At 44.3% G+C, this 105,555-nt stretch overlaps 3 protein-coding genes and 1 pseudogene across 3 annotated transcripts; 1 reads left to right on the forward strand and 3 right to left on the reverse strand.

Annotated features, from left to right (window-relative positions):
* The first annotated feature begins 773 nt into the window (after window positions 1-773).
* On the forward strand, window positions 774-61,597 carry FAM184B (family with sequence similarity 184 member B). The gene is made up of 17 exons (XM_066632928.1): window positions 774-932; window positions 17,281-18,048; window positions 21,134-21,269; window positions 22,483-22,613; window positions 24,559-24,765; window positions 31,201-31,311; window positions 33,959-34,060; window positions 43,274-43,377; window positions 44,241-44,370; window positions 46,920-47,132; window positions 48,847-49,000; window positions 51,864-51,976; window positions 52,908-53,086; window positions 54,061-54,163; window positions 55,605-55,712; window positions 56,267-56,472; window positions 61,507-61,597. Exons 1-17 carry the CDS (start codon window positions 774-776, stop codon window positions 61,595-61,597), a joined length of 3,015 nt encoding a protein of 1,004 aa, XP_066489025.1.
* A 3,811-nt stretch (window positions 61,598-65,408) lies between these two features.
* Window positions 65,409-74,222, reverse strand: MED28 (mediator complex subunit 28). Its single transcript, XM_066632111.1, has 4 exons — window positions 73,876-74,222; window positions 70,748-70,814; window positions 69,872-69,984; window positions 65,409-68,043 (listed from the first exon to the last, which is right to left on the reverse strand). The coding sequence occupies exons 1-4, from the start codon at window positions 74,053-74,055 to the stop codon at window positions 67,846-67,848; spliced, it is 558 nt and encodes a 185-aa protein (XP_066488208.1). The 5' UTR covers window positions 74,056-74,222; the 3' UTR covers window positions 65,409-67,845.
* Window positions 74,223-77,350: 3,128 nt separating this feature from the next.
* Window positions 77,351-103,795, reverse strand: LAP3 (leucine aminopeptidase 3). The gene is made up of 14 exons (XM_066632929.1): window positions 103,489-103,795; window positions 102,113-102,243; window positions 99,623-99,738; window positions 97,059-97,113; window positions 92,721-92,826; window positions 90,185-90,344; window positions 89,109-89,297; window positions 87,768-87,926; window positions 83,635-83,759; window positions 82,112-82,200; window positions 81,279-81,381; window positions 80,185-80,264; window positions 79,228-79,337; window positions 77,351-77,926 (listed from the first exon to the last, which is right to left on the reverse strand). Exons 1-14 carry the CDS (start codon window positions 103,793-103,795, stop codon window positions 77,731-77,733), a joined length of 1,926 nt encoding a protein of 641 aa, XP_066489026.1. The 3' UTR covers window positions 77,351-77,730.
* On the reverse strand, window positions 83,440-83,558 carry LOC136656164 (5S ribosomal RNA; annotated as a pseudogene).
* Window positions 103,796-105,555: the final 1,760 nt, after the last annotated feature.

Below are 105,555 nucleotides of genomic sequence, written 5' to 3' on the forward strand. Positions count from 1 at the left end.
AATTTCTAATTCATAAAAATGCATACATAACTTCTTTCAGCTCATTTTTGTCTACAAACAATATAAATAAAATAAAACTTAAAAAGCACACCTCTAGCAATTGGTCATCAAAATAGCCAAGTACAGTCATTTTCAATGTGTCGTGAGTGGGCCTTAGGTGTGCCCAGGAATTTGGGGGAAGGTAATTTATTCAAAGGGCTATTGGGGAGTTTGACAGCATGGTGTGCCTTGTCAATGGTCAAAAAAACAGGGTGTGCCTTGACCACTTTAGTGCCTTGTCAGTGTACCATGAGATGGAAAAGGTTGAAAATGCAACATGGGCAGCTGGCCAAGTAGAACCTCCAGCATTAGGGGCAGTGTACCACTGAACCAGGAGTGCAGACTGGCAGTAGCCTGCAGGCTCCTTGGGAGCGTCTGGCTGGCAGCTGGAATGCTGGAGTCGCCTCCAGCAGGGATTTTTTATCTCCATCAAACATGTCATCAGCAACCTGAGCCGGGGAGGCTGTCTCAGCATCCCCCACCCCAGGGAACGCGCAGCATCCTCCAGCCAGAGGCATCTCCCCTTGGCGGAAGCAGGGAGGAGGCGGGGAAGGGAGGGAGTGGGTTGGGATCCAAGTCGGAGGGGGGCGTGCCAGTGTGGGGCTTGGGGGATCGGGCACAGGAGGAGGAGGAGAGGAAGGCAGCAGCTAGCTGAAGGGTGTGCGTGCGTGTCAGTGAGTGGGAGTGTGTGCAGTAGACTGACCCACACACACAGCGATCATCCAGACTGCCCGATGGCTTCTGGCATCCACAAGCTCCATCATCAGCAACCCGGGGCTGGTTGCAATGGGTCCTCTTCCACAGCTCATCATCATCATCAGTGCAGCTCCCCAGAGGAAGGCGAGCAGGAATTGCAGCTGAAGATGTGCAAGAAGATTGCGCAGCTCACCAAGGTAAAAAGCCTTTCTTGTGTGCGTGTGTGTGTTGCTCTGGCTGCCTGCTTGGAAACTTCCTTCAGTGCAGGTAGAAGTTGGGACCTGCTGCCGCCCATCTCCCCTTTTGCCAGCTGTCTGGGAAACATATATGTGCCCAGCTGCCTGCAAGCAACTTTGGGCTAGCAAGGTTTCCTTTTAGCATCAGATCAGCCTCTCTAAAGCATATATATTGCTTAGGTTTGTTTGTGCCGGGCGATCAAGATGACCCTCCATGCTCTGATTAATGAAGACAAGAAAGAAAGAAAGCGATCCTTGCAGGTTGCCTAAGAGCAGGGTGACCAGACACCCTCTTTTCCAGGACATGTCCTGTTTTTTAGCCTCATGCCCTGGAAAAGAACTTAAGTGCCCTCCTTTTGCCTGTGAGCAGGCCCCTGCAGGCAGCGCATAGCCTTCTTGTAATTAATAAATGATATGTAACCTAGTTTTAAGTTTAATCATAAGTAATATAGTGTTTAAATTAACCACATGAAATCAATATACGAGAGTTTTTAGCTTTTATTTTGTTGTGTCCTACATTTTGGGGAAATGTCCTACATTTTCGGGGGGGGTTTCCTTGGCCTCTTTTGTGGTTATGACATCTGGTCACCCTGTTTGAGAGACACAGGCGAGGCTTTAAAAAAGCAAATTGAGTGGGACGATGAGAGGTGATCTCCAGTGGTCAACTTGGGAAGGTGGGTCTTTCTGCAGTTCTCATTGAAATGGTATATGGTGTTTTTCTGCAGACCCCCTTCCCCACTATGGTGGGGCTAGAGGGAGGAGCACCTACCCTTTAGCAGCCTGGGTAAGGGTACCAAAGGGCAGGTTGGATTGGATAGTGACAGTTTATGAAATAATGTTGAATTGTGCAATGTGTTCTCTTTGTGGTGGAATCAAAGTGTGTTTTTCATTGGGTCTGCACATGCTGGAAATGGAGCCCAGGGGTTCAAGAAGTTGGTACTCTTTTGGGGGGAGGGGGTATCGTTCTTATCATTCGGCTTTTGCATGGCCACTCTGTGTTCCGTGTTTTGGGGATCCAGTGTAAAATTGATGGACCACGTGGAGATTTTTAAAAATTATTTTTTGACTACGCTCTTCCTTTAAGGAGCTCATAGTGGCCGGTGTCCTTTTTCTTTTCTTCCCCTTCCATTTATCCTCACAACAACCTTCTGAGGTAGGTTGGGCTTGACTTTCCCAAGGTCACCTAATGAGCATCATGAATGAGTGGTTATTTGAACCTCGGTCTTCCTGGTCTAATTCTCTAACCACTACACCCACTGGCTAGCAAAATATATGTGCCCAGGGGGTCCATCATTCAGTGGCTTATGATCAGTTTGAGATGGGATACAAAAGGAACTTTTTCCCCAGCACCCATTTCGTAGAATTAATTGATGGTCCATTAGATAGTATGTGACCTGTAATGTCCTGGGCTGCACTCCAGAAGGTTTATATGTGTACACATGACCACTGCATTCAAGTGCATGTATGTGTGTGTGTGTGTGTTTCCAGTTTCCACTAATTTCTTCCAACATAAACCACTCCCCTGTTTAAATAAATTTGGCATGAATGTGCAGAAGCAGAGCATGATTTAGATATTTAATTTTCAGAGATGTGGCTGTTGCAGACTTTCCGTGACCTCCTCCTTGCGATCTTCACTCATCCCTAAATAATGATGAACCATGTCTTTTGTGCATGGACAGTGCACGGTGTATGGCTGTGTAGACTCCCCTACAGGTTTTTTTTGTGCTTCTACAAATGGGTATATTTGCGTTCGTAATAGTTCCATCTGTATGCCTGGATGCACATCTTCACACATGAACAACCCTTGGTTCTACGGGAGCCTTAAACTAAATAGTCAAATGCACAGATAGATCAGAAGTCCTTCTGTTTGCAAACCTTCTGTTTGCACATCACTATTTCTTCAATGCCTCCAAGAGGCTCTGTTTTGTACCAAACCTCATGTTCACAGTCACATCTCCAAGCTGTTGTAACCTTGTGGCCTTTGCAACTGTTTTTGTTTGCTTCATTCCTTTCGCTTGCATAATTTATTTTAAAACTCATCTCTTAATGACTGCATTTACATTTCTGTTTCTAAATTAACCATGGCAGTTTGCCTTATTGCCCTGAGTCCCAAACCATACATCTTTTTCAGTACACCTTATTTCCAAAGTTAGAGTTCTCTTGCAGAACATCACGGTTCAATTCCCATAATTTTATTCTTCTTATATTACTGCTACTACTACTATGTCCTTTTTCTAAACCTCTCTATCTGTTGATGACTTCTTTCCATGCCATAGGACCAGAGTATTTTAAATCTATGCATGTTCTGCCAGGGATTTAACACCAAAGCCATTTATTCTCATGCTCACTATGCAAATTTTGTCCCTTCTGTATCTATCATATATATGCCATAATGAGCTGAATACAAGTTTGATAAGAGCCCAGGAGTGGCAAACCATCACAGGCAGGGCTGTCTGTAAATCAGCTGGACCAATTGCTCCCAGTTTGGCCCTGTGCCTAAGGGGACTCCATGCTAGGGTAATCTACTCTAGTCTTGCATGCAGTTTTATGTTAAAAAGTGCTTAGATACATTTGGTGCAGTAACTCACATACTTTTTTTTAGAAGCTAGGTGGCCCTGATAATCATTTTAAAAAGTGGGTCCCAGTACAGCACAGTTTGGCAACCACTGATCTACATGGTACTGTATGGCAGTGGTTCCCAGACTGTGAGCTGTGGCTCCCTGGGAAGCTGAGGAAACCACCAGGAACCAGTCAGGGGAGCTGTGGAATCCTCATGAAAAACCCACTGCCCTATACACTGTATAGATTGTAGCCCTAATGGGGAGCTGCAGCCCATGGCCCAGCAGATCAAGAGTGCCACCAGTCTAAAAAGTTTGGGAACCACTGCTGTACGGGTAACAAACAAAAGACACTTCGTTTGCCATGTGACTATTACCCTTAGGGCGCAATCCCAAAGAACGTCTCAAAAGTGCCATCAGGCACTTCTGCAATGACTCAGGAGGAGAGAAACCAGCGCACAGACATGCGCCGACCTCCGCAGGCCGCCCTGGGCCCTGCAGAGCCGGCGGAGGGGTAGGTTTGCGCCAGCCAGTGGCGTCATTAGGGTTTGTGTCACCCGGTGTGGGATGCCAGCGCATCACCCCCCCCATGCAGTGGGCGGGGCAACACCCCAGGTGGTAGGCGTGGTGATGTACCATTGCTCCGCCCCCACTGGTTTTTTGGCTGTACCTTTTGATAGAACAAAGATAGAACACATTCTGCATGAAATTACGCATTGATGGATATATAACATGATGGTATTATTCTTCCAAACTGTGATTTTAGTGATTTTGATCACTAGTGGTGTCACTTCCCCTCCCCGGCAGGGTGTCAATTTACTAACACCTTGTTGCATCAGTTCCCATACTTTTAGCACTGGGACCCACTTTTTAGAATGACAATCTGTCCAAGACCCACCAGAAGTGACATCATCAGGCAAATTAAAATAAATGTATAAATAATTAAAGTGAAACAAATACTGTAATTAAATAAGCAGAAGCCAGCCCTGTTCCACCAAGTGAATTTCCTCTGTAGCCTGCCTGCACTATCACCCCCCCTCCAAAACCAGTAAGGTTTTCAGCCCTACGCAGTGCCCAGTTCAATTTAAGAACTTCTGTTCAAACCAGATCACTCTCAGGTTCCACCTCAAAAATGTTCTCCTTATCAGCTGAAGCCTCTTTTGATCCTTTTTAGTGAAGGGGGGGCTGCATTCTGGAGCACTTGTTTAGCTCCAGGTGCATAGGATCAGGACCATTCTGGTAGCCTTGCACTCTCCTTCACCTGATCTTCCACAGCAGCCAAGGCACGTTTGCTTACTCACAAGTAAACATGACCGTGAGACTTAGTGTTGCTTTCCATAGGGCTCAATACATTCATCTGCATGGAGGGAGGGACATCCTTCTCAGGTGTTTTTGGGGGCTGCATTCATTGGATCAAGACCATTCTGGTGTCTTTGGATTCCTCTCAGCCTGCCCTTTCCGAAGGACTAAGGCAAGTTTGCCTACTCGCTAGTAAACGCGCGATACGACTCACTTTCACTTTACATAGAGATCCATGCATTTTTTGTTCTCCAGTCTTTTGGCCTTAACTTCTGATACAAAGGAGATATTTCATTCTGGTTTTTTGCATTGCCTTCCACTCGAAATTCCGCATCCAACAGTATATAATATGATGGGGTTACGCCTAACCACTGCGATTTTAGTGCATCACCCCCCAGTGCACGTCACCCCCCTGTGTGCGTCACCCTGTGCGGACCACACCTGCCTAGTGACGCCACTGGTGCCAGCCTTACCCAGCTGGCGTGGGGGTCTGGGGAAGGCAGAGAGGGCGGAACGAAGGTGTTCCAGGGCAGGGGGAGGGGGACAGCAGAGGGGCTCATGGGTGGGCCGCAGTTGAGCAGCGGGGTGGGGCCAGAATCCAGCACTCAGGATCTTAACCCTAGTCCCGGTCAGCCCAGGGCAGCTCTTGGCTGCTTGGATCTGTGTTACCTCTTCAGGTGGTGCAGATCTGAGTAGCCCCATTAGGAGTGCTGTGGCGTTACCCAGGGTGAGGGTAATTTTCCCTTGCCCCAACTGAGCTGCAGTCAGCCCCAGCCCCACACTGGATATGGGGCAGGCTAGTCAGCCATTCCAGTGTGGGTTAGGATTGGGCTACCCATATAGTTTCAGATTTTTTTTCTTCTTTCAGCAGCATTGTCCTCCCCAAATTTGCTTTGTTGGAGCCTTGGAAATCAGCTTCATTTTGGGTAAGAAAAAATGAATAGCGTACATCAAACTAGCAGCTTATTCCATTTCGTGACAAAAGGGGAAGGATGAGAATGATTGAAATACTGTTGATTGATTGATATTGTGTACGTGTCTTTTTCTTCTTCTTTAGTAAAATCTATGCATTGGGCTGGTTACCCCACCCCAGCGATTTTCAACCAGTGTGCCACATGGCACATTGGGGTGCCTCAAAAAGGCCTCAGGTTTGCCATGGGAGTTTGGAGCACAGCAGTGGAAAATAGCTGAAAAACTCTTCTGGAGTTCTGCAGCTCTTTCTGGGGCAACTGTTTGTAGTAGTGAATTATCTGTCCCTTTTCCTCCACCAGCAGAGGAAGAAGGGCAGACGATTTGTCACTGCAGACAGTTGCCCTAGAAAAAGAGCCACAGAGCCCGGAAGAGTCTCCCAGAAGCTGGAAGTGACATCACAAGAGGAGAAGACCATAACAGAGATTGAAAAGCAAACCAGGATTGAACACTGCCATAGCCCCTTTGCTGCTGCTAAGTGTGCTCCTTTACTTCTTTCCATGGTTGACTTTCCATGAGACACAGCTAAATGTTGCACTTAGCGACACTGTTGCGAAGGAGACTGTTGTGGGCTGGGGGTCATCAACAGGCATCTTTTGAGGAACAGTTGACATTTACTTTGATAGGGGAAAGTGCTACCGTTGAAGACACTGTCATTGTAAAGAGAAGAATCTGGGTCTGTCATGATAACGGATGGGGTATGTGCAGCAGGATGACATCTGCACAGTGACATGCCACAGGAGAGGACAGTGTGGCTCTTTGTGCAGAATGCTCAGCATGGTAGTATAGTTCTCAGTATGTGGGCCCTCCAGCTGTGCAGACTCCACCTGTTAAAATGATGGGTCTTTTGCTAGCAAGTATATAAAAGCCTCTGAGAGTCCTCAGGATGAAAGCTGCAATATAAAATGTCACACAGGATCAGTGACAGCTATTAATAACCACCTATGGGGTGTATTAAAGAATGTCAGACTGGCTGTGTGAAAATGACTAATTTTCATATAAGCCCTGCATAATGGAGTCTGATTCACCGGAATCTAAACTGAGTTTGAAAGCAAGTAATCTACGCAAATGATGCCATCAAGATAGATAGGTACGTGCCTACATTACTGTTTTAGTAAGGATATTTATAAACCACTTTTCAAGAAAAAGAAGTTCACAAAGTGGTGCGCACAGCAAAATAAATTGGGAGATGGTTATCTGTCCCAAAAGGGCTCAGAGTCTTTAAAAAAAACAAGATGTAGTAGAGCCACCACCAACAGACACTGTAAAAGACATCATGCTGGGGTGGAGAGGATCATCCGCTGTGCTCCTGCTAATTATAAGAGGATACTTCTTTAAAGAGTGCCTCTTTGCCTGGTTCGCAGGGGTATCTTTCTCCAAATGACCTTTTTTGCAGGATATTTTATTAAATGAACTTATTTCCAGACTGCCCACAATCATTCAATGGTTCTAACGGAACGAAGTAAACAAAGCTCTAGAGCCAGGAGTTATATATTTTTGCTCCTTAGAATCCTATAGGGGTGTGTGTGTGACTCAGTCAGGAAGTTCTCTGTTATTAGTCAAGGACCTTGGATGGCATCTACCTTTGTTTTCCAAGCCAGTTGAGGGTACAGTAAATAGGCTGTTGGGTCATTTCCTACATTGGAGTGCAATCATGGAGTTGGTGAAGCTCATTGGAGGCAGGAAGCACTTCCTTTGTTTTACAAAAGTTTGTGCTTGCAGACTGAGGGGTCCAGGGAAGTGGCTGGGGTCACAAAACACCCAACATGCTGTTGCAGTGGGATTTGGAGCTGGAGAACTTCTTCTGAACTTTGGAGGTGGGAAAACTCAATTTATATTTTAAGCAAAAAAGGGTCTCCATTCTAATTTGGAACCTAATGCTCCAAATTTGAAGTAAAGGGGGAGGGAGGAGAAATGTGGCATTCCTGGCATAAGGATCTGTGTCTTTTTGCCATCAGACCTTGTAAAACAGTCATGTCACTGGTCTGGCCTTTTAACTCTCCAGGCAAGCACCTAGCACCAAGGTAGCGTAGCGACCTTTCAGTCAACGGTGAACCACGTATATGACAGTGGTCCCATAATGGAGCTGCAGTTCCCAAACTGTGGGTGAAAGAAACAGTTGGACCAACAGAACAGGTCAGAGGAATTGGGAGAGCTCAGGGAGTGTCTGCCAAACTCACTGGGCTAGCTTCCTCTTCTTCTTCCTTGCCAGCTCAACCGGCTAACCTGCGCTTCACTTAGAATGGCAACCAGGTAGGTCCCAACATGCCACAAGGCAATTTGGGGTGTGACCGTGCTGCTGCAAGGCATTCTGGGGCACTACCTAGCTGCTAGTCTGCATTTGAATAATGAAGAATTTGTCTAACAACAGTTTGCAGAACTTTATTATGCTACGCGTATTTAAATATGTGTCTCCTGCTTGTCTTGAATTAAACAGAAATAAAATATTGACCACGTAACAGCCCCAGGAAACAGTGGCAAGATGAAAGAAAGCCAATTAGACAGTGGTCTGAAAAACTGAGGAAATATTAGATAAAAGTGGTGAAAGGCTGAGAGTGTGTAGTAGGCACAGATCTGAAAGAAATAGCTGCCACTGCGGGGTAGGGGAAATCTTGCATTGAGCCTAGGGACAGAAGAGAGTGAGTGTGCAGTTGAAAGGAAGGGAGCAGAAATATAACATAGGAGAGTTAACAGGGCATAGGCCTGCAGGCTGTAGGTTTCCCAGATGGAATAAAGATCAAAAGCAAATGTGTTATCTTTTCTGTTGTCCTAAATTCTGAATTTCCTTTATTTGCAGAAATGAAGTAATTTATAGATGTATTCAAGACCTTAATATGGGGAATTTAGGATTAACAGGTCATATTGTGTTAGAGAAAGTTGTGTGTCAAACGTCATGTCCTTTATCAAATTCACCAAAATGTGACATCCCACTTTTGCAAAGCATAGCGAGGTCTGCACTGTCAATCTCTTTTTGAGCAGTGTTTGGTGGCATTAGATTTAAAAAAGAAAACACTGAAAAGCAGTCAGAGCGGAATTTACATTTTGAACTTCCCTTTGCCTTTAGTACTTTTTGAAAACACCAGGCTTTTCACACTATTGTGCAAGTGCACCTTTAAATTAGGTACTTTGATCCTGAAGACTCTCATTTAGCAGCACATCTTATTTCAATGGTTGTGTTATTTCCAAGTAAGTGTCTACAGGATTCCACCTTAGGCTAGAATCCTGTGCTCACTTAACTTGCACACAAATGCACATTCAGCTCAGAGCACACCATTTTAAATATACCACATGCATAAGTCCAGTGTGAGTTGGCCCAAACCAGCTGACCATCTCCCCAATTTTGAGACATATTAATGAGTATATAGTTAAGAGCCTACAGATGTTGGAATTTTTTTTTCACATGAGCTCTATGCAAATGTTATGTACAAAATGTGGACATAACATCTGTTATCATAACATAACAGCTGGGCCCAGATGTTAGATAGGCATATCCAGCGAGCAGGCAGGCAGAGTTCCACCTGAGTAAGCAATGCACAATTTAGATAAGACTCAGTATTGGGAAAGTGTACATATGTCACATTAGCTGTGTGCAAATACATACGTTTCACAGAGGAAAACAGGAACATTCCTATGTACTTATTCTCCTTCCCTGTTATTTTCACAACCAAAACAACACTCCCACCCCACTCCCATTTTATCCACATCATAATTTGGTGAGGTTGGTTAAACTGAGCAAGTATGACTGGCCCAACAAGAACACCCAGTCAGTTTCATGGCAGAGGTGGAGATTTGAACCACTTCTTGTCCAGTATTCTAACCATGCGCCATAGTGGCTCTGTTTTATTGCACAATAGAGCTGGTTGTATGCATTATAGAATAGTTGCAACTCGGATACATTAAGTAACGTTAGCTGTTTGAATGGGTAGGGAATGGGTGGGAAACTGAGCACTGGCATTTGGTATCTGTGTATATAGGTATTCATCTCTAGAGTCAAGATGTATGCATCCCCCTTTAGTTGTTTACCATCTAGAACAGGGGTGTCAAACTCGTTTCATACAGAGGGCCAAAGTTAGGATTCATGGTGCTTGCTGAGGGCTGGAAGTGACATCATTAAGAAGAAAGTGATGTCATTAAGCAGATGATGGCCAGAAATAAGCACTTTGTTCTCACATAGAAACTGGTTAACTGCAAATGACAGAAGAGAAAATGTGCAAATCTTGTTCAAGATGTGAGAGAGCCCAGTTATCAAGCTAGGAAAACCTAGTTATAATGGGGACCAATCAAATGGCTTTGGGGAGCTGCATTTGGCCAGTGGCCATTATGTTTGACACCCCTAAGGAGAAGGTGCTAAAACCAGAACTGTACTGTGCCTGCACAGTTACAAAATGTTTTAAAAGTGCCTCTCAAATCTATTTGAAACCCCCTTCCCCCAAAAAAGGGAAAAAAAGGATGAATTTTAGAAAATTTTGGTTGCCCATATAAATAGGACTGGTAGAAGCAAATGCAAGTTGGATTGCTATCCTATACATACATGTGGAATTATGTTTCGATGATAAACAGGTTGTGACACCCATTTCTATATGGTGAGAGAAATTCCAGACAGGTTGAAAACTCCAGTTTCTAGATCTCAAAGGAGATAATTTTTTTTCCTTTTTCCTATCAGGTTCCCTCGCTTCTGATAGAGGACTTGGGGCCCGATCCTATCCAATTTTCCAGTGCCGGTGCAGCAATGCCAATGGGGCATGCACTGCATCCTGTGGTGGGGAAGCAGTCACAGAGGCCCCCTCATGATATGGGAACACTTGTTACCTTACCTCGGGGCTGCGTTGTGGTTGCACCAATGCTGGAAAGTTGGATAGGACTGGACCCTTGTACATCCTAACTGCCGCCACTTAAAGACACGCAGCTTGGTCTCTTAGCCCCAATGCTACACCACCTCTTGAGACTGATTTGAGCTAGCTTCTGAGCATAAACAGAACGCCAAACTGAAATTGTCAGCCAGAAAAAATTAAGAATGTGTTCCCAGACTATCTTGGCGGGTGAAATACATTTAATTAATCCTAAGCATGCTAAAAGGCATACTGCCAGGATGCACAAGAAAGGAGCACTCCTTTGGTCCATAATAAGTGTTTGATCTTGCCTTTCGGCGATACCAATTTGCTATTCATTTTCTTAGTCATGGTGGTTCTAGTTTATTATCTGACCTGATTTCTTGAAGCAGTCTTACACACTCTTTGGGATAACTAACCAAGAATGTTTCTGTTGTCTGGAGGGGATATCATAAGCCCTTCCCTCTCATGATTGAAATTCCAAAGGAATTAATTTACCATCTCCCAACCCTGAAATGTCTACTTGTGTCTTTTGCTGAGGCTGAAGAAACAAGGACTATTGATACACATGTAGCCCATGGTATTGAAAGGGTAAGAACTGAGCATTTTTTTCTGTCTCTCGAAATGAAGTAGTCAAATACCGATACCGAGGTTGCAATCCTGTACACACCTACCTGGGAGTAAGCTCTGTTGAACTCAGTGGGACTGGCTTCTGATTATATATGTATAGGATTGTGCTGTAAATTGTCTAATAGGATGCTCATAATCCTGGAGCCATTTAAAAGTGCTTTCAGACCATTTTTTATGAAGTAATGTATTGATGTTTGAGGAGTTCCTGCAAAGGTACGAGTATAGTCTCTAGTTATCTCTGATAAATCCAATCATTATGGTTCCTGGTATGCTTTGTTCTGTTTCCCAGGCAGTTGCATAGCTAATGATTATGTAGCTGAGCTCGAAATGATGCCCCGGAAGTGATGTCAAGCCAAGGCTTTTAAAAAAAACATGAAATTGGGGGAAAACCAACTTCTTCCCCCCAGCAGCTCTCCACCTACTTGCCTACCACCTTCCCCCAGGCTCCCCCTATATTAACGCCTTATTGGTTCCCTGCTGTATAATAATACCTAATTGACTTTTGGAACAATCAGTCACATTGGTCAGTTTTGAATTAAGCAAATTCAGTTTTTGTTACATAATGCAATTGTGTTTTTATTTTCTGGTTATTTGGCTATAACTTTTGATAGAATAGAGATAGTGTAACGCAGTTTGTTTCACTGCATTCTACATTAAATTCCATATTGAATGGTATATAATGTGATGGTATTATTTGAAAATACCAAGATTTTCACAATTTTGGCCACTAGTGTCAAGCTCAGGTGCAACTCACACAATGAACTCTACTAGACAATGTGGCTAAAAGATTATTTGCTTGCTTGCTGTGATGACTTAGAGATGGAAGAGGCCTAAATTCTGCCTCTTTGAAAGGAAAAGGAAGGATGAGAGGGTTGTAGGGTTGCACCGTACAAAGGTGCAAACCAGCCCGAACTGCTCCAGGCTGTAGCAACTTGATCTGCAGAAATCAGTAAGGGAAACTTTTCACAGCATCGAGATTGTCATCTGCTAGTGCCTGCAGATCAAGTGGCTGTTAGAGACATAGGAACAGGGGCTGGGGAAAAAGTTGACAACCCTTGGAAATAGCAGGTAGAACTGCCACTTGAAATACAGTTGAGGTTTTCTCTTTCTTTTTTTTATACAACTAGGTAAAAATTATATAAATCGGCCTAAGTGAAATTCCTTGTTGATGATCACCCTTTTAATTTGTTTCCACTTCCATATGCTTTTATTTCATTCCTCCTTCAAATTGTCAACCCAGGCTTCTGATTTCATCCACTGAGTCTTAGTGCATGTATATATTTCACAAGAGAGATGTCTTGCTGCCCTACTTTTTATTCTGCATGTGATTAGTCCCTTGTGTGATTAGCAGAATGATATAGTAAACAACCTGAGCTTTGTGTGGCTCAGGAATGCCAGACCATGTAATCCTAGAAAAGCGCAGCGGAAGAGGCAGAAAGAGCAGGAAATCTGTGGAAAGAGGGCAGCAGGAAAAAGGTGAAACTATATTTTTGTTTGGTTAAATAAGATAATGTCACTTTTGTAAGAGGCTGCAAAGACTGAAACTGACAACTATGTCAGTCCCTCTAGCTATCATTTGGGAACAGTTCAAGCACTGGGCAACTGGCAGCTGAAGAGAACATGAATCTTTAGGAAACTAACCCAAGTCGACAATCTGTTAATGCATCTCTTCTTTGTACTATATGTGTTTATATTAGTACACCATATTAGGTACTGACAGTGAAAATTTAGGGGGCGCGCAGAATTTTCAAAAAGGCAATTCGATTCTAGAATTTGTATTGGATTATTTATACATCTTTAGTATGAGACTGTTTAGTACGAGGCAGCAAAACTGGGAAGTTTATTGGGCTCCTGATGGGCTACATCAGCGATTTTCAACCTTGTTCATCACATGACACACTGAGAAGGCACTAAAATTGTCAGGACACATAATCAGTTTGGGAACAATTGACAAGGCACACCGCACTGCCAGCCGGGGGCTCACATTCCTCGATGGCCCTACTAAAGAATGATCCCCCTCCAAACTTCCGTGGCACACCTGTGAACCATGCTTGGCACACCAGTATGCCACGGCATACTGCTTGAAAATTGCTAGTCTACATAACATAGCCAGTGGTCTATGTTTGGTTTGGCATGTGGGTGCAATCCTAACTTGTGCTGGAGCAAGCAAGCCAATAGGCCTGCACTGTGTCCAGCGCGAGATAGGTGCAGGCTGGGGTGCAACTTGGAGTAAGGGAATTTTATTCCCCTTATCCTGAGAAATGCCCCAGGCAGCCCTATGGGGCTACTAAGATCCGTGCCCGCCATTTTGTGGGTGCAAATCTGAATGGTCCATGTAATGCTGGTCGGGATGGGATTAGGATCCGGCTATCACTGCTGTAGCTTGTTTCACTCTCCTCCCAAGCCCAATCCACCCCAGCTCCAAAACACCCTCTCCCTGCCTCCATTCCTCCCTCCTGCTGTCATCTCCCACCCTCTGTGTAGGCCTGCCCAGGCCGGCTCAAACTCACCCTGTCCCAGCATGGTTCCAGTACAGCAATTACTCTCCAGCTTATTACTCTCCTCCTGAGTAGCTGCAAATGTACTTTACCCCACGTTTGCAACACTCAGGAGCCCGCACAACTTGAATGGGCTAGGGTGTAGGGGTGGGGTTGGATTACACTGCCCATGGGTCAGGCCTAAATGGATCCAGTTTGGTTGCAGGTGTTGATCAAGTGCTACTTGATGTATCGGTCATTGTTGCCTATGGTCCCTGCAAAAGTAGGGCAGTTTTCCATTTCTTCTTGGTTTTGTTCCTTTTTCTACCTTTCCCCGCAGCTTCTAATAACACTTTTACCCAATTAATGAGCTAGACTGCTCGAACAGCTCTCTTAGTGCTGACAGGCAGAATCTTGCCTCGCTAAGGTGACAGGTACAGCAAGCGTAAATCAAGACATTTCCCTGGGAATCACATAACACACGTCCCCATCAACTCCGTGTTTTATGTTGCTGCTAAAACAGGACCAAAACAGAACTCTTCCTGGAACAAACAAGAGCTTAACAAACAACAGGCCTCACTGCAGAGTTTGCAGTCGTATGCATTGGAGTGTGAGAATTCATTAAATACAGAACTCTAAAGCTATGAGTCAGGAGCAGCTTGGAAGGGGGTCACAAAGCTCTGAAGAACCGGGTTCAATCCCTAGTTCAACAGATCTCTCAGTGTTAAGATCAGTGTCAATGGATCATTCACTGTCAGAAGGGGTGGCATGTTTTTCCATCCACGGCAGCATTGAACACGTGTCATCCACACATTGCTTTCTATAGGAGTGAGTGGCAACTATTCACTTATACAGGGGGGCCACTGTATCTGTGGATCCCATATTTGTGGTTTCAGTTATCTGTGGATCGAGTCCATTCCCCTCGCCTTTGGAAGGTCCTCTAAGCACAGCAGAGGCTGTGGACACTCAGAGGCGGCAGTGGCTCAAGGAAGGAGGAGAAAGGAGCAGCAGGCCACTTCCTTCATTCTCTTTCCTTGCCTCCTCCTTTCTCGCTCTGCCACCACCTCTTAGTGTTTCTAAGTGATCCCTGATTGGAACTGAAATCCTAAGAAGCAGTGGCAGTGATGTGATCTGCCCTTTGCCCCCTTCCTCCTCCTTTGGAGGCACTTGTTGAGCCTCCAAAGAGGGAGGCAGCCAGATCATGAAGCCGCCACATCTTCCTTTTCCAGGAGAAACCAGAAACAATGTCGTGGTGTCACAGCTATGCCACTGATTATGCATCTGGGGCAGAAAATGTTTGAATCACTGAAACTGACTAGAACTTCTACAAGGGCACATGTTGAATACAAAGGAGGATGATCATTGCGCAGCTGAGTAGAAGAGAAAATTTTGGCAACTGTTATTTCTAAAATCATTTATTGATTGCTTTTGCTGTGTAAACTGCTTTGTGAACTATTTTTTTTTAAAGCAGGATATAAGTACAGGTGTGCACCACTTAACAACGGGGATATGTTCTCCTATTCCTGTTGTTATGCAATTAGGTCATTAAGTGAACATTCAGTCCAATCTATTGCCTTTGTTGTGTAAACAGACATTCCCTGCTAGACACAGGCTAATGGAGATAGATTGCCTCTTCTTTGCATTAAGAGCCTCTCTGATGTGTAAACAGACACTCTGCTGCAGGCTAAGGGAGATGCGATTGCCTCATTAAGAGCATCTTAATTGTGCTTTGACCACAGTCATATATGCGGTCCGTCATTAAGCAAACGGTTGTTAAGCGGTGCACGCCTGTATTATTAATAATAACACTTATCATGGAAGGGTTTTAAAAATAAAGCTGTATTTGCTGAATTTCCCTTCTGCACTTAGTCAAGGTATGGAAGCTCAATCCTCTTTTTGCACCTGGCCACCTTCAGCAGAGGACCCTTGGCCCAGAATCCAGCAACCTCACATCCCAGTAATCATTTTAAATTGCTGTGGTATCCAGAGCCAGCAATTAAGGGATATATTACCTGCACAATTATGGATAGTTAGTGAAGCATGGAATTATTTAATCCAATTTCCTGCCATGTCACTGCAGTTGTTGAATAATTAAGCAATATTCACAGATCCAGGTTTGGTTATTGCTCCTTTAGAAGGAAGGGTTCAGGCTGTCATTTTTCTTTGGCTGAAAAAAAAAGTGTTTATGACACAGGAGAACTCACAAGTAGTAATATGAAACTGACTCTTACAAATGTCTAATTGTAGGTAACAACCCAAATGACTTTGAGATATTTGTTTGCTCACTTCCCGGAATATATTGCTGTATCCTATTTGCTGCATCTTTTTCTGGAATGTTCCCAGACACAGCAGAAGCTCTCATGTTATTTTTAATAAGGCTACTGTCTTTAAATATCACCAGGGAGCTCACATATGCATAGCTTTTATTTTCGTGTCTGTTCCTTCTGCCTAATGGGATGACTGGCATGTGAAATCTAACAGTAACAGTACGTTGAGCACAGTCTGGGAAGTGTTTGCAGTGCACCTCTACAACCTCAGAGGGTAGAGACCTGGTTCAGCAGCTGCAACCTGGGCATCTGTATCTAGTAGCATAGCTAGAGGGGGCGGAACGGTAAGTATTGCAGGCACCGCAACACGCCATGTAAGCAGCCCTTCCCATTCACTGTCAGAGCCATTCCAGGCAGCAACAGCAATGTGCAAGAGATGCCATTTGGTTCTGCAAGTACCTGGGTGCTGTCATTGCTGCCCGACAGATAGTGGGAGGGGCACCTGCAGTACATATCATTTCCCCCCCTCTAGTTACACTACTTTCATCCATTCCCTTTGCATAGCAAAGCAGGTCACACAGGCAGGTTCAGGGGTAAGTGGCAGCCCATGTTGACACCATGGTTGCCACCTTTACTGTGCTGCTCTAGAAAAGAAAAGGCTTCTTACCATGCTTCTTGCACAGTTTCATGTCAAACCCAGAATAGCGACACTTCCGTTTAATTTAAGGGACAGCATGAAAAAGGAGGCCTCTGGTGGCCACTGTGGAAAACAGGCTGCTAGGCTAGATGGGGCTTCTTGTGTTCCCCGTGGTGCGAATAGCTTGGGGTGGGGGAGCTTAAATTGAGGGAAATCACACTGGGGAAAGGTTTGAATAACCCACTCCCTAGTACCATTGGTAAAACTAAAATAGAAGGTCTGAGGCAGCTTTGAAAAAGAGTCAGAGAAGACCTGGATGTTATTTGTTTTGGCCATAACTAGAGTAAGCTTAAGGTTACAATGAATTCTCAGAATCCGTGGGGGATCCTTTCCAGAACACCCCCATGGAACCCCATTTCTGAGGATAATTTCATCCGTGGAAGGGCCTCACATGACCTCCTAGATGTGACTGAAAGGCACTTGAGGCCCTCCAGACGCTGGTTCGGCACCCACATTGAGTCAAATCCACGGGTGCCAAACCCGCAGATTAGGAGGGCCAACTGTAGGAATCTATAGGATCTTTACTAATATATAGTAACAGTTTTTTTTCCCCTATCCTATTGACTCTTTCCCTGTGGTACAGGTAATATATGCTCTGAACACAAAGAATGATGAACATGAGGCCAGCATTCAAGCTCTTGAGGAAGCCCACCAAGAAGAGATTCAGCACATCCTTGCCGAGACAAAGGAAGCTGCCCTCCGATATAAGAACAAAGTGGAGGAGGAACAGGCGCTCCGAAAGCATATTCAGACCCTTGAAGAAACTTTGGAAAAATACAGGAGATTGAAAGAAGAGGCGCCACCCGAATTTGCAGCCTGCAAGAAGCAAGTAGAAGCGAGGGAACTGGGCTCGGAAACACAGCAGGCAGATGAGAGAATCGAATTCCCCAAGGAGATGCTTCGTGTGAAACCAGACTTTGAAAACAGAGTTCAAACTTCAAACCAGGAGGTGGATGGCCTTGTAAATGAACGTTGGGCATTTGAAGGAGAGGAGCTGGATCACAAGGGAAAGTTAGGTGACCCATACAGCACAGAAATGCAGGATACACTATGTGAGACCGCGAACCTGCAGCGAGAGAACCAGAAACTGGCCAAATATGCTGAGCAAGCCAGCCAACTCCAGGCCTTTCACGAGAGAGAAAAAGAAACCTGGAAGAAGGTCATGCAGCAAGCAGTGGCCGAAGCGTGCCGCGAATGGCAGCAACGGGAGGCGGAGCAAAGGAGGAGCCAAGAGGCCCATGAAGCAGCTTCGCGGCAGCAGATGAAGAAGCTGGAGGCGGACCTGGAGGTGAAAGGCCAACGGATCGGCGAACTCAGGAAGCATTCCCAGAAGCTGAAGGAGAAGATGCAGGTAGAAAGTGAGGCTCTGCTATGCCCTTCGCCCATAAAGTTAGCAAGCGATTAAGAGCTTACTTGCTCCGCATCTTGAGTCATCAAGTTATTAGCAAGCATATAAATCTGAAAGAGCTATTTCCCGACATTGTGTCCCCGACTCTCCCCGCTTTCCAGTATGCTCTGACATGGCCAAGAAATAGAATTGGCTGTGCAAACAGGGCAGCCACGGTTCTCAGTGACAGGGCTCACCAGAGGCACGAATGGGGAGCTATCATACCTAATAGCTGTTTGTAGACCAATTCTCCATAAATTTACTGAATCATTTTTTTAATGCCATTGCTGCATCCATGTAAGAATATGCAACTGGCCTTTGGTATCCATAAGGGATCTGTTCCAGGACCCCCTACGGATTCCAAATTCCGTGAATATGAAATCCGCACATTGCCTCCCTATGCCTTGGAAGACCTCCTGGATGTCCTAGACGTGAAGTCCTCTGAGACCCTCTAGCCACAGGCTCAGCATCCACGGATATTCAGATTCTCAGATACTAAGCCCACTGTATTCATCCCTTTATGTTCTGTCTTGCATTGTGCACACAGCCCAGCTGCCATAATGAATGGACATTTTGCTAATTTACTAATGGTATACAGTTTGTGCTTCCAAACACACTAATTATGCAGACATGAGGGTTTTTTTTTTTCCTCAATCTGTCCATCATTTTGTTAAAAATTGGCTGGCTGATGGGCATGTCACATGCACTGCCTCCTGTGTTTGTTACCGATTCCCGTATTTGCTGGGAAAAATGTAACATAGAACTGATTATGATAGGAAGATTATGGTGTTGCAGCAGCCAGGGTTCCGATAGAGGAAATTGACTTGACATGTCTGAAATAATTAGAAGCTTATCATTTTGTTTGAATTTGGGGGGATGCAGATTGTCAAAAGAAAGCAGTCATTCTCCGGCATGCATTACACATTTCTCATGGAAGTGTCTTTGGCTTAGGGCAGGTTTGCTCAGTTGGCAGAAGTTTCCTTCAGTACTGTGAGATTTTATTCCCCAGAAGTAAAGAAGCATAAAAGCATAAAAGAGAGTAAAAAAGATCAGATCACTCTGATCATTAATTAATTCTTACAGCCAAGTTATAAAATATATATTAAACCCAGGAGATTAAGAGGACTAATGTTTCATCTGTGATTTCCCCCATCCCATATCTCCCATGCATGGATATGGGATGGTCTGAGCAACTTGACCGAAAAAACAGCTTATTGGTGTAAATTATTAATTATTATGAATAGCTAAGTATGAAATGGTGAAGTGTCAGCTCGGAAATCCCTAATTCAAATCTCTCTTCAGCTATGAACATGCAAGTTAGCCAAGTCATTAATTTCTCAACCCCCTGCCCACCCCACAATATGTTGCAATGCTTCCTAAGATAATGCCTGCAAAGCTCTCTGAGCACTCTAAAGCAGGGATTTTTAACCAGGGAGAACCATTGCCTTGGGGGTAAGGGAACAAAATGATGGGGGTATGGGACTCAATCTCTGAACAATTAACAGTCTAAAATCTAACAATTTTTTTTTTTTAACTATCAGCAGTATCAATATGAATTGAGGTGTTCTATTTCTAGCTATCCATATGTAAAGTAGAAGCAAACTGTGGACCTCTTTTTAAGTCATATTGGTACCTAGTAGGACTTAGTGATGATGATGATTTCAACAGTCTGGCCAAGAGGTATGCTGACATATTGGGTAATCCGTGGGGGAGTGTCTGTAATTGTAAAAAGGTTAATAAACCAGTTATATGCCTTTTGTATACTTTTGTGCCGAGCTGCTATTAGTGCTTGAAAAGGACAGTCATGATTGCACAAATGAATATGAATCTATGTATGTATCTATAACCCCTATACAAAGAACTGTTCAAGCAATTGGCATCTTCTAGCAATTGCTGCTAGGCCATGAGTTTCTAATGGTCTGAGCCTTTGACTAAGGCAGTTGCACAAACACAAAGCAACATCCTTGGTCAGCTGCCAGAATGCAGTGTAATTGGTTAGCAGGATCTGTAATTGAGATTGAGTTGAAGGCATTGCATGGATTCACAAGGATAGAAATTGCAAGACCTTAGGTACAATAACTCAGGAAGTCCTCCTGTACAAGCTTTGCTGAAATTTGAACCCTTACACAAGTCTTCATTTCAAAAGACAAGAAATGTCTTGAAAGATTGTATCCTCTGTTTTCGAACTCCAATGGGCCCTCCATATCTGTGGATTTGGAATCCATGTATTTAATAATTCGCAGGTTCCGAACCCATGGCCGAACCCCGCTGAAGACATCTGGGAGGCTTTCTGAGACCCTCATGTCGCCGCACCAGGCATCTGCGGGCCTCAGAAGGACTCCAGACGTGACTGGAACCTCGTTCTGGTCTCATTTGGAAGGTCCAGGTGGCCCAAATTCGTGAATTCACACAGCTTTCAGTACCTGCGGGGATTCTGAGAATGGAGCCACCCTGCTGTCATTGACAACATTCTCTCATGAGTTGCCTCTCTGCATCTTCCTTTCCATGGAATCGACGATGCTCGAGATAATGTAGAGGCATGGTAACAAGACCCAATTCCTGCACGAATTACTCAGGTAAAGCAAGTAGCCACCAGGTAAATCTACCATTAATGTTGACGGGAAACTTCACATGGTTAAGAATTATAGGTTCAGAATTTAGGGTAGAAACTTGGGGCTGGAACCAACACCATCCCATGAAAATGTCATCAAGTTTGCAGGTTGTTGGGTATCCACTGAAGGCCATGACAGGTGCCTTTTAAAAAATAATGTATCAAAATGATTGAAAATCACTGTGGCACAGATGTTGTTAGTTTTGGGCACATAGTTATTACCTACTGATCTACAACCACTTCCTACAAAGTACACTGTAAGTACGTGACTGAGTTGTACATACTACAGCAAACAAGCATTGAGCCTGCTTAGCTTGGCTTTTAAAGAGGTTCACCATCATCATTATGATTTGCTTAGTTAGAGCATTATACATACTGTCAAACAAATAAAGCTAAGACAAATAAGACAACAATCTAAGACATAAAATATGATTGCAGGACCTGGAAATACAGCTCAAGGAGGCCCAACAAGTGAATACGGCATGTAAAAATTTGGTGAAAACACTGGAGGAGGAGTTGGTGATAGCCAAAGAGAGACTCTTGTTGCAAGAAAATGAAATATTGCATAAAACAGGTAATATGTTAATTAGTGCAATTCTCAGGGGTTGGCGTAGCATAGCAACTGGGAATTCTCCAGTTCAAGCCTCACTTTAGCTGAGAACTCAGTAGTGTTGTTGTAGGCAAATCACTTTTACCTTCTGTCCCCATCTGCAACAGAAGTATTGTTGTCTCCTTACCAAACCAGGCTGTTGTAATGATACTGTGATAATGTTTGCAAAGTGCTTCGGACTCCTGAAAATGTAAAACACTTATTAGGGCCATAGTGTACGTGACAGTAAATCTTTAGATGACTAGCTTAATGTGGAAGTGGACTAGAAGCAATCCTTATCTAGAAGCAATTCTCTGTATCTGTGGGGGTTAGGTTCCTGGAAAACCCAGCAGATACCAAATTCTCAGATATGGAATCATTGATCCTTTGGGATCAATAGGGTTTGGGGAAATCAAGTTGGCATAAATGCCTTCAGAATGATCCAGATAACTTCAGAATGGCAGCAAATGGTTTCAGAATGGCCTGGGTAGCTTTCATTGGCTCCCGCAAGATTCAAAATGGCCACCACAGGCGCTGGGATAGCTTTGGAATGGCCCATATAGCGTTGGAATGGCTACAGATAGCTGCAAGAACAGATTGTTCACCAAATGCCTGGTGCAGGAAGTCACAACAGGATGCAGTTTTCTTATGTGCTCACCGAGGCATGTGGTGGGCCGTTGTGAGATACAGGAAGCTGGACTAGATGGGCCCTTGGTTTGGTCCAGCAGAGCTCTTCTGATGTTATTAATGTGAATGGCAAAAGGTAAGTTGCACACTTTATTCCTGTGGATAAGTTAATCCGCAGGAACAGAGGGTGTGGGTACCAAAAATTGACTGTATCTCTAAAAATTAGCCACAAGGCGGAATGGCGTGTGGCATGGAGCAAGGGGTGGTGTTAATACTTTTCTGACTACTTTGTGGAGCAAATTACCAGTTCAAGGGCAATTTTGACAATGAAGACAGCACAGGGGAAGTATCTTCGCCATATGCCACATTCTACAGCCAGATTGAAGGCCATGTATTTCTAATTTTTAGAAATAAAATGACTGCTTCTGGTCTCCTTCATTAAGCCCACTTCTATAGCCCACTTTTTATTTAAAAAAAAAAAGTGTAGTTTGACCCTTCAGATGACCATTTGTCATCTTAATTACACATGTGAGCATGTCAAAGCATAATGTATATTATGTGGAATTCACAGAAGCAATGGAAATGGCATTGGATTCCAAAACCAAAGCAGGAAATGAAGTGGATGAAATGAAGAATCAAATTCTCCAGCAGGCATTTTCCACCAAGCAGAGCCAAGGAGACCAAAATGGTGGAGACTCACAGGTACGTAAATGTCATTTTTCTCTGCTTTGTGCAGATGAAGTTCTGCATGATGTTGGTGATATAGCAAAACAACTCTAAGGCAGCAGTCCTGTTCACGCTTTCCTGGGTGTAAGCCCCATTGACTATAAAGGAACTTACTTCTGAGTAGACATGCATAGGATTGGACTGTAAAGCATTTAAGGGTGCAATCCTAACCACTTGTGTCAGTGCTTTTCAGCACTGACATAAGGGCAATGCAGTTCTGAGGTAAAGGAATAAACATTCCCTTACTTTGAGGAGGCCTCTGTGAATGACATCCAACTGCAGGATAAAGCACACGTCCCACTGGCACCACTATGCCAGTGCTGGAAAGCACTGACATAAGGGGTTAGGATTGTGCCCTAAGTCATTCTTTCTGTTTCCATTTCATTCACTGATGGTATCCCTTCCTATATACTTCCTACTTATGCAGGCATAGTCCAAGCAGCAGATTCCCCAGGAGAGGATCTAGGTTAACCACCATGAAGAAGACATTGTCCTATCAGACCAGATTCATTTGTTGTTGTCAGGGGCGTGCTTGCTCCATGCCATTCCATTCAACATAAGCAACTTCCATTGCATGGCTAGGCTGGATCTCATGGCCATGTACTACTCTGTTGGTGGCCATCCTGTAGGGAGTGTGTCACTAGCAAAGTACATAACTGAAATCTGTCCTACACACATGGGTGGAACTTGCATATGTTAACAGGATGGCATGATAACAATCATAGGAGAGTGGCAACTATACATATGTTTGCTGGAAGTGGGCTTTACTGCGCTCATCTGGGGTGTTTTGATACCCCAGAGCTCCAGAAGCAGTATATTTCTGCTCTTAATCCAGAGCCAATTCAGATCTGGGGAGGGGGACAGGCAGGGAGAACCACATTGCACAGTTCTAATAAAATGTAGATGGGAATTGCATTATTTGAATTCTCCATGTTAAAAAAATTCCAGGTTATGAAACCTGGTGGTCTAGAGGCACAGCTATGTGCAGTGAGCAGATGTATTGGGAAGATAAATGAGCAGGCAGATTAAAAGGACAGTTGCATTCGAATGATGCCAGTAGCCCGAGAGTAGCTTGGTTGTTACTCAAATTACATATTTCTCAAAATTTTGAACCTTTGTAGCCTGGGTGAAACTCCTGTTGGTTCCATCTTTGTGACAAGTGCTGAGTAAGCTGTGATACCTCCTCTTCATAGTTGCATTGGTGGTGCTGAATGCAGCAGATAATGGACTCCTTTGTTTCCCTCTTCTGGCTAGCTGCCATGGTGGGATAATGAGTAAGGTTCTCTGGCTGCCAAAATTCTCACTTTGAGACCCATGGAGCTTTAGCACACCACGGAGAAGCTTGAGGCAGTCCAACATGCTGCTGACATTCACATCAGCAATGTGTACTGTTGTTTTAATGGTTGCTCTAGCTGTAGGGTCATCTCTGGATACATCTCTGTTTTGTTTGGACATTTAACCCAGGCAGTGATGATCAACTTACACCTTAACATTTGTAGACATGTATTGTTTTAGTACAGTACTTGAGTTAACTCAAGGTCATTTCAAGGTCACAGTGCCCCGCAGCCTCTTCTTCCCGGCTGGACACTGCCATCTTGGACCTTGCAAAAACCTAATTGAGATCCAAGATGGTGGCGCCAAAATCTCTCAAGATTTGATGGTGCCACTCAGAGCTTGCAAAATTTCATGAGATCCAAAATGGTGTGCAAGATCCAAAATGGCAACAAGATTTCATGAGATCCAAGATGGTGGCACCCAGGGGAACAGGTAGGAGGGGCCACCAGGGACATCCCTCAGCTCCCCTGTGAGTTTGCCATGACACCCTAAGCCTAGGCATCACGGCATGTACTTTGGGAACCCCAAGTTCTGTTTGACTTTTTCATTGGTTTGTGACCGTCACTGATGTGACTATATCTTGTAGCCCCAGGAAACTGCAGGTTCGGAAAAAGACACTGTCCAGCAGCAGCACCAAGAAGAGCTTCGCAAACTCAAACACGAATCGGAAGAGGAGAAAATGCGTTTAAAAGAGCAGCTGGTGAAAGGGCTGGAAGACCTTGTGAAGAAGCACAGTCTTGAAATCAAATCAGTCCAGGCCTCCATGGATGTTGAGAGGCAAAAACTGCAGAAGGTGGGATTGTTCTATTTATAGGCACTGTGATTCATCTATTCCTCTAAATCTCTTTGGTCATGGTGACGACATTTAAATTATTCTCACTAGCCTAGGAGCTTTAAATCACAACAAGAATTTTATTGCCTTTTTTTCTTAACCAAAAAGCAAACTGAGCTGATGTCTTCCTATTAAATAAAAGCTTTGGAGGGAAAGGAAGGTTAGTTTACCCTTGATGGGATTTCTGTATTCGTGGCGTTGCCATTGCCTGCCTGCCCGGCGCATGACACCACTGTGATTAATGTAACTATTTGTCCCAAAGACTAACGTGGACGGTAGATGTGTTTTCCAATTGCTGATTTTCATTACGTAGTTGGATATTCTGCTTTTCAAAGCTTGAGCTGGATTGATCTAATCCTCTGCTTGACAGCTCATTCTTAACAGGGCCCCTATTTTGAACTGACAGCAATGTTGACTTACAGCTGAATGGGACAAAGGACTCTAATGTCTTCCTTCCCTGTGTGACCATCAAAGAGGCTTTGACAAAAATCTGCCTTTATGTAACACCGCCCCCCCGCCTCCCATTTGCCTGTGCCTTGCATCATGTGAAGGGTTAAAACCTAGGAGTCAAAATATTGGGACCAATGCTTCCTCAACTTCCTTCTCCTCATTGACAGCAGGGATAAAGAGCCTGTTGCTCTTTCTGGACTGGCATCTGGGCTTGCATGAAAGTAAATGGCCGACATGCATAGAAAATGCTACACTTGCAACCTGGTTGAACTGGTCTCACCTTGGGCACTGAGTTGCCTCTCTTTAACCTAATAGAGGTGTTTGCTTCCAGTTAGTAAGATAGGATTACCTCCTCAGCCTCACTGAACCCAGTGGGCCGAGTAAAATCAATACAGTTGGATCTTGGTATTGGCCCTTCTACCCTTCCCCTGAACCTGATCCAGATTAGACCCTCCTCCCTCCCCACACGCACTTGCTCTTTAAGAAATAAAATAACCCTGGCATGCTTGAAATGACTGCCATTATTAATAATGACTGTTTGTGCTGCCCTGTTACCCTACTGTAAGGCAAGAAGTGGACTTCCTGAGACAACAAGTGCACATGCTTCAAGTGCAACAGAATGAGAGAGAGATGGATTTTGCATGAAGAACGCTTTACACCAGGAAGGAAAGAGAGAGTTGGATTTTGCACAAAAAAACACTTTACACCAGGAAGGAGAGTCCCTTTTAGGGGGGGGAAACTGATAGAACAGCCTCATGGACCTCAGTTAATACCTTCACAAAGCAGTACAGAACAGCCTAAATGGGGGGGGGGGCTTATTTGAACCCTTTGCCAATCTGGCTAATAATTAATGAAATAATAATAATAATAATAATATGTATTGAGGTTCTGCAAAGTTACTTCTTTCCTCCTACCATTTAGCGCCTACTTATACTGCAGTTTGGTTTGGGGTTTTGTTTTGTTTTGTTTTTTAAGCTGGATCACGCTGGGTATATTTTTATTTGCTTTTATTTTACATTAGAATGGAAGCTGATTTTTTTGTCGGTCACTTTGATAGCTTTTGGTTTGAAAAGAGGTTTAATAAATGTATAATGAACACCTCAATAATGACAGGGGAATGGGAAGTTATAGCAGAGCCCTGTAACTGCACGATTGCCGCCCAAACACCTAGAAATCAGTGACCAACCAATTGCTCACTGTGAACCAAATTAGCTGATGGCTCTATCCATACTTAATTCCACCCCCCCCCCCCAAAAAGCAGGATCAATTTGTTTCCATCTTTTCCAAACAGGTTACCCTGGTAACGCCACCCATCATACGGAAATGTTGTAGTAGCTTGCATTGCGCTCTAATTGAAGCCATTGGCTTGTTCTGGCACCCAGCAGTTAGAGAAATTAATCAGAGAGAGAGGGAGGGATGTTAGTTTGGGTCAGCTTTCATGTGTTTTGGAACAGGACCCTATCATCACTGAATCGAATGTTTTCACTACTGCAAATCCACTTAGTGATTTTGCGCAATGGTCTGCAACTGGTTTCTGCGCTCCAGTGGCTTAGCGAAGGCATCTGACACCCAGGGGGACAACAAATTTTAACACCCCCCCCATACCACAAACAGCAACCCTCTCCAAAAATTTTTAACACCCCGCACCCATACAACGTCTTAGAAGTCTCAGAAAGTTCCTTCCAATTTTCAAAAAAACAAGTGCCTTTCAGAGGCCTCCAGGAGGCCTTCTGAGTCCCAGGGGCACTGGGTGCCTTCTGGGTACCACGTCTTGAGGTGGTACCTTAGAGGCCACCCAAAGGCACTTCTGGTTTTTGCCAAAACCCTGAAGTGCTTTTTGGAGGCCTCCGTGACATCCCCTCTAGGCACGGTACAAGGGGCAATGTGCCCCTCCACCCCTCTTAGCTACGCCACTGCTGTGCAGCCTGGCACTGTTCAGTTTTATTGTCTGTACTACTGTACAGCTTGTCCGGGCTGGATTTTTCTAAGTGTGTTTTATTGCCTGCTGTTTGCTGACCCGCTGCAGCTCGGCCAAGACTATTTGGCAAGTCTCCTAGGATATCAACCAGTCCAAGCCTTTCAGGTGAGGATGTGAATGGCTTGGGTCTGTAGGCTATTTTTGGTTTTGCCATTGATTCCAAGTGATGCAGCTACTGTACTCTAAGAAATAAACCTTTGAAGACTCCTGTGATTCCAGAGTACACGTGCACAGAGAAGGCTGCCCTGAGAGTGGGCATAATTTATTGCTCTGATCTTGCCCCCTCCAATTGTAGAGATACACCCAGCAAAGTGACTTATGCGGAAAGAGGGAGTGAGCTTCACCATGGGGCACGTAGTTAAACACATAGGTTGCCACCTTATGGACCACTGATCTATTTAGCTGCAATGCATTTGTTTTGTCATTGAGCTACAACCCCATTCCTTACTCTGACAGGTTAGAGTTGTTTAGACACCTTTTCAGATGTAGGAGTGAAGTTGCCTCCAGTTTTAATTTACCAAAAGGGTGACTATGAGAAGCGTGTGATTTTTTAAATCACAATTGCACTGCTTTCTTGTTTTCAGACCTTTTACAGTCAAGGTCGGTTAATTTGTGCTTGAAGTTTTTATTCATATTGCAAGTGGCTTTGATAATATTTTACATGGGAACGTGACTACTTATTTAAAGGCCACAGGATCAACCCATCCTGTTGATCCGCTGCAGCGTCACAAACAGTTTGCTATTGTGTCCCATCCTGGGCAGTCATTGTAAAAACCCAAAGAAGTTGACCTCTTTCATACATTATCTCTAATTTGACATTTTATATGGAAATTGTGAATGGAAAATGGCTATGGCAAATCTATGGGCAATAAAAGCATAGAGCAGCGTTTCTCAAACTGTGGGTCAAATCCCACTAGGAGGGTCACAAGCAGTTTTCAGATGGGGCAAGCAACACCTGCCATTGAAAATACAGAGCTGAATACAGGGTACAGAGCTGCTGGGCAGGGCAGGCTTCCAGTGGGAAAGACACGTGGCACGGAATAAGTGGGAAGATGGGATGCTGGAAAGGAGAGAAGGCTGGGTGGTTGGAGAAGGATCCAATTCTACATTCTGCCTTGTCTTCCAAACTGGAACATTTGAATTCAATAACAGCACGTGGACCATGTAATGGGACCTTTGGCTGATCACGGCTTAGGTTTGAAGCCTAAAGTGATGGTGTCATTTCCAGCCATGACATCACTTCCAGGATAATGACATCATTTCTGGTGGCTTCCAACAGATTGTCATTCTAAAAAGTGAGTCCTGCTGCTAAAAAGTTTGAGGACCACTGGTATAGAGGCATTGCTTATCAGCATCCTGATAAAAGTGGAGGCACAGCAACACTTGGACAGAAAGGTTTATGAAGGCCTAGTTTCTCAACTGTTTTAGCCATTTCTTCTTTTGTCCAGAAATACTGAAAGATAATTTTGCATTTTTCAGTTCCCTGGGACAGTGTCGCCTTTTGGGCTTTGTGTTTTTTTTGAAACATTTCACACTTTGAAATGTCAGCTTTGCAGCAGCTTTCCTTAGTCAGGCTGAATCTAAATTGTTCTACTGTCAGTTATTCCCTTTGAGGATGCTATTTCCCCACCCCACCCCACCCCCCCACACACACACACTCAATACTGAGAACCTTGCTTGTCAATTCTGAATTATCTTAAGATATTCTGCTGTAAAATTTATAGGCTGCCCCTTAGGGGTGAAGCCTTGTAATTTGCACCTTCCCTCCCCCGTTTGTAGTCTTTCATGATGAGACTGACTTGCCTTGAGTCCGTAAGTCCAAATAGGAAGAGTAAGCAAACTAGTGAGCTCTGAATGCAGATATCCCAGGGCAATTTGTACAAGATGAAGAATCAGCTCTGTTCATGTGAAATGAACACACAACTTTTGCAGATTCCCACTGGATTCTGCATTCAGCTCAGGGCTCAGAAGTTTATATATGTGACACAGCTTTACTGTGTCCTCCAACTTTACTCATTACCCACATATTGGTAGCATGTCCTGCAAACTGGACTGGCAGGAGAGATACCAAGCATTTTCTGTGTCCCATATCTGGGATGCTTTTGCATAGCTCCTGTTCACTTCAGTGTGGCTTACACAGAAGAACTTGCTGCTGGGTTGTGTAGTCAGACCTGTCCCTTTTGCTACAATACTGTCCAAGTGGCGCTCAGAATCCTAAGATTTGTCTTAAGAAATCTTAAGAACCCTAAAATGTCTCAAATAACCATCAAACCTTTTCTGATGGTTGGAGGTGGGAGAAAACAGTAATGATGAAATAAAAACACATAACTGCTTTCTGCACTTTTCATTTTAAAATAAACCAAATCTGCAAAAAAAAAAAAAATTATTTTTTTATTTATTATTTAATGGAGATGCATGGGTAATGACTGTGGCTGCATCTGCTGACACTATACCATCAATATCACCTACCTAGTACATTTTTAAAACAATTATGATTTATAATTACAATTTATTAAAATGCATCCTTGGAATAAAAACATTTTCACGGAAATCTGTGAAAAAAATAAAACCATTTTCTCCCACTTCTACTGGTGGTAAGATTCCTTCTGATTAAAACATGTAAGGGTCAAACTACAAGTTATGAGAAGCACATGATTCACATTTCCATCCTTGTTTTCTTTTAGATTGGGACTGGCGGGTGGGGGGAGGGTAGGTGAAGGGTTTTTAACCCTTTCCCCTTCCCATGGTCCCAGTATGGATTCTTTTGCCTCCAGCTGCTATTTCTCTTGGGGGGGGGGAAGGCTCTCACTGGCTCTTGTACAGGAATTGTAGGCTCCTGTAGTTGTTGTCCCAGAAGAAATAGCAGCCGCAGGGTGCCTGGATTGAGATTATGGCACAGCAGCTGGTATAAACTCTGTCCCTCCATGCCACAGTCTCAGCCTAGATTGCAAACCTCTTGTAATGTCTGGTTTAACGGTAATTCTTCTGCCTATTGGCATTTGGCAATGTGGGAGGTGCAGAGCAATACCAGGGCTTATCTTGTGCTAAAATGTAGCCCTGACACCTGTTTTGAATTACTAACCCGATCCTGGAATGTATGTAAAAGATGAAAGTGACCCGGAGCAGCTGCAGAGTGCCTTCTCCCCTCACTACTAAGCTACTGCAAAAAGCCCTCAGATTAGGGGAAAAAGCTTCCAGATCAGAGGGGAGATGTTTTCCTGTCAGGTTTGAGCCCCAGCAACTCTTTTTTAAAGAAAGTAAACACAGCAAAACATGTGCTTTCATGCAGCTGTAGGCGTGGCTATTTAAAAGTTCAGACTCTTCCAAGTTGCAGGCTGGCAACTGTAATTTTACTGTTTCTGCCTAAATGATTTTGGATGTGTTTGTTGTGTTCACCATCATAAAAGTGAAAGCACATTGGCTAGCCGCGTTCTATCCCGTGCCAGTGCTATCCCATTTTTCCCATCATATGTTGATGTCTGCAACAAACCATCTCTTTAGGTCTAGCGACTTTCTAGAGAGAAGTGTTGCTAGTGTGAGTTTGTCACTTTCAGGGCTTTGAATGACTCACCCGGATAAATCCCTCTACCTACGTAGCCTGCATAAAAATACAACAGCAAAAAAGAGGGTGCTTATTTTTATTAGCAAGAGATGTTCAGACCCTTCCAGCTGAGTAACTCATTCATGAGGGCACAGCGATTCCTAAAATGTGTCCGACCTAGCCTCCCGCCACTGCCCAAGGTCATGGGATGAACAGTTTTATTTTCTGCTGGTGGAAAAGTAACTTCCTCCCACATTGTCAGAAATGAGGGGCCAGTTTTTATTGATTCCTTGCAGTTCACTGTGTGTATGTTTTGTTTGTGTCTTGTTTTACACTCTAGAGAAAAAGAAATTATCCTAATGTTTCTGGGGCATAATCATGTTACATAACGTTCCCAGGTGACAACAGCTTAATTTTGCAATTGCAGGAGGTTCAGACCCAGTTGGAGGAATTAAAAAAGAAATATGAGAACGAGATCATACAGCTGCAGAAGCAGAATGAAGCTGTAAATGGGAAGCTCCAAGATTGTTCTCTGGAGGTAAGTGGAGCATAAATATGTCCTTGATAATAAAAGGGATTTTAAGTTTTCTCTCCACTTGAAAGATTCTTGATGAGCTTCATAAACTTCAGCTACCATTTGATTTAAAGCATTTGGATTCCACCCTTCAGCCAACAAGTCTCCCAGAATGGCTTATCTAAAATCAAACAATGGGAAATTATTACAAGAGGGGGGTGGGCAGAAAACTTGCCCTGCAGTGTAAACCACCTTGAGTCTGAGAGAGAGAAATTATTTAGTGTAATAAATAAAAATCTTGCCTTGGCGGTGAATCCTTGGTAGCTGAAGGATCCTGTTTTCTGCACACTTAGACTGTAATCCTGTGTGCATTTGTTAGGAAATAAACCCAACTGAATACAGTAGAATGTACAGTCGTGCCTCAGTATCGACAGGATTCTGTTCTCGGAACCCGTGCAGATAATCAAATCCGTGGTTGACCCAACCTGTACCCTCCTAACAGAATTGGAGCTGTGCTCCAGTCACATCAAGTCGATGTTCTGAGGCATAGGGAGGTTGCATGTGGCCTCCCTGCATCTCAGAATGCCTGTGAGAAGCATCTAAGATACACTTCCAATTTTTCAACACAAAAACAACCAGAAGTGCATCATAAAGGCTTCGGGCCGGCTCTCAGGGACACAAGGAGGGTACGGGTCAGAACATGGGGAGACCTGGGGTCCCGTGTTGAGTCAAAACCATGGATGAAAAGTCAATGAATGACAAGGTCCAGGTTGTATGTCAAAGTAAATATGTACGGATTGCCCTAAACTCAAGAATGTCCTGCTGAAACCAATAGACCTACTTCAGTATAGCCATGCACAGAATCGGGTTGTTTAGCAAGCAAGCATCTGTTGGCCTTATTTCTCCATCCCCCCCCCCATCTGTATCATAGGGAATAAGAATGCTGCCCTGTATTTCAGGATGGTTGTTAGAATACGAAGATAGTGTCTATAAAATGCTCCGTAACATTCTGAAGTGCTATCCCCTTGCAAAATATTGCCCTCCTCATCATCGGTATAAATTAGACTACTAAAATGTGCCATTTATATGACCCAGAAACAAAGAGGTTTGCTTTCTCCAAGGTGTTTGTCTCTCCATTATATCTTCACACTTTACGGATAGAAGGTTTTATTTCTTGCTGTTTAAAATGACGAGAGCACCGAAAAATAGTTAGAATTTATTTCCCATGAAGGTGGGGAACAAACCTTTAAAATGAACTGAGTTTCCTGGAATTCTTATCCTCTCAAAAGCAAATTCAGTACAAAAGTGTAAATCTGCTGTTGTTTTGTGCTTGTGGTGGTTAAGCCTTGTCCCAAATGGTAAATGCATCTAAGGACAACTTTTCCTAACCTGGGGGTCATGACCCATCCAGGGCAGTGGGCAATAATATTTTCCCCCTTAAGAGGAGTGATGAGTTGGTGGTGACAGCAGGATGGAGGCGATGACATTTCTGGATTTGCACCACCCCTGCTGCTAAATAAGAAAAGGGGTTTTTGGACGTTTCCGTCTGCAGTGGTGGCTGGAGACATGGGGGGGTTCTCACTGCCGCTAGTCAAGGGTAAGTAAAAAAAAACAACACTTTTTAAATTTAGTCATCAGTGAGGTTCACCACTGAGTCACCACAGTCACCACCAAGTTGCCACACCCATTGGCATGTGCCGCCATCACTTACAGGTTCCTTTACCTTTAGGTGAAGGCTAGGAATCACTAATCCAGGAGGAAAAGACAGATTTGAGTGAGTTTAGGGCTGGCCTGTCCACAAGGCCAGTTTTAAGTGGTAGCCTCAGGCAACAGATTGGTGGGGGGGCATCTCTGTCAGCCTACTTGCCTCTACTGCCCCTTCTTCTGCTTCTACTCCCTGGATTGGAAAAGGAAGAGGGAGATGAAGAGGAAATGTGCAAGCAAGGAGAGTGCTAAGCTAATAGTACTGGAGAGTGGGAGGAGCAGAGGCTGGTACATCATTGGGTAAGGGGGCAGTATTTGGCATGCTGCCTCAGGAATTAGAAGGTCGGGCTGGCCCTGAGTGTGATAGAGGTGGTGGGAGGGAGCCAGAGACTGGGGAAAAGGTGATGTGTGCTAGGAAAAGACAGGTGAATGCAGGAGATACTACCATGCTTTGTTAATGCCACATAGTTAACCATTTCAGCCCAGCCCACAGGTGTACACATTTGATCCCTGTTGCACATATGCAACATTGGGCAGAAATGGCTTAAGCAAAGAGCAACAGGTCAGTGAAAGAGCATATGCTTTGCATATAGAAGGTCCGGGGTTCAATTCCCTGCATCCCCAGGTAGAACTATAATAATAATAATAATAATACAGGTATTTATATACCGCCTTTCTAGGTCCTCAGATTTCTCCTCAGACTTTATTCAATGGGAATACCCTTTCCTGAAACCTGGGAGCTCTGCTGACAGTCAGTATAAATAGTACAGAGCTGGATGGATCAGTGTTTAGCCATAGTAGATGGTAGTTTCATATATACAGGAGAAGTATGGTGTGCATTGGGGGTTTACCAATCAATTAACCATTTTGTTACAAACAAGATGGCTGGATAAATATGAATGAATGGATATTTCCCATGAACTACAGAGGTGTTTTTATAAATTTTCTTTTTCTCTTACTAATGTAGATATTAAGGCTGGAGAATTTCATCAGACAAAACCGGGACATCCCCAAATTTGCAGAATTTCTTAAATCTCACACAAGAAAAACTCATGGGAGGCAACAGGAGGTAAGGCGTGTGCTAAAGACAGCATTAAATATATTTATTAATTTCAGGTAGTTAAATCCCATTTTAACATAAGCTATCAAAAGTAGCATATATATATATATATATATATATATATATATATAGAGAGAGAGAGAGAGAGAGAGAGAGAGAGAGAGAGAGAGAGAGAGAGTTCTATATTAACACTGAAATAAAACATAACACATCAGAAGTGTAGCAGCAAAGACCACCATAAAACAAATTAATAGCAGAACAAATCAAATGCTAAGCATCTGACCGCTAGATTAAATAGTTTGATTCTCAAATACTGGTGCATGTTATTGTACACCAAGATGGGCTTAGGGGTGCCTTAAAAAAATTAAGCTGCAATGTTAACTAGCTGCACTGCTCTGTATCTATCAGATGTGAGGGGCCCTGTGTGTTGATTTCCCATTCTCCATCCCTACCTTCAGTTTTTACCTGCCAGTCCTAGCTGTTCCATAAATTTGAAACACTCAGATCTGCTTTACATCTTACTCTCAATCATCTTTTGGTTATTTCAGTAGTCTTGAAACCCCTGGTGGGATCATATTTCTCCAGAGTCAAGGACGTGTAAATTTCCAAGTGGAATGTTATGGTGAAGCCTTGTCAGTATCTGCCTAGCTTACTCTTACTCCTGATCTCTCTAGTAAGTGTGAACAGATGGGTAAGGCAGCATCCGGTGTTACCCGGCAGAGCCACTATAATGAAAGCGTTGTCTCTGAAGAAGCACAGTTTGCATTCTTCATGTCAGTTTCTGTGGGTGACCAGAATTCCTTGGCACCGTTGCCCAAGGACAAGGCACCTGTCAAGTTATGAATGGGAATGGCCCAAGCCATAAGGAGTCTCCGTTCTATTGAATGCCTTTGAACATACACAGCTAAGAGGCCATCATCACTCATAGAGGAAAAGAGGCATTTTGCAGACAGCAGGCTCCCCAGCTGAGGCCGCTGAAATGGAGCAGGCTTCAATTTCTGCACTGGAGACGAGGCAACGTGCTGTCACTAATGCAGGGCTAACTTGGGCACAGTTTTTAGCTAAAAATAACTTCCTTGGCCACCAAAGCACATGCTGACCTGATGCCAAGAGTGGCCTGCATGGGGTGGACAGAAATGTTATAACCGGAGCTTTATTATTAAGGCCATATTTTGTTTCCATGGCCATCCTTGTCTTGCTGGTGTTTTGCCAAATTCCTGATTCCTTAAAAAAAACAAAACCAAAAACAAACACCCTTTTCCAAAGATAACCATTTTCAGCAATGAGTTCCTTCCTGTGGAGTAGCAGCCATCTCTTTGCCTCTCTTTCCTTTTATGTTTGATAGGCCTAGGTAGGGGTTCCCAATATTCTCAGCACCACAACCCACCCTATTCTCCATGGTGAGTCCCGACATGGGAATGACATACTGGGAAGGTGGGGAGACTAGGTCCCACCGGGCCAGCAACCCACTCCGCTGGCCTCTGCCAGTCTCAGAATGGTCCGTGGAAGCCTTGAAAAGCCACTTCTGGTTGTCGGAAGCAAACTGGGAATGTCGTTCTGAAAACTGGAGTCTTTTCCAAGGCTTCAGTGGGCCATTCTGAGACCTGCAGAGGCCAGTAGAGTGGATCGGTGACCCCACATGACCCAGAAGAGGCCCAACCTCTTGGTGAGTAATTCGGCTTCTGGAGTGGCTCCAATTTGGAGCCAAACTGGAGCAAGGACAGGTGGAAGGGCCCAGGTTGCAACACACCGCATGTGAGCTCACGACCCGCTGGGAAACCCTGGGCTAAGTTTTGTGTGCTCAGGCCTCAGTGCTTTCTTAACAAGTAGAAGGGTTGTGCAATCAACCTCCTACAGTTGGCAAGCAGCACGCAGCCCCTGGATTGACTAGGCAATGCATAACTACTAGGAGTCTAGCCTTTGCCTGGTCAAAGGAGCAGAACCTGCCTACCCCTCAGCCTCCAATTTGCAGCACAGGTAGGGGTAGGATATCAATGAGGCTAGGTGATGCAGGCTGCAGCCACAGTAGATTGCGGGGGGGGGGGCTGAGAGGGCGAGTGATTCAGGGTGCCCACTCCAAGTCTGCTGCTGCCACCACTTACTCCCTGCAGTCTGCTGTAGATGTGATCCTCATTGATTTGCTTTCTACCCACTAAAAAAAAGGAGGAAGTGAATCATCTGCCTTCTTACCTTGCTCCTGGTGCGGTTTCTTCAAACATGGAAGTGCAGGACTTGCAGTCTGATTTACGAAGGCCAGGGCCTTGGGGGGGGAGGTAATGGGGGTAATTTGTACCCGGGCCTAGGGTCAAAAGGGGGGCCCAGGAGCCAAAGGAGGGGCCCAGAAATTTCCTAGGATCTGACATTTTCCAATCTACTCAGACTTGTTGCCCGTACGGCATGCAGGGGACACTACCATGACTGGGGGTGCTGGGGACACTACTGATGTCACATGGGTGGGTAGACCTGGGCTCCAAAGACTTTTCCAGCTGTCTCTACCCTCCCCTCACCCTGCTTCATCCCTCCTTGCTCCTATTCTGCTTGCCCGTCACCACCCTCCCCCGCTGTTTCACCCCCCCTTTGCAAAAGGGCCCAAAAGAAACTTTGTACCCCCTGATAAAATTCCTCTCGGAGGCCCTGATGGAGACCCCACAAACAAAGGGGATTTTTGATTGCTTGTTTTGTTTGAGCAAAGGTGGTATCAGCTGGCATTCTGGATAGCACCATCCCTAAGCACAAGCCACTGAGTCTCAATTTGGGCATGGCTGCCTCTGGTCTTATTTTAGCCCTGGGGAAAAATTCCTTCCCATTTGGAGGGGAGAACACAATCCTTGTTTTTGCAGGGGAGATCTGTTATATGTAAGCAGAACTATCAGTTAAGTTTTGCTGTGCAATCTGAAATAAAACTGTGGTGAAGCTGTATTTTATAAGTTACATATTGATGTTATGTGATGGCTTATTATCTACTCCTCAAAGAGAGATTTGTGGCTAAAAACACTTTGGTTAGTTGATTTTTCATTCTTCCGTAACCTGCCCTTCTTGCTGGAGCTTTCTGTTGGATTCAGGGATGAATCTGTACAGGGGTAGTTGCAGTGAGAGAAAGAGTGCTCAGAGAGAAAGAGTGCACATTAACATTTGAAATAAAGGGGTATATTATTGTGGCTATAAGGATGCTGCAAGTTACAGTGGGTGCCCTTCAGGGAGAAAGGCGGAATATAAATCAAATAAATGAATAACTGAATATGAAAAGAGCACTTGAAAATTATTTTGCTGAAATTCCTCCTTAAAGGCACATGAACCTGGACGTTGGCATCTGGCCCCCAGTTTGTAGCCCTCCAAAGCCTGGTCACTTTGTAGCCCACCAGGCTTGAGGCAGCCCTGCAGACATATACAGTGGGTCCTCTGTATCAGCTGATTTGGAATCTGTGGATTTGACCCATTGCAGGCTCTGAACCCATGGCTGGGGGACCCATGGATGACCTCCCAGATACAACCAGAACCTCATTCTGGTCATGTCTGGGAGGCTTTCTGAGGCACCCAGAAGTGTCAATAGTGCACTTGTAGTTTTCACAAAAACTGGGAGCACCCTACAACGCTTCCTGGGGCCTTTGTGAGGTCCATAGAAGATGTGCAGGGCATCTATGGGCCTTAGAACAACTCCAGACATGGTTGGAACTACGTTCCAGTGGCCCTATTGGACCACAACCCATGGATTTAATTACACAGGCCTACAAAATTGAGGGTCAGAAAAGTTTTTCCCAAACTTTATGGAGGTTTGATATGAACTTAGGGTGCTGATTCCAAAAATGGCATCCATTTTGCCCTATCACATCTAGTTTTGGAGATATAGTATAGCCTCATTAGTGAATGGTTCGAACAGCTTCCTCATGAGGAAGCCATGGGGTAGGCTTCCTCGTGAGGAAGCTGCTTGAGCCATTCACTAAAGAGGCTATGCCGTGTCTCCAAAACTAGACATGATAGAGAAAAACGGATGCCATTTTTTGAATCAGCACCCCAAATATACCCAGGAATTGGTGTAACGTTTAATGAAGCAAAATGTGTGTTGGCCTGTGTTATCTGCAGGTTTCAGTGTTTTCAGGGGTCTGGGAAGTGAACCCCCAAGGCTACTGAGGCACAGCCTGTATGGCAATCCTCCTTGCTTCTACTGGTCTAGGATTGCACGATTGCCTTGTCAAGTGACTGGAAAGGGCTCTGTGTTCAGCGTGGTGGGTTGCAAGTTGTACAGGTCTGTGCCATCCCATCCCTGAGAGCTTATTATTTTTTTAAGGTGATTGGTTTGAGGAAATGGAGAAACTCTCCCCTGCCCTCGTATCTGTCCGCTGTTGCCTAAACAATTTCTTCAAAGCATTTTTAATGCACTCAAGCCTGTTGTATGGAGGAAATTTTAATCTCCAGAGAGAGCATAAGAGAGAACAGAGATCAACCATATCTAATAAGAGAACCGAATTTTGCCCTGAGGAGCTAGCTCTTACACTTCTGCCTGTACGTGAATACTCCTTATTGAGCTGCCTCCTGCTGTTTTCAGCAATGAATGGTCTGGTATGTTGTTAGAAAGAGAAGCTTTTAAGAATTTGTGAGTGAAAAAACGTGCCTTTTGCTTTCGACTAGGAAAATACAATACGTTCATTCCTAGATTTTAAGTTATTCTTTGCTGCTTCTGCTTATTTTATTATCAGAGCTTAGAAGCCGCAGTAGCAGCACCCAGGAGGTATATTAACATTAATGTGTTCCACAGCTACACGCAGAGAGGAGATTAAAAGCCGTTACCACCACCCCTTTAGGTGAATTTTTAAAAAAATGGAAACATACAAATGCATTTGTGCAGGTGTGTTTCTGTTGTGTTGAACTGTGATTGAGGCAACTGTTGGATGGAGTAGGTAGATCATACTTCCCATCTTGGCAGCTATATTATATATGGTTAAGATGAGGAGTGGAGCTTGATCATGCACACATTCAGGGAGCCTAGTCAGAACACACCCAAGTATCCTTGGATGTTACCTTAAGTAACCGAGGTGCAGTAAGGTCTTTGCCCTGCCTGCCTGGATGTTTTATGTCTCACCCCACCCTTCAGCCTGGTCACTTGGGCTGGCTAAAAGCTACTCTTCTTGCTGAACTCAGATGATGGACAAGCAATCTGCAGAATGACCTGTCTGTCTGACCACATGGTCTTTCTGATTTCAAAAGGTCTCAGTGAAACAGATTGGTGACAAAAAAGACTGTGATCTTTTTTGTGAAGCATCACAACTCATGTTTAGGTTTCTGCTGTTTTTCACTCCAGTAGCAATGTAGAATTGCTACATTGCAGTGGCGTAGCTAGAAGAGGTGCAGGGGTAGCAATTGCACCAGGCTGCAGGCAGCAGCAGTCAGGCAGCCCACCCGTGCAATTGCTCGCCCCCTGCAATCACTGCTCCCGCCTCTTAAGAAAACTGCCCAGAAAGACAGCACTCTTTGCCAAAGGGGCATCAAGGATCACAGTCTCTGGCTGCTTGCTCCCCTTGCTTTGAGAGCTTGGGGGGCAAGCAGGGGGCTTAGGGAGCAAGCAGAAGGAGATGAGGGTAGGGGGAGGCAACGGAACAAGCGACCAGAGACACCAGTCACCGCTCGGGGGGGTGAGCATGTAGGGAGCTGGGGTGGGCGGAGGTGGCTGAGTTTTTATTTTTCAATTTAAAGAAAACCTGTGGCTGTGACATCACACCTAGAAGTGATATCACTTCTGGGTGTTGTGGGGGGAAGAACATAAGAACATAAGAACAGCCCCACTGGATCAGGCCATAGGCCCATCTAGTCCAGCTTCCTGTATCTCACAGCGGCCCACCAAATGCCCCAGGGAGCACACCAGATAACAAGAGACCTCATCCTGGTGCCCTCCCCTGTATCTGGCATTCTGACTTAACCCATTCCTAAAATCAGGAGGTTGCGCATACACATCATGGCTTGTACCCCATAATGGATTTTTCCTCCAGAAACTCGTCCAATCCCCTTTTAAAGGCGTCTAGGCTAGACGCCAGCACCACATCCTGTGGCAAGGAGTTCCGCAGACCGACCACACGCTGAGTAAAGAAATATTTTCTTTTGTCTGTCCTAACCCGCCCAACACTCAATTTTAGTGGATGTCCCCTGGTTCTGGTATTATGTGAGAGTGTAAAGAGCATCTCCCTATCCACTCTGTCCATCCCCTGCATAATTTTGTATGTCTCAATCATGTCCCCCCTCAAGCGTCTCTTTTCTAGGCTGAAGAGGCCCAAACGCCGTAGCCTTTCCTCATAAGGAAGGTGCCCCAGCCCCATAATCATCTTAGTCGCTCTCTTTTGCACCTTTTCCATTTCCACTATGTCTTTTTTGAGATGCGGCGACCAGAACTGGACACAATACTCCAGGTGTGGCCATACCATCGATTTGTACAACGGCATTATAATACTAGCCGTTTTGTTCTCAATACCCTTCCTAATGATCCCAAGCATAGAATTGGCCTTCTTCACTGCCGCCGCACATTGGGTCGACACTTTCATCGACCTGTCCACCACCACCCCAAGATCTCTCTCCTGATCTGTCACAGACAGCTCAGAACCCATCAGCCTATATCTAAAGTTTTGATTTTTTGCCCCAATGTGCATGACTTTACACTTACTGACATTGAAGCGCATCTGCCATTTTGCTGCCCATTCTGCCAGTCTGGAGAGATCCTTCTGGAGCTCCTCACAATCACTTCTGGTCTTTACCACTCGGAAAAGTTTGGTGTCGTCTGCAAACTTAGCCACTTCACTGCTCAACCCTGTCTCCAGGTCATTTATGAAGAGGTTGAAAAGCACCGGTCCCAGGACAGATCCTTGGGGCACACCGCTTTTCACCTCTCTCCATTGTGAAAATTGCCCATTGACACCCACTCTCTGCTTCCTGGCCTCCAACCAGTTCTCAATCCACGAGAGGACCTGTCCTCTAATTCCCTGACTGTGGAGTTTTTTCAGTAGCCTTTGGTGAGGGACCGTGTCAAACGCCTTCTGAAAGTCCAGATATATAATGTCCACGGGTTCTCCCGCATCCACATGCCTGTTGACCTTTTCAAAGAATTCTATAAGGTTCGTGAGGCAAGACTTACCCTTACAGAAGCCATGCTGACTCTCCCTCAGCAAGGCCTGTTCGTCTATGTGTTTTGTGATCCTATCTTTGATGAGGCATTCCACCATCTTACCCGGTATGGATGTTAGGCTGACCGGCCTATAGTTTCCCGGGTTCCCCCTCTTTCCCTTTTTAAAAATAGGCGTGACATTTGCTATCCTCCAATCTTCTGGCACCGTGGCCGTTTTGAGGGACAAGTTGCATACCTTAGTCAAGAGATCTGCAACTTCATTCTTCAATTCCTTAATAACCCTTGGGTGGATGCCATCAGGGCCCGGTGACTTATTGATCTTTAATTTATCAATGAGGTCTGAAACATCTTCTCTTTTAACCTCTATCTGACTTAACTCCTCGGTCAGGAGGGGCCGTTCGGGCAGTGGTATCTGCCCGAGGTCTTCTGCCGTGAAGACAGATGCAAAGAACTCATTTAATTTCTCTGCCATCTCTAAGTCTCCTTTTATCTCCCCTTTCCCTCCCTCACCATCCAGAGGGCCAACCGCTTCTCTGGCGGGTTTCCTGCTTCTAACATATTTGAAGAAGCTTTTATTATTCCCCTTAATGTTGCTGGCCATGCGTTCCTCATAGTCTCGCTTGGCCTCCCATATCACCTTACATTTCTTTTGCCACAGTTTATGTTCCTTTTTATTCTCCTCATTAGGGCAAGACTTCCATTTACGGAAGGAAGCTTCCTTGCCCTTCACAGCCTCTCTAACTTGGCTGGTTAGCCATGCGGGCACCCTCCTGGATTTAGTGGAACCCTTCTTTCTTTGCGGTATACACCTCTGCTGGGCCTCTATTACTGTTGTTTTAAGCAGCCTCCATGCACTCTGGAGAGATTGGACTCTTTTTACCCTCCCTTTCAACCTCCTTCTAACCAGCCTCCTCATTTGAGGGAAGTCCGCCCATCGGAAGTCAAGGGTTTTTGTTAGAAATTTGCCTGGTATTCTTCCCCCAACGTGCACGTCAAAACGGATCGCAGCATGATCACTGTTCCCCAATGGCTCAGTAACGTTTACATTACTTTGCAATGTAAGCATCATCTTTAACTTTGCCCCAGGCTCCAGGGTGGCTAGCTACGCCGCTGCTGTATTGTGAGCCTGTCTAGATCAAGTGAGCAATAGTTAAGCATCTTCCCCATTAGTGCCAACCTGAGTCAGGCAGCAGCAGTCGTCCTTATCCTGGTTCTGAGAGTCAAACAGAGAAAAGAGAGAGAAAACAACCATGGAGGTCCACAGGGAAGAATCCAAAAGAAGCAGAGCTTGTGATCTAGTTAAGGGCTTCAGCATGCCCCTGCCCTGATCGCAGGTAATCCAAGAGGGATATGCAAAAGCTAATGCTGACAAAGAGAAATGGGTGAAAAAGAACTTTTTTCCCTGGGCTAATCAAGACGCACTCATTGGAAGGACCTGACGTCTCCTTTTGTTTCTTGGATGGTGGGTCTGTTGGGAGCCCAATTTAGTACTTTTGAGAATCATTTTCAGAAATAAAATGGTAATGCAGTACCTAAGGCAGAGTGCGGGGGGGGGGGGAGAGTGAAGGAAGATGAACATTATTCTGCTTCAGAGTAACTTACAACCCAGTCCTAACAAACACTGCTGCAGCAGGGCTGGGTGGTTTACGCTGTATCCAGTGCAGGGAAGAAGCAGCCTAGAGGTCTAAAGACCCAGCTTTAAAGCCCCTGTGTAAAGCCTTAACTTGCTCAGTGGGGCTATTCAGCTCGGTGCCTGCCAAATGGCTGGTGCAGGTCCAAGAAGTTCCATGTCTGACTTTCAAGCCCAGGTGGGGGAATTGAATTCTGCATGGTCCAGCACTGCCGATCCCACCCCCTTCTGCAGCTGATCTGCCCCTCCCCACCACCCTTCCCCAGCCCCTGCACTGCCCAACAGGTGCTTACCTGCTCCATTGGACATGCAGACTGGATCCAGCGCCAGGGCGTTGCAAAATGCTTTACGGCACGTTTGCGATACCCTAGGCCAGCCTAGCAGTCTTTGCCCCTGAGTAACGTCAGGCTAGGCTTGTGCCATCAGACTTAGTATTGAATCGTAATTGTGTCTTAACTGATGCTTTATCCTTGTGTTTATCTCTTAGTCTCAGAATGTGTTTGTGCAACAGAAAGACATTGCCAAACAGCCTGAAGAGAGAGCAAAGTGCAGAGAGCAGCCATTGGGTACCAGAAATGAAGAGAAATCCAGGTATATGGGGAGATGAACAGGGCTACAGTCTAATCTGCCTCCAAGAACTGGGGCCTTTGTAGGACCAGTGACATAGCTAGAGGGGGTGAACATAAGAACAGCCCCGCTGGATCAGGCCATAGGCCCATCTAGTCCAGCTTCCTGTATCTCACAGCGGCCCACCAAATGCCCCAGGGAGCACACCAGATAGCAAGAGACCTGCAAGGCTTCCTGGGAATTGTAGTTAAGAACATAAGAACAGCCCCACTGTATCAGGCCATAGGCCCACCTAGTCCAGCTTCCTGTATCTCACAGCGGCCCACCAAATGCCCCAGGGAGCACACCAGATAACAAGAGACCTGCAAGGCCTCCTGGGAATTGTAGTTTAAGAACATAAGAACAGCCCCGCTGGATCAGGCCATAGGCCCATCTAGTCCAGCTTCCTGTATCTCACAGCAGCCCACCAAATGCCCCAGGGAGCACACCAGATAACAAGAGACCTGCAAGGCCTCCTGGGAATTGTAGTTTAAGAACATAAGAACAGCCCCGCTGGATCAGGCCATAGGCCCATCTAGTCCAGCTTCCTGTATCTCACAGCGGCTCACCAAATGCCCCAGGGTGCAAGGCAATAAGTTTTGCAGAGCTTCACCGTGGTGTACAAGTGGCCCCTCCCCCTCCCCTTTGGAGCCATTCCTCCAAACACCTCCATTTTGCACCCGTTGCCCAGAATGGCTCCAAAGGTGACGGGGGGGCACTTGCACACTGCGTGAGGTTCCCTGCAAAACGTCCCCCTCTCTAGCTATGGCATCAGGCAGGACATAATCCTTCTGCTGATTTCTACTGAAATATTTTTTTCTTAACAAGATGAATGCTTTTTCTTCAAGGCTGGCCTCTGGAGGTGCCCCCAAAAGAGAAGACAGGCAGACACTTGCAAGTTTCCAGAAGGAGAAAGGCAAAGAAATCCAAGCTTTGCAAGAGGAATGGTACTACCAAAAGACAGAATTGCAAGCTCAAGTACAGTGGCAAATTCTGTATTGATATACCATGACAAATGCATTCTTTTGAACAGAAAAGCCATTCGGCATTGCCAGAAAAGCCAGTCAACAGTATACAGCAGCAACGGCTAATTTCTTCAGCCATGGCAATCAGACTGCCTTTATCATTCACAAACCCACAACCAGAAGCTTGGCCAGGGAGAATCTGGCTTCACAAACTGAAGAATCCCAGAGAGACCTGAATTCAAATCCAACCAAAGCCCTAAAGCTCAGTGACCTTGAACCACTCATAAGTGTTCACAGTGTTTTTGTGAGGACAAAATAGAATAAGCCCACACACATGGTCCTGACCTCATTAGCAGGATACAGCGATAAAGAAGAATGAGGCAGGCGCACTTCCTCTTGGGATATGAGAGAGTGCCCCAGAAAGAGGTCTCTAGAGTGATCTCATTTGCTGACACGCATAGCTCAGCTTCTTGGCTCAGGAGGGATTTGGACACAGGTCTTACCAGAAAAATCCTATTCTCATATAGTCGAGGGCCCCAAATTCTTTGCACAGTACTGTTCTCTCATTATATGGGAGATCAAAAACCCAAATACACATAAAGACAAAGGCTTTCAGTGTTATCAACGCAGCTTGGTTAGCTTTATTCAGATGACCTCATTAGGAGACAGAAATGTAGCCCAGGTCAGCCATTTCTTACTACTTCAACCAGTGCGAATATCCGCCACGGAGGAAGGAAAGTCTGGGCTGGGTTAATATTAGGGGCAGAGAGTTAAACCTCCCTTCCCCCACATCAAGGTCCTGATCCATGGGGGAGGAATCCAGTTGCTATTTACTGAATTTTTAAAAGCACATTCGGGAGTGCAGCCAGTGAAGTGACTCGCATTCTGCTGCTTGGAAACCCCAAGGCATTATGGGTTGTGCCATGGCCAATGAAGTGGGCACAGTGTTAAAAAGACTGAGAAGCACTGAAGGACGGGATTGGAATAGACACCCTATGAGCAGAGGTGTTTGAAAACAGTGTTATTTACTTTACTCAGAAGTAAGCCCATTGTGGTCATTAAGACTTAGGCCTATCTTACTAACTGGAAACAGTTAGTAACTAAGGGTGCAATCCTAACGAACTTTCCAGCACTGACCTAAGGGCAATGCAGCTTTGAGGTAAGACAACAAGCATTCCCTTACTTTGAGGAGGTCTCCGTGACTGTCCCCCAACTGCAGGATGCAGCACATGATCCACTGGCACAGCTATGCCAATGCTGGAAAGTTTATTAGGATTTGGGACTAACTTACTTATAGTTAGTAAGTTAACTAAGGAAGGAAACAACTAAGTAAGGAAACAAACGCCTCTACCTCTAAAGCCTCCTCTTAAGTTTATGATTCTAAATTTTTCAGTTCTGACTCCATAGATTCCTATGACCCTAAATTCAGGATTCATAGATACCTCTCAAGCAACTGTTTTGTCACCAAACCTGAATGACTGCAGGCTGTATCAAATTTCAAGTCATTTCCGTATTGGGTCAATGTTATGTTGTAAATGATGACCTGATGTTAGCACAGGCTTTTTTAGGCTTTTTCAGCCAGCGGGGTCAAGCTCTTCTGGGCAAGCTTCTTGGATAGGGACGCCATGTCTGGGGGAAGGGTTTCTGGCTCCGCTGGCTTGAATTGACCGCCACTGTTGTTGTGAAGTTCAAATTTCTTTGGATACGGGCAGTGTCACTCGACAAGCTGAGTTGCTCAAAAAATGGCACAAGCTGGGCCAAAAGGTAGCATAGGAAGTATACTTCTTACATGGTAGTTGCCCTTGCCACCCGAAAATTAGAAGTCTTCTGGAAGCCTCTGCAATCGAGGCTCCCCTGGCATGAGTGCCACCCATTGTAGCACTTACCTGAAAAGGTCAGCATTCGGGAATTTTGGGGGCAACGTAATGATGTAATCATGTCACCTCCGACCGTCCATGCTATCACATTGCTTTAAACAAGAAAGTCTGCTTCCATTTGGCAATCTTCAGCCTGCTGTGAGCCAGGTTGTTTTGTGTTCTTGCCAGCGAGAGGTCAAAACGTGATCATTGGTAAGAGTGCGAGGCGACTGGGACCAGAACAGGCCAAAGATCACCAAAAAGAGGCTCAGGTGGTGTAGTGTCACCCCTCCTGGGGGTAACACACAGTGTGGCCTGCACCCCCCTGCACACCTGTTGTGATGCTATCTCCCACAGGATTTGTTGAACACATTAAGCACAATCCTGAGAAAGTGAAGTGTACTTCATTCCCATTAACGCATTTGGGACTGAAAAGCATAGCTAATCGTTTGAATCCTATTGCTTTTGGTGGTTTCAAGCATTCTGAACTTCCCCATCTACTGATTTTAGTATGTGTGATCCACTGGTGTAATATTTGGTAAAAACAAATGACTTATTGAAGCTAATGACGAATGAATTTTCCAAGGTCATAACAATAAAATGTAGCATATTTAGAATAAGTGATGATAAAGGGTCTCATGATGATGCCAAGTATGCCAATGCAAGAGTTAATGACCGTGTTCTGTTGAACTCCTGATGTCTGAAGGTCACGCAGCTGAAGGAAACTTTAGAACAGCAAGCAAATGCATTCAGAGAAGCCCTCCAACAACAGAGCCTCGAGTCTGGCAAAGAGAAAGAAAAGCTTTTGCAAGAACTTCAGGACACAATCAAGGAAAGCCAAGATATGAAAGCACAGCTAGAGGCATCTCACCAGAGAACCATAAATCTCCTGGAGAAAAGCAAAAATCAAGAGCTCAAGGTTAGATTTGTACTGATAGCACTGCATTATTTTTTTTGAATCTGGACTTAACCATTAGGGCTTCCAAGCCATGCTCAAAAGCTCAGAAGCTGGGAGGCAATGGGACTGTTTAAAGATAAAGAATTATGATCTGAAAGAGAGAGAGAGAGAGAGAGAGAGAGAGAGACATAAAAGATGTAATGTCTGCAGAACAATCTGGAAAGCAGAGATTTTGATTCATGGAATCATGAATCATGGAATCATTCATGGAATCATTCATGGATTCATGGAATCAAATCTTACTGGTTTGATCCTTCCAGATCAATTTCCTCAAACTAACCAGTGCAAGAAAAGACCAATGTACACACAGTGGCTGCATTCAGATACTATGCTGCAGTTTGGGAAAACCATTATATTAAACAGTGGTTGGATAGTGGTTTGCCAACCAGATTTTGTGCTGTGATTTGCCATCCAAATTTACAAACAAGAGGCAAACTGTAAATAGGGCCAAGAGGCTAGCGCACCATGGAGATGGGAGTGAACTTACAAGATGGAGTGCAGAACAGATGGAAAACGAAAGCAAACAAGCTGGTTTCCCTGTTGTACATTTGAAAGCACAAATGTACATTTGTTGTACATTTGGAAGCACAAACCATGGTATAGATTTTTAACTATGGTTCTAACAAACCATAGTTTGGCATGATGTTTGACTTGAGCCATTAGATCCAAATTCTTAACTATCTGAGAATGTCAGGTGCAAAGGAATGGCAACATGATGCAAGTATATTTGTCTTGTGTGCTCCCTGAGCATCTAGTGGGCCACTGAGATACAGGAAGCTGGATGATATGGGCCTTTTTGGCCTGATCCAGTGGGACTCTTTTTATGTTCTTATTATTTATGTTACTGGGAATAGGCTGCCCAGTTGTGTCTTTCCAAGAACAAATTCCAAGCAGAGCAACTCAGTGGCTTCAGTTGGTGACATCACACAGAATCCAGTTGACTCACTGTGAATGAAGGAACACAGTGCCATTCATTAGTAGGCAGACATCTACAACTGGTACAATAAAACATCAGTTTGGGCATGATCAAGAAGTGAGGGTAACTCAGGTAAATCTTAGAACTGGAAGAGTTAGCTCCATTGCTAAAAATCCATACACAGTCAAGGCTTCAGCTGAAAACAGGGGTCTGGGCCAAATATAAACAAAGATAAGAAGGTTTCTAATCAGGTTCCTTTATTAAAGGATCATGAAACATTTGCTCACTTTTATTACTGTTTAGAGTTTTATTTTATGATTTTTATTTCGGTTTTCTCCCTCTTGTAAATCTGCTGCATTTAAAATAATAACAATAGCAGTATGTACATTGTAATCCAGAGGAAGAAAAGGCCAGAGGGAGATACATCTGATGGTGTTGACCCACAGCCAGTCCCTAAGGTGGCTGAGCCGGACACCACCTCTGACTTAACTCTTCCCTTTCTCTATGGGAGATGAACTGCAAAGCTTTGCCCAGAGGCTCACAGGAACCTGGTACCAGCACTGGCTGAAGTTCACATATTTATTTGAAATATTCAGTCACATCTTTGGCTGCAGGCTTTTATGGTGCAATAAATTGTGAAGGCTTACATTGAACTATCACTTTTAGTGAAGAAGGATATTCAGCTCCTGGGGGTTTGATTTATCCTCCCATTAAAACCTGTGATAAAGAACTGAATTCCCCCCCCCCCCCGGTTTGCAGGAGACAGAAGAGCACTGGAAGAAGGAATATAATGACAGATTCAAGGAGCAACAACAATCACATAGTCTGGAAATGCAAACCTTGGAAGAGAAGGCAAGAGAAGAGCTGCAAAGCAAACTTGAAAGGATGCAGAAGCAACAGGCATTACTGATCGGTATGCTAAGCCATGCCATGGAGATGTTTGAGTGCTTGGCGACGATTAGGGATTTTAAGAACTATGCACCACTTGCTCCATTGCTTGGGAATCCAGATGATTTTCAGCCAATGCAAAAGCAATACAAACCGTTGTACAGGTGTGCCTTGGTATCCATGGGGGATCCATTCCTGGACCACCACAGGTACCAAAAAAACTGCAGATAAAAATCCACAGTTTGATACCCTTTAAGGCTTAAGTTGCTGTGCTCCGGTCATCTCTGGAGCTGAGGCCCATGGTGGCTGCATGTGGCCTCCACGAACCTCAGTACACCTTGTAAGGCCTCTGAGAGGCCTTAGAAGGTCACTTCTGGTTTTGCATGAAAACTGGAGGTGATGTTTAAAGGCCTTATAAGGCCTTTGGAGGGTTGGGGAAGCCTTCCAAAGACCTTATGAGGTCTTAAAACGTTACATCTGGTTTTTGCGCACAGCTTCCACAGACCTCAGTAGATGCTCCGTAGGGCTTCAGGTTTGGCCTAATCTGGCTCAGCGCAGGTCCGGGAGATCTGCGTTGAGCCAGATCCTTGGTTAACTAATCCATGGATATGGAGGCACCACTTGTATTGCTAAGTCATAGGAATTCTGAAACAAGACTAGCTTAGTTGCTGGTGAATCCATACAGTGGTCTATTTCAGAAGATTCTATGCAATTAATGTACGATGTGTTAGATCAGGAGTGTTAAACTTGTTTCATACAGTGGGCCAAATTGTATTCATGGCATCTGCTGAGAGCTGGAAGTGACATCATTAAGCAGATGATGGCCAGAAACAAGCACTTCGTTCTCATATAGAAACTCATTAGCTGCAAATGACAGAAAAGAAAATGTGCAGATCTTGTTCATGTTTCCAAGATATAAGAGAACCCAATTATTAAGCTGGGAGAGCCCAATTATAATGGGGCTGGATAAACTGCTTCAGTCTGCGGGCCTTAAGTTGGACACCTCTGCCTTAGCAACTAATGTTCCTCCCCCCTCAACCTCTTCTGAGGAGTCTCGACACTAAAAGAGAAGGAAGAAAAGCATGGTTAGTGGAGAGTAAAAGAACTGCTGGCTCCATGAGATCATTATTTATATTTATCCCTAGCTCTGTCTCTGTACATGATGCTTTACACAGAATGTGTACTGGGACGTATTCTTGCCCCTAAGGGGTTCACAGTATAAAAAGACATACAAGGGAGACAAGAGGGAGTGCAGGGAGTGCTTTCCTTATGAGGAAAGGCTACGACGTTTGGGCCTCTTCAGTCTAGAAAAGAGACGCCTGAGGGGGGACATGACTGAGACATACAAAATTATGCAGGGGATGGACAGAGCAGATAGGGAGATGCTCTTTACACTCTCACATAACACCAGAACCAGGAGACATCCACTAAAATTGAGTGTTGGGAGAGTTAGGACAGACAAAAGAAAATATTTCTTTATTCAGTGTGTGGTTGGTCTGTGGAACTCCTTGCCACAGGATGTGGTGACGGCATCTGACTTGGATGCCTTTAAAGGATTGGACAAGTTTCTGGAGGAAAAATCCATTACGGGTTACAAGCCATGATGTGTATGTGCAACCTCCTGATTTTAAAAATGGGTTATGTCAGAATGCCAGATACAAGGGAGGGCACCAGGATGCAGGTCTCTTGTTATCCGGTGTGCTCCCTGGGGCATTTGGTGGGGCCGCTGTGAGATACAGGAAGCTGGACTAGGTGGGCCTATGGCGTGATCCAGTGGGGCTGTTCTTATGTTCAGGGGGGAAGCTGATTCTTGGAGGGGAGAAGCCAAATGTCACTGATCTTTGCCAGACTAATGGGGGTGGCTTGAAATGGTGTTTCTTGATAACACAGCCATGTGGAAATGAATGCCAGAAAACACCGTTCATGGATGGAAAGTAGCTTTGACCTGTTTTTTTTTATCTCCTTCAGCTTTCTCTACCTGTCTCTGGGGAAGCCTTAATTCATGAGTTTGAAAGGAACCACATTCCAGAGAATCTGCAATTGCTTCAGTCTATGACACCCCTGGGAAAAGCCTGCCCACGTTACTTTCAAGCAAACCTCAGCATCTTTGCACTCATCACACTGCACAGAACTGGCTCTGAGCATGTAGTGGGAAAGCATGGGAAAATGACCCTTCTTCCCAGTCTGTGCTGAACACCTACGGTGATGGCTGCAGGTGGTGTGACAAACCAAGGGCCGGGAGCCAAAGCGGGCAGGCTTTTCAAGGGGCCATAATGTGTTCAAGTAATTTTGTCCCTGGGCCTCCCACTATGATTCCTTGAGAACATTCTGTTATGTAAAAAAGAAAAAAAAATTGTCCTGTATGAATACTAATTACCATTAAAAGGAGAGTAGTATTATGGGGAATTATACAGGTGGGGCCTTTATATCTGTGCGTTCAGAACCAGTGGATTTGACTTACTGCGGGTTCTGAACCATGGTGGAGGACCCCACCTGACCTCTTGGTTGCGACTGGAAGCACCTTCAGGCTGCATCTGGGAGGCTTTCTGGGCAGAGCCTTAATATAGTTTTCCTGATTTAGCAAGGTAGCCTGGCAGCCAGTGTCAATGCATAAATGCATCCAGACGCACAGGCTCCATCGCAACTGCCTGGATGCATCTTTGTCATGCCAATAGTGATGTGCTTGTGCTTGTTAGTTGTTGCACAGTCAGATCTGGATCTAGGTCAAGGTGTGGTGTGTACAATACACTCATTTGTGCCACAGTGTTTTCTGCTCCTTCAGAATCTATTTAAGAACCAACTCTAATAAATGTAATTGTTTCACTTCTCTCATTCAGAAGAACTTGCCCACATTTCTCTGCAGCCTAAGGATTTGTCATTCTTTCTAGAATCTCTGAGAATGGAGCTGTCCGAGCAACGAGTGTCTTGCGTAACTCATAAAAAAGAAAAGGAAGAACTCCAGGTGGAATTGAAGAACATGATGGCCACAGAGAGGCAACAGGCAAGCTTCTGACCCCTTACTTCACCAAAAAACATTAGTGTTATCCAGATAGCACAAATTCTGCTTCAAATGTTTAGACGGCATAGTGGCCAATCCTAACCAACTTTCTAGCACCAAGGTAAGGGAAGTGCAGCTCCAAGGTAAGAGAACAAAAATTTCCTTACCTTGAGTATGCCTCCATGCCACCCAACTGCAGGATGCAGCACATGCCCCATTGGTACAGCTATGTCAGTGCTGAAAAGTTGGTTAGGCTTGAACAAAAGAACACCATTGGTGTATTTTTTCATAATTTAGTATGTGATCATAAACCTATCACTATTAATATTCCAGGCTGCATGTACCATGCACATGAAAGAAAAAAAACTGCATGAAGGTTATTGAAATTCTGCAACAAAACAGAATTCTGCAGCTTGCATAAATTATGCAAAGAAAGTAATTTTTCATGATCATTCATTTGACAATTCATTTTGCTTTTTCTAGGAATGGGACTAGGGACTAGGCACTTTTTCTAGTGCCATATGGAGCACTAAAGATCTGCTTTCTAATCTCTAGAAATTTTATTCAACTACTCTGACTTCTGGGTTTTCCCCAAACATAAGGACTAGAAACATGATTTGTTCAATTAACGATGAGATGCTTGGAAAGCTGGACGCTGTGTTCATTGCTCTATTATTTTCTGCAGTACCATGGCATGTACTCAGCCCTGATCAGACTTGATAATGTAAATACACAAATCTCTTCAAAGAGAGCATGTGATCTAACTGCATGTGTTTCTGAAAAGACAGAACATCTCTATGAATCTGTAATTCAGAAAATCCCAAAATTAGACCTTTTTTTGGTGTCAGTATTTGGTGAATATTAACATCCCAGTACATAATGTGCAGGCACCACTTTCAAACACATACATTTGTGTGTTTTTTTTCTTTCTTAGGAAGGCAGTTACCAGAATCAGATAAAATCTCTTAAAGATGAGCTGGAGAAATACAAGAATGAAATTCTGGGTCTCAAGAAGGAGAATTCCCTCCTGAAGGACACAATGGATCTGTTAAGTGTAGATGTGGAGCTACAGAAACAAACATCTGCACAGCTTCAAGACAAGCAACACAGAAGGTAAAACCACTGTGGTCCCCTTTTAGTGTATTAGGAAACACCAACTGGCTATCCCAGGACCAAATCCAGCTCCCATAGCCTACTATTTTCTCTTTCCCTCATTTCCTCCAGTTGGTGTCCTAGAGATAAAACAGTAAGGATTGAGGAACATGTGGGATTGGGTCTGGCTAACAGTTGAACTTCATCAAAATCGCCCTCTAGTGAAACAAATTTCTGAACAGAGTAATATAAAAATTTTGAAAAAATTGTACACCGAGAGAAGAGAGTGCATGAGCTCAAGACTGTGCCTGCTTATTCTTATAACATTATATCATTAAGAACTTGCCTGCCTTTTCCCCATAACTCAAGCATTGCCTTGAGTGCAAGATTCTAGACCAGTGTTTCCAAACTGTGGGTCAGGAGCCACCAGTGGTTCACGAGCCAATTTTTGATGGGTCGTGAAGAGTTTTTGAAATATTTTTTTAAAAATCTTTTCAAGCAACCTTGCCCAGTTTACAGAAGAAAATCATTAGCTGGAAACCTAACCTGTGGTAATCTTCATACACTCATATTAAAATGTCACATTTTACCATTTTCTCCAGTAATCGGTGAGCCGTAGATCACATGTGAACTCAGTTTCAGCCTTTTGTCTGGCCTGGAAGTCCCTAACTTCCCATCTTGCTCTCCAGGTCAACCTTCTAGGTACCCTGGAATGGCTGTAAAAGTTTCAGGAAACCATCCTTGAAGTCCATTTTTAGGAGAGTCTCGCAAATGTCTATACACACATTCTGTATGTATCTGTCTGCCTCAGGAACACAGTACTGATGGTGTGCCCTGAAAATTTTAGCACCTTGTGCCAGTGTACCATGAGATGAAAAAGACTGAAAAATCACTGAGCTAGATGGATCAGAAATCTGAAGCTGCTTCCTATGCTTCTTAGACGAAAAAAGGATGCTTTGAAACTTTAAACAAGTGTTTTTCATTCTTTGACACAGACTTAAAGAATTAGATGAGAAACCACGAAAGAGGGAAGAAGACTATCTTATAGGTTGCCTCCAGGATAAATTGAATGAAAAAGAACTAATCAAGGAATTAATGGTAAGATTTTCTCCAGTAAATGTTAGTAGCATTGGCTACTTTGCAGCTTTTAAAGAGTTTGAAGGAGAGACAATATTTTGGATAATTGCTTCCTTTTTTTTTTTTTTGTACAACTTCTCAAAAAATAGGGGAAACCATCCTACTTTGAATGCCAACCCTTATTGCGCAACAATGCACAATAAATGATTTTAAATGATTTGGGGTGCAAGCCTACGCATGTCTACTCAGAAGTATGTCCCACAATAATCAATAGGGCTTGCTCCTTGTGTAAGTGTGGATAGGACTGCAGCCTAGGAGATGAAAAACAAATCAATTTTCCTGAATGTATCTGCAATCTCACAATAAGTCAGCTGCTTGCGTAATCCTGACTTTTTTTTTTTAAGACTTATGTTTGGAGGCTGACACTTTGATGAAAATATTAGGTGCAGTGAAGTCAAAGTTGGATACTTTTTGTTCTCTTGACTTCACCTGAAGAATTAAGTATTTGCTTAAATCTTTCACATTGAAAATCAAGGGGAATTTTTTCTCTTTGGCTGTCTTAGGTTGCAATTGATTCCAAAATTCAATTCAGTGATCAAAGGATTTTGAAAAGACTGCCAATATAAATCTGTGGGTTTTTCACATATTAATTTTAGGCATGATTCCTGCAAAGAGTGGCATTTTTCCCCCTCCTCAGCACCATGCTGCAAGAAAATAGTGCAGTGGTTCCCAAATGGCATGCTTTGGAATGTTCCTGGAAGCCTCTTCTTCCAAGCTGTCCTGGGCATGATTATCTGGTGTGCTCCCTGGGGCACTTGGTGGGCCGCTGTGAGATACAGGAAGCTGGACTAGATGGACCTATGGCCTGATCCAGTGGGGCTGTTCTTATGTTCTCATGGCATCACCATCTTGGATCGTGCACCATCTTGCATGATTATTGCAAGATCTCACATAATCCAGATGGTGGCACCCCTCTTCCCAGCTCTCCCAGACACTGCCATCCTGGATCATGCAATTTTTACGTGATCCCAGAATGCCGTTGCCCAGGGAAGCCAGGAAGAGGCCTCCATGAAAGGGTGCCATGGCCATGGTAAGTTTGGGAACCACTGGACTAGTTCATACTTCCTAGATCCTTGCAGCCATCTGCTGCCTCTGTAGGGGCCTGGCCCACAATGTCTTCCTGACCAAAGCAACCAGATAGATCATGAAAAGGCTGCATTTAGCCCTTTGCCAGTGGGATTTCATGGGCACCCAAAGAGGAGAGGTTCTGTCCTACATTTTTGATCAACCATTCCACCTCAGCTTGTGTTTCATTTGCAATTTACCTCATTCAGGATGAATAATTTCAGACTGCATTCACTTTTCAGTTCTCAAATTTCTTTAGGGCTTTGTTTTTAACAGCAATAAAATAAAACTTCAAACAGTGAAATGTAGGCAGTGCGCATTTTTTTTTCCTGGACAGGATGGTAGAAAACTTCAGCATTCATTGATGTCCAGTTCAGAGCCTCGTCGCAACCGATCCTTCTCTTTTAATACAAATCCTTCTACGTGTTTGACTCCTATCGCAAAGGTAATACAAACAGCAAAATAAGGCCTGTTGCATTGCTACTTCCCAAGTACACAGTCACTGATATTAAGACAATATTACAGCGAACCTGCAATTTATCAGACTAATGGGGGAAGAGGCATTTGTTAATGCTGAAAGTCCATTAAATCCAAATACAGTCCGTTAAACCCCAAACTTGCAATGCTCCATCCACATTGTTCTGCTCCCTACCAGGCTGCTCTAGAGATACCTTGGTGGAGAGGGGAGCAGCAGCACTGATGGAGCCCTCTGAGGTAGGTAATGGTTGAGAGGGGCAGGGGGGGACGCTTACCTACCTTCCAGGGCTGTTACTTGAGCTGACACTCTCTGTTTTACACTGGACCAGGGCACTCTAAGAATGGAAACGTTTCCATTCCTGAGACCACTCTAGGAGGATCTCCTGGAACTCACCTCCTGAGGAACTATCCATTATTCCTGGATAGATGATTGCATTATGAGCACTGAAATCAGATTTTGAGACAGAGCAGAGTTCAATGACATCTAACCTCATGACGCTGATTTCTGTTCTTGTTATGAAGCAGAAAAAGAAAATGGATGAAGCTCCCAGCCGCATTGTCAGTGTTCCAAATTTAGCCTCTTACGCGAGAAGCTTTCTGAGTGGTGACTTGAGGCCTAAGAGAAATCCACCTCAGATTACAAAGTCTACAAGTTTAGATCAGAATCCTGGCTGTGTTCGAGTGTGCTATCCATCAGTGCAAGCCGTGGAGAGCAAGCCTGTCCCAAGGTAAGAGGTCAATCTGCACTGACTGGGAGAAAATAGACCTAGTTCATCATTACTGTTCAATAAACTGACATAACCTGAGAGTCCTCCAGATACAAGGGCATCATTCTTAACTCTGAAGTGAAAGTCAAGAAGGCAAGATCAAAAATATTACTCCCCTGGAAAGGAGTTCAGCAATGCCTAGAATCTGTTACTCTGAGCCATGTTGACCTTCAGAGCTTTTGGGTAGGTTGAAAAATAAGTAGAAACAGACAGCAGAGGAACAAGGAAAACCTAAGATGATGTAAAATATTCCTGGCTATTGAGAGATTTTGCATGGTGCAATGGCTTCTTTAAAGACAGAGAATCAAACCTATTGAAAATGTGGGTTTCATTCTGGTTCATCAGTACAGCGTGCGCTCAGTATCCACAGGGGATCAGTTCCAGGATACCAAATTCCATGGATAATTAGATCTGTGGCTGGAGGGCTTCTGGTCATATCCAGGAGGTGTTTGGGGCCCTCAAGCCCATGGATAAGGAGGGCCCACTATACTTTTTTAATCCTCTGGTTCAGTTCCAGCTCATTCACTAACATTTAAATTAGTTCAGATACTCAAAACTGATTTAACTACATTTCTTGCAGAGTAATATCAAACTCTCCTGTCTGCAATAACTAATTGCAGTGCAACTCATTAAAATATAGTGATAAAATATTTATCTTTTGAACTGCTTGTTTTTGAACGTTAAAATTTTTTTACACACAAAAGGTGTACAATACTATTAAGAAGATTAAAATATTAATCATGCACCTGATCGGAATGCCGAATTACACAGGGCAACACACATTTTGCTTCCTTCAATATTACACCAATTCCTGGGTATATTTGGGGTGCTGATTCCAAAAATGGCAACCATTTTGCCCTATCACATCTAGTTTTGGAGACATGGCATAGCCTCTTTAGTGAATGGTTCAAGCAGCTTCCTCATGAGGAAGCCTACACCAGGGCTCCCTCATGAGGAAGCTGCTTGAACCATTTACTAATGAGGCTATATCTCCAAAACTAGACATGATAGAGCAAAACAAATGCCATTTTTGGAATCAGCACCCCAAATTCATATCAAACCACCATAAAGTTTGGGAAAAACTTTTCTGACCCTCACTTTTGTAGGCCTTGTTATCAAATCACTTATTTTGAACGTATTACTACATTTTATGTTTGGACATCAGTTCATGTTCACAGCAACCAAGAGATTTTAGGCAGTGGTGTCGCTAGGATTCGCATAGGTGCGGGAGACCTGCGTGTCACCCCATGCAGTGGGTGGGGCAACACCCCAGGTGGGCATGGTGATGTATCATCGCCCTGCCCCCACCAGTTTTTGGGCTGTACCTTTTGTTAGAACACAGATATTTCAATGCGGATTGTTCCATTGCATTCTGCATGAAATTACGCATTGATTGATATATAACATGATGGTATTATTCCTCCAAATTCTGATTTTAGTGATTTTGAAAACTTGTAGAGTCACACACACACACACACACACACACACACACACCCCATGTCAACTTACTAACAACTTATTGCAGCAATTCTCAAACTTTTAGCACTGGGGCCCACTTTTTAGACTGACAATCTGTCCAGGACCCATTGGAAGTGATGTCATAGCCAGAAGTGACATCATCAAGCAATTAAAATAAATAATTATAAATAATTAAATCAAAATAAAATTTTGATTTAAAATTAAATTTTATTTAATTAAATTAATTAAAATTTTATTTTAAATAAAATAATTAAATAAGGGGGAGCCAGTCCTGTTCCACCAAGTGAATCTACTCTGAAGTAAGTCCTATTGTGGTCAATGGGGCTTACTCTCAGGAAAGTTTGGGTAGGATTGCAGCCTGTGAGCCAAGCCTGTGAGCCCCAAGGATCTGTCCTAGGACCCGTGCTTTTCAACCTCTTCATAAATGACCTGGAGACAGGATTGAGCAGTGAGGTTGCAAAGTTTGCAGACGACACCAAACTTTTCCGAGTGGTGAAGACCAGAAGCGATTGTGAGGAGCTCCAGAAGGATCTCTCCAGACTGGCAGAATGGGCAGCAAAATGGCAGATGCGCTTCAATGTCAGTAAGTGTAAAGTCATGCACATTGGGGCAAAAAATCAAAACTTTAGATATAGGCTGATGGGTTCTGAGCTGTCTGTGACAGATCAGGAGAGAGATCTTGGGGTGGTGGTGGACAGGTCGATGAAAGTGTCGACCCAATGTGCGGCGGCAGTGAAGAAGGCCAATTCTATGCTTGGGATCATTAGGAAGGGTATTGAGAACAAAACGGCTAGTATTATAATGCCGTTGTACAAATCTATGGTAAGGCCACACCTGGAGTATTGTGTCCAGTTCTGGTCGCCGCATCTCAAAAAAGACATAGTGGAAATGGAAAAGGTGCAAAAGAGAGCGACTAAGATGATTACGGGGCTGGGGCACCTTCCTTATGAGGAAAGGCTATGGCGTTTGGGCCTCTTCAGCCTAGAAAAGAGACCCCTGAGGGGGGACATGATTGAGACATACAAAATTATGCAGGGGATGGACAGAGTGGATAGGGAGATGCTCTTTACACTCTCACATAACACCAGAACCAGGGGACATCCCCTAAAATTGAGTGTTGGGCGGGTTAGGACAGACAAAAGGAAATATTTCTTTACTCAGCGTGTGGTTGGTCTGCGGAACTCTTTGCCACAGGATGTGGTGATGGCGGCTAGCCTGGACGCCTTTAAAAGGGGATTTGACAAGTTTCTGGAGGAAAAATCCATTACGGGGTACAAGCCATGATGTGTATGTGCAACCTCCTGATTTTAGAAAAGGGTTATGTCAGAATGCCAGTTGCAAGGAAGGGCACCAGGATGAGGTCTCTTGTTATCTGGTGTGCTCCCTGGGGCATTTGGTGGGCTGCTGTGAGATACAGGAAGCTGGACTAGATGGCCCTATGGCCTGATCCAGTGGGGCTGTTCTTATGTTCTTATGTAAGCCTATGCATGTCTACTCTGAAGTCCCATAGTGGTCAATATGGCTTACTCTCAGAAAAGTTTGGGTAGGTTTGCAGCCTGTGAGCCCAATCCTATGCATGTCTACTCTGAAGGAAGTCCCATAGTGGTCAATGGGGCTTACTCTGTAGTCTGCCTGCAATAACCCCCCCCCCCCCCCAAAAAAAAAAAAAGAATCAGTGAGATTTCCAGCCTGCCCAGTTTAAAGTGCTTCTATTTCAGGTATATCAAGATAAAGACCCACCTGGCTTTGCAAGTGCAAAATAGAAAACTTTCCCCTTACCATTCAAGCCTCTTTTTTGTTCTTTTTAGGGGGGGGGAGGCTGCCTTCTGTTGCACTCCAGCTCCATCGGATCAGGACCCTTTTGGTGTCCTCACATTCCCCTTTGCCTGGCCTGACCACCAGCCAAGGCATGTCTGCCTACTTGCGAGTAAACACGACTGTGAGGCTGCTTTGCTTTCCATAGGACTCCATAGACTGGGAGGGAGGCAGCTGGGAGGGAGGAACCTCCTTCTCCAGCATTTCTGTGGGCTGCACTCATTGGATGAGGACCATTCTAACGTCCTTGGAGCCTCTCAGTCTGTCTTGACTAAGGCAAGTCCGCCTACTCACGAGTAAATGCGACCATGTGGCTTCATTTTGGGCTCAGACTCACAGCTGGGAGGGGGGAGCTTCTTGGGTTTTTGGGGGGGCTACATTCATTGGATTGGGACCATTCTGGTGTAGTTGGATTCCTATCAGCCTGCCCTTTCCAACGGACTATGGCAAGTACAACTACTTGCGAGTAAACACGCGATATGGCTCACTTTCACTTTCCATAGGGCACCATGCATTTTTCCTTCTGGTTTTTTGGCCATAACTTTTGAACGAAAGGAACGATTTCAATTCTGTTTTTTGCAATGCACTCCGCTTGCCATTCTGTATCCAACAGTGTATGGCTTGATGCAGTAGCTCCTAACCCCAAGACGTTATCGTGTCCTCCCCCTGGCACGTCACCCCCCGGCGCGTCACCTGGTGCAGCCCGCACCCCCCTAGCGACGCCAGTGATTTTAGATTAGGTTAAATCATTTCACTGAAATAAGTGCTTGCACAAGCAATATTCTGGAGGGAAAAACACTGATATTTTTCTATACTGTGGTATATTACATGCATTAATTGCGAAGAATAAGCACAAGTCCTCAATGCTTATATGTATGCAGCAGCATCTTTACAATTTAAGATATCACACCAAACCATAACTAAGCTTCTTTAACCATGGTTTCATGGGTTATTTAAACCAAACCTTTGTATGTTAAAAATGTTCCAAAAAGCAAATCCCTGTACTCTAAGAAGGAACATATGAATATTAAGTCCTTTTCAAAAGTGACATAAGAAATGTTGAAATGAGTTTTTTTTTAGTAAACCCAAGTTTACTATAATCTGATTTGTCAGTAATGTGTCTCTTGAATTTGAGGCACTGAATTTTTTTCTATTCTGTTTCAGTGTTCTCAGAACAAACACTCTTTTGCTACTTGGTAGTGGTAAAAGGTGACTGTGTTTTTTTGTTGCGGTTGGCTTGGCCTCATTCAAGGCCCACTTTTCTGATACACTATTAATGCTTCTGTGCCTTGCAAAATCTCAGCTGTCCTTGGGAAAGTTAGTTTGATCAAGGTCCCCCAGCCCATGGTTAGAAAAGGGAAGGGTGGGGATAGTTTGACAAGAGGTCTGAATTGAAGCTGACCATACGCAACATCTAAAATGCTGCACTGTGGGAGATATATAAAATGTCCACTTATTACTTATGGTTCTCTTATTCCCCATTTTAAGCCCGAATTAGTCTTGCCAGTTCTTCAGTTGACTGATTCAGCTAATGAGGATATTTACTGTACACATTTTCCAGGACTTTCATTTAAACTTCTCCTGCACAAGCAGTTTCCAGATCATGTGCAACACCACTCTTTTCTAATACTTAGCATACTTTCCAAGTGCCCATGATTGCTACTACAGACTATTTTTTATCTTCATTTATTATTTTTCTAGGCTGCAAAGTAATGAAACCTCAGCCCCGAAGGATGCTCAGAAACAAGATCCTCGACATCAGGAGTGGTTCACCAAATATTTCTCATTCTGAGAGAAACAATTTCTGCAATATCTGTCATTGACATTTATTTATTTACTTATTTATATAGTGCCCTTTTGATGGTGCTTTCTCAGCAAAGCGTACACAAAAGAAATAACAGGCCTCTGCCCCAACAAGCTTCCAATCGGATTTGATAGTAGGAGAGAACTGATATACCATTGTAACTGTGGGAAATGAACAAATGGTTGGTACCAAAGCAACAAACATTCTTGGTATTCTGCAAGTAAATGGCATTCAAAGACTTATCAGTATTCCACCAGTGCAAGCCTATGCATGTTTACATAGATCTTACTATGGGGCTTACTTCTTGGTAAGCATGTTGTAACTTTAATGCGATCACAGGCATGTTGACTTAGAAGACCATTATAGATAAGTGGGTGCAGGATTGCAGCCTGTTTCCTAAGAGGTTTTGATAAATAGGCTGTACTGAAAAATAGGATTCTGCTAACAGACACCTGGACGGGAGGATTTTTCCTTTCTTGGTTTTTTTCTTCCATTTGGGTCCCTTTTTAAGTACTTATTCTGTAGTGTTTTCAGCACAGCTTCACCTTGCTGTATGTAAATGATTGCTTTTCAGAAATTTATATTGCATAGTACCTGAAAGAACGTTTGCAGGTTGGTTCAGAAATTGGTTGCTATAAAAAGTATACTCTTTTACTCTATTTCAAATCAATTGTATTTATACTGAAAGCATAAGGAGTATTTATAGTCATTACACACACCAGTCATTTTTTAAGCTGCATATTCACTACATCCTTATGTAGCAAGGATTTCCCCCTTTAAAGTGTTTTTGTCCCTTTTAAGAAATGAGGACAAGCAGATCCACAATATTGTACTAATGGATCACTATTCCACTTCTTACCTCTTAGGAATGAAAGCCCTTGGCCGCTTTGGAGAATGGTAGCTTTAATACAGAAGTAAATTTGTTTGAACCACAACTAATCTTTTGTGGTATCCCTAATCCTCTCGTTGGACAAAAGCCCTAAAATCAATGTTTAAGTGTAATAACTATCTTACCATAACAAATGCTTATGTTTTGGCCTAGGTTTGAGCTCACAATTGGCCAGTTCAACCATAGACTGAAAACTCCTAACATTACAGCCCAATTTTCATTTAGATTGGGGAACATAAGAACATAAGAACATAAGAACAGCCCCACTGGATCAGGCCATAGGCCCATCTAGTCCAGCTTCCTGTATCTCACAGCGGCCCACCAAATGCCCCAGGGAGCACACCAGAAAACAAGAGACCTCATCCTGGTGCTCTCCCCTACATCTGGCATTCTGACTTAACCCATTCCTAAAATCAGGAGGTTGCGCATACACATCATGGCTTGTACCCCATAATGGATTTTTCCTCCAGAAACTCATCCAATCCCCTTTTAAAGGCGTCTAGGCTAGACGCCAGCACCACATCCTGTGGCAAGGAATTCCACAGACCGACCACACGCTGAGTAAAGAAATATTTTCTTTTGTCTGTCCTAACCCGCCCAACACTCAATTTTAGTGGATGTCCCCTGGTTCTGGTATTATGTGAGAGTGTAAAGAGCATCTCCCTATCCACTCTGTCCATCCCCTGCATAATTTTGTATGTCTCAATCATGTCCCCCCTCAGGCGTCTCTTTTCTAGGCTGAAGAGGCCCAAACGCCGTAGCCTTTCCTCATAAGGAAGGTGCCCCAGCCCCGTAATCATCTTAGTCGCTCTCTTTTGCACCTTTTCCATTTCCACTATGTCTTTTTTGAGATGCGGCGACCAGAACTGGACACAATACTCCAGGTGTGGCCTTACCATCGATTTGTACAACGGCATTATAATACTAACCGTTTTGTTCTCAATACCCTTCCTAATGATCCCAAGCATAGAATTGGCCTTCTTCACTGCCACCGCACATTGGGTCGACACTTTCATCGACCTGTCCACCACCACCCCAAGATCTCTCTCCTGATCTGTCACAGACAGTTCAGAACCCATCAGCCTATATCTAAAGTTTTGATTTTTTGCCCCAATGTGCATGACTTTACACTTACTGACATTGAAGCGCATCTGCCATTTTGCTGCCCATTCTGCCAGTCTGGAGAGATCCTTCTGGAGCTCCTCACAATCACTTCTGGTCTTTACCACTCGGAAAAGTTTGGTGTCGTCTGCAAACTTAGCCACTTCACTGCTCAACCCTGTCTCCAGGTCATTTATGAAGAGGTTGAAAAGCACCGGTCCCAGGACAGATCCTTGGGGCACACCGCTTTTCACCTCTCTCCATTGTGAAAATTGCCCATTGACACCCACTCTCTGCTTCCTGGCCTCCAACCAGTTCTCAATCCACGAGAGGACCTGTCCTCTAATTCCCTGACTGTGGAGTTTTTTCAGTAGCCTTTGGTGAGGGACCGTGTCAAACGCCTTCTGAAAGTCCAGATATATAATGTCCACGGGTTCTCCCGCATCCACATGCCTGTTGACCTTTTCAAAGAATTCTATAAGGTTGGTGAGGCAAGACTTACCCTTACAGAAGCCATGCTGACTCTCCCTCAGCAAGGCCTGTTCATCTATGTGTTTTGAGATCCTATCTTTGATGAGGCATTCCACCATCTTACCCGGTATAGATGTTAGGCTGACCGGCCTATAGTTTCCCGGGTCCCCCCTCTTTCCCTTTTTAAAAATAGGCGTGACATTTGCTATCCTCCAATCTTCTGGCACCGTGGCCGTTTTGAGGGACAAGTTGCATACCTTAGTCAAGAGATCTGCAACTTCATTCTTCAATTCCTTAATAACCCTTGGGTGGATGCCATCAGGGCCCGGTGACTTATTAATCTTTAATTTATCAATGAGGTCTGAAACATCTTCTCTTTTAACCTCTATCTGACTTAACTCCTCGGTCAGGAGGGGCCGTTCGGGCAGCGGTATCTGCCCGAGGTCTTCTGCCGTGAAGACAGATGCAAAGAACTCATTTAATTTCTCTGCCATCTCTAAGTCTCCTTTTATCTCCCCTTTCCCTCCCTCACCATCCAGAGGGCCAACCGCTTCTCTGGCGGGTTTCCTGCTTCTAACATATTTGAAGAAGCTTTTATTATTCCCCTTAATGTTGCTGGCCATGCGTTCCTCATAGTCTCGCTTGGCCTCCCCTATCACCTTCTTACATTTCTTTTGCCACAGTTTATGTTCCTTTTTATTCTCTTCATTAGGGCAAGACTTCCATTTACGGAAGGAAGCTTCCTTGCCCTTCACAGCCTCTCTAACTTGGCTGGTTAGCCATGCGGGCACTCTCCTGGATTTAGTGGAACCCTTCTTTCTTTGCGGTATACACCTCTGCTGGGCCTCTATTACTGTTGTTTTAAGCAGCCTCCATGCACTCTGGAGAGACTGGACTCTTTTTACCCTCTCTTTCAACCTCCTTCTAACCAGCCTCCTCATTTGAGGGAAGTCCGCCCGTCGGAAGTCAAGGGTTTTTGTTAGAGATTTGCCTGGTATTCTTCCCCCAACGTGCACATCAAAACGGATCGCAGCATGATCACTGTTCCCCAATGGCTCAGTAACATTTACATCTCTAACCAGGTCCTGCGTACCGCACAAAATTAAATCCAGAGTCACCTGTCCTCTAGTGGGCTCCGTGACTAGCTGATCTAAGCCACAGTCATTTAGCACGTCAAGAAATCCGGTTTCCTTATCGTGACCAGAACACAAATTGACCCAGTCAATATGAGGATAATTGAAGTCCCCCATGATTACAACCCTGTCCTTCCTTGTCACCTCCCTGATCTGTTTCCTCATTTCAAGGTCCCCAAAAGAACAATAACTTTTGAAGCACACCTTTTGTTTCAAAACACTAAAGTTAACAATACTATGGCACATGGGTATGAGGTGACACATGCACCCACGGGGATTAATAGCTCTCATTTCCATGGTTCTTTGGAAGCCAATATCCCATAGTGCAGCTGTACTATACTGAAAGAGTTGGATATTTATTTTTGAGGCTGCAGAAGTAAATGGTGTTTTAATACAGGCTAGCCCCCCATCCACAAATCCAGGGGGGATCCTATCCACAAATCTAGGGGGGAACCCCCCACACCAATTACAGTACCCTTTATTTCCATAGTAGCACATGTGTTTCTTGCTTAAGCATTCTTGCTGAACTGAAGAACCGAATATGCAGGCAACCAGCCTGCACACTAGATGGTGACTAACAGGAAGTGGGGCAGTTCCTGCTTCCTGTTAGTCTCTCTGTAGTTGCACACTCGTGCTGCAAGCACTATTACAGAAATAAAAAGGCACCACAATGGGTGCACGGGGGTCGCTATTTATATAGGGTTCCCATGTATCCGTGGAGGAGGGGGCCAAACTCCCACAGATAGAGAGCCTGCCTGTTTTTAATAGCAACAAATTTAATATACATCACTGTAGAACAGAGTCTCTCAAAGTGTACTCCTAGAAGCTCTGAGACTCCCTTAGATCTCTTCAGGGGCTCCACAAGCACACAGTGACTGCCATCTACTCACTGCTGTGCCACTCAGCAGCTCACCAAGACTCTTGTTTAGGATTGAAAAAGGCTCCTGAGAAGAAAACATTTAGGAATCACTGCTGTAGAACATCTGCATTTTTAGCACAGAATGATGTTGTCAGAAACACATTATGGCCACAGTGAAACACATACTGCTTAACTGGCTTGGATCCTAAGTTATTTGTGTGCTAATGGGAAGATACTGTTGTTGATGCAATGGGATAGTCTTCACAAATTTCCCCTTCCCTCTGCTGTATCCTTCACATCTTCTCCCCAATCCTGATACGTGGGGGACATTTCATGGCATTCAAGACTACAAAACGAATTCACCAAGAATTCCCTCTTGCAGAAATGTTGGTCCCTTCTGTTCATGCAAAAGCAGCTCAAGATACAAGTATCTCTGTTGGGCTTTAACCCTCCCGTACATAAAGCATAAAAACTAAGCATTAAATGGAGCAACTTCAAGAATAAATCTCTATGAACACTGTCACTAAGCTATGCAACATTAGCAGTTCTTTTAGAACCAGAATCCTTGGGAAGTGTCTGTGACAGACATTTGAAAGACACTTGAAAGCAAGCCAAAGAGTTTTATAAATAAAATAATCCAAGAGCACTCTACATCTAAAGCCCACTTACAGCCAAGTGATCAAAATAAAAACAGGTTTCATCAAAAGCTCACTTGGTGATGCTATTAAAATAAAGCTAGAAGACAAGTTTTATTTCTGCTTGTTCATGTACAATTTCATTTTCCACTACATTGATTCAAAGTATTGAGAGTAGTTTGTTCTTTGTAGATAGTTCTACAAATTGAAGCAAGGTTGGCTACCTATTTCTCATGGGTATTTTTGTTCTTCCATTGTGTAACAAGAACTCTGAACAGCAAGGCTAAAGCTATTCTGAAGAGGTAATTAAGAGCACCATGCTTCTAGGGACAAAAGAAAAAAATGTGACTTCAGTCACAAAAGAGATGTCAGGCATTAAGATCCTGAAAGGAAGATTGAGACTGGAAAAAGAATACTCTGATCTCCCCCCTTAGGCAGAAGGAAAATAAACAAAAGAGTGTTCCAAGGAGCTTTTTGTTGAATGTTTTACCTTCTGAAGAAGCAACAATGGGGGGGGGGGTCCTAGAACCTGTCTGGGAAACAAATTTCAAGGAGCTACTTCAGGCTAGCCCAAGAGCATACTGATGTCTTTGTTGCACAGCAAATCCCTGCATGTGTTTGTCATGGAGGGGGTGGATGGGAGGGACTACATGTCAAAATCATCTACTAGAAAGGGCAAGAATCCAACAGAATATGCAAGCATTTGTACAGCCCTTTGGATCTCAGCTAAATTGATGACCCTCTTATATTCACAATCAGATACATGGACCAGTCTGAGAGATTCTTTGGGTTTGGTCTGTTCCATATGAGACCAGGGATCCACGCGCCTCAAAGTAACCTCTTAGAAATACAGATCATTGTTGCTCCTTCAGACTTCTGTTCAGCAGAAGGCATTTTAAAAACCCCTATAAAAATTGTTTAGTCTACTCTTAGTAGTTTTTTGGAAAAGATGACCGATTAAAAAATACAACCGCAATTCCACCCTCATCCTTTTAGGGAAGAACTGCAAGTTCCTTTATAAAAAATGTATATTAGTAACAAAAAAAATCTTCCATATAAAGCTGCACAATACAAAGTTCCACAATGTTTGGTCTAAGAAAATCTACTAAAACAGCATTTTGTTTTAGTATTAAAATGATGCTCCTGATTCACGTTTGTTTGAGAGGTGCAGGGATATTAGCTGAAGCTTGCTCTAAATATGCTAAAGGTCCTTGTGGCATTTCAGCAGGTTTTTTGTGCTGCACATTGATGTCTTCTAGAATCTGATGCCAGTTTCTCAGTTTACCCAGGTGCTTTTGGATTAGTGCTTCTTTCCTTTGTAATTCACCTCTCAGCTCTGAAACATCCTACAAGGAGAGACAGGCACATGGGAATTAATAGTCAACTCAGAATTTTCCCTGTAAGTTTTTTGCTTATACAACTAAGGGCACAATCCTAACCCCTAACCCCCCGTTCCAACACTGACATAAGGGCAATGCAGCTCTGAGGTAAGGGAACAAACATTCCCTTACTTTGAGGAGGCCCCTGTGAGCGACATCCAACTGCAGGATGCGGCACACGTCTCATTGGCACCACTATGCCAGTGCTGGAAAGCACTGACATAAGGGGTTAAGACTGCACCCTAAATGCTACAAACTTCCAAGAATTAAAAAATGTCCATAGTAAAATATCTATTTCAAGGCTGCTTTGCTGTTTAATATGGAATTTATTATTTTTACATTTTTTTAAATGTATTAAACACCTATTCCGTGTAACAGTTAAGAGCTAAAGCAGAGTTTAGCTCAGAAGTCCTTGGTTCATATATTGCCTCAGTCACATACTCATACTGACCTACCCTACATGGTTGTTGTTAAAAGATAACCTAGGGAATTCATGTGAAGTGCCTGAAAGCTCAGGATATGCTATTTAAATATTTGTTAAGATATTCTCCATTTCCAGGAAATAGTTGGTGGATTTATTGCACCCCTGTGACCTTCACAACAATATGTTCTCAGTTCTGTGCATTTTCAGGTTAATACCTATCCCTGTGTTCTTTAACCTGTGGGTTGGGACCCCAATGGGGTTGTGATGCCTCATGGGGGAGGGGGGAAGGTGTCACAGCAACCTTTCAAAGCCTGTGCAAGAGAAGGTTTGAATCCAATCCAATCATGGTACTGCCTTGTTAATTCTAAGTTCTTGTTAATTCTGCATGGCTCTTCTTGCTGACTTGTCCCACAGCTTCTAAGGCTGGCTCTGCTCAGGCTGCTACCTCACAGGGTGGTTGTGAAGATAGAAGAGGTAGAAGAAAATAGGGCTTGCGGGGCAAGGGAGTGAGCAGATTGGGTTGGGGAGGCAGGATTGCCAATGAATCCCAGTCTCAAACTTTATGTATTTATTAGACTTGTGGCATGAAAATGGTTGAAGACCACTGCCCTAGCCCATGTGACATGTTGCCTCCTTGTGTCCAGCCTTCTGTTTCTGTAGGAGATTGAAACTGCGGTAAACAGACATTGGAAGGTAACTGGAAACTGAAAATAAATTTGTTTTCCACCTGCCTATTACACACACTTATACTACTCTTTCTTCATCCTTCTCTGTGAATTGTCTACGTTTGAACCACTGGGCAAGACGTATAAAGATTAACTGAAAATGTGCTCATGTTTGAGCTAATTTGGGGAAGAAGCAAGTTTCAGTTTACCAGTGCTCATTAGCAATGTATTATCTAAAGAAGAGAGCAGATACCACTTGGGAGATTTTTTTTTTTCAAACATGCAAGAAAATAGATGTTCATAGGAGCATAGCCTAACTTTAAAGGCTATGTATATAACCGACACAAAGGGCAAAGGGCAATTACATTTTTTTGTTTTTCATTAGAGAGATAAGATGAATTAAATCTATATTGTACAGAAAGATAGTAGCTCTTACCAATTAATAGTGGACTAAAGCTTTAGGCAAGAAAATTAACTGATCACTCCCTGACCAAGTATGCTTTGATATACGTGGAATCGCCCCAATGACTTTGACTAGGGCCACAATCCTAAGTATACATATGCAAGTTTCGCTGATACACGGAATAAGATGCATTTAAAGCTGAGGAACCAATCAGCATAAATCCAGTTACTTTGTTGTTAACTATGCACTAGGTATTTTAAGAAAAAATAGTATCGGAATAGTAAATTAAAAATCACTTTTTACCTCTTTAATTACTTGCTCTGGTTTCTGAACAGAAAGCTGTAGCCTTTTTTGTAGGAAAAAGCATTCAGTTTGTCGTGCAACATCCAAAAATTTCTGGATACATTGGTCAACACCTGTTATACAGAAAGAAGAGAAAGATTCTAAAGCTGTTTCAAAGAAAAATTAGGACAAAATGAGGTGACCTTACAAAGCCAACCCAGTTAAAGTACAACTTGGAATATGGTGTGTGAAATATTTGGCTACGTTGATTGCATTAAAAAAAAAATCATGCAAAAATGAGATTCCAGTTCTAATTTCAAAAATGCAATTTAAAAGATCTGATGACCTAAAGTCAGAAAACAGACTGTTAAGCATACCTACAGATCTTGTATGCTAAAATAATGTTAACAGAAGAATATAAATAAAACAAAAGTTTTTATTTCTAGCTTTATTTAAAATCTATTAAAAGTAAAACTGTCTGATAAAGTCAAGAAAAAAGTTAGTGTTAGTGTCCCAAAATACTTTTTAAAAAATTATAGTAGCAATTGCATTACACATCTAGAGAAGATATATGCATGTATAAGAATGTTCTAATGGAGATTAAACTATGCCTGAACTGTTAGATGTTAACTCAGTGTGTTGAATACATTCACTATTACATGCTCCTCAAAATGGCAAGCTTTGCACTGCATTCATCAGTGTCTCTCAGCCCAAAAAGCTGTGTAGCAATATCGTCCCAAAGAGGAGAGTAAAGATGAACCAGGATTCCCTGAAACCACAGTGGAATCTCAGAAGCATCCCCACTGCCTAGAAAGCACAGTCCCATCCTTCACTTGACTTGGAGAGAGTGGTTTGCCATCAGGCAGTACTAAGTGAGCTATACCACACATATCTTACCAGTTCTAATTTCTTCCTGGTCTGTACCATTCACATAATCTTGACTCACAAGGGAAGCAAAGCAAGCCTAGACAATTGGAGAAATGTACACTTTAATTAATGCAGCCAAAAGGATATTCAAGTTTTATGCCTTTATGCAGCTTTTCCTTGGTTTCCACAAACATACAGCAATAAAGAACAGTCAAATGCATTTTTGCTTTCTGTGCAAATATTTCTGTGGCGTTTTAGTCATAACCAAGAAATGATACAAACAGATACCTTTGCCGAAATGTAGAGCTTAGGAAATTTCAAAATATTCAAATTAAACTACAAGAGCAAGCCAACTGTACATAGCAATACATAGTCCCAGAGAAACATGTGCACATTCCAAACAGACACAAAGCTTACATACAAGCAAGTGCACAGATTCTCCTTTTTAGATTAACTAGAGAGCACAACTAGAGAATGTGCTAGTTTCCTGTTAGCGTACAACTCTTTAAATCACTAACAGCACAATCCTACACACATGTACTAAGAAGTAAGCCACACTGAGTTCAATGGAACTTGCTCACTGGTGTGTACAGAATTACAGCCTTAAAAGCTCCATAATACATAAACACAGGGACAGAGAAAGCAAACATTGTGAACAGTGGGGGCAAAAGGTGCCCAGAAACACTAGACATACAATAGATCTTTGATAACAATGGACAAGCTAAATCATCATAGTCGCTATATAATGTAAGCACAGAGAGATTTCCAATGCCCTATTGAGCATATGGAGAACCAATGCAAAGAAATAAAGCATCAAGATCTGGTGGGCTAGAGCAGTGGTTCCCAAACCCTTTAGAACAGTACTGACCAAACTCGGCACTGCAGCGCAACAGAAAAGTGGTCACCATTCAGAACACAACTTTCCATTCTGCCCAAGGTGCCACACGAACTCCTCGAATAGGGGTCAGGAATTGTCTGGGCTGCCCCGCATCCCAGAAGGGCCCCCCCGACTCTGGGCATGACTACCCAGAGTCCTTTAAAAAGACATGAGTACCCAGAGTGTCCCTCGATTGGGGGAGACTTTGCATGGCACCCAGGCAGAATGGAAAGGTTCACTTAATGGGCAGATGGATCTGTCTGAACCCTGGATTTGGCCCCGGGGCTGAGGTTCAAGCAGCCCTGCTTTAGAGCAGTGTTTCTCAATGTCTGTCCACTTCATATGGTCTACCTATTTCAAGTAGCAGTGGGAGTAACTGGCAATTACATCACTGCCAGATACTTCTGGGTTAGGAGGCCAGATGTGATGTGACAAACACCAGGAAGAGGTTCAGAGTGGACTGGAGGGTTTTCTCAAGTGCAAAAAAGGATGCTTGGAGCTTCCTACTGCTGTTTGTTGCGTTGCGTTCCTGGTCTTGCTGCCAGGTGGCAGGGTCCTGAGAGTACCACTTGACACCACCTTGTTGTAAGCATTTACTGTAAGTTGTTGTGTTAAGTTTACTGTAAGTTTAACATCACTATAACAATATGGGGTCTCTCTCCCTGTGGCAGTGACCTGTCAATCACCATGACAGTTGAAGGAGGGCAGTTGAGGAGAACAGCGGAGGAGGGAGCTGTGGAGAAAAGAGCAGTGGAGGGAACAGTTTAAAAGAGAGGCTGAGGAGAGTTAAGGTGAGTTGATAGAAAGGATGATTACTCACCTCAGGAAGAGATTTTAGGAAGATTTAGAGAAGGCGGAAGACTGTTGGAACTGGTCGTTCTTTTTAATTTGATAAAATAAGTTATATTACATAAGAACCTAAGACAAGCCCTGCTGGATCAGACCAAAGACCCATCTAGTTCAGCTTTGTGTTTCTCACAGTGCCCCACCAAATGCTTCAAGACAAGACAGCAAGACCCACCCTGCGTCCTGGTGCCCACCCCTGCATCTGACATTCCGAGGTAGTTCACTTCTGTTGCCGCTTCCATGGTCTCTGGTGTCTGTCCAGTCCCCTTGTCCTTCAGCATCCTTCAGTCTCGGAAGACTATGGTATTGCGCTCTGAATGGTGGCTCTGGAACAGAGTGTCCTCTCCAGTGCGCGAAGCCTGGGTAAAGTAGGTATGGAGGATAGGCTGTTACCCATGCAGCAGATCCCCCCTCTCCACGTTGCTGAAATGGTCCAACGGAAAGGCAGAGGCCAATACGGTTGGTTCCAGCGGCGTCGCAGGAGTTGCCAGAACGTGACTGTGTTCAGCCATGAACTGCCTCAGGGACTCCAGCTCCGGATTCTGCCTCGAGGTTGACTCCTGAAGCCTTTTCCATAACTGGATGTAGCCACAAGGCAGTGGAGGTTTGGGATCAGAGTTTTCCTTCTCTCAGATGAGCTGCCTTCCCAGGCTGACGAGTCCCATCTACCCGGTGGCTGTTAGTTGCCTCTTACAACAAGTACAGCCAAACTGAGGGCCTATTCTTATCCCCAGCCCCCAGGGTTACCCCTTGTCCAGGCCCCACATTACAACCCCAAGTGCCACTGGCTGTTTGAGAAACACTGCTTTAGAGACTCCAGGTCCTCATCTTGGTCCAGGCTCCCTGCCTCACCTGCCTGTGGAGCAGGGACGTGCAGTGGGTGGGTGGGGGCTCCCCACAGGAGTCCTTTGAAAAGCACCACTGTGATGTGAGGTGTGCAAGCACTCAGGGACATGTGGGGGGGGGGTTTGTGCATGGGTTGAGTGTGCTTGAGTGCCTCCCGCGGCAACAGCATTTTCAAAGGACCCCAGTGGGGAGGCTCTGCCTCCCCTGCCCCCCCCACGTCCCTGAGTGCTTGAGGACCTGGTCTTGGTCCCAGCCTGCCTCCCTGCTAGTCCTTGCCTACTTTGGCCCTTACCTGTCTATGGGGTCCCACAGAGGGGACAGGTACTGAACCTATGGGCATCCCTAACGACCCCCTCTCCTTCACACCACGACGCACCCAGAGAGAGGAGACACCCCTCCCCCACCCCTGACGTCTCCCCTCCTCCACTCTTTTCCTCGTCACCCTTGCTCCCCTCGGTCCCCCCAGTGGAACGAGCCCCCTCCCCCGACGTCCCCCCTCCCCCAGCCCTGAGGTCTGCTCCTCCCCCACGTCACCCTCGCTCTCCCCGGCCCGTCCAGCGGAACGAGTCCCCGCCCCACCGCAACCCACCTCGAAGGAGGCCTCCAGCTCGTCCACCAGGGTGCTGTTGGGGTTCCTGGGCCCGGCGGGGTTCTGCGGGAGAAGCCCCGCAGGGCCCGGGCCCCCTGGGGCCACGGGCGGAGGCGGTGGGGGCGGCGGAGGAGGGACCGGGCCCTGGTTTCCAAACATCCCGCTCAAGCCGGACGCCATAGCAACGGAGCGGGGACGACTGCGCAGGTGCACTGGAGCTGAGGCGGCTGGGGGGAGGGCGAAGATGAGGACTGCGCAGGCGCGCTGGAGAGGAGACGGGAACGACTGGGCAGGCGAGGATGCTCTCCTCTTTGGAGCGGAGACGGATGAGTGGAGGGCCGAGGTAGGGATTGCGCAGGCGTACTGGAGCGGAGGTGGCTGAAAGTCAGTACTGCGCAGGCGCACTGCAGGGGCAGTTGAGTGGAAGCCCCGACGCACTGGTTAGGAAGTGGCTGAGTGGAGAACGAAGGTAAGGTTTGCGCAGGCGCACTGGGAAGGAGGTGGCTGAGTGGAGAACGAAGCTAATGTTTACGCAGGCGCACTGAAGAGGCGGGTGAGAAAATGCCGAAGGGGATGACTGCGCAGGCGCACTAGAGGAGGCGGTTGAAGCCGAAGGGGCTGACTGCGCAGGCGCGCTGGGGCGGAGGTGGCTAAGTGGTGGCTGAGGGAATGACTGCGCAGGCGCAATGGAGAGGAGGCGGTTGACCCCCTCGTAGCCGTTAGAGGCGGCTGGGGCCGGATCGAGAGGGGGCGAAGGAGTGGATGGTGCAGCTGCGGGCAGTGGTCACCGAACTCTCCAGCCCTGGCGCCCGATTGTGGTTCCCTAGCTTACCCAGTCAGAGTAGATTAGATAGAAATGGTGTTCCTGAGCATGTGCAGAGTACAGTCCCTCATAAGCACTGGATGCCCGTGTGGCTTCAGGGGAGGGGGGCTCTCCCTCCAGGGCCTGCTCCTCCCAATCCTTTTTCTACTACTGGGAGTGATAATATTTAGATCAGCATTTCTCAAAGTGTGGGTCAGGACCCACCAGGTGGGTCGCGAGCCAATTCCAGGTGGGTCCCCATTTATTTCAATATTTTTAATCTACACAGTGGTTCTCAAACTTTTAGCTCTGGGACCCACTTTTTAGAATGCGAATCTGTCAGGGCCTACTGGAAGTGACATCAAGCAGGAAAATTAACAATCCTAGGCTGCAACCCCAGCCACACTTACTCAGGAGTAAGCCCCATTGAGTATCATTGTTCAAAGCATATACACAGTACCCTATTCTAAGTACAGTTCTGTCACATTTCCCCAAATGCAGTCACATAACATGGTAGCATCAAGTCTTAACTATTAAAAATACAATATTTAAATGAATGGGGACCCACCTGAAATTGACTCATGATCCACCTAGTGGGTCCCGACCCATGGCTTGAGAAACACTGATCTATTAGACTTGATACTACCCTGACAGCATTGGGGGAAATGTGACAGGTTTGTACTTTGAACAGGCTACTATGTCTGTACTTTTAACAATGAGAGTCAATGGGGCTTACTCCCAAGTTAATGTGAACAGGATTGCAGCCTATGATTGTAAAAAAAATAATAAAAACAAAAATGTTTATCACTTGCAGTCATGACATCACTTCCACGTTAATGACATCATTTCCGGGGGATCCTGAGCAGATCATCATTCTAAAAAGTTTGAGAACCAGTGATTTAGAATAAATATTAAATAAAATAAATATTAAAATAAAATATTACCCCTTCCCAAATGCTTAAAAGAGTGGTGGCATTTTTTAAAAAGATGACAGTACAAGCCTATATGTGTCTGCTCAGAAGTAAGTCCCACTGTGTCCAATGAGGCTTACTCTCATGAAAGTGTGCATAGGATTGCAGCCTCAGAGCCCAATCCTATCCAATTTTCCAGGGCCAGTGCAGCTGCACCAATTGGGCGTGAGCTGCATCCTGTGGGTGGGGAGGCAGTCACAGAGGCCTCCTCAAGGTATGGGAACATCTGTTCCCTTACCTCAGGGCTGCATTGCAGCTAGATGCTAGAAAGATCTAGATCTTTCGCTAGATCTGCATTGATGCTAGAAAGTTGGATAGCATTGGGCCCTCAGTTAGCCAGTTAATGATGAAGCAACTGTTTCCTTAATTGGTTGCATTTAAATAAACGCAGCGTCAAATTGAACTGTAGTGTATGTTATAAGGGCATCCTAATTACAAAAAATACACATAAATATTAAAACAGGAATTGTTTACATACACAGTAAACTTATTCAATTTTTTTCATTTGCTTCTTGCAGCCTTCCCACAGGCGTCTCAAACACTTCCACTATCATAACGTGCTTTCCAGCACATTTGCAACAGCCTGTGAAGGACTCCACCTGGAATGAAGAAGTACTTGGAAGACAGAACTTGTAATTGTAAAAATCCCTATGGGAATTTAGTAAAGCCTGCCTATGTAAACCACCTTGAATAAAGTTGGAGGAGTAAGCCAATGACAAGAAAGATGATATATAAATACTGATATTATTAATAATATTATGTACCATATAGCTCCCCTGACATGTAACTAACAGGGTCACCAGATCATGAGATGTCAATTTCCCCAGACACAACTTACAAGCATTTTGTGTGGGGCCGTTGAAACTGTGGGGCCCCCAGCATATGCTGCTTTTGCTACCAGGTAAATCCAGCCCTGAATAAATGTGCAGCTAACCAAAGACTCAGTGTAGGCACTTTTTGAAACGAATTTGCATGTCATCCTTGCTCTGCAGCCATGCTAATCTCTGGTATTGTTCCAATTTTAGTACATGTGCTGCTGGAGACATTGCTCCAGTAAATTTAAAGGGTGCCACTCTTTGTGTGAGCTTTTAAGGATAGAGGCTGGGTACATTGATTTAATATGACGAGAGGCTGCTAACCCAGCTGTACATAGTCAGATGACATCTGAAATTTAACAGCTGCATCATCCCTTCAATGCTCCTGAGAATGAAGGCTGCTAGGCAGATTTCATATAACATCAAAGAGAGTATTCGTGGATTTAGTTATCAAATCACTGATCTCAGCAAGCAACCCCCCCCCCCCCAGCCTTCTCGAGCTTCAAGGCTGTTACAGCAGGGCCAGTTGCCAACGTCCAGTCAAGAGCACAATCCTCCATGCAGTCTGAAGGTAGCCTGAGTCAGCTTGCATTTAGCAACTTGGGCGAGCTGCAGCCCAGCTTGAAGACTAGTTTGCTGGGTGCTCAGTAGGATAGTTTGCAAGGAGCTAGGGGACAAAACTTGATCTCTTCAGGAAATATTACAAGTATTTGTATTTCTTCCCAAGGATTTCCCCTGATTGGAAAAGGCCTTACAAAATCAATTGAGCTTTAAGAGAAATGCTGACATAGTTTGCATCTACCTTTCAATATTCCACCAGAACGTCTCTGTAAAACGAACCTTTTCCAAGTTGCAGTTATAAAAACAAATCCTAAGGAATCAACACCTTGAAGTTTTCAAAGTTATATTTATTGTTTGTGATAAGGTTGCATCTTCCATTAAATGTGAATTACAAAGCCTGATTGTTTGAAGTGATCGACCCTTCCGTATTAAATGTATAAAAACAATGGATGTCTTAAGTCAATTATGAATGTCCGTCGGAATAGAAAGGGAAGAATAAGATGCTTTTACAAAATGGATCTGTAGTCCATCATAGCATTATTTTTAAATATGGCGACAATTCTATGTTGTTGATTTTTTTCTTTTCCTGTTTATTAGCACACTCAAAAGGAGATTTGCTCATTACTATGGCAATCTAAAAATTATGGACAGTTTGAAACAAACTGATTAAGGCTAGAGGTCACCAAACTGCAGAATGAGCCATGTTCTAGATGCTTTTCTTGTCCTGGCTCAGTCGAGTAGCAAACTCCACTAGAGTTCGTGTGGGCCGTCCAGCCATCCCTTTACGAAGGTATGGAACCTCATCGATATTGTCCATCACACCAGCAATATCCAAGTGAGCCCAATTAGAAATGGTCACAAATTCTTTCAAGAATGCAGCAGCAGTACAGGCACCACCCGATCTGATGAAAAAACAAAGTGAAGTGTCATTAGTGAATCGTCATTACAGTTTTGAAGCACTTCCTTAAGAGAATGAAACAGTGGGCCCTCCTTATTTGCTGATTCAAGAATCCACGGATGGCAAGCACATGCCTCAGGGGGCTTCCTGGGCGCAAAGAGAAGCCACTTCCACTTTGCATCAGTGACTTCCAGTCTTGTCTGGGAGATGGTCGTGTGAGACCTCCTGGACGGGAGGTGGTTGCAAGAACACCTCTCAGACACAACTGGATGTTGCAGACATGAACTAGAAGTGGCCTCTGATCATGTTCGGGAGGCCTTCAGAGGAGGCTGAGAGGCCAGCATGACCGCTGGAGGGCCCAGCATAGCCTCCAGGTAAGTTACTGGACCACCGTGACCCTGCTCCCCATGGGTTTCAGCATCCGCAGGTTTCAGTATCCAAGGGACATCATAGAACCGATTCCCTGCAGATACTGAGGGCCCACTGTACAGGTCATTCCCAACATACAGACACCATACTGGTGCTTTCATACAGGCACAGTCTGACTAGTCTTGTGTTTTTGCACAAGTGCAATAGCACTGTTCATTGGCTCCCACTTCCAGACAAACCTCCAGAATGGAAGCAGGACTACCTCTACCAAAACGGACAGCACTAAGAAGCCTTAATTCAGCCATCACACCAAGCCTTGGTTTCCAGTAACCATTCTTTAGGACCCAAACCATGGTTTGTATTTCCAAATGTATTAACTGGTTCTCTGTTCTACTTTCCTTTCACCATTGTATAAATCCACTCTAATCTTTATGGTACAGCAATCTCTAGAAGCAGAGTGATGGCTGTAACTTTGGTTTATCAATTCAGACATCACATATGTTTGCATAGTTAGCGCAAACCACCATTTGCAAACCTGCCTCAAGCCATGGATTCCAATTACGCCTTGCTGATGGAGGATAAATTATGACTGGTCAGTGCAAAAGTCTTATCAAGCAATAGTTCAATTCTCTTAACTGAGGTTTGGTATGTTTTCTGAATAGAACCAGAGTTACTTCTCTCCTGATAGGTAGGTATATTTTTTTTTAAGTTGAGCAAGATCAACTTGTTGCTTCTGCCCACTGCTGTATGAACCAAGGTTCAGCCAAAGGGCTCCTTAAACTACCCTCCTACCACAATCTGAATAAGAATTAACACCATGTCAGAGTTCTTCCCCTTGCACGTGTCACCTTCTTATGCTTGTTTGCTTGCATTTGCTATACAAACTGGGAGGTTTAAGGTAGAAGCAGTTTGCTGTATTTCAAATGAATACCATACTTGTATTTCCCAACGTTGTTGACATCTGCAAGCTGACAGTCTGTGACCTGCTTCGTGTAATGTTCGAAGAGAGGCATCCTCCAAACACGGTCCCCCGTCACAATACTAGCCTATAAATTTATATATACATTGGTAAGTAAAAGAAGTATGCAGCAAAAATATCTTCACGGACCTCTATACACAGCACCCCTCTTATACCAGAAGCTGAGGTTAATCTTTTGGTTTAATTAAAAAGAGACAAATCTCCCTGTCCATCCACTACAGTTCTGTGCCTCTTATTTCCTATGCCAGCCCTGCTACTCCCTTCAACTTAGAATGTATTTATCACATTTTTACCACCCTTCCTTCCTCCAAGGAGCTCAAAGTGGTGTATGCAGTTCACATGTGACACTAAATTTTTCTTATTTTTCATTTTTTTGCACATCAGTAAGACCTATATTGACTGGACAGTTTGGCTCTCTTCCACTTACTCTCTGGCAAACAGTGTGTGAAGCAGGATCAAAGGGCCTTCTGGCATCTAGCCTCAACATGCCCTTTGAATTTCAATATACCACCAGTGGAGACACACCTGTACTATAATTTATTACAACAATACATCATACATACCAGCAATAATACCATTATATTTCATTCATTCATTAGCATTGAAAAGGTTCTAAAATTTTAAAGCTAGGAATATATGTACAGTATTGCTTTGTTGAATCAGACCAAAAGTCCATCTAGTCCAGCCCTTTGTCTCCTGAGAGTGATAAGCTGAACAGGGGTTGCCATCTGTCCCTGCCATCTTGGTACACACATTTGCCCCTGAGAAACATGAGATTCCATGTTTAGTTTTGGGAGCAGCTGACCATTCTCAACAAAATTGTCCATTGTCTCATCTTTCCTGGAAGCCCTCGAAGCTAGTAGTGAGCTTTACATCTTGTGGGCCATGCAGCCATTACCTGCTCTGCAACTTACCTCATACAGCTGATTCCACAACTGGCACGAATTGGTAAAAACCCCAGTAGCTGCAGATCCAAGTGCTGTAACCATGGCACCTATAGAACATTGTACAGCTCCGGTTATTAACATGTCTTTCCAGAGGGTCTCTGTGTTCTCTGTTTCTAAATGGCACATTGATGAAGTCCACTCAAAGATACCACCTTACATACATCTTTGCTCCAATTCTGCTTCATTTATGTGTCTATAGCGCAGTGCAACCCCTTCTGCACTCTATGGCGTGGGGAGTTAAAGAAACGGCAGGGGAGATGTGAGGGACAGAGCAGAGATGAAAGGGTCCAGTGCATTCCTTCCTTCCCCTTCTTTGCACACATCTTGGCACAGACCAAAAGAGGTGAGGGAGGGAGATGCTGTTGAGACACTGGGAGAGCCCAACTATCACATGGGCCACCCTTTCAGCAGCTTCAGTTCTGCCAAGGCATCAATTTACAGATCGCCTCTCAACTGTGAAGTGAAGCAGCACTCCTTAAAGGGCGGCCCGCATGGTAATTGGTCTCTCTCACATCTTGAAAATATGACCAATATTTACATTTTTTCTCTTCAGTCATTTGCAGCTAATGAGCTCCTACATGAGAACACAGTGCGCATTTCTGGCCATCATCTGCTTAATGATGTCACTTTTGGCCCTCAGCAGGCACCATCAATGCTATTCGGCCCACTGGATGAAATGAGTTTGACACCTCTGTCTTAGAAGATGGGGGGGGGGCAGCTCCACTTCTGGTCATTAATGATAAAAATGAGGACATTATGGGAAAAGCTGATTTTTAAACCCCTTGAACCCTGTTGCTTGAGAATCTGCTCCCCACACCTCTAACTCACTTCCTCTACCACCTGTTTCAAGTCCAGCATGTTTCCACCCAGCCCATTTTGAAGAAGAATCTGCAGGAAGTGGTGGTCCCAGTGCAATCCTATCACTCTCCTGAAAGGATCACAATGGCCATGTCACCTCCACACCAGCACGTGGAAGAGGAGGACCACTGCTACCCCAATCCCACAGCTAATATGCTGGAAATGCAAAGGTTAGAAATTGCAACAAAGTAGATGTGAGTTACCTGTTAACGTTGCCGCATCTACAATGGCCCTCGGTTTAAAACTGTGTGCATAGAAAAGAGCATCTGCTAAAACCAACCTCCCCTCTGCATCCGTGTTGTCAACCTTTCATGATGAGAGGGTGAGAGAGAGAAAGACACACACAGAAATAGAAAAGAGTTAAGAACCATTTTTTTACTTGATTGCCATAAGCATCTTGTTAATGAAAGAAAATATTCGCATCTGTATCGCACTTGAGCATCCAAAGCACTTCTCTTAATCTTACAGCAGCCTTGCCAGGTAGGCTAGGACTATGCCCATTTTTCAGGTGGTCAGAATGGGGAACCAGACTTGCCTAGTGAAGCCTTGTCTATCTTGCAGCAGAATGGAGTTGTAGTAAGAGCGACTGTGCCATTTTAGACCACATGTGAGAGAAGACAATTTTTAAAAATGTTCCTTTGCAAAAAGAAAAAAAAAACTTCCCTGCAAGTAGAAAATTAGTACCTAAGGAAGAAAATTTGTCTATCCCAAATTGCTTCTTGTTGAGCTATTTTTACTTGCATGGAGTTTTTGTTTTATACACAAGCAACCAACCAAACACCCAATTCCACCACCCAGTCTGCATGGGAATAGTCCATTCTACCACCTCATTTCACTGCACCTATAGATTAGGTCTGAAATCAAGACTCAAAGGGAAGTGAAGCTGAGGACTTCTTGACTCAGCTGTTACATTATTGTCAAAACCATTGGATTGCACTGCATGTCATTTAATAACCTGAGATTTTCCCTTGCCTCAATTAAGCATCATGTAGCTTTATTCAAACAGCTCTGAATTAAGTAATCCTCTGAAACATACCTGTATTGTTTTTCCATTCATGGCCGTCACAACATCACCAGGTTTATTTGCCCTCCCACTGGGCATGTTTTCACAAAGGGGTGTCAAACCTGAGATTGAGAGATGGCAGCTATTATTGCAACTGGCCATCACAATCAACATTATCTGACCTTCTTTTAAAAACAAACCACTACTAAAAATTGTTTAAAGCTTGTTTGCACTTCATGATTTACGTTTATGTCCGATGAAAACTTCTGCACTATTGACATTTAAATAGAAAGCTGTTTAGTGTTCAATTAATGGAAACTATGACCTGACATCCATCTGTGTCTTATCAAAGTAACATGTGAAAATAGTCGTGCAAGCATGAAGGTCAAGGTTCAATCTTGGACATTTCCAGCCCATGGCACTTTCAGCTATCTCAGCATATGTGGGAAAGACGTCTTTGCCCAACATCTCAAACCAGTGATCTGAGTCAGCATAAAACAACTTCATATCTCAGCAAACTATATGTACAGCAAACTATTTTTATTGGCAACCTTCAGTCTCGAAAGACTATGGTATCGCGCTCTGAAAGGTGGTTCTGGCACAGCGTCTAGTGTGGCTGAAAAGGCCAATCCGAGAGTGACAATCCCTTCCACACCGGGAGCAAGTGCAGTCTGTCCCTGGTCTGTCTCCCTGGCTATGGGCCTTCCTTCTTTGCCTCTTTGCCTCAGACTGTTGGTCAAGTGTCTCTTCAAACTGGGAAAGGCCATGCTGCACAGCCTGCCTCCAAGCAGGCCGCTCAGAGGCCAGGGTTTCCCACTTGTTGAGGTCCATTCCTAAGGTCTTCAGATCCCTCTTGCAGATGTCCTTGTATCGCAGCTGTGGTCTACCTGTAGGGCGCTTTCCTTGCACGAGTTCTCCATAGAGGAGATCCTTTGGGATCCGCCCATCATCCATTCTCACGACATGACCAAACAAACGCAAGCGTCTCTGTTTCAGCCATGCATACATGCTAGGGATTCCAGCACGTTCCAGGACTGTGTTGTTAGGAACTTTGTCCTGCCAGGTGATCCCGAGAATACAGCAAACTATATGTACAAACTATATGTACTGAGTCAGCATAAAACAACTTCATATCTCAGCAAACTATATGTACAGTGGGTCCTTCTTATTCGTAGGCTTGGCATCCATGGATTTCAGTATTCGTGAATATCTAGCCTATGGCTGGAGGGCCTCAGAACTGCTGGATGCGAGCAGAAGACATTTTTAGTTGCACTTAGGAGGTTCTCTAAGGCTCTGCTGCAGATTTAATTATTCATGGAAATCAGTATCTGTGGGGAGAGCAGTCCTGGAAAGGTATAATAAGCCTACAGCACCCGGTATTCCCAGGCGGTCTCCCATCGAAGTACTAACCAGGCCTGACCCGGCTTAGCTTCCGAGATCAGACGAGATCGGGCATGTGCAGGGAGGGCCTAGTGTATTATTAAAATATCCCGGTTGCTCTTTCCATAGGCAATGTCTCCAATGCATTTTTCACCATTCCTCTCTTGTTCACTTACCAATCATGTTGAGGGGTAGCTTTAGTTTTACTGCTGTCACAATGGCTGAACTGATGGTGGCTGCTCCTCCCATATCAGCCCTCATGGCATCCATGTTGGCAGAAGGCTTAATGGAAATGCCACCACTGGGAAGAAGCAACTAGATATTAATGTAAAACTCCGATTCCAAAACATGATTTGTTCAACACTTAACCCTGTCACCTCACCCCCGTATCACTCAAATACACTTTTGGTGGATATTAGATCTTCCTCTCCAGAAAACAGCATTCAGATGGAAAACATGACATTATTTTAAAGGCTGCACAAATTTGGCAGAAAAGAACACTGAATTCTTCCAAGTATGCAGAGAATTCTGGCATCATTGTAAGTAAACATACAATTTTTTCATGTTTTAATAACAAATTAGGATAGCACAGTAATTCCCAAATTATGTACCACAAGAAAAAAAGGTCTGCCACATCTCTGCTTTGCACATGAACAAATCATCCAGTTACTTCCACAGCCCAGTTTCTATGTATCTGTATGAACCATTAATTTGGGTAGGCCCAGTGGCATAGCTAGAGGGGGTGTAAAGCACTAAGGCATCAATCCTACCCACACTTTCCTAAGAGTAAGCTCCACTGAACAAAACAGGACCTACTTCTGTGTAGACCTGGTTAGGATTGTGCCCTAAGTTTTACAGGGAACTTCACAGCAGTGTGCAAGCAGCCCCTCCCCTTTGGAGCACCCACTTCCATTTTGTTCCCACCACCCAGAATGGCTCTGAAGGGGAAGGGCTGTCTCACGCTGTAGTGAGGCTCCCTGCAAAACTTAGTGCTTTGCACCCCATCTAGCTATGCCTCTACCCAAATTAATGGTTCATGTAGATATATAGAAACTTGGTTCTTCTGCAGGTGGATCATGCTTGCATTTCAACATACTGAAAGCAAATCTATTCAGGTAGGAGGAATTTGGAACAGAAAAAATGATCAACAGGGATCAAATTAAGTACCCCTTCTCCTCCACTCAAAACCATCCCATCCTGAACATGTTTTCCATTTAACAAAATGAAAGGTCAGTAGAGCTTTGTTGTGCATTTGCAGGTAATTTGCCTTTTGGCCCTCAAGAGGAGAAGTTTAACTCCATGAAAGGTAGCAGCCTTTGAACTATGCCCACTGGGACCTGTTTCAGACACTATCAAATCCTCCCAGTAAATGTGACTACTCTCTTGCAACCAGGATATTGAGCCTAATGCAAACATACTGGTAGGTGCTACAACCCAGTAGCAATTTAAAGTCGACTAAGGACAATGCTTTTCAGATGCTGCTTTTAGCTGGACATGACCTCAGATGATATGAAAATTAGGCAATATGAACGTTGCCTAATATGAACGTTAGCTGGACATGACCTCAGATGATATGAAAATTAGGCAATATGAACGTTCTTCATGAGAGGTTAGCTTGAAATGAGGAAACAGATCAGGGAGGTGACAAGGAGGGACAGGGTTGTAATCATGGGGGACTTCAATTATCCTCATATTGACTGGGTCAATTTGTGCTCTGGTCACGATAAGGAAACCGGATTTCTTGATGTGCTAAATGACTGTGGCTTAGATCAGCTAGTCACGGAGCCCACCAGAGGACAGGTGACTCTGGATTTAATATTGTGCGGTATGCAGGACCTGGTTAAAGATGTAAATGTTACTGAGCCATTGGGGAACAGTGATCATGCTGCGATCCGTTTTGACGTGCACGTTGGGGGAAGAATACCAGGCAAATCTCTAACAAAAACCCTTGACTTCCAACGGGCGGACTTCCCTCAAATGAGGAGGCTGGTTAGAAGGAGGTTGAAAGGGAGGGTAAAAAGAGTCCAGAGTGCATGGAGGCTGCTTAAAACAACAGTAATAGAGGCCCAGCAGAGGTGTATACCGCAAAGAAAGAAGGGTTCCACTAAATCCAGGAGGGTGCCCGCATGGCTAACCAGCCAAGTTAGAGAGGCTGTGAAGGACAAGGAAGCTTCCTTCCGTAAATGGAAGTCTTGCCCTAATGAGGAGAATAAAAAGGAACATAAACTGTGGCAAAAGAAATGTAAGAAGGTGATATGGGAGGCCAAGCGAGACTATGAGGAACGCATGGCCGGCAACATTAAGGGGAATAATAAAAGCTTCTTCAAATATGTTAGAAGCAGGAAACCCGCCAGAGAAGCGGTTGGCCCTCTGGATGGTGAGGGAGGGAAAGGGGAGATAAAAGGAGACTTAGAGATGGCAGAGAAATTAAATGAGTTCTTTGCATCTGTCTTCACGGCAGAAGACCTCGGGCAGATACCGCTGCCCGAACGGCCCCTCCTGACAGAGGAGTTAAGTCAGATAGAGGTTAAAAGAGAAGATGTTTCAGACCTCATTGATAAATTAAAGATCAATAAGTCACCGGGCCCTGATGGCATACACCCAAGGGTTATTAAGGAATTGAAGAATGAAGTTGCAGATCTCTTGACTAAGGTATGCAACTTGTCCCTCAAAACGGCCACGGTGCCAGAAGATTGGAGGATAGCAAATGTCACGCCTATTTTTAAAAAGGGAAAGAGGGGGGACCCGGGAAACTATAGGCCGGTCAGCCTAACATCCATACCGGGTAAGATGGTGGAATGCCTCATCAAAGATAGGATCTCAAAACACATAGACGAACAGGCCTTGCTGAGGGAGAGTCAGCATGGCTTCTGTAAGGGTACGTCTTGCCTCACAAACCTTATAGAATTCTTTGAAAAGGTCAACAGGCATGTGGATGCGGGAGAACCCGTGGACATTATATATCTGGACTTTCAGAAGGCGTTTGACACGGTCCCTCACCAAAGGCTACTGAAAAAACTCCACAGTCAGGGAATTAGAGGACAGGTCCTCTCGTGGATTGAGAACTGGTTGGAGGCCAGGAGGCAGAGAGTGGGTGTCAATGGGCAATTTTCACAATGGAGAGAGGTGAAAAGCGGTGTGCCCCAAGGATCTGTCCTGGGACCGGTGCTTTTCAACCTCTTCATAAATGACCTGGAGACAGGGTTGAGCAGTGAAGTGGCTAAGTTTGCAGATGACACCAAACTTTTCTGAGTGGTAAAGACCAGAAGTGATTGTGAGGAGCTCCAGAAGGATCTCACCAAACTGGCAGAATGGACAGCAAAATGGCAGATGCGCTTCAATGTCAGTAAGTGTAAAGTCATGCACATTGGGGCAAAAAATCAAAACTTCCCATATAGGCTGATGGGTTCTGAGCTGTCTGTGACAGATCAGGAGAGAGATCTTGGGGTGGTGGTGGACAGGTCGATGAAAGTGTCGACCCAATGTGCGGCGGCAGTGAAGAAGGCCAATTCTATGCTCGGGATCATTAGGAAGGGTATTGAGAACAAAACGGCTAATATTATAATGCCGTTGTACAAATCTATGGTAAGGCCACACCTGGAGTATTGTGTCCAGTTCTGGTCGCCGCATCTTAAAAAAGACATAGTGGAAATGGAAAAGGTGCAAAAGAGAGCGACTAAGATGATTATGGGGCTGGGGCACCTTCCTTATGAGGAAAGGCTACAGCGTTTGGGCCTCTTCAGCCTAGAAAAGAGACGCCTGAGGGGGGACATGATTGAGACACACAAAATTATGCAGGGAATGGACAGAGTGGATAGGGAGATTCTCTTTACACTCTCACATAATACCAGAACCAGGGGACATCCACTAAAATTGAGTGTTGGGCGGGTTAGGACAGACAAAAGAAAATATTTCTTTACTCAGCGTGTGGTCGGTCTGTGGAACTCCTTGCCACAGGATGTGGTGATGGCGTCTAGCCTAGACGCCTTTAAAAGGGGATTGGACAAGTTTCTGGAGGAAAAATCCATTATGGGGTACAAGCCATGATGTGTATGCGCAACCTCCTGATTTTAGAAATGGGTTATGTCAGAATGCCAGATGCAGGGGAGGGCACCAGGATGAGGTCTCTTGTTATCTGGTGTGCTCCCTGGGGCATTTGGTGGGCCGCTGTGAGATACAGGAAGCTGGACTAGATGGGCCTATGGCCTGATCCAGTGGGGCTGTTCTTATGTTCTCAGCTATGGCCCATTCATACACTCAAGTCTTCACTTAATACTGTAGTCATCGAGTGAGGAACATGCATACCTACCTATCAAAAGTAATTCCTTTTCCAACAAATATCAACGGGGGTTCACTGGCATCATTGCTGCCTTGATAGTGAATCTCCAAAAAGACTGGGGGTTCGTCAGAGCCTTTAGCCACACTGAAGAACGATCCCATCTTCTGAGCCTCTATCCAGGACTTATCCCTGTAAGAACAGAGATTAACCCCAGCTAATTTCATTCCAAAACAAATGAAAAAAGTAGACATATGCTGAATTCCTAAGTCTAACTTATGTGCAACAACATAATACTGAGGTATCTTTTAACAAGTGAATATAGAATACTGCAAACAGCTGTATTATCCCTAACAAACTATAAAACATTTAATTCCCTTCCCCTCAGTAAGCCTCCTGTCCTGCAATGGGTCTCCTTGGACTACCAGCTCTTTAGCTGACACACGTCCAAAGACAGAAAGGGGGCAGGGAGGCTGTGAGAAACAAGACCAGGATGCATGTCATCGCCACCAGATCTACCCCTTCCCCTCCCCATTCCATCCGCCCCACCCCTCCCACACTGGTGTACCTGCTTCCCGTGGGTGGCTAGTGCTGGGACAATGCATGAGGGGAAGCTCTAGCAGCACACAATAGTGCTGGAGCACTACTGGAACACTAGTTCTGCCAGCGGGGAAGCCAAATAGGATTGTGTGTTTTATCCATTCAGTTGTGCATGACTTTTGGCCAATAGGATGTTATTTATTTAAACTATTTTTATCCTGCCCTCCACCCCTCCCACCACAGGATCCATCAGGGCAGCTTATAACAATATTTAAAAACAGGTAATACAACGAACATCATAATCGAAAAACAATAGTGTTTTAGATGGACTATTAAAAATACATAGCTAAAATAGGAATGATGTCAGATGTTAAAAAGGGCAACCTCATAAGCAGGATGCTGGTTGAATTAAAAGATCTTGCCCTCTGTTTGGAAACTGTCAGAGTGGGAGCAAATCATAACTTCTTAAGTTCCACAACTTAGGTGCCACCATCAAAAAGGTTCTGCCTCTCGTGGCTTGGAACATGTGAAGCTTTAGCCACCACTGACAAACTGAATCACATTTTTTTTTTTTTTTGCACAGGTATAACCAAAATGAGGAAATCTGTCTTTCTCCCACCCCACGCACATGCTACTTAGATTTTCTAACACAGCAGTAAAGATAACATAAGTCAGGTCCTAAGAGCAGTGCTGGAGAGGCAAATTAGATCAGCATTCCAAAAGCCCTAAACCAGCATAGACTCATAATCAAAAACTGACCACGACACCAATTCTCCTTATGTGTACTCACTCAGCAATCTGTAGCCATCTGAGGATCGTTCAAACCAAACTTACCTTGTGTGGACGGTCACTTTGCCACTTTGGGCTGCCGCTTTGCCAAGCTCCTCTTTAATGATGGCAGCAAATCGGGTGGGTGTGATGTAATTGGCTGGGCCTTCCATCAGGGATCGGGCCAAGTTCTGGCCATCTGCATAGATGCAGCCTTTCTTCCATAGGTCTTCATCCTGGGCCTCAATTCCACCACTAATCAAGAACACATAAGCACATAAGTCTTAAATATCCTCATGGAACCAAGGTATTCAGTCACTCCCAATATAGCACATTTGTGACTGAAACGTAGAGCCTCGTTTGTGACGGGGGGGAGGGGCAGGAGAGTGAATGAGACTGTGAACTTAATCACAGTGGAAGTACAAGGCTGTGCTATGGGTCAATCCATAAATTACATAGCAATACAGGGACTGAAACAAAGTCTTCATCACAAGGCCACTGACCAACCTCTGTATCAGGCAGTGACAGGACCGTTGCGTCCTGGACAACTGTGTCCTGGTCACTGGCATCCCTGGACATTTATACCTGTTTTGTGTGTGTTTGTTTTGTGTCCCAGACATTTGTGCTCCACACAAATATTTATATCAGAAGTACTTTTTTATTTTTAAGCCGCAAAGTTTGGGCTAGGGTTAGAGGTGGAATAAGAGGCTTTGCATATATAACAGGGGATGTGTTGCCCAAATAACTGGGACACAAAAAAATTTGAAGGTGAATGTCCAGGGACACCAATGACTGGGATGCATTTGACCAGGACACAATTGTCCTCCGTCCTCCCCAGAACGCCTCCTCCCCGCCTCGCCCCACACCTCCACTTACCTCTCTGTTGCTCGGCGGTCCACACAACCGCAGAGCGGCAGAGCTCAGGCACCCACCCAGCACTAGTCCAGTGCTGGTCGGCACTAGGCTACCACCAGTTCTCACCCAACGGTAGGTCCCGCAAACGTGCCTTATGGCATGTTTGCAACAGTGCGCACTGACAGTAACCCAGCCCGCCAAGCTCAGGACTGGGCTCTGAGCCACTGGAAGAACTTCCAGTTCTTGACACCCATGACTCATGCACATGTGATTTGATGGCCAGTCACCTCTTATGCAGCTGAACTTCAACCTTTGGTTTCTTTTTCGTCTTCAGCTCATCATAATCAAAGAGTCCAAGGATGGCTCCTTCAGCAGCAGCCTGAGCATCTCCGCAAGGATCGACTTCCACGCATGGAACTTCCAGGTCCTGAAACTGCCTGCATCCCACTGGAGAATAAAATAAACTGACACTATTAAGAACTAGAAGGGGGGGGGAGGGGTGGAAAGACAGACAGGAAAAGAAAAAGAAACCTTTTAGTTCAACAACCTCAGTGTAACAGGTACAGGCACCCCCCCCCCTTTATCCACAGGGAATCTGTTCCAGGACCCCCGCCCCCCCCCCGAAGATACAAAAAGCATGGATAAAAGGGGGACCCTATCAGTAAGATGCTCCAAACCGCCCAGGACCGAATACTTTCCATTTTCTTCTTGATCAGGCTTTTTTTTTTTTTTTTTTTTTTGCTTTTACAGATGCTATAAGAGCAAATTGACAAGCAGGCAGGCAGTCTGAACACTAGAGGCACACAGAATGTTAAGTGTTCTTTTAACATTCTGACTGTGTCCCCCTAACATGCAGGCTACCTGCCTGCTTGTCACTTCAGTCTTATAACATCTGTAAAAGCAAAAAATATACCTGATTTGCTGAAAAAGAAAACAGAATGTAATGAGCATGGGAGACGGATGTACAGATGACGGAGAAGCATGGATACCAGGATATGGTATCCATGGATATGGGGGGGGGGGGAAACGTGTATTATAAATCAGAAACTAAAAGATTGCAAAGTTAAGTTCACGTAAGCAATTAAAAGCCGTTCCAAAGGAGAAGCTGGTTATTAAACCAGGATCTAAAGGACATGTCAGATGCATTGACCTAGCAAATTCTGCCTACAAGCAGTTCTGCAAGAAATGAGAAAGCATCTAAGCTACTCTTCCTGCGTGGCACAACGATTGAAGAACTCGGCCAAAGTCTGTAGCAATTGTTTTAAAAAGTACAGTACACCATAAAATAGTGTAAGCGCTCATAATGCTTATTTGGCTTCATTTTTAGCTTCTGCACGCAGAATTTGCTAGATAAATGCACCTAAAGTGCACTTTAGATCATGGATTAATAACCAGCTTCTCCTCTGGAACGGCTTTTAATTGCTTGCATGAACTCAGCATTTGTGTCTTTATTTTTTTTAACTTCATATCAGCATGCAGTCCTTGGTACTGGTTTGATTGATAAGACCACTTTAGTGATATGTATCCACTTATGAGACTTAATCATGGAAACGTTTAATAAAAGTCTCTGCTCTACAGAATTATAACCTGTTGAAATGATACATTCTTGAAAGGAAAAAGGCGCAGTCCCAACACAATTCGTTATTGGCACGAGGGGGGGCATTAAATTGAGCCATTTGCCACCCAAGTGGAACAAGGTTTTCATCCCACAGGATCAGAATTAGAAGGCTACCCCAATTAGAGAGAGGATTAGAGAGCACCCACAGTGCACAGTAACAGAAGTGGGCACTTCATCTTCTGCTCTGGTGAGACAAGCTCAGCACAAGATCAAGGAAGCCCCTACCCTTTTCTAAGCTTAGGGAAGACAAAGGATTCTCCCGAATGGTTTGTTGAGCCTTGGGAAGCAGCAAGAAGTCTTGCCATCGTGCAAGATTTGTTTGTAGAGATGTGGTTGCAGTTTCTTTTTTTTTAATGTGATCCCTGCTCATCCCTATGCTCAAAAGGCATTGGGACCTGGGAAATGGTTCCAGAAGATAATGGTCACACACGCACCTTCCCTAGATTTCCATAGGTGTGCCTTCTCTAGGATTTTAAAATAAAATACTTAGCACTTATGCAGTGGACCTGCAGCATCTGCAGATTTGGGGTAAGACTGGGAGGAGCAACTTCTACGCAACTCGGAAGTGGGGTTTCCAGCACTAAAAATTGCTTAGGAGGCTTGGAAATGGTTCAATTTTGGCACATAACAGTAGGAACCCCAACTGTTGTGCTTTTTTGTTCTGCAGGCATATAAACATGGACCCTGGTATTCATGGATTCAGGTATCTGTGGGGTATTCTGAAATGGAATCCCTGCAGATACTGGAATCCTACCTGTATAGCACTAGAGTATGTTCAGGTTATTCCAAATATATTAAATCAGTAGGCCTCAGACAACCCTATTAAACAATCCCCCTTTTGTAGATGCATGGCTAAGGCTGAACGAAAGTAGTTTGCCTAGGGCTACCCAGAAGGGTGGCGTCAGAGGCCAGCCAGGTTGGGCCCTGAAAGCCCACACCCTAGCCAGACTGAACCCACAGAGAGTGCCCAATGCGCCATCAAGAGGCAACAGCCTAGGTTGGTACTCCAACTCTGGGTTGGTACTTCCACCTTGTTTGCCAATAGAGGCAAGATTTGAACAAGGATTTTCTAGGTCAATTTCACTCAGCCACTGTGATGCACTAGCTCTAAAATGAACACACATATTCAAAGTGCAGCATAAACCCTGTTACAGAAGGAGTTCACAAGACAATAGACAAGTAAATATGTTGCTTAAAAAGTTAACCTGCAACAGCTGTCCTGATGTTTTCTTTGTCTTCATTCCAGTTCTCGTGTTTGTTCACTCCAGCCCCTTTCTTACCTAGGCCAACAACTATGACACTTGAAAAGTCCTACAGAAAAACAGTTAGAAAAAGCATATACAGGTTGAGACTAATGGGTTCTGTTCCAAGCACTCACATAGATTAAAAAAAAACACACTATAGCAAATCAATTTAAAAAACAAAGTTTCTTTGCTCCAGTGATTAAAAAACAGCCTTGCTGACCTTTAGACTCTAAGATAAGAGTCATTAAGAAGACAATCCATCAGCACTTCATTCAGCCCCTCTCTTCACCAATGCAAAATGATCACCTTTCTTTCACATGCTGGGGGAAGGGAGGGGTCTGCAGGAGGGAGAAGGACTGATGGATTGTTAGCCTGCTGCTGCGCTCTCTCGCGCACTCTCTCTCTCATTAAGGAGGCTGTTGTTAAAGGACTGTTCAGTTTTTAAAACTGATTTTAAAGGGATGCATTTTTCCCCTTCTCCAGGGATCAGCACATTCCTTCTCATTTGCACATTCGTCTTGAGTCAAATCCATGTATAAAAAATCCATGTATAAATAGGCTGGACCTGTACTCTTTCCAATTTTTTTAAAGCCTGCAGTTATGAATTTATAAACAGAAAAGTAAAACAAAAACAAAAACACACCCCTAAAACCCAGACCTTGACTAATTCCCAAGGCCTTTTAACTTTTTAATTCTTCAGCTGAATCTGTTCCAAATCTTAACTTTAAGTTGCTTTTTTGCCATTTTCATAACTATTTTTACACTGTTTTAAAAATTGTTTAGTTTCTATTATTTTATTTTGTAAGCCACCCAGGGATTGCACCGCAAACAGACAGACTAGATATCAAACAAACATTTTTGAAGGCTGATGCAGCCACATAGCTTCGAGGGAGAGCAAAGAACTAAGTTTTGCCGACAGCCTCACATTCACCAAAGATGAATGTCTCCGTTTTGCTTCCCTGTCTGGAATGGCTCCAAGGGGGAGAGGCTGCTTGCACGCCGCAGTGAGGCTCCCTGCAAAACATAGTGCTTTGCACCCCCTCTAGCTATGCCACTAGGTTGATGCAAACCCTTTTGTCTTGTTCAAAAGTGCATTAGTGATGAGAAAATGCCAGAGACTACAACTTCTTCATAAGCCCAGCTTGAAATGAATGAGAAGGCAATCTTCAAAGCTCAGTATGGACTGGGACCTGCATACCTTAGCATTTCTACAGACAGGAGCACACCCCACTTTCTTACACCTGGTGGGAGAATCCTGTTCAGCATTCCTTCTGCTAAAGGGGTGAGTTGGAACAGTCATTATTTAAAATTAGCATTCCAGTTTGGTCGTGTTAGATTCCTCTTATTTCTTTCCAGTTATGCAATTTATCATATAGTAATGATGAAGAGTTTAGAATGTAATTGTTTGAATAATATTTTTAGATCGAGAGCCCTCTGGGACAGGAACTTGTTTTTCGGTTCTTTGTGAACTTTTGTTGAAAAGCAGTGTACAGCTTTCAGTATCTGCAGGGGATCCATTCCCAGACCCCCATGGATCCTAATTTCCACAGATGCAGAGAACCCTCAAAGGATCTCACGGATACAAACAGGAGACCCTTCTGGTTGCATCCCAGAAGTCCCCAACAGCCTTCTGACATGGGGTTGACACTTGCGTTGTGTCAAGTCTGTGGGTGCCAAACCTATGTATGAGAAGGGCAGACTATAAATATTTTTGATAGTAAAGAATAAAAGAATAATTGCAGTGCCTTTTCTGTAGTGACTCCCAGACGTTGCAAGAGCCCTTCTCTTTGCAGTGTTTAGAGAAATATGTTCACCACCTCCTTTTAAATCTACTTTTGAAGCTTATCGCATTATTTTATTCTGCTTTTTAAAATTCTGGTTCTTATGTAGCAAATGGCTTTGTTTTTGCCTGTGAGGTGTGCAACTGTGCTGGTTATGAGTTGTTTGGACCGTTAACCCACCTTGGACCTGGACTAACACAGTTGTGTTTTCATTTGAAAAAATTATTTTAAAAAGCAACCAAAAGAAATAACATATAGCACAGAACAATATGATTGGAAGTAGCAAGAGACAGAAAAACAGACAGAAAGCACATCATCAGTAAGCATTACAGGGCATACATCCGTGTCTACTCTTTTTTACTGCCCCAACTAAAATTACTTTTGAATATATTTCTGAAAACTACAGGCCACAAACAACTTGTACAAATAGTAATTTCTGAGCTTGAATATATATATATTCAGTTATGTCTTTAAAAAGTACAAATGTGAACCTTTCAGTGACATGTGCCGTAACTATATTATTTAAGAAAAACAACATCCAATACTGCAGTGGCATAGCTAGAGGGGGTGCAAAGTGCCAAATCTTGTAGGGAGCCTCACTGCAGCATGCAAATGGCCTCTCCCACTCTCCTTCAGAAACATTCCAGGTGAAGAGCCATGCTGGAGTGTGGTGTTCTTAAGTGCTTAAGCAGAAGCACACAGAAAGCCTTGGTGCGATGGCAATTGCGGGCAAACCCTCCCTTGTTGGCAAACCGACAGGGATGCTAGTTCCCAGGCTGAAGTGTGACAATAGCTGATACAGCACTCTGTGAAGAAGCACCCATTGTTCTCACCCCTGTATGAGATTCTAATGTGGCTTTATCTGAGAACTGAATGTAGCAATGTTGCAAGTACAATAAAAACGCAGGAGGAGGCTAGTAGAATCAGCTTCTCTCTCTCTCTGCACTCTCAACCCTCAATATGTCTGCTGTCTCTTGATTTTCTGTCTGACCATTCATTGCTTCTGCTCTCGCACCTATATCCAGCAACCTGACCCCTGGGCTTTGGTTGCTCCCCCAAGGGTCACTGCAACACTGGAGGAAGCCATTCTGGTTGGGGGGAGCCATTCTGAGCGGGGGGGGGGGGGAGCATTTGCCTCAGTTTTGATCCCTGCCTGGAATGGCTCTGAAGGGGAGGGAGAGAGGTCGCTTGCATGCTGCGGTGAGGCTCCCTGCAAAACTTAGTGCTTTGCACACCCTCTAGCTATGCCACTGCAATACTAAGCTCTCGATTGATGACTTCAGAAGAATTTGCTGTTCATCTTGTGGTTGCTTCAGGCTACATACTCCATGCTTGCTCCCAGATTATTGCCAAGCTAATGTCTCCATAATCACAGACCCACCGCATTTCCAAGGTTTGGCAAGGCAAGCTCTACAGGGTGCAGGGTTCATGCAACCCCATTTTGAATGGAGACTTCCTAAGTCCTACTGCAAGCCCTGGCATTTGCGATATTAAAATGCTTGTGATTAAAGAGGTGTTCTGAGACCCCTTTAATTGTGAGCACTTTCGCCTTATAAATGCTAATTAACAGCAGAACAGCACTTCAGGGGTAAACTGAATGAGTTCTAAAAGGCTTGCATCAGCCTTCTCAGTGCTGGCAAGAAACCTGCCATCACCTGTTCCAGCGTCATTTTGCTCACTCAGCCTTAACTGCTGAACTTATCTCTAAACTACCTAGTTCAACAATTTTCAACGTTTTTTTTTTACTTACAGCACTCTGACCCCTATGGTCTTCATCTCTTGTGGTGTCACTTCCGGCTTCTGGAGGACTCTTCTGGATTCTGTGGCTGTTTATAGGGCAACTGTCTACAACAACAAATTGTCCCTCAATTCATCACTACAGACAGTTGTCCTAGAAAAAGAGCCACAGAACCTGGAAGAGCTTTTCAGCGATTTTCAACTATTGTGCTCCAAAAGCCTGTGGACTTTTCACAGCACATCATTTGATAATCACTGGCCTAGTCCTTTTTTTTTCCCACCAAGCCATCTCCGAGGACAGAAGTCTTTCTTGTGGCTGAGGTAGTCTGAAGGTACAACTTGACACAACATCAGGAGGTCCCCACTTGGATCTTGCAAATTCCCTATAAAGCAGGTGGGTGGCAATTTAAACCCCAGCATGAGTTGGGGTTGGAGAGGATGCTAAACCCTTCTGCCCTAGATTTGCCAGAGTCACATCTAGTTTGGTCCAAGGAGGTGACATCTGGTTGACTCTAGAGGCTGAAAAGCAAAGGAGATGAGTGTCTCTTGGAGTGACTTGCACCCCTTCAGTGTAAATACAAGACACTTCAATAGGCTGATGTGATTCAGGCACACAGTGGCGTAGCTAGAGGGGGTGCACTAAGTTTTGCAGGGAGCCTCAGCATGGCATGCAAGCAGCCCCATGGCATCCAATGGCCCCTTTGGATGCCATTCTGTGCAGTGAGAGCAAAACAGAGGCACATAAGTCAGGTATAACTCAAAAGAAGTGTTTATTTCATACCTGGTGCAAGCCATGAAATATGCGTGTCTTCCCTTTCTTCAGTGGAGGCCCCGAACTACAACACAAGACAAACATTCACTTGAGTCCTTTGCAAAGAAGAGATTTTGTATACAGTTGCCACCTGCCCAGAAAAAAAAACAACCTGGCCTGCTACTACGCCTTTAGTATCAATCTGATCTGCAAAAACTGCAAAGTGAAGCTTTTTCTGGCATGCAGCTGGATAGACAATCTCACCGGTCAATCTGCACAGATCAAGTTGCTGCTCGAGGCACACAAGCAGGGCAAAGTTGGCAAACAGAGCAGTAGCATTCCCTGCTGCTATGATGGTATCACCACTGCTGGGAGTGTTGACTGCATCCAGTTTTAGTTTAAAATTCTCCATCCACACAGTCCATTCTTCCCACCCCATCCCCATTTTGCTTAGCTTATAAAACAGCAACATGGTGTTCCATACAGTCTAACACAGGGGTCTCCAAACTTTTTGGCCAGAGGGCTGCATCAAATATCTGGTACGGGGTAGAGGGTCAGAAAAAAAATTTAAATATAAAATTTATATAAAGAGATTAGAGATGGAACTTATATGAGTGAATAAATGGGCTCATTCATTCAACCTCTCTGGCCCTTAGAACACCCTCCAGATGCAGCCAGAGCACAGCTCCAATCATGTTCAGCCAAGTGGGCCAGAGGCTTTCAGGTGACAAGTGGCTGGCCACGGGCTGGAAAGAGACTAACCACGGGCCGCATCTGGCCTCCAGGCCAGGGTTTGGAGACCCCTGATCTAACAGATAGTTATACTAGCAGATTGCTCCAGGAGTGTAATTTGACACTTGCCAGACTCCAAGGAGTATCTGTTGCCCTCAGGTGAGCTGAGCACTTGCCTCTCTCTCTGTCTAAAGTAGACTTATGAGCTCCACCCGCCTTTATCTCCTTCTGCCTGGAGAAAGTCCATTGTGGGGAATGAGGGGAGGCAGAGAACAAGTGGCATCAGACAGAGCAGTAATGGGAGGAAGGGGCATAATGGAGAGAACAGTAAGAAGGAAGTGAGCAAGAAGGCTTTACATATAAGCTTGACTACTGTAATGAGCTCTACATGGGACTACCCCTGAATACAGTCTGGAAACTTCAACTGGTATAAAATGCAGTTGTTGAGCTGATGAGTAGCATAAAACATTTTCAGCATATCACAATAGTGTCATATCAGCCACTCTGGCTACTGATTCATTTCTGGACCAATTCAAGGTACTGGTTATTAGCTTCAACGCCCTATATGCAAGGGTTGCATCAGAAATTGGCCAGGTCAGGCATGCCCATCAAAGGACATACCTGGCCTGAAGGATCCCTGAACCTTCTGTACCAATGGCATGCGGGGGGGGAGTGGGTTCCCCATGGGGCCCTGTGTGTGGATTTATTCAGGGCCCCCAACAACATGGCACTAGCACTGCCTCTGTAGTCTGCAATCAAGTTATCTGAAGGACTGCCCATACCAGGAGTGCAAACATTGGGTCCACAGGCCAGATGCAGCATAGAAGCTTTTTATCCTGCCCATGTGATAACTGGGCTGTCAGAGAACTGCCCTTTCAGCAGCCTTGATTCTGCTGAGGCCCCGGGAGGAAGAGGCAGAAGGAGGACTCAGAAGGCAAGGAATGCTATATGGGAAGGAGCAGCCCAAAATGGGCAAGAGAGGAAGATGCTGCCGAGGTGCTGGGAGAGCCCAATTATCACATGGGATGCTCTTTCAGCAGCCTTGCTTCTGTTGAGGAAGCACTTTGCAGAGCGTCTCAGTTCCTGATCTGCGAACTGACATCTTGGTAGAAACGGTGCTGCTGAAAGGACAGCCCATATAAAAACTGGGCTCTCCCATAGCTTGAAAATATGGTCAAGATTTACATATTTTTCTCTCCTGTCATTTGCAGCTAATGAGTTCCTACTTGAGAATCAAGCGCTTATTTCTGGACATCATCTGCTTAGTGACAACACTTTCTGCTTCATGACGTCACTTCCGACCCTTGGCAGGCGCCATGATTGCTAACTTCAGCGTGCCGTACAAAACAAGTTTGACACTCCTGGTCTACTGTCACATATATCTGGCCAGCCCTAGACTTTAAGATACAGGTCCTTCTCTCTTGCCTGACACATACTCAGTTGAAATAGCTGGGAATCAGAGACAGGGACTTTTCTGTGGTGGCACTGTGACTGTCAAATGCACTCCTGAAGGTCTGCCAAGCTCCGAACAGACTGCCTTCAAACATGCCTTGAAAACTTGTTATTGTCAGCTTTTAACTGCTTGTAGTAATTAATTCCTGCTATTTTATTAACTTATCTGAAGCTGCCGAGGTTTTATCCACTGTTTTATTTGTTACCTTTCTTTGCCATTAATTCACATTGCAAGTTTTTTATCCTGTAACACCACTTTGTGCAAAGTTTAAACAGCCCAATAAATATACTAAATAATAAAAGCTAAGAAGAAACGAGTGGAAACGTTCTCCAAAGCTATTTTTAAAGACTGATTCTTCTCAGGAGGCTCGCATTTTAAATAAGCAGAAGGGAACTCTTTTGAGACTTACATTGCCAGCAGCTCTTTCAGTTTTCCAGATAGGCAACTATTGAAAGCTTCTCCAGCTTTAGTAAATTGACACGGTCCATCTTCTGTCTCACTGGCAAAGGCTCCGAGGATGAGGCCCTAAAGAAAGTCAGATTTTTTTTTAGACTACTGTCCCACAAACTAATTGCAAATGATCAGGAAGAGACAGGAATCAGGAGTCGAAAGCTATATTGACACACACAACCAAATCCAATGAAGAAAACAGCCCAGAGTCTAAAGTGTATGCGTGGGCGATTAGATAAATTGTAATCTTGCGACAGAACTCTGAACAATGCATTTAGATTGCCTCGTGGATGCAACTGTTAACCTTCGACCATTCTTGCAAAAATTTGCAAGCAAGTACGCTGCATATGAAAAAACAGAAGATGATGATGAAACTTCCTCTTCCCTGATGAAACTAAAGCTGGCAGACAAAATATAAAAGCAAGGGGGGGCATTGAACAGGCTGTTTTAACATTCAGTCACCAACGTTAACAGTGCAACCCTATGCACGTTTACTCAGAAAAAAGTCCTACGGTGTTCAATAGGGTTTACACCCAAGTAACTGTATTTAGGATTGCAGCCTCAGTCAACCAATGGGATTAACTGATAAGAAGAATTATCCAGTCTGCAAAGAATGTTAAAGGAGATGTGCTGGCCCTGTCTTCCTGGATGTTGCCTTCCTGGATGGCAGGTCTGATGGTTGCTCTCGGCACAACAGTCACTTGAAAGTTTTTAGCACAGTAAGTCTGTGCCAGCACTAGTACTTCACATCACGTACTGGCAGTCAAGCATGACAGGATGACTTGAATCATTGTCTACAGCTACACAGGTTTCACCTCCAGCTGTTTACTGATCTACAGATCTGTACGAGAGATAGGAGACACCAAGGCTGCAACTCTATCCAGACTTATCTGGAAGTATGTCTCACTGAACTCAATGGGGCTTACGTTTGAGTAGACATGCATAGGATTGCACTGTGAGTGGAGGAACCAAACACAAGAATGACCCTAGAAGAGCTCAGTCAGAGCTCAGTCATCTCCTGCCCAAGCAAAAGTTGTTCCACACACTGTAAAATTCTGCATGCCAATTGCTCTCACTGAAAGAAATTTCCTTGCTCTGAAGCTGGTCTCAGAAAAAAAATATACAAACATGATGAAAGAGCTCTGAACATTTTTATTATGGACTATCACCCTACAACATAGGTGTATGAGCTGATCTTCAGATTCCGAATAACCACAAAGTACAGTCCAGTGTGGAAGAGTGGAGGGTGGTGGGCTATAGTCATAGATGCCGTCCCCAGCTGCCACCTGCAGCAACCATCTCATTTGGCGCTATGAACAGCCGCTTCCACCTCTTTCTCAATCCAATCTTGCATCCTGCCTAGATCGCTTTCGGTTTTAAAAATAAAAATAACTTAGGGTAGACAAAACTCTTTGCAGTCTCATTCTGATGCACAGTTTCACATCAATTGTGGAAACATCCTATACCAGTACACAGAATTACAGTCCAATCCTATGCATGTCTACTTAGAAGTAAGTTCTATTGAGTTCAATTACTCCCAGGTACATGTGGATAGGATTGCAGCCTTATTCTTTTATTTATTATCTAAAAAATTATGGGAATGTAAAATTATTTAGTTTCATTTACATCCTCCCCTATTCCCCAAAGCCAAAATACCATTTTTCAGGCCAGATTAAAATATATGGGGATGATCCAGCCACAGTTAAGTACTTTTCACTCTCATTAATCTTAACTTCATCAGATATTCTCATTCATCAGATATTCAAGTGTGATCTTCATTCTTCCACAGAAATGAAAGGAACTTAAAAAAAAAAAAATTCTCCACTCTAATTGTGGGTCCTGCCCACAGATCTGTAACATCAACCCCATATCTACTTAAGCCTGCTTATAAATGTCCATTTTTCAAGAGAAAAAAAAGGCAACACAGCAAAATTGCCTGAAGAAGTTGGAGATGTGAATGTAAAGTTCCTAGAGAAAGCACAAACATCAGAAGCAATTTATGCATCGATGCTTACAGCTGGGTAGTCCCAGAGCCCCTGCAGAGTACACTCAATTACCCAAAGTTGTGAACACCCCGTTCCAACTCACTCACCTTGTTTGCAGACGGCATGTCTAGTTACTGGTGGTTTCCACTATCCCTGCAGCCAAGAGACGCTGCAAACTTTATAGCAGGGGAGGGCATCTTGGTCCCACCCCCTTCACTACTTCTGGCCCTTTAACATCATTAGCCATAAATAAGACTGAACTCTGACTTGTAAGATATATAAAAAAAAAAGGAACATGGGTGTGGACAGATTTGGGCATTTTCCAAAAGAAAAACAGGTAGGGCACAACACTTTGAGATATCAGACACATCTCAATTTCTGCTGGCACAAGCAATACAGGGAAATGCCCAGGAGTGGCACAGATGTTCCGAGAAGCATTTATGACTCAAGCATTTATGACTCACGTCAAGGCACCAAGAACCAGTGTGATGCCAGTTCTGGAAAGCTCTTCCAGGTTCTGCTGCTCTCTTTTCCAGGACAACCTCCAGCGGTGGAGGAATAGAAATAGGGACAGACAATGCATTCCTCCAGAAAGCTGCCCTAGAAACAGAGCTGCAGAAGAATTTTTCAGTGATTTTTCAACCACTGTGCTCCAAACTCCTGCTGGCACACCCGTGTACTTTTCATGGCCAACCAATGTGCCATGGCACACCAGTTGAAAAATGGCCGTTCTAGATCTGAAGTCATCAACCTTTTCAGACTGAGGGTCCAAGTTTCAGCCAAAACCACAGTGGGACCCACATACAATTTACCATTGTATGTTTTTCCCTTTTTTCTCTTTGAAAAAAAAGGGACGAAAAAGAGGTACAGGGCTCTTAATATTTGTCCAAAAGCGGGCATTTTGGCAAGCTCAGCTTCTTCAGTGGAAAAGCTGAATGTCCCAAAAGATCTTCTATACCACCGTTAAAGACCAAAGAACCCTGTCTGGTTTTGTAGCCGATGACCCTCTCTTCCTCTCTCTTCTTTAAAACAAAAAAATCCAGATGGTGGTGCCACCAAGGTTCAATGCAAGAACTGAAGACCAATGTTCTAGATCAGTGTTTCTCAAACTGTGAGTTGGGACCCACTAGGTGGGTCACAAGCCAATTTCAAATGGGTCCCCATTCAATGTGTATTTTATTTTTAATATATTAGACTTGATGCTACCATAGTATGTGACTGCATCTGGGGAAACGTCACAGATCTGTATTTTTGAAAGTACAGATGTATATGCTTTAAACTAATATGTATAAGCTACTATGTATATACAGTATACAGGTTACTATGTACATGCTTTAAATAAATGAAAGCCAATGGGGCTTTCTCTCCAGTAAGTGTGGATAGGATTGCAACCTTTGGTATTTTTAAACAGATCAGCAATTGCTTGGGAGGGTTAACAGGGTTCCTCTTTATTTTAAATAAAGATTTTAAACTTAATACTTATTGTAAACTTTTAATTTATTTACTTAATTGATTTTGTTGTATGGGGGTGTTAGGAAAATTTTCCTGTTCGATGACATCACTTTTGACCATGACATCACTTCCAGGTTAATGACATCACTTCCAGTGGGTTCCAACACATTGTCATTCTAACAAGTGAGCTGCAGTGCTCAAAGGTCTGAGAACCACTGCTATAGATAAATGTCTTGGTCCTAATCAGACCCCTGCTGGGTGGCGTCCTTCTGGGGCAGGCCCTCCTCCCAGCACTGCCCCTGCCCTCCCCGCACACCCCCCCCCCAAGAGAGGGTTCCCTGCGGGCCCGGCTCCCTGCACCGCCTCCCGGTCCCTCCAGCAGCCCTACCTGCCTCCCGGTAGCCGCGCTGCGGACAGAGGCGCAGGAGGCGGCCATGAGATCGCGGGCGCGGAGCAGGAGGTGGAGCCTCTGCCTGGCCAGCAGCTGCAGCATGGTCGCCTCCCCGCCCGGCTGCAATAGCGGGTGGGAGGCGGCCACGGTGCGGGGGTCCGCCTCCAAGGGGAAGGGCTTCGCTCCCGCCCCGGGGTGGCGCACGGCGCTCGCTCCGGCAGGCTCGGGCTGCCGTCCTGCGCGCACTTTCCTGGGAGTAAGCCCCGTTGACTGCAGTGGGGTTTACTTCTGAGTAGACATGCATAGGCTTACACTGCCCTGTGCACATTTTCCTGGGAGTAAGCCCCGTTGACTGCAGTGGGGTTTACTTCTGAGTAGACATGCATAGGGTTGCACTGCAGGGCTGCCATCCTGTGCATTTTCCTGGGAGTAAGCCCCTTTGACTGCAGTAGGGTTTACTTCTGAGTAGACATGCATAGGGTTGCACCGCAGGGCTGCCATCCTGTGCACTTTCCTGGGAGTAAGCCCCATTCACTGCAGTAGGGTTTACTTCTGAGTAGACATGCATAGGCTTACACTGTAGGGTTGCAATCCAATGCACACTTTCCTGGGAGTAAGCCCCATTGACTACGGTGGGGTTTACTTCTGAGTAGACGTCCATAGGGTTACGCTGTAGGGCTGCAATCGTGTGCATATTTGGACCCCAGCACAGTCTCTTTTCTAGGGGCCAGTTTGCTGATGTTCTTTTGCATCTTTTTAGATCAGTGTTTCTCAAAGCTTGTCCTCCACCATGTCACTTCACAGGGTCCACCTATTGGAATTACCACCAGAAGTAACCAGTTACATCAGTTACATCAGAAGTAACTGGTGGTGACATCATCACCAGTTACTTCTGGGGTGGGAGTCCAGATGGGACATGACATACACCAGTAAGAGCTTCAAGGTGGATGGGAGGCCTTTTCCAAGCGTGGAAAAGCATGCTTTGGAGCTCTGCCTGCAGATAATTTTTTATTATTATTTTTTAAACAATGTTAACTGCTTGGGGAACATTTATTTGAAAAAGCAATTTATAAATTTATCACATCATCATACTGTATTGCTCTTCCATGCGCCAAATCTCACAGGAGACATCTGTATGTTCAAACCTCCACTGTGAGAAAAAGGATTCCCATTTTATCATGATGCATATTTCTTATTTTCCTTTTCTTGGAGAACAGAAAATTCAAACCCTTTCCAAATCTGCTCTCTCACCCATATCAGTCATTACAGCTCTGCATTGCAGAACCAGGAAACTGGTCTTGATTATACAGGTTTTAGGAGATCTCATCTGCGTGAGCTGCTTTTTTGGATAATTATTTTACAGACAAGCTGCAACATGAACAATTCCTATTAAGTCCATTTGATTGCCTTGCCTGATGCACATGGAGGAACTGTCTACTGGCCAAGTTTATGTGCATGCACTGAAAGATTAACTCTTTAGATCTTGTGTCCACTGGTCAAGGAACGGACCTCTCTAAGAATGTGTTTATATATGTGCTCGTTCACCCTTTGTTGGCTGCAGTATTATTATTATTATTATTATTATTATTATTATTATTATTATTATTTCTACCCCGCCTTTCTCCCAGGAGGGACTCAAGGAGGCTTACAACAAGGTTAAAACAAATTAAAAACATAATTTAAAAACAGATAAAAGCATATTAACAGCATATCATAAAAAGTAGTCAGAAAGTAGTCAGGTAAAAAGAGCATAGAGCAGCAAATCATAAAAGAATCAGGCCTGTAACCAGGTGTTTAAAAAGATATTAAAAGATGTTGAGAAGAAGTTTTAAAAGGCCGGGAACTGAGAAGGTTGTCTAAACAGAAGGGTCTTCAGGCCTCGCTGAAAAGTTTCAAGAGAGGGAGCCATTCTTAAGTCAATTTATAATTGTAAATTGTATCAATTTACTTAAATAATAAGTACTTAGTTATTATTATTATTATTATTATTTATTATATATATAATATATAATATATAATAATAAATATAATTATAATTATATAATTATTGAATAATTATTATAT

This window comes from Tiliqua scincoides, chromosome 6 (assembly GCF_035046505.1).
Source record: "Tiliqua scincoides isolate rTilSci1 chromosome 6, rTilSci1.hap2, whole genome shotgun sequence".
Taxonomy (NCBI): domain Eukaryota; kingdom Metazoa; phylum Chordata; class Lepidosauria; order Squamata; family Scincidae; genus Tiliqua; species Tiliqua scincoides.

Bases quoted from the DNA above. Each gene is read 5' to 3' on its own strand.
- LAP3 (XM_066632929.1), bottom strand. From the start codon at position 103,795: ATGCATGTCTACTCAGAAGTAAACCCCACTGCAGTCAACGGGGCTTAC. The intron at 79,338-80,184 runs GTAAGTTGCAGA...ATAAATTTATAG, and splicing joins TGTGGAATCAGCTGTATGAG to GCTAGTATTGTGACGGGGGA. The intron at 77,927-79,227 runs GTATGGTATTCA...TTTTTTCATCAG, and splicing joins AACAACGTTGGGAAATACAA to ATCGGGTGGTGCCTGTACTG.
- MED28 (XM_066632111.1), bottom strand. From the start codon at position 74,055: ATGGCGTCCGGCTTGAGCGGGATGTTTGGAAACCAGGGCCCGGTCCCT. The intron at 70,815-73,875 runs GTGGGTTGCGGT...CCAATTGTCTAG, and splicing joins AGCTGGAGGCCTCCTTCGAG to GCTTGCTTTGCTTCCCTTGT. The intron at 68,044-69,871 runs GTAAAAAGTGAT...CTCTCCTTGTAG, and splicing joins CAGAGCAAGTAATTAAAGAG to GATGTTTCAGAGCTGAGAGG.
- FAM184B (XM_066632928.1), top strand. From the start codon at position 774: ATGGCTTCTGGCATCCACAAGCTCCATCATCAGCAACCCGGGGCTGGT. The intron at 18,049-21,133 runs GTAGAAAGTGAG...ATATGATTGCAG, and splicing joins AGCTGAAGGAGAAGATGCAG to GACCTGGAAATACAGCTCAA. The intron at 47,133-48,846 runs GTTAGATTTGTA...CCCGGTTTGCAG, and splicing joins GCAAAAATCAAGAGCTCAAG to GAGACAGAAGAGCACTGGAA.